This window comes from Pogoniulus pusillus, chromosome 23 (assembly GCF_015220805.1).
Source record: "Pogoniulus pusillus isolate bPogPus1 chromosome 23, bPogPus1.pri, whole genome shotgun sequence".
NCBI classification, from domain to species: domain Eukaryota; kingdom Metazoa; phylum Chordata; class Aves; order Piciformes; family Lybiidae; genus Pogoniulus; species Pogoniulus pusillus.
Window position 1 is genome coordinate 18,352,759 of NC_087286.1, and position 121,896 is coordinate 18,474,654.

At 43.9% G+C, this 121,896-nt stretch overlaps 1 protein-coding gene and 1 long non-coding RNA gene across 3 annotated transcripts; both read right to left on the bottom strand.

Annotated features, from left to right (window-relative positions):
* Positions 1-12,584: 12,584 nt before the first annotated feature.
* On the bottom strand, positions 12,585-23,732 carry LOC135185656 (uncharacterized). Its single transcript, XR_010306557.1, has 3 exons — positions 23,682-23,732; positions 19,578-19,656; positions 12,585-12,662 (listed from the first exon to the last, which is right to left on the bottom strand). It is a non-coding gene; the product is annotated as an uncharacterized LOC135185656 (long non-coding RNA).
* A 37,902-nt stretch (positions 23,733-61,634) lies between these two features.
* DNAJB6 (DnaJ heat shock protein family (Hsp40) member B6) lies at positions 61,635-120,928 on the bottom strand. 2 transcript variants are annotated; one of them, XM_064162809.1, is made up of 10 exons: positions 120,816-120,928; positions 113,432-113,540; positions 111,642-111,751; positions 109,195-109,254; positions 108,721-108,831; positions 99,397-99,528; positions 98,418-98,559; positions 96,030-96,100; positions 71,773-71,979; positions 61,635-63,236 (listed from the first exon to the last, which is right to left on the bottom strand). In XM_064162809.1, exons 2-10 carry the CDS (start codon positions 113,494-113,496, stop codon positions 63,154-63,156), a joined length of 981 nt encoding a protein of 326 aa, XP_064018879.1. In that variant the 5' UTR covers positions 113,497-113,540; positions 120,816-120,928; the 3' UTR covers positions 61,635-63,153. The 2 variants fall into 2 exon arrangements, with proteins under 2 accessions (XP_064018879.1, XP_064018877.1); XM_064162807.1 differs by lacking the exon at positions 61,635-63,236 and having other exon boundaries at positions 71,621-71,979.
* Between the last annotated feature and the right edge of the window lie 968 nt (positions 120,929-121,896).

Sequence of the window (121,896 nt, forward strand, 5' to 3'; positions counted from 1 at the left end):
ATATCAAAGCACTGTTATCCTACTGTCTGCAGAGATGGATTGCTCCGAGGCTGCGCGGGCGATTGTTTGAGCAACGCCCGATGGTGGAGGTGGTGGCAGCAATACAAAAGAATATGTAGCAATTATCTGCCCGGTGAGGGGGCTGCACAGGAGCAATCCAGCTCTTGACGTAAGCAAAATGCAGTAAAGCAGATAAATACATCTCTGTGTGTGGAAGGGGTGTGTGTGTGTGTGTGTGTGTGTGTGCAGTGTGTGTTCTATAAACCTGCAGGGATTTTTGCTCCAAATTATTTTAATTATGTGTGGTATTTCCATGGGGAATTCTTATCTCCTCCTTCCATTGTCAGTGGGTTCATTCACCTTGCAGAAATATGAGGAAAATGAAAGAGGTGAGATGGCATTCATTACCTGGATGTTGAGGCTTTACATGACAAGGGGGGAAAGGAATAGCAAGAGGGACGTTAGAGTGGGCAGACCAGAGGAGGAGCAAAGGCAGAGAAAGGGAATGGTAAGCATCAGGCAGGGAAAGGGAATGATCAGGCAGAGACCCCACAAAACATGTTAAAGTCAAAGGGAAAAGGATTGTTTCCTTTCTGCCTTTAGACAAAAGCAGGCCTGGCTCTCTTTGTCCTGCACACCTTGCTTCCAAAAAGCAGCAACAACATTTTAATGACAGAAAACCTTGAGACAGAGAAAATGCAATAAATAGCAGACAAAACCAAGTCACAAATAACCCTTCATGCTGGAGGAGGGGATAATCTTTCCACAGCATGACAGGCCCAAGGTGTTGAGATTGCTTCAGCCTGTTCCTGTGGCTATAGGAGAGTAAAAACACAAGGAAGGTCTCTTGGGTTTCTCCTGCTCTGCGTCTGACTTCTCTCATTCATACAGAAGACAGCTCCTACCAAGCTGCTAGAGGAGCGTATCATCTCACCACTCATCTTTTTCTTGATCATTTCTGCTGCTTTGCATAGGTGGTGCTGTCTCATATCCTGAAAACTGTCAGGATATGAGACAGAAAGACAGAGCAAGGCGGGGAAAACAAACCCAAATTATTAGTAACTTCTTCCAGCATTCAGTGACTGACTCTAGAAACTGGCTCAGACCTGTGCTTCTGTCCAGCTTTTGCAAACCCTGTGTACTGTTGCCTTCCCTTAATTTTGCTTTATTTTCCTGGAGGAGTTTGTACAGAGTTAATCCTCCTGGGGGGAGTGTCTTGGGTTCAAATGCAAGTTCCCAGAGACTCTTATAAATTTGGTAGACCCAATGACAATTTATAGAATTTATAGAGTTTATAGAGTGCCCTCCCCTCCTCCCCCTCCTTTCCCCAAAAGACAGGGAGAGAGATAAAAGGTAGGGACACCCCAATAAATCAATCTCACTCGATTTGGAAGTTAAAAAGGAAAAGTTTAACAATAACTTAGAAAAAAAAGGATTGGAGGTAGGGGAGTTTACAAAGGATGAGGAAGGGAAAACAGCAAAATACAAAACAGGGATGGATACAACCCGAGTAGTGTGATGGTGTCTCTGCCTCGTGGCTGGTATACAGTATCAGTGTGTGTGTGCGGTCATGAACGCAGGTAGTGAGCAAGAGGGCGAAAAGAGGAAGAGACAGGAGAACTCCTGTCTTTTATACCACAGGAAGTGGGGGGAGTGGGCTAACCATCACCTGGAGTGTGGCCCACCCCTGAGGAGGGGCCGAGACCCCTAGGGTCAGGTTCAGGGTCACTCCCCCAGGAGTGTTAACCCTATACATTCCACCCCTTGGTTAGACCACTTCCACCTTCCTAAGAACAGTCTTCTTCTCCAAAGATGGGAAAAGTGTCCATGGGTTAAGAGTTCGTGAAGTCCTTCTTGGTCCCCGGCTGTATCCCAAGGCGATGCGTTCCTCTGGTCCGGTGCAGGTTGCTGAGATGTGAGCAGGGCAGGAACGGAAGAAAAGTCAGTGAATCAGGAACAGTTCTTGTTGGTACTCAGGAAAAGAGTCTTTTCCCTCTGCGAAGAAAACATCAGGAACAGTCTCTTCATGTCTGGCATCAGGGGAACAGGTGTAGATGAGATGGCTGTAGACATCCTCTGGAGGGAAATCAGGAACAGTCTCTCACTGCAGGGCATCAGTGACGAATCAGATGCAGGGTTCTGGTTGGACGCCGTGGTGTGATGCGATGTTGTAGGACTCTGGATAGCTGCTGCTGTGATGTAGGTTCTGTTGGACGCCGTGTAGTGGTGAGGGTATAACTACAAAAACAACTTGTAACCCCTTATGAACTATAATACAAGTATTGCACAACTATGATACAAGTATTGCACAACTATGATACAACTATAATACAAGATAACCTGAAAGTATCTGGAACACATGGAATCAACTCTGAGATTTCAAAACCTTTTCAGCTAAAGAGAGGTTTCTCTGAGGGACACACTCGATAACACCAGTTTCCATCATCACCCAGTATGTGTGACCAGGACCCTCTGCAGATACCACCCCTTTGATAGGTTTTCCCCCACCAGAGGCAGGAGCAACCCACACAGTCTTTCCCAGTAGATTCCTTTCACAGACTACAGGAACTCCATCTCCCTCAACTGTGGGCAGTAGGGCAGACTGAGCAGGACCAGCTCTGTTAACTGATCCCCTGCTGTTCACCAGCCAAGTGGCTTCTGCAAGGTGCTTCTCCCAGTTTCTGAGAGTTCCACCTCCCATAGCCTTCAGGGTGGTTTTCAGCAGGCCATTGTGTCGCTCAATCTTTCCTGCAGCTTGTGGGTAGTATGGGATGTGATAAACCCATTCTATCCCATGCTCTTTTGCCCAGTTGCTTACAAGGTGGTTCTTGAAATGGGTCCCATTGTCTGACTCAATTCTCTCTGGGGTACCGTGTCTCCACAGGATGTGGCTCTGCAGGCCCAGAATGGTGTTACGGGCAGTAGCATGAGGTACTGGGTAGGTTTCCAGCCACCCCGTGCTTCCCTCCACCATGGTTAACACATACTGCTTGCCACTACGAGACCGAGGCAGAGTGATGTAATCAATCTGCCAGGCCTCCCCATACCTGTACTTTGACCACCTTCCCCCATACCACAAAGGCTTCATGCGCTTGGCTTGCTTTATGGTGGCACAGATGTCACATTCATGGATAACCTGAGTTATGGCCTCCATGGATATGTCCACGGACCTGTCTCGGGCCCATTGGTATGTGGCATCTCTTCCTTGGTGACCAGAAGAGTCATGTGCCCACCGAGCTAAGAACAGTTCACCTTTGTGCTTCCAGTCCAGGTCAATCTGGCAGATGTGGGCAGCCTGGTCAGCTTGGTGGTTATGCTGCTGCTCTTCAGTGGCTCTGCTCTTTGGGATGTGAGCACTGATGTGGCGGATTTTAACTGGCAGTTTGTCCAGGCGTGCAGAAATGTCTTGCCAGAGATCAGCAGCCCAAATAGGCTTCCCTTTTCTCTGCCAATCATTTCTCTTCCACTCCTTCAGCCACCCCCATAAGGCATTTGCTACCATCCATGAGTCGGTGTAGATGTATAGCATTGGCCACTGCTCTCGTTCTGCAATGTCCAGGGCCAGCTGGATGGCTTTCACCTCAGCATACTGGCTGGATTCGCCTTCTCCATCTCTTGCCTCTGCAACCCTGCGTGTAGGGTTCCAGACGGCAGCCTTCCATCTTCGCTTGCTGCCTACCAGACGGCAGGATCCATCTGTGAAGAGAGCATATGCCTTTTCCTCCTCAGGGAGGTCACTGTATGGGGGGGCTTCCTCGGCACGGGTCACTGCCTTCTCTTCTGCTGGCTTTCCAAAGTCAGTGCCCTCTGGCCAGTTGGTGATGACCTCTACAATGCCTGGACGTTCGAGAGTCCCCATCCTAGCCCTCTGAGTTATCAGAGCCATCCACTTACTCCAAGTGGCATCTGTGGCATGGTGCGGAGTCGAACCCTTCCCTTTAAACATCCAAGTCAGGACTGGAAGCCTTGGAGCTAAAAGGAGTGGTGACTCCGTCCCAATCACCTCAGAGGCAGCTCTGACTCCCTCATAGGCAGCTAGGATTTCTTTCTCTGTGGGGGTATACTTGGTCTCTGAGCCTTTGTACGCCTTGCTCCAGAACCCGAGTGGGCGGCCTCTTGTCTCATCAGGAGCTTTCTGCCATAGGCTCCAGCTAGGACCATTCTCACCGGCTGCTGTGTAGAGAATGTTCTTAATCTCTGGGCCGGTTCGAACTGGTCCCAAGGCCATGGCATGGACCACCTCTCGTTTGATCTGGTCAAATGCCACCTGCTGCTCAGGTCCCCACTCAAAGTTATTCCTCTTTCTTGTAACGTCAAAGAGGGGTTTCACAATTTGACTGTACCCGGGAATGTGCATCTTCCAAAAGCCCACAAACCCCAGGAAGGATTGTGTCTCCTTCTGGTTAGTGGGTTCCACCATAGTGGCCACTTTATTCACCACATCCATAGGGATGTGGCGTCGGCCATCCTGCCAGCGAACTCCCAGGAACTGGATCTCTCTGGCAGGCCCTTTCACTTTGCTTCTCTTAATGGCAAAACCTGCATCCAACAGGATATTAATGATCTTCTCACCCTTCTGGAAGACCTCCTCTGCTGTCTCACCCCATACAATGATGTCATCGATGTACTGCAGATGTTCCGGAGCTCCACCCTTCTCCAGTGCAGTCTGGATGATGCTGTGGCAGATTGTAGGGCTGTGCTTCCACCCTTGAGGCAGTCTGTTCCAGTGGTACTGGACTCCTCTCCAGGTGAAGGCAAACTGCGGCCTACATTCTTCTGCAATGGGGATGGAGAAGAAAGCATTAGCAATGTCAATTGTGGCATACCATTTGGCCTCCTTTGTTTCCAGTTCATACTGCAGCTCCAACATGTCAGGCACGGCTGCGCTGATTGGAGGAGTCACTTCATTCAGGCCTCGGAAATCCACCGTGAGTCTCCACTCCCCTGTCTCCTTTCGCACTGGCCATATCGGGCTGTTGAAGGGCGAGTGGCTCTTGCTGATGACAAGCTGCTGCTCCAGGCGGCGAATCAGCTGCTGTATGGGTAGCAGGGAGTCTCTGTTGGTGCGGTATTGCCTGCGATGAACTACACGAGAAGCAATAGGTAACTTGACATCTTCCACCTTGTGGGTACCAACCACGGAAGGGTCATCTGACAAGCCAGGCATGATAGACAGCTGCTCTTTGTCTGCAGTCTCTACAGCTGCTATGCCAAAAGCCCACTTGTTCCCCTTTGGATCTTTAAAGTACCCTTCCCGGAGAAAGTCGATCCCCAGGATGCAAGGTGCATCAGGGCCAGTTACTATGGAGTGCTTCTCCCACACATTCCCGGTGAGGCTTATCTCAGCCTGCAGCACAGTCAACTCCCGAGACCCCCCTGTGACTCCTGCAATTGTAACAGTATCTGTCCCCCTGTGGCTGGAGGGGATCAGAGTGCATTGGGCACCGGTGTCTACCAACGCTCTGTACTTCTCGGCTTCAGAAGTGCCAGGCCATTTCACAAACACGTCCCAATATACTCTGTTATCCCTGGCCTCCGCCTGGCTGGAGACAGGGCACCTCTAATTCTGAGCAGTGTGACTGCATGAGGCACATGGACCTGAGTTACTGGCTTCACCACCCCTTGAGCGAGAGCGCTGCCTGCGGGACACTGGGGCAACCCCTCTTCTGGAGGAGTTATTCCCTGTGTTTGTCCCCTGCAGTTCCCTTACCCTGGCCCATAGAGCTGAGGTGGGCTGGCCATGCCATCTATCCATGTTTTCCCCATGGTCACACAGTGTTCTCCAGAGTGACCCCCTGTGTGTACCCTGTCTGCTCTGGGCTGGTCTCCTGCGGGGAGGAGGAGGAGCACGGCGGCGTGTGTTCCTTATAGCTGAGACTTGCACCCATTCTGAAGGTGAAGAGCAGTCATCCTCTGCCTTCTGCATTTCAGAGAAAGAGGCTTTCAGCTCGTTCATTTCTTGGGTGAGGGTCTCTACAGTGGCAATTAAGGTTTTCCTCGACAAACTGTCTTCAAACTGTCTCAGGTCATTCACAAACTCCCTGATTGTGGGAAGGTTGTTGGGGTCTCTGCCCAGCAGCAGTGCTCCCAATGTGGGGGCATATGTGGAAGGGGCACACTGAGTCAGTTTCTTTAAGAGGGCTGGCTTCATGCGGACATCATCAGGGTCCGAGGGCCTCTGGTCGGCTCCATAAATTATCTCTTGAACCGCCATTTGCCTCAGGTATGAGATACCCTGTTCCATATCTGTCCATCTAAGGGGATGGAAAATCATGTCATCCTTAGTCGGGTACCTGTACCTCACAGCTATCAGAAGCCTGGCCCAAAGTGAGTGGGTACCATCGAGCCTTCCCAGCTCCTTATCCACACCTCCATCCCTCGACAAGGATCCCAGCTGCTTCGCCTCCCTGTGATCTAGGTCCACTGTTTCTGCTCCTGCATCCCAGCATTTCAAAAGCCAGGCTAAAAGGGACTGTCCGTTTGCCCTTGCATACTCCTGCCTTATGTGCCTGATTTCCTTTCTGGGCGTGGAGCTGATAAGGATCACTCCATTATCAGGTCCATTTCCAGCTGGTTGCTGTTGCTGGGGGGTGCTGGTTCCCGAAGAGGTCCCTTGCCCTGGATCGGCATCTGCGGGAGGGTTTTGATTTGATCTTGCTGGCCGCGTGGTTATTGGCGCTAGGTGAAGGGGGCTGGGCTGAGGGGGCAGGGTCCGGGGGGCTGCCCTGGGCGGGACCGGAGGCGGAGTTCGGGGCGGAGCCGCGCTAGGGGCGGTCTGCCCTGTCGCCCATCCCCCGCAGTTGCAGCTGGGGCAGTGAGGACCACCCCTCCCCCTAAGCACCCTAATGGCGGCGCCCACTCGATATTTCCACGTGTCCCAGTTCACCGCTATCTTATTAATTCCCAAACCCACATTTACACACAGTGAAATAACAGCTATCCAGTACCATTTCTCGCCCAAAATATCTGGAGCTTCTGTGCTCCAATGCATATACTCAGATTGATTCCATGTTCCAGAAACATTTCTAAACACAGTGATATTACTAACAGAATTCAGGAAATAGGCATAGACTCGGGCAGGCAAATGCTTAGAATATTCCCAGAGCATATCAATGACAATCCAGAAGACATGGTAACTTATAAACTTTAACAGCCAGCCCCACAACAGCCATGCAAAAGCGTTAATGATTAAGACTTTCAGAATATCCATTTTTTAACTTCCAAATCTTCTCTGAAAGAATTCTTTCTACCTAGCCCCACGTTGAGACGCCAAATAAATTGTCTTGGGTTCAAATGCAAGTTCCCAGAGACTCTTATAAATTTGGTAGACCCAATGACAATTTATAGAATTTATAGAGTTTATAGAGTGCCCTCCCCTCCTCCCCCTCCTTTCCCCAAAAGACAGGGAGAGAGATAAAAGGTAGGGACACCCCAATAAATCAATCTCACTCGATTTGGAAGTTAAAAAGGAAAAGTTTAACAATAACTTAGAAAAAAAAGGATTGGAGGTAGGGGAGTTTACAAAGGATGAGGAAGGGAAAACAGCAAAATACAAAACAGGGATGGATACAACCCGAGTAGTGTGATGGTGTCTCTGCCTCGTGGCTGGTATACAGTATCAGTGTGTGTGTGCGGTCATGAACGCAGGTAGTGAGCAAGAGGGCGAAAAGAGGAAGAGACAGGAGAACTCCTGTCTTTTATACCACAGGAAGTGGGGGGAGTGGGCTAACCATCACCTGGAGTGTGGCCCACCCCTGAGGAGGGGCCGAGACCCCTAGGGTCAGGTTCAGGGTCACTCCCCCAGGAGTGTTAACCCTATACAGGGGAGTGATCTTGACTCTGACCCTAGGTGGCCTTGAATGCTACCAGGTGATGGTGGTTAGCTCACTCCCCCTCCCTGCCTAAGATCCATAAAAGCAGGGGGACTTTCTCTTTGGCTCTCTCTCCCTGCCTTCCTGCTCACCAAAAATCACCATTCCTGTTTCCTGATGCTTATTGTTTCACCACATGGTCATCACCTCCCATGAGGCAGACAAACCCATTGTCATAGAATCATAGAGACAACCAGGTTGGAAGAGACCTCCAAGATCATCCAGGCCAATCTAGCACCCAACCGTATCCAATCGACCAGACCATGGCACTAAGTGCCTCATCCAGTCTTCTCTTGAGCACCTCCAGGGACGGTGACTCCACCACCTCCCTGGGCAGCCCATTCCAATGCCAATCACTCTCTCTGCCAACTTCCTCCTAACATCCAGCCTATACTTCCCCCAGCACAACTTGAGACTGTGTCCCCTTATACTATTGTTATCGTTGTTCTATTTGCTGTCATCAAATCTGGCTGTATATTTACATGTTTTGTATCTTCTTTTCCCTTCCCTATACCTTTGTAACTTCCCTACCTCATACACCTTTTATTTATTGTTGAGCTTTTCTTCTTTTAACTTCCAAATCGCAGTGAGATTATTTATTGGGGTCTGCATACCTTTCCTCTCTCTCCATCTAATTCCTTTTATTTTGGGAAAGAAGGGGGAAGAGGGAAGAGCATCCTATAAATTGTTATTGGTTCTATCAACTATATTTGAGTCTCTGGGAAATTTAAATTAGAACTGAGACAGTGTTTTAAAAACTGTTCTTCTCTTCACTGCTGTGCTGTAAGCAAGGAAATGATATAGACACACACAGGGGAGTCCTCCCGTTTCATTGGACTGTGCAAGTGGAGGTGGGTATGTTGCTGCTGAAGATCACTCTGCTTGCAGCACCTTGAATACTGGAAGCTGAGAGTGACTCCAAGCAGCCTGAGTCACATCTTCAGGTTGTATGAGGAGAAGAACAGCTGAGGAGAAGTGACACTGTTTCAGGGAAGTCAGTCCTGAAAATGATGGACTTTCACTCTACATATTTGGAAAAGATACATTAATTCATAGGTGCTGTTGGAGTGAAAATAACAAAGGTGACCAACTGCATGTTTAGTAACTGCTTCAGCCAAGGAACATCAAGCATCAATATGCAATGGCCTTTGAAACAAATCTTTTTACGTTGCCATCACAAAACAGAATTGGCCCTTGACTCTTTCAAAGGTTATTTCCCTCTGCTCTCAGTAGTATAAATACAGTATGATTTCATTACTTTAGACATATGGTACTGTCCAGAGTAGGCTGTTCTGCATCGCCAAGACACCAAAATTTGGCTAGCAGAGCGGCAGCAGGTAACAATGCAGCAGAGGCAGGCTGATGAAGCTATTTCGTTCTTTTCTGCACTGTGACCCATGCTACAACAGGAAAATATATCAGATTGTTGATCTCTCCTCATGAGCCAAAAAGAAAGGAGAGTTGTCATGCCTCCCCAAGACACAGTCATGACCTCAGGTCAAGAAATACTGACACAATGGTCTAATAAAACTCTTCTCTGTGACTACAGTAATCAGATCATGCTGGGAAACTTCCACTTCTCTTGTCATAACAGATTCAGCAGACAGAATTCAATCCTATTCTTACTCAAGGGCAAAGATGCCACTGGCATCAGTAGGAGCAGCACTGGTATGAAAGAGTTCAAATGTCAAGTGTGTATTTGCAGAAACTGATTCCACTGAAGACTATGCAGATATAATTATGCTGCTCTCTTCCCCATTGCTCTCCTTTTATATTATCCGAGGCAAAGTGCCCACAGAGGACACAGATGCAGTCTATTAGATGTAGAGAGAGGATTGTTAAAAATATCCTCTCCAATACCAACTACATATTTACTCCTTTGTAACCTCATCAGCTGTGACACTATGCAATTACAGATTGTTCAAGAGTCTTGTCTGCCGACTGAGTGCCAGAATGAACAACTAAAGAAAACATAAAAAGCAAAACAGACAACTGAGTGTGAGCCCTCCACCATGTTCCCAAGAGGCTGGGTAGCTGAATATACACTTCACATCTCATGGAAGATAATCACAGAATCAACCAGGTTGGAAGAGACCTCCAACATCATCCAGGCCAACCTAGCACTCAACCCTATCCAGTCAGCTAGACCATGGCACTAAGTGCCTCCTCCAGGCTTTTCTTGAATTCCTGTTATGAAGGGGACTAGTTGAAATCTGAGTTTGGGGTAAAATGCAATGAGGCCAATTTAAAAGTTATTAAACAATTTATTCATATACACAAAATAATTCCCCCAAACTTATTTCCAACTCCCCACACAAGTTCCTTGATGTGGTTAGCAGAACTATTTTACAGAATGTCTCTATGCAATGGGATTTTAAAGGTTTCAGAAACGTCTTTAACAGAGACTCTGGCGGCTTCGTTCACCGCTTGTGAGGGTGACTAAAACCCTTTAGCAACTTGAACAAAGAGTTAAGAATACTCACTGCTCCCAATGGCTGTGGCCCAGGAAAATATTCAGCAGAAGTCCTGTGGCGAATTCCACCTGGGCTGCAAAGTGGAATCAAAGTGGAATCAGCTGCTGGCTGAGGCGGCTTGAGGCGGCTTGAGGCGGCTGAGGCGACGGACAGGCGAGCGGCAGGTGAGCGAGGAACGAACAAGCACACAAGCTCCTTATTCACCTGTTCACCCCCATTTATAGGGTAATGGCCGAGGCTAATGGTCTCATTGGCCACACAATCACCCACTCACCTCTGGCAATCACCCAAGTAGCCCCAAGAATGTCAGAACCCACAGGCTGTTGCCTTCCAAAGATGGGGGGCGCATAGGCCTTGCACACGGCAGGGGCGTGGGCCCCATGAAACCCCTCTCAGGTGACTGGATTAAACCAGTCTGGGCTGCCTGAGGTTCTTTGTCCTGTTTTCCCGCCTCTGGCTGCCAGGCAGACGAGCAGGTAAATAAGACAGGACATGCTCAAGCCCATTTTATGCCCTTTAGGACTATTCACCACAACACCTCCAGGGATGGTGACTCCAGCACCTCCCTGGGCAGCCCATTCCAATGCCAATCACTCTCTCTGCCAACAACTTCCTCCTAACATCCAGCCTAGACCTCCCCCAGCCTGCTCCTCAGTGAGACACTTTTACTACACTGAAGTTGCTAACAGAAGAAAACAGCAATGTGTGGGAAAGTAAAGGTTAGACAGAATCAACACAGATGAGTCACTTTTAATCTCTTATTTCTGTTGCACAAGCTTTAAAAAGTTTTCTGGTTTCTTTTTTTCTGAGTACTGATCTCTTATCTCGTGTTGTGTTGGTGCACCTAGTACTATGCCAGGGCTCCACCTAAATGTCCTATGAAGTACTGTCCTCCACAGTATCACAGTATCACCAAGGTTGGAAGAGACCTCACAGATCATCAAGTCCAACCCTTTACCACAGAGCTCAAGGCCAGACCATGGCACCAAGTGCCACGTCCAGTCCTGCCTTGAACAGCTCCAGGAACGGCGACTCCACCACCTCCCCGGGCAGCCCATTCCAGTGTCCAATGACTCTCTCAGTGAAGAACTTGTCCTTGTTGCACAAACCTCAGCCTTTGTCCTGTAATCAGCCCCACAGAAAATCAGTACTTGTGAAGCTCTACTGAATTTTGGGAGCTCTTCGTGGATGAGGCAATCTTCCCACACAGATTAAGGATCAAGAGTGGGCCTTAAAAGAGAAAATAACAAATGAAAGGATAAAACTCACTGTGAAATATTAGGTAATTTTTTAAAATGTAATTTAGCAGATGTTTAGCTACTACCCTGAAAATAAAGCACAGATATTTTCATGACTCATATTTGTGTTTTAGCTAAATTCTCTCATCCATGCTATAGCTGTAATTTAAAACATTTACTTCACCCTGAGAGGAAAAAAAATGTTCAGAAGAAATCACTACTGCAGAATTTACCACTGTAGGGTACACACAGAAACCACACCACTGGTAAAAGTTGGATGCTGATCACATTTCCTCCTTGGGGAAGAGCTGTACTCACCTTCTTCTTTCTTGTTCCTTCTACACTAAATTCTTTGATCTGGTCAGATAGAAACAGCTTATGTTAGAGTCCCACAAGCTGTCTGGGATGGAGTTCACATTAAATTTGTCCCTTTAGTGATGTCCTGGATTGACAGCTCTATCTTGATGTTTCAATAAAGCAGAAGTTAAGTGTTATTTAAATATGTGACTAACTGGATGGGTTGGGTGAGACTTCTCCACAGAAGATTAATAGTGACACTTTTACTACTCCTTTATGTTCATTATGGACTTGCTAAGGTAAGTGGTTAATGCTATCTATGATTTCACTTTGGCTCCACTCCTCACCCAAGGTGTGGAGTGCTCTGTATTTTTACTGAAGGTAGGAGAATCAAGGACTAGACAGAATGCTGCAAGTTGTCACTGCATCAGCTAATGTTCATTAACCTCCATATGTCTCTTTGTAAAGCAGTCTACATCCTCAAAAGATACAATCCCAGATCCACTGGCAGGAACTGAAGTGACTGGAGATTGTCTGATTTAAGTCATGTGTGGTCCAGGACAAGTTTAGCATCAGTGTTGTAGAAAGGAGCCTTTTGCAGGGTAGGCTGGGAGGGTTCAGCAGAGATTTGCTTTTCAAGAGAAAATGCTTCTTCCAAATACACAAATAGTGAGCAATCATCAAACAACTGCTTTTGAATTTCTCCTCTTGCTTTCTTAGATCATTTCTTCCTCTTTCCTCAACACTTGTAAGAAGACTGTGTTGGTTTCTGACCATGCAGCCTATAAAAGAAAGGAATCTCTGTCAGGGAGATCTGGGGAAAACAAGAGTTGAGAAGTGTGCTCTTAGAGACAGAACTTCCAACTCCAGGTAAGTTATAGACTGATTCCATGACTGGATGGCAACACTTTTCTAATTTTGCAGCACCTTCTTGGGGACATTTTGTTGAAGCAGCATCAGCACATATGTTAGTTTTCCCAGACCAAATCCTCTTCTTCATAGTCACATGAAATAGTGCCCCATCCTCCATAAAAAGGGCAACCTATAAAAAGGTTCATCAAGCTCTTAACCTGCCCACACTCTGGTTCTATTTCTTCATAAGTGTCATCTTCCTATTTAGTGTTGTAGCAAGAGGTATAGCTCCCTTGACTGGTGATAAACAAGGTACATTCACCACCCACCATCTGAATGCTCCAGAAGGTCACACCAAAGTGCTCAAAGGCAAAGATGTGCAAGATGGGAATGGGCTTGACATGAGTACTATTAAAAGTCGTGGTAGAAATACAAGGGGTGAAGGGAGATCCTTGCTGTCATGGAAAGTTAAAGAAGCAGCAGCAGTGTGGCATTTTCTGCACTTTCAAAGCACGGCACTGAGCCCAAGTGTCTCCTAGGAGCAGGATTTTCACTGAAATCCCAGCCTCTAGCAAATCTGATGGGGAACATTAGAGAGACCAGGAAGGGTGTATTTTTTTTTTAACTCCCAGCAATCCCACAGAGGTGAACCCAAATGGGATGGATTCACACCTGGGAAGCTAGGAGGAGGCCCAGGGACAGATTAAAAAGGCCTCACCATATCCTCCTTTATACTAATAACAGGAGCTGCCTGCCCTGTGATTTGCTAAGAGTGTTCCCAGTGCCCTTGACCTGAAACTCACTTTACTTCTGACATTTTGTGAGCAGTTGGCATTAAACAGTGGGTTTCTTTATCTGGGCTGTGATACTCTTACTTTATCCTTTGTTGATTCTCATCAGCTTCATCATACTATATAATGTTTGTGGATTACTGTAAACTCTATGAAAGACTACTGATAGAATAAAGCAGTTGAAATTACTGCAGCAGAAAATGTTTTAAATTACAGAAGGAGCTTTGTGAAGAATATGTTTGTGCTAAAGCTCTATTTTAAAGCTATTATTGTTTAAAATGCAAAGCTTTCTTGTTTATACAGTTTTTAATTAAAAAAAAAAAAAAAGCAAGAAGGAGCCTGAGAAAGTTTTCATTCTTTGTAAGTAACCTTTGTTTCTAAAAGCAACTTCTGCTGAAACAATAACATTAAGATAGTTGGGTGGGGGGGGAAGTGCAACTTGGATATTTTCTGTGGAAATAGATTTGGGGGTTTGTCAATCAGATCATACATAGAATCATAGAATCACACAGAGACCTCCAAGATCATCCAGTCCAACCCAGTCCTATCCAGTCAACCAGATCATGGCACTAAGTGCCTCATCCAGGCTTTTCTCGAGCACCTCCAGGGACAGTGACTCCACCACCTCCCTGGACAACCCATTCCAATGCCAATCACTCTCACTGCCAACAACTTCCTCCTAACTTCCAGCCTAGATCTGCCCTGGCACAACTTGACACTGTGTCCCCTTGTTCTGTTGCTGGTTGCCTGGGAGAAGAGCCCAACCCCACCTGGCTACAGCCTCCCTTCAGGTAGTTGTAGACAGCAATTAGGTCTGCCCTGAGCCTCCTCTTCTCGAGGCTGCACACCCCCAGCTCCTTCAGCCTCTCCTCATAGTGTTTGTGTTCCAGGCCTCTTACCAGCTTCATCACCCTAAATATATATATATATACATATATGTATATTTCCCTTATATATACATATATAAAGGAAAGGGGAAAAAAATCACTTCCCCCCATTCTCACTGTCCTGGTAGGGCATAAATCCTGCCGGGCTGTTTTAAGACTTGCTCTCCTCCTGTTGTGGGTCCGGGAAGTTGATTCGGATGAACAAACAATAAGAGTTTGGCCCCAGCCAAGCCTTGAGGGCTAGGGGCTTAGCACCATGTGTCTTGTGCTGCCCCTCAATGTGCCTGCATGGTCAAATGAGGCACAAAGCTTTGAATTCACTGACCAGACCAATGATGCCAGTGCCTATTGGCCAGTTTCATTTTCAAAATGAAGTGTTTAATGGGAAGTGATTTAGAAACCACCTCTCTGCACTGAGCCTTTCTGCCTTTCCTCATTCACAGCTTGTTAACTGGGAATCAAGGCAGCCATGGGCATGCAGCTAGCCCTAGTAGCTCAGCAGCAGCATCTCAGTTCTTCTTCCTCCTGCCTGGAATATTTTGTATAGTACCTCGGGATCATTATCACAAGTTTTGGAAGTGTCTTTGTACAGAAGTCTTACTCAGGGACCAAAGCATCATGAGTACATCTGCTGGAGTTAATGCTAAGGCTCCATAAGTATAGTTAGAATTTTCTGGGTTTTTCATTCCTGTCTTCAAAGTTCTGGTTGTTTAAGCTGTTAATTCTGTGTTTATAAATACCCTTGGTGCAACTATGTCAACTGAAAATCCAAAGAAACTCTGAGAGTTTTCCCCCTTTTTTTACTATAATAAAAATTGATATTCATCATTCATAACAGTTTATTAATTTCCAATACACTCACAGTCATTCCTACTTTATGTAGATTGCCTCCAGTTCTACCCTGGCCACACACCTATCTCCTACTCATCACACCCCAAAACAGTTCCCTTTCCTCATTCATTTCTTTGCTTCTTTTGTGAAAGCTTCCCACATCCTTTTTCTCCCTGCTGATGACTACAGACCTTCTTGCACTTCACTGCTGTCCAGTTTGTATTGTATCTGTTTGAGTCAGTTTGTAGGATCCATACCATGAAGACCTCCAGCCTTGCCTTCACCCCTCATCACACAAGCACAGCAAAGGGAATTAGAAAATTTTAATGAGGGAAACTCAGCAAGGTTCCTCCTGAGAAGCTGCCTACAAAATATCCTGGGGAAGATGTGAGGCTCACTGGAGTTGAGGTCTCTCTACGCTGCAGGTTCAAGCACACTTTTAGTGAAGCTAGAACCAAAGTGTGAAGGCAAAAGCTATGCCACAGACATCATTACGATGCCCAACTCTGCTGCACTGCAGACATCATCACACTGCCCAGTATGGCTGAAGAAAGAGCTTGGCTGCTGATGGTTGAATTTCTTGTACCTCCTCAATAGGAAGCATGGAAGGATATTAATGCCATTTATAGCACTGGAAATATCTATTTGTTTAAATTGCATATGTGTTTAAGAAGTCATTTGCTGCTTCTTTGCTATTTAAGCTGTTCCAAATCTCATGGTAGGTGCTGCATTTATATAGGTGTAGAAATAATCACCTTCCAGCGTGATAAGCACAGAGCATTAGACATAAAAATAAAGGTCACTAAATGAAATGTTTTAAACACAATTATTTGGTTCACAGAAACATGACCTGCAAACTGTTAACCTATTTTTCATTTTAATGTGTGTTGCAAAGAGCCAGCCACAAACCCTCCCCGATTTAACACATCCATATACACAAATGTTAATACTGTGTTTTTGGCAAAGTGCATCTCAGACATTTCTGAGCTTTAAGCATCATTTGGTCTCTAATGACACATCTATAGCCTGGATTTTATTTTTTAGTTTAAATGGAGTTAGATGAATGCTCTGTCAGAAATGGGTGGGATAGGCAATATAGTTTTGCCTTAACCATTTTCTTCAATAGAAAATATTTTCATACTAGGAAATAATAAAAGGTAAGGGTCACTGCAGCTGAATCTCTTAGGCACTGCCTGGTGGCTAGAGCTGAGCATTTTTTCTATGGCTGTATGCAGTTTTTCATCACCTTCCTTTTCCTTTTTAAAGTTTTTTTTCATTGCTTACTGTATTTTACACAACAGAACATATTGTTTACTGACCACAGAAATGAGGTGGCACACACAGAATCACAGGAGGCTCAGATGATATATTTCTTCTTCATGTCAGACCTCTTGCTTAAGTCAGTTACTTGTCTTTGAGGAAGAACCAGTTCTGGATTTGGCATGAGGAGGAAGTTGTTCAGCATGAGAGTGGTGAGAGCCTGGAATGGGTTGCCCAGGGAGGTGGTTGAGGCACCACCCTTGGAGGTGTTTAAGGCCAGGCTAAGATAATTGTGCATTGTATTATCTCATTCTCTCGGTAATAGTTTTTAATCTCAGCTCTTTATCTCAGCCTAGACGGCTTTGGGTTTCCTTTTTCAGCTTCTTCTCTGTGTTACTTTCTTTCACTTCTGTGCTAGAGGGAAGTTCTTGACAGAGAGAGTGATTGACATTGGAATGGGCTGCCCAGGGAAGTGGTGGAGTCACCATCCCTGGAGGTGTTCAAGAAAAGCCTGGATGAGGCACTTAGTGCCATGGTCTGGTTGATTGGCTAGGGCTGGGTGCTAGGTTGGCCTGGATGATCTTGGAGATCTCTTCCAACCTGGCTGATGAGGCTGTGGCCAGCCTGATCTAGGGTAGGGTGTCCCTGCCCATGGCAGGGCGGTTGGAACTAGATGATCCTTGTGGTCCCTTCCAACACTGGCTGATTCTATGATTCTATGAAGTGGGTTAACCTCTTACAGGTTTCTGTAGCATAACATCCACTGTACTTCTTAATAGATGATGATTAGGAAGCTAAAAGAATTGTAACGACCTTTTTATTGAGGTATGAAGCATCAGAGGATTTTGTGTAGGGGGTTCCACCTAGGGAGTTAGCAGTAGGTTCACAACATCCAGTTTTGCACTTGTGTGAAGCAGTCGTTTTATAGATGTGGCAGTCACAGGGAACCTCTCTTCAGCCAAAGCCTGCTGAAATCAGTAACAAAGGCCTGAGCCACACAAACTATGCCAACTGAAGGTCTTAGATCATATCTGGGCAAAGACATCTTTTACAAAGTGAGAAACGTCAGCACGATGGCTGTCCCGGCCACTGGATTCCTCCTGCTCCATCATGCTCAAAGGGGGCAATTTCCTCTCCAACTGGTAGAAAAATACCACTTCTGGTGTTTGTATCCTATTTTGTCTCAGAACGAAAGAAGGAGGGGGAGGGTGGGGGGGGGGAGGGGAAATAACGCCCCAACGGGTCACAGAGTTCAGAGAAAATCCTACAAGCTTTTCCTGAACAAATAACAGATAGTGACCTCTGGCCCTGTCTTTGCATAAGAATTAACATCAGTATTCAGGAGTCACTCCTGTGACTGGGGATGGAGCAAATGCCAGGCTCTGATTTGAAACTCAGATTTGCAATTTTCTTTCTTTCTTTCTTTATTCTTCTTTTTTTTTAATTTTTTTTTTAATATATTTTTTTAAGCACCCAGTAGAAAAGGGAGGTGTAGGGCTGGGGGGGGGGGGTGTGCTTCTAGCTCATCTGCATTACAGATCAGGGCCTCTTTGAGAAAATCAACCATCCATAATTCATTACATGTTTCCTGCGGGGCCTGGAGACGGCTGAGGCCCTAGCAACAGAGTCATAGCAACAGCAGCGGGGCCCAGCCAATCGGCAGCCACCTTTCTGAAGCCGTTTAGCCAATCCAGTTGGGAGGCTACGCAAGGCTGGGCCGATAAGAGGCAGGGCTGATGGAAGGAGAGTGAGAGGCGCCGTGGGCTGGGCTCCGCCCGGGAGCGTGGGGCTGGCCAGCCAGACCCGGACAGGTGTGGCGATGCTAAAGCATGAGGTGGTGTTTGCTCAGCCAGACACGGAGTAATGAGCGTTGCCTTTTGAATTAAGTGCATGTGTTTTGGACCAGTTGTGTATTTGAGGAGGATTTGGAATCATAGAATGGTTTTGGTTGGAAGGGATCTCAAAGCTCAGCCAGTTCCAACTCCCCACCACAGGCAGGGACATCTCCCACTAGAACAGGTCATTCAAGACCTCATCCAACCTGGCCTTCAACACCTACAGGGAGGGAGCAGCCACAGCCTCCCTGGGCAACCTGTGCCAGTGTCTCACCACCCTCACTGCAAACAACCCTTTCCTAACATCCACTTTGAATCTCCCCTCTGCCAGTTTAAACCCATTGCTCCTCATCCTGTCATCATAAGACCTTGTCAATAGTCCCTCCCCAGCCTTCCTATAGGCCTCTTCAGATACTGAAAGGCCACTGCAAGGTCTCCTCAAAGCCTTCTCTTCTCCAGGCTGCACAGCCCCAACTCTTGTTGTAGCCTGTCCTCATAGCAGAGCTGCTGCAGACATCTGAGCATCTTGGTGGGCTCCTCTGGACTGGCTCAAACAGTTCCATGTAGTTCTTGTGTTGGGGGCTCCAGAACTGCACAGACTACTCTGAGTGGGGTCTGATGACAACAAAGTAAAGGGGCAGAATCCCCTCCCTTGCCCTGCTGACCACACTGCTCTTGCTGCAGCCCAGCACAGAGTTGCTGTCTGGGCTGCACTCACACTGCAGGCTCATGTTGAGCTTTTCATCAGCCCAGACCCCCAGGATCTTTTTCTCAAGGCTGCTCTCAGCCATTCCCCACCCAGCCTGGAGCTGTGCTTGAAAAAGCTGTGTCAAGAAAAAGTGCCTTGTAGCTGCCCAACACAAAACCTATGTTGGCCTCTTACCCTAATAAATCACAGAATGTTAGGGGTCAGAAGGCACCTCAAAAGATCATCCAGTCCAAGTGCCCTGCCAGAGCAGGATCCCCGGTACCAGATCACACAGGACCACATCTGGGTGGGTCTTGAATATCTCTAGGCTGTTAACTGCCATGAGCTGTAGAACTGACAAACATTGTATTTTGTGTTGTCTGCCTATATGAAGCAGAAAGGCTCAACTACTGATTACTGCCATACACGACAATGGACATTGCTGTGGAGAGAATCATTTTCCAAATCAGGTTTCTTTTTTTCCTCAGTTGCACTGTACAACAACAATTACTGCTCTGTGACTTTACCCTTCCATGCCAATAGCTTGTCTTACCTCACATGATGCAGTCGTCGTTCTCAAATCACACAGGAGAGAACAAAGGCAAAATGCAGGAAGTGTGGAAACAGCTCAGCTGAGAAAACAGCAACAACAAGAAGAAGATTGGCTGTAGTAGAAAATATGCTTGGGAGCAAAAAAAAAATGCAGAAAGCATTGAACCTTCTTGCATTTGTGAAGTTTTGTTAACTCTCTAAACTCACAGTACTGCTACACTTAAAAAATGCATCATTTCCTTCCTATAATGGGGAAAAAAGGTATTGAGCTTTGCTTAGATTAAGTAAGACTGGTGAAAGCTCAGTTGATCACCAAAGGCACACAATGGTGGCTTACTCCATCATCATGTTCTGTTAAGTAGCATCATTTCCCTTAGAATGGCATACAGGACAGACTTGCTTTTGCAGTATTTGCATTATAGTATCCTTTTTTTTCCCCCTCAGAACAGCATAAGGAAATATTTGCTATTGCAATGTTTGTGTTTAAGGTATCTTTTCAAAGAATTTTTTCTTGTCCATGTATATGTGGATACAGAGGTCTAAAAATCCTAGTATAAAACTATATCTTTTATCATTTATCTTTGGGGAAAATGAAAAGCAATCATTTATCCAAACCTGAACATTACACTTGAAGCCGAGGTGCTGTAGGTTATCTAAGAAAGCCTTTCACCCTTCAACCTAAAAGCTGAGCCCAAATTCCAGTCTAATGCATATGTTGCTCAGATAGTGAAAGCAGAGATTAGAAGATTTGCTATGGATGCTTCAAAGTGCAGTATGGGACCCAATGCCCTGTTCTGAACTTTAACAGATGATGCATAAATTGACTAAAGCCGTGAAGGCTGCCAGGGGAAGATTGAGAAATGCATTCCAATCTCCCCTCATATGTTATAAAGTGTTGAAAGTGACCCCCTTTGTCAAGGCCATACCTTCTGAGATTCCACAGATTGAAAAATACCCTATCACTAACTTTCTTGAGCTGACAAATGGCTGAGAACTCTGCTTTATCATTGATTTCTTTCAGCAAATTAGTAGCACTAATTACTGTGTTTTCTGTTTAGAAGGGGCATCTTTTCCCTTGTTTGAAGACAGCACTACTCTGCAGCAGTTAAACCAAGACTAAAAATGTTTATTTCACATTAAAAAAGAAAAGAGCAAAAACCCAAAACAACCACAATTTGTCCAAATGAACCTGAAAATATGATTGCTGACCATAAATTAAAATCTAGCAAGGAAGATCAGTTTTGCTACTTCACATTTTGCTTGCAATTAGACACAAACGAAGATTTGAGTGTCAGGCCTGTGACTGTTCATTAAAATAATTTCATGAACCCTGTGGCCTGCATAGTTAAAAACCAGAAATTACCTTCCAGAGTGGTTAAGTTGTCCCATACCTTTATCCTTAACTTTAACAGATTCCACACAGGGCTGAAGACATGCTCACTCTGAAAGGCACAGTGCTCTAATGAGCTGCTACAATCACAGAACTTAAGCTAATGAATTTCTTATCCTCTTATACGGATAAAAGTTTCTTTTAGAAGTCAAAAGATCTCAGTTTTTTAAGTGGATTTGTACTTGGCATTTGGGGAGTGAGAGGAGGAAAGGATATTGCAATGACTGGAACTCTTTGTGTTCCTCTTAACAAGCAGCACTGTGGGGCAATAAGGAAATCACAGTTAATATAGAATCCTCACATGCTCTGTTTGAAGAGTGGAATACATCAAGGCAGAGCCACAGATCCATAGGCACAGGTGGAAATAGCAGCTCCACATTTGAATGAATCAAGCAAGTCTGTGTAAGAAAATGGACCCTGTTCCCCCATCATATCCTTTTATGTCTTGGGACAAGGGCAGAAAGGCTCCATGCTGTGCTGAGGACCAGTGTTCCACCTAGATGCAACTCAGCATGTAAAATAACTTGTCACTTCTATTTGCAAAGGCTAAATCCTTCATTTGTAAGGCAGGGGGTCATCTGAAGTGCTGGTGAATGGCATTGGTCCTGAGCTCCACAATGGTGAGGTGCTGTACAGCAACAATAGAGCATGCTTACATTGAGACACATTTCTACTAGGGCATGAAAGCTGTGCTATTCCATACTGAAGTGCTCCTGCTTCTCCAGAAACAGTGCGTTCTTGCAAGAGCTGGAGGAGTCCCAGATTGTTCCAGTGCCCTGAAATGTGTAGACTGCAATCACAGTACCAGGAGTCAACATCTGCCTTAACAGAAGTCATTCCGACTTTGCAGAAGATGAGGAAGGAAGGAAGGAAGGAAGGAAGGAAGGAAGGAAGGAAGGAAGGAAGGAAGGAAGGAAGGAAGGAAGGAAGGAAGGAAGGAAGGAAGGAAGGAAGGAAGGAAGGAAGGAAGGAAGGAAGGAAGGAAGGAAGGAGAAAGAGAGAAAGAGTGAGAAAGAAAGAGAGGAAGAAAGAGAGAGAGAGAGAGAAAGGGAGAAGGAGAGAAAAAAAAAGAAAAGAAAGAGAAGAGAAGAGAAGAGAAGAGAAGAGAAGAGAAGAGAAGAGAAGAGAAGAGAAGAGAAGAGAAGAGAAGAGAAGAGAAGAGAAGAGAAGAAAAAAAGAAAAGAAAAGAAAAGAAAAGAAAAGAAAAGAAAAGAAAAGAAAAGAAAAGAAAAGAAAAGAAAAGAAAAGAAAAGAAAAGAAAAGAAAAGAAAAGAAAAGAAAAGAAAAGAAAAGAAAAGAAAAGAAAAGAAAAGAAAAGAAAAGAAAAGAAAAGAAAAGAAAAGAAAAAGGAGAGTCATGACTGTAATTTCTATTCCTGGAAGTGGTCTTAGAGTGTGCCAAAAGGAGCTTTGGATCTTGCTGAGGAGTTCACGTGGCTCTGGATACATTTATGCTGTCAAATTAGTTTCTTTGCTCAGCTAGGGGCATGAGGGTGTAGAAAGTCTGTGCACATGTTGTTCCTGCCACTTAAAATAGTGAAGGCTGAAATTGTAGGATGCCTTAACAACCTAAAGTGTGTTTCCTGATTTTAGGGCCAAATGCTTGTGCCAAGGCAGGCAGTATGCAGTGCTTATTTCCCTTTGCTTTGCATTAGAAGTGTCAGAGACTACCTTGCTGACTTCAGTGGAACTAGAGATTCTGGTCTCTGAATAAAATTTGGCCCCAAGAACTGAAAAAAAAAAAACAGAAGGTCATCTGTGAAAAGGTAACACTTGAAAAGAATTCTTAATTCCCCATTATGTCCTTAAAGATCTTCCCAGAGGCTAATGTAAACACTGAACCCTGGTCATGGCCTGACCCAAAGCACATGAAATTCAACCATTCCACTTGCGTTATTTCAAAGCATTCCGGTAGGGCCCTAAAGGAGTCACTTGCAACTGTTCACACTCAAAAAGCCAAGCAGGATAGATGTGTCCTGTCTAATAACATAGACCTGATCCTTGCTTCTCACAGTGCTTCATAGGAGCGTAGTGTTTTCCCCACATTTAGGGCTGTTGTGTGCTCAGGTCAGTAGAAATTGTGCTGTGTATTTGTATCTGCACTGAGCATTATCACCAAATACTCCCAAGTGCCTCAAAACCTCTATTTCGGCATTTCACTTATATTTGGATTTTAAAGCCTTGTTCAGTGAATTCAACTATGGCCAAGCAGCCTGGAAAATCCTCAGGGGGGGAAAAACAACGACTCCTAGGAACTACCCTTTTGTTATTATCTCTCCAAAAGGGGCCCAGGTAAGTAACTTGTGAGTTCCCTCTGTACAAAGCATGGAGGAGAAAAAGGATGAATCTCGCCTGCCTTCCATGAGCCAGAGAAAACAAATGCACTGGAGAGTGTGTGTGTCCACAGTGAGAGCCAGGCTGGGGCAGGGGATGACCTCTGGCTGCCTATCCACCACAAAGAGATCGTGGCATTGACACAGCCTAACTGCTCTCCTTTGGAGGGGACAGATTGAGAGGAAGTGACCCTTGGTGCCCTCATTCTGTGGGGGACCTTGTGAAATAACTGTTGCTCTTCTCTTCCTTCCTTCTCTGGGCAGGTCAAGGAAATTAACAATGAGTAATCTCTCTCCATTGCTTCAGCATTCAGAGAGCAAGGGGAGAAAAAAAAAAAAGAGTCTTTTTTTCTTGAAAGGGATGAGAGTGTAGAGGTGCTAACCTGGACTATTTACTTCTCTCTTGGGAAATGCAGAGCAGTTTCAAAACTGGTCCACTATGTTCATGGATGACAGGGCAGCTGCAGCAGGAGCTCCCGGTGAGGTTGTCTGATCATCACAAAATGATCCCTGCAGCTCCATTCCTAAGAACCAGGACCACTGAGAGGTTCAAAGCTGTTCAACAGCACTCCTGAATGGCATCTGGAAATTCCTTGTAAAACCTAGATCTGGGAGGAGAAGAAGTATCTTGGGGACTGTAGGAAGGAGAAGGGTAATTTCAAGATTAGGAAAGGCTTACTTCAGAGTGGTGTGAGCAATACCTGCCCATCCCTGTTGAAGTTCACAAAGTGTCAAATTGTGAACCCAAGGCCAGGCCTGAGTAGGTGTGAGCATCAAGGAAAATATTTCATGCACAGCCCTGGTTCACATCTCTTGGCTGTTGAAGGGCAGTAAGTACATGTGCTCAGTTCCTCCTCTCCCTCTTCAAAGGAGTTTTGAATGTCTCTCAGATGCACTTGGTGTGAGTTGGGGAGGGAGGGAATGACCTTTGGATTCACCCTCCAGAGGGAACCTGAGAAAATGACCTTTTGGCCCACAGCACCACAGGGGCTCGGGAGAGGTCGGGAAGAGTGACTCTTGGTCCAATCTTGCTCTCCATGGGGGCTAGAAGGGGGAAGAAAGAGAAAGAGCTCCAGGAACATGTGATCGCAGGGATTTTTGTCTTCTGCTGAAAAAGGGGCATGTTTACTTCATAGTCCCTGTAAGAAAAATAACCTGCCACTGGGAAACAGGCAAGTCCATTTAAAGCAAGAAAGAGCCTCAACTCAGTGACCTAGAAATCAAGGCAGAAAGTAAAGGCTAATAAATAAATAAATAAGTAAATACAATAATCAGGGATGTCGTGCGAAATCAAGGGGTGCCCTCTGAAGAGATGTAATCAAGGCTCTGAGCCATCACTTATAATGGTTTTGATTAAAGAAAGCTGTGCAGAAGTAATCTATTTTATTTTTAAATGGCCTGATTTTCTCTTGCTTCTCTCTTGGAGGCTGAGCCTAGAACAACTTGAAGGAGAACATGCAATGTTCAGTGAAAAAAAAGACAAGCGAAAAGACATGGATTTAATGACGTAGAAAACTCACCTCTATTTAGCTTCCTTTGGGGTTTTGATGGCACATGTTAAAATTGGCTGAAAACAGCACTGCTTTAGTAAAATAAAAACCATGAAAGACCTTCCAAATCCTGGTTGATCAAGCAACACAGTTCTGCACTTCTTCCCCAAAGCCTGCAATATATTTACAGTTGTCACACTGAGCTGGGGATGGGGCTCATTATGTGCTGTATACCTAGAAGTACAAGGGGGTTTATTTGGTCTGTGTATTCTTCACAGTGTAAAAAAAAACCCTTAAAATAAAAACTTCCTCCTTAAAGGCTTCATATTTTAACTTCTTCACTTGTCTCTATTCCAACCAAAAGCTGCTCTTAGTCTAAAAGTCTTCTCATCCTGTATAGGCTGAAACGTATTGTCTTTGCTTGATAAATAAAGACAGACAGTAGAAAAGAACCACAAAAGAATCACCACTGGGGGAGGGGGGGGAGGGAGGTTTACATTTTCTTCCTCAATAAGGTCAGATGTTTATTCAAGCCTATCCAAACTTTTTGAACAGAGTATGGGCTGTGCTGGAAATCTCATGAGAGCTGTTTCCTGAAGAAGTGAAGGGAGAGCAGCCTTCAGAACAGCCAGCCACAGAGTGCTCTATGGTTTTAGAACCTGCCAGTGCTGAAGGTGCACTGAAATATAAGGTGCAGAAGTGTAGTATATTGCCAAATTGTTATTTGAACGAAGCAAGTTGAGTTCTTGCAACAACCTGCCCTGCAGCTGCAAGAATGAGGTGTGCATGTGCCTTATTTTCTGCCAGTTACGTGCTCTGCCCAGCACTGAAAGCTCCATATTGGAAATGGGAGAGGCTTTGACCTTACCTGAGGTTTTGCAGGTTAACTTTTTCAGTCATAGTAATTTTTAGGAGAACTTGGAAACATTACCATCTATGTTCAGTGTCAGGGTTTGGGCAGAACTGAATAGTCTGAGAAAATAAGAAGAGTAAGCAGGATTGAGTAATGGAACTGATAAGGAGGCACAGCTGCAGAAAAGTGGCCTTGGGAGGCTGGCAGAGAGGCTGCTATCTTAGCTGAGAGGGTAGGCTGCTCAGCCCTGGGAACAAGCAATGTTGTGGCTAAGTTGTTGCAAAGGGGGATTAAGGGGGGTAGTTGGTCAGGTCTGCCTTTCTATGTGTGGACAGCTCATCTCTGCTTTGTAAACCCACCAAAAGTACACACCCCTCCACCAAACACCACTATATAGGTATCACACTTAGCTTCAATAAGCAGGTTGACCATTATGCACCACATTGGTGTAAGCCTGGCGTCTCTCCTTCTCCTGCATGGCCTAGAAGAGAGGCCAACTCAACAGTTGAGCTGTTCCTAACTTTTCAAAACTACTTAAAATGTTCTGCATCAAATATTGGAGCTTAGAAAAGCACAGGAAAACCAAAACTTGCACTACATGTGCAGCTTTGGCAGATCCTCTGCATGTTTCAGAGGATCTAATTGCTGCTGAAAAACAAACCTCATCTTCCCTTACCTCTGGTCAGATTTTTGGGAGGATAAAGCAGCTGCAGCTGATTTTATTTTGACACATCTCTTGATGCTTGAGGCTCATGACTTATTTTCACATCCAGGCTTGACATACAGCCTAATATACACAGAAAGAAGTTACATTTCCATGAGGAAAAAAACCCAAACATTGTGCAACTCGGCCTATAAAAGCATCAGCAGCACCTTTACAACATGGCAGAGCCACTTAAAGCAGAACATTTTAACACTGATTCATGAAGGATGGCTGTGAACATGAGCACAGGCAGGGTGCTGATGTCGCATTCACAAAGGTAGGCAACAGCATCAGACAATGCCTGCAGCCACAGCTTCCTCTGCAAGGCCTGGGAGCTGAAAATACTACTCTCCTGATAAAATACAAGGATCCAAACAGACCTGCAAAGCAGGATTTTTGCAGAGGCTTGGAAATTATCTTTGGCCAGAATGAATGGGCAAAAAGCTTATTGTGTCTTCCAATCCCCACTCATAATTAACATTTGATTTCTAACAACGTGGCAATCTCGTGTGTTCTTTTCAGTAACAGCATGTGTTCTCTATTCATAGAAAATCAAAGTTGTGTGATGTTTACTTTTCAGCAGTGTGCTGCAGAGAATGGATTTAGCCATTCAAAGCAGAGCTGCTTTTAAATAGTATTAAGATAATAAGAAAGGCATAGAACAGAGGACCAAATGAAGCGACATCCCTCATCTGCTAAAATTAATTTCTTAATATGTCATCTGGTGCTTTAGCTTCTGAGGTCTGGAGGTAAAAAAACAAAGGTCTAAAATAAAGCTGCTTAACCCATTTATGAGGAGCAATGTAATGGCACTCATGCCCTTGTCTGTATCTGGAGCATCCTTTTCCCAAAGTGAAGCTCACTCTCCCCAGCTATCTAGGAGCATCCTACCTAGCAGCCATTCATAACATCATAGAATGGTCTGGATTGGAAGGGACCTCCAAAGGTCTTCTACTCCAATGCCCCTACAGTAACAAGAGACATCCTCAACTAGAGCAGGTTGTTTAGAGTCCTGTCAAGCCTCACTTTGAATATCTCCAGGGATGGGGCCCAACCACCTCCCTGGGCAACAAGTTCAAGTGTTCCACCACCCTCACAACAAAAAATCTTCCTAACGTCCCATCTAAATCTGCTCTTCTCTAGTTTGAAGCCATTGCCCCTTGTCCTATTACCAAATGCCTTTGCCAAATTCTCTCTCTGCCCTTTTTGTAGGCTCCCTTTAGGTACAGGATGGCTGCTATTAGGTCTCCCTGGAGCCTTCTCTTTTCCAGGCTGTATGAGCCCAGCTCCCTCAGCCTGTCCTTGTAGCAGAGGTGCTCCAACTCCCTGATCATTTGCCACATCCTCTGCTGGGAGAAATCCTTTCAAAACCTTTTTACAAGATACTTATGCATTACCATGCTGCCAGTTCCACGAAACTGGAAAGAACCCCAGGGATCATTCATAAATCCAGTGGTACTCTAAAGTACCTTGGTTACCTCCACATAATCCTGAACCATGCTGTGTAGCTTTTGTGTTGCTTTTCAGAAGGAAGCAGTCCTTTAACCACAAGAAGCTGGATTTATCCAGAAATAATGTTCCCTTTTGGCCTCTTCAAGTAGCAACTGTTTAGATAGTAGCAAGGGACCTCTTTGCAGAGTATACAAGGAAGGGGAAAAAAAATACTCTGCTTTAAGATAACACAGTGACTAACCAAAGTGGAATTCACCACTCAATTTCTCACATCAGCATGGTGTACAAATGCACTGGACAAGTCCCTGTGTTTAATAAGGACAGAGAGGTTGATGGTGTGGCATCTGCAAAGCTAAGGCCTGGCTTCTTCTTGGCTTGTGTCCCCAGCCTTGGTAAGTTCAATGAACTCATCCAAGTTACACAGTGCTCCCTGGAGCTTGCAGTTCATGTAGATGAAGTGTAAATTCACTGGGGTTTGCCGTTGGGGGTTAGTGTGTTATTACTGAGCCAACCCATGCCTCAGAAGTTCTTTCTGTTAACCTGGTGAGCTGTGGTTGTGAGTGTGTGTGCAGTTGTGTGAACAAGATGGGAAATAATCCCCAGGTTGACTGGAATCACAGTGCTGTAGGGATACAAATACAACCACATCCATTGTATACAAGGATTAGTTGCCATGCCCTTGGCATATGTTTCCTGTCAAAATACCAGGGAGCAAAGCATGTTTGCTGGGTGTATATCATAGCACATACTAACACAAAAAAGGGAGGGGGCATTCAGTGACATATTCTGATTAATTGGTTAACAGGAGCTTCCTCATACTCATTACAGCTATTCAGCCATATCACTTTCTAAATCTGAAGACACAATTTTATCTGTGAGTCCATATGGCTTATCAGGAAACTGTGCATATAGAAAACTACCACAATCCTGAACTAAGATAATATTTATCTAATAGACCATAACAGCTTGGGAAGAGTCAATATGGCCTCTCATTTGAGCATGCATTTTGATATGCATTCTACCTATGCAAACATAAGCCATTTACACTGCAAGCTATCTGCCTGCTAAATCCATCTTTAGGTAATTCTTACAGTGGATGTTTCGTTGTTGTTGTTGTTTTTTCACAAGAGAGATTATAAAGAGCACTTGAATGTATCGTAGTCTTTGGACTAATTTGGAAATTAGAGTATTTGCTTGATAGATTGTAATGGACTCTGATGGAGCTGTTGCCTTTTATCAGCAAACCCCATGTTTTGGTAAGCAAGCACATGTGAAAAAAGGAAAATATTTGCAGAATAATCAAGCAGGCTGCTTTGTCTGACTGGCAGCATCCTGCTTGCTTTGAATCACCAAACTGATGATAGGAGCGGACTATGGGCTACCAGGGCCCAGATCTGGCAGAAATGAGCTGTTACTGGAAGTTCTCTGTTAGCCTTTCAACTCAGAGGAGCCCAGGAGTACGGCATAGAGATTGCTGGGGGTTAATGGCTGAGCAGAAACCCAAGAGGCAACCCTGCTCACATAATCCCATACAACTCCACAGAGTATATCCTAGTCTACAACTACCTGAAGGGAGGCTGTAGTCGGGTGGGGTTGGTCTCTTCTCCCAGACAACCAGCAATAGAACAAGGCGACACAGTCTCACGTTGTGCCAGGGGATGAAAAGGCTGGATGTTAGGAGGAAGTTCCTGGCAGAGAGAGTGATTGGCATTGGAATGGACTGCCCAGGGAGGTGGTGCATTTGCCATCCCTGGCAGCATTGAAAAGCCTGGATGAGGCACTTAGTGCCATGGTCTGGTTGATTGAGCAGGGCTGGGTACTAGGTAGGACTGGATGATCTTCGAAGTCTCTTCCAATCTGGTTGATTCTATGATCCTATGGAGAAGCTCTGCTTGCCTTGGGAGCCCTGAGTGGGTCCCTGGCTGTGTGTTCACAGAGCTTTTAACAGCGTAGTTAAACAGACTTAATCGTTTTCTCTCTTTGCATTTTCTCTTCTCTCCTTCTCTTGGAGAAACAACAGAAAATGAAGAGGAAAATGGAGATAAAGCAGGGAGAACTGGAATATGGAAACTTAGAAACAAGCTATTGCTTAGGTTTTGTTTCAGTGTTTGGACAGTGTTAAAAGTGAAGGCTCAGAAAATTCTAAAGCAACACAGGTTTTTTTGTGTGAAAAAGAGACTAAAAAAGAATCTTTTTGTTAGTATGTCTTTCTTAAGGCAACAATTCTGGCAAACCACAGCTGAGGAAGAGTGAGCCTTCCTGAGGAGAGACTGTCCAAAATCACAGTGACCCCTCAGCATAAGCTCTGAGAGCCCACAGTGAGAGGGATGAAGGTGTCTCTCCTCTGAATATAGAGGGACCCCACGTGGCTGATGCAGACTATGTGCCTGCTTCCTAAATGACTCAAGCTAGGGGAGGCAAAACCTACTAAAAATCCCATTTTCACCACATCTTCTCATTGAAGAAAGAGAGGAAAGCAGCCAGTGAATCCTCCCACGTATCAAAGTTCACAATCCTTTTAAGTAAACTGATTTCAGTAATGTGTTTCTACTATCACCAAGTCATTTGGTGGCATTTTGAGAAGAGTCAGGAGGTACTGACACTGAGAGGAACAGAGGAAGAACCACAAGTGACCTTGTGTTTTGGAGTTCTGGTAGACCTTAATGCAACTGTGCTTAGAGTTGCAGTTATTATCATTATGAGACACTTACAAAGTCAACCACAGAATATTAAAATTAAAGTTCTGATAAATAATGTAAACTGAAATGTGAATTTTTATCAGTTCTCACTTTTCTGGAGGAGGATCAATAAAATGGCAGTTGACATGGTGTCAGTTAGATGGTCTAATGAAAGGTGGTATTTAATTTCCTTGAAAATGCATTTAGATTTGATTATTGAGGGTTTGTCATCAGCTGTTAAGCTGCTAGAACAGGCATCAAGACCTAATGAACGATTACATTACCCAAACCCTTCTCACTAGCTAAATAAATAAATATAATCCTTATTCCATTGAAGCTACTGAAGAAGCAAATTGCTGTGTGGAAGCAAATTGCTGTGTGGCAGAAATGAAGGTGGCATGAAGAAATTAAAATTCTGCCCATAGAGCTTGCACTAATCACTGCAGCTTTGCCTTAGTTTTTAAGAAGAGGATTGGAAAGCAATATGCTTTAAAGAAATAGTTGCTGCCTACAACTACCTGAAGGGAGGCTGTAGCCAGGTGGGGGGTTGGGCTCTTCTCCCAGGCAACAAGCAACAGAACAAGGGGACACAGTCTCAAGTTGTGCCAGGGGAGGTCTAGGCTGGATGTTAGGAGGAAGTTGTTGGCAGAGAGAGTGATTGGCATTGGAATGGGCTGCCCAGGGAGGTGGTGGAGTCACTGTCCCTGGAGGTGGTCAAGAAAAGCCTGGATGAGGCACTTAGTGCCATGGTCTGGTTGGCAGGCTAGGGCTGGGTGCTAGGTTGGACTGGATGATCTTGGAGGTCTCTTCCAACCTGGTTGATTCTATGATTGTATGAAATGGGCCAAATTCTGCACCACCATGTCTTGCCCTGCTCATGTTGATGTAGTACAAGGGTATCTAGGAAACCCCAAGCTTGTAACAGCATATTCTGTATGGCATGCAGATTCAACAGTGCATCTCTGAGGCTTCCCATATACCTTTGTCTCTTGTCCATCACCTATCTGCCTCAGTCCTTGCTCTTCCTTTCTTCCTACCACTATCAAATCAGTGGTAGTTGTGGCTAATATTCTCAATGATACTATTCTTCTACCCCAGATCCATCTCTGACCATCTTCTGTTGTGATCTTCAGCCATATGCACAACTTTTGCCTCAACAAAGTAACCTTACTCATGTTTCAAACAGCAGAATGATTCTAAGTGTAGCCATCACGTTACCCCTGGTTGAAGGAGAAGGGATTAGAGACAAACAGTTCCTAGGTTCAGGAAAACAGTGTTTGCCATCAGTGAGAACAGTCCATGTTTGATGCATGCATCTAAGTGCTTTGCAGAATCAGAGCCCCAAACACCTATGTGCCTCAGTTTCCCCATTATCACTGGAGGAGGTGCCATTTACTCAGATTACTGTTGTGCAGCAAGCTCCCACTGATCGTACTCTTATGATGCATTTGGAAAAATGCCATTAGCTTTTCCAAAGGTCTGAATTGCCTCACTTTAATTTTAACTGATTTCATTCCTAACCTCCAAAGCTCTTTCCCTGTAGATTGCATCTGTGTGTGCTTTCTGTGTTGGTAAAATTAAAGTGCACGTACCAAAATGCACTACTCCAGCCTCCTGGAGTTTAATTACATTTGTATGCCCACTCCTGCTTCAGCAATTCTTCCAGAGGTACCCACTCACAGCTACAGCTAAGTGGGCACATCTTAAGTTGAGAGATTGAGACTATATGTTCAAGCATACATGTAAGTGTATCTAGAGATTTCCATTCCTCCTTTGTTTCTTCCTCCTGCTCACTGATCTTAAAATGGCACACTCACTATTTAAACTCCAGCATGTATTGGTTGGTTTGTTTAAATAGAAGTACTGCTCAGCTTCATCCTTCACCTTTCACAGAATTTCACACACTATTTCCTTGCTTGCTCACCCTCATGCTTGGTTTGACAAGGAACTCTCATAAAGCTACTGATCCCCTTCTTTGACCATCTCCTTGTCATCTCAGCAGAAGTATTTCCCGCACCACAGCATTCCCATCTAGGTCTAAGCTGACAGTTGACTAGGAAAGCTTCAGATTCAAATCAGACTCTGTGACACAACTGATATGTTCCTCCTAAGACTTTGTGGAGTCTCATAGCTTGTATCACACTGTATTTATCTGCAAAATTCAGAATCCAGTCAATACTGTACAGCTCTCAAAGTTTAAGGCGTTCACATTGACGAGGCAAGTGGAAATAGCTCCAAGTGCAGGGTGCAGGGTGCTGCACTTTGGAATAGCTCCAAGTGCAGGGTGCTGCACTTTGGCCACAACAACCCCATGCAGAGATACAGGCTGGGGTCGGAGTGGCTGGAGAGCAGCCAGACAGAGAGGGATCTGGGGGTACTGATTGATACCCACCTGAACATGAGCCAGCAGTGTGCCCAGGTGGCCAAGAGAGCCAGTGGCATCCTGGCCTGCATCAGGAGTGGTGTGGTCAGCAGGAGCAGGGAGGTCATTCTGCCCCTGTACTCTGCACTGGTCAGACCACACCTTGAGTACTGTGTTCAGTTCTGGGCCCCCCAGTTTAGGAGGGACATTGAGATGCTTGAGCGTGTCCAGAGAAGGGCAACAAGGCTGGGGAGAGGCCTTGAGCACAGCCCTACGAGGAGAGGCTGAGGGAGCTGGGATTGGTTAGCCTGGAGAAGAGGAGGCTCAGGGGTGACCTTATTGCTGTCTACAACTACCTGAGGGGAGGTTGTGGCCAGGAGGAGGTTGCTCTCTTCTCTCAGGTGGCCAGCGCCAGAACAAGAGGACACAGCCTCAGGCTGTGCCAGGGGAGATTTAGGCTGGAGGTGAGGAGAAAGTTCTTCCCTGAGAGAGTCATTGGACACTGGAATGGGCTGCCCAAGGAGGTGGTGGAGTCGCCGTCCCTGAGGCTGTTCAAGGCAGGATTGGACGTGGCACTTGGTGCCATGGTCTAGCCTTGAGCTCTGTGGTAAAGGGTTGGACTTGATGATCTGTGAGGTCTCTTCCAACCTTGGTGATACTGTGACACTGTGATACTGTGAAACCTTAATTCTGAGCTTACACTTCTAAACCTGCTTGTGCTGCTTTTGTGTTCACTTTCTTGGAACATTCAAGTGACTGAATTCTGTGTCCATTAACAATTCACAGAAAGTGAACCTCAGGGCTGCACATGCATTTGCAGATGCAGTGGTTTACATTTGCACATTTAGGTATTCCAAACTAAAAGTACTTACTTGGGCACAAAACCACTGCCATTCAGCCAGCCAGTCCCATGCAAAACTGTTTCTTACCCACAAAGGACTGATTTTTGATCCTGCTTTGGAAATGGTTTTGCTCATATAGAATCATAGACTCAGAGAGGGTTGAAAGGGACCACAAGGATCATCTAGTTCCAACCCCCCCATATAGACAGATAGATATGATTCAAGGAAATCACTGCTTTCCGTAGATTTGTGCCAGCAAAAGGAAAGCTTAGACAGCTTCTGTCTTAGAAAGTATTTGTTCAGAACTTGGATCCTCCTGCCACAAAAGCCTGACCCCTTGTCTACACCAGTGGTATAGAAAGTATGACACACAGCTGAGCTGATGCAGGCTTTTCAGCAGAGATGTTACACATCCACCTGACACAGTTAATTAAAATGTCACTTCCATAGGAGTAAAGGGAGACAAATGTGAGCCAAACAGCTGAGCAGAGAATTTTGTTTTGCCTTTGAGCAATTTACTGTAATTTTGTTTAAACACAGGGTGGATTTTTTTCCCCCCATTGTATTGATCAGTATAAAGCTACAAAATTTACCCTAAAAATAACACAAGCATATTCAAACCTTTTTCTTCACAATCTAACTTATTGATCATAAATCTTCCAGCCTGTTTGGTGTGGTGGCCTGGCACACTAATGACAGTGCTAAGACTCCTTTCCATTTCAGTGGGAGTTATCAGATTCTAGCCAGGAGGGTGTTTAGCATCAAATGCTGTACTAAGTGATGATATGAGATTAAGTCATCTTCCATCCATGTAAAGCAGCGTATGGTTTGTTGAAAATGTAGCCTAAATGCACATGCTAAAGTGGCACAACTGTCAGGATCACGTTGATGGTGTGTAGTGATGGCACAAAGATGGGAGGTGCTCTCAGAAAAGAGCTTGTATGCTGTACAGAAGGAATTGCATGGCACTTTGGACTGCAATAATGGAAGCAGGGTGAAACCCACTCAAGGTGAAAAATGTTAACTGATACTTTTGGCACTGATACTCAAAACACCTCCTGAAAATGAAAGCTCACCATCGAGCAATGAATGAAAGGTCATGAGCTGGTCATAGGACAACTGCAAGCCATCAGCCTGGGGCACTTGTGAGAAGGTAGTTCAGTTATTCCAGGAGTACTACTTCCAGTAGAGCTGAGGATGTATTAGGCTAAGTATCATGACTTGGTGGGATGATCTAATGGTTCACTACTGCCTAAAAATGGAGACATGAATCTTGTGCCCTTTACCCTACACTCAGCTGCATGCTCCCACTATCTCCTGCACACCATCTTTAGTTTCCTTACACCATCTTTAGATTCCTTAGACCCTTTCATGATCTTTTGTTGCCTTTTAGTCCAGTCTCATGTGACTTTTGGTAACTAAGGAAAAAGTGAGCTGCATTCATTTGCAGAGGGATCCAGAGAGACACAGATTTGACGCGTGACAAATGGTAACGGTGAGTAGGAGTGAGCAGAGATGGAAGGCAGGCATAGATCCTTCTACTGGGAAGTGGCTATTAGACCAGCACATCCAATTTTGGGAAAACTGCCACCATAGTGTCTTTGAGGAAGCCTTTGTCTGAGGAGGAGCTCATCTGAAGCATTGCCTACACTGGTATGGTCACCCGGGGATGGATCTTTTGGTGGTATCTATTGCAAAGCAGCCAGAGAATGGGTGCTCAGACCACCTTTCTGCTCTCCAGAAATGTTCCTAAGGAAATCAGAGGCTGGAATTTGCTTGCCAGTTGAAAAATATAAGCTGCCAGGTGGCAGCCTCTGTGAGAGAGTTATTCCTAGATCTCTAGTCTGTGGTAGCAACTTGTCAACAAAAAGCAGACAGTGCCCTACCCCCAGAGAACCTCAGAGTCCCCAGAGTCTGGCATGCCAGGACGCAAGGTCCACAAACACCATTACATCAGGCTGTTTTAAAAACCCTGTTGAGGGGATTTTTTTGCCCTTTACTGAAAACCTGGCCCACAACCTGATTTGTCTACTCAGTATAAATCTACTGCGTATTTAAGACCAGCATGCACAGGGGATCAAGTAAACTCAATGGCTAAACAGGAGAGAAGGCAATTAGCAAGATATATGGCCAGGCTCTTAAGTACCACACTGAAAGTAAATGATCATAAGGAAACAAACACAAAAGGCAAGTCTGCTCAGGAATGGCAACCAGCCTGCAGCACCTAGACTCCCTGAGAGGCTTTCCAACTGCCAGGCCTGAGAATCAGGAGCTCTTGGAGACACCCTGCCTTCCAAATGACACCACCCCACCTCCCAGTTGCCATTTCTCCTTGTATTCCTGGTGCTGCACCACCTTCAGGAGCTAGTAACCTGGTTTTCATTCAATAATCCCTTCCTAGGCATCTCTTCAGCATCAAGATCTTTCACGTTACAGGCACTTACCTGTTGTTGTCAGAAAGGCTTTGACAGATGCTACAGGAAGGCAAGAAATCTTGACAGCTCTTTCAGGACCAAAATCTGGAGCACTGAGAGTGTACTTTCAGCCTTTCCCATTCACACTTCACATTGATGTAGCCATGCCATGTAGCATTTTCTTCCCCTGCAGATGCTTCCTTATTGCTGTGCCCAAGTCTGCAGTCTCAGCATCCTCTGAGTGAGGCCTGGAAGAACCCAGCACAGTGACGAGGAGTTCCAGGGACCAGGCATGACCAGCACAGCATCAGGTGTGAGGGAGCATGAGGAGGCTGGACAAAGCATGAAGGATGACCTCTTTTCTGCCTTTCAGAAAGTAGACCTGGGAAATAGATTGGGAGATGTAAGAGAAGTCTGAGAACCAGATGATTTATGTGTATGTACACACGAGAGAATGAGAAACAAAGCTTTGAAATGGCAATTGGTTTGGGTTTTTTTATTGATCATAAACTGAAACTCCAAGCTATAATTAATAACCTGAGCCTGGACCTTACCCGTTATATACACAGTTGCTAACAGAACTCTATAAACCATCTTGCAAGGCAGCAACTAGACATAAATTCTGTGAAGTTTATGATTGCCAGCATGTTATTAACTTTCTCTAAAGATGGTCCATTGTTATAAAACATGGCAGCAAGCATGGATGTGAAATGCTGCTTGGAAACCTCCATTCCAGAAACTGTTGCCACTTTTTGTGTAACCTTGTTAGGGTTTCTGTAGCCCTATTTTCCCACCTTTCCTTTTGTTCTTGAGAGGAAAAATAAGTCCTGTCACCCTATGTAAAATGATGTTAAAAGACCATTAATGCTGGTTGAATTTCTGGGTTTATGTCATCATTCAGATTCTGGCTTTGGAGATCATGACATGGCTGAAAACTCAGATTTGGGCTTGGGGCTGCGTTGACATATTCCAATGTTTTGATTTTGGGGCTGGGGGCTTTTTAATACCAAATTCTTCTGTCCTGATGGCCCTAAAAAGGAGGCAAAAGCACCCAAATGCTTTTATCTATTCTCTTATACATGAACTCAACTGTAATATAACAATTTTCATTTTGAAGTACACTTAATGCCATTTTAATCACTTATGGAGCAACTAACAGAATACAAAGGAAAGAATGAAATGGTGTATTTGTGGCTGCAGAGACAGATATCATTATTCAAGGGTAGAAGCATGTGAAAGGGTAAAGGGGGTTTAAAGAGATACTCTTTTGTTGTACTTAACACTGATAAATGACATACAAGTCAGGATAACAGGGCAGAGCTCCTGTCACAGAGACAATGATAAATGTGGAGGCTGGGACAGAAAGGTCCACCAAACAGAAATCTGTATATGACACGTTGTACATCTGATAGACTCGTCTGCGTGGTCCGACTAAGCCACAAAGCATTCTTCTTGGCTCAAATGATGGCCCTGGAGCACATCTTCAACAGTCACTGAGCTGATGTTTGTTTTCCCATTTTTGTATGGCAGCAAAGATCAATTCCCCTTAATCAGTCTAACACACAGGGCTAAAAACAGGGAGGAAAAATGTTCTTATACAAATATAATTGATATCTCTTTCAGGCTAACCGTTGTATACTATGAAACAAAAAGCAGGCAGAGCTCTTTTTTATTGCTGCTGTCTCAAAACAAAACAACCACCCAACCAAACAAAAAAACCCTTTAAAAACATCTGAGCATCAAAAGATTAAGAGAAAACATCCCCAGCTAATTCTTCTATACAAACAAACCAGGATGTCTGTGATTCATGCATTAAGCTTTCTACATCTCCCGCTCCCAAGCAACATGACCTGTACTTCTCAAATGTCCTCGGTGTCAAAGACGAAGACGGAGGAGTGGAGACAGCCAGAAAAGGCATTCATGTCCTCAAAAAGCAACTCCAAGAGTTCACAAAAGGAAAAAGAAAACCCTCCAAGAATACACTCATGTAACATTCACTGTACCCTCTTAACAGATGACTGCAGGAGCAGCGTGCATGAAGGGATAAGTGTGATATCAGGTAAGAACACAAAGGAAGACTGAATGAAAGTAATTCAGCGAGATTGGTGGAAGATTAGAGGCTGTGATGGTCAGTCCCTTTCCTTCCTTCCTTTAAGCACACAGACATTTTTACCGGCATATACTGCCACTCTCACTGAGCACAGTTGAGTGGGATGCTGTGGTGGAGAATTGCCAAGTTCTAGGTGGAAACACTTTCTCTGTTACAGCAAGCTATGAACATAGTGAGCATTACCTCCTACCTTAGGTGAAGCTACTGTATATATGCCTGTGAATACCAGTATGTGATGACACGGTCTAACAAAGATGAGTCACAAAGGCAGCACTGAAACCTGAGTTTCAGAGACACCCAGGTTCACATCTACAAGTGCTGGCACCTGAGCATCAGAAAAGAGCCACTGGCTGCTTTTGTCCCTTCCCAACTCCACTGTAGTCCCAGGGAGCGACACATACCAAGTGCACATCTGCACACCAAGCCACAGTCACCTGGTGAAGGTAGAACTGGGAGAGCAGATGGGACAGAGCCTAGTCCCTCTCCACACTGCTGTGCAGAGGAGACAGAGACAGCAGTGCAGGAATCTGTGCACTTTTCTGCTGAAAACCCCTTTCTTCAAACATCTACTGGGACTGTGGGAGGGACCAGTGATAGCACTGTCAGAAATGCTTTACAGGGAAAACATCTTGGAGGCCTTCCACATAGGTGACTTCATTATACAAGCACTCAGTAAGCCTGGGAGTAGCTTCTCTAACCCGTGCTGCAGAGGAGAGGGAACAGAGATCATCTCCACATCCATGCAACCAAGGAAAATTCCCAGGAAAGGATTTTTCCCTGCAAGGGTTACCAAGCCCAAGCCACTCTTAACAGTTACTGATGCGGGAAATGTAAGATCCACAGGTTTTACCACAGCAGGGCCAGGCAGCTGGGTGTCCACAGAGAAGATGCAAATTTGAGGAGAAGCTTAAGCAGAAAGAAGCTCCTTAAATACATTCTGATGTGTTTGGGACCACTGCTCTGTAGACACTATATTTAACATTAATATAACACAACCTCAGCACCATGCTGTGGTGCCTCACCTGAAGTTCACTCATGTCCTTTTGCCTCTGGATCTGATTTGTGCTCTGTACACTAGAAAAAAATGGGAAAGAAGAGAGCATTTGTTTCTAATGCAACTTTCCTTCTCAGTGCAGCTAAGTCAGAGTAGCTCCCTCAGCAAGAAGAGCTAGTTTACCTGCTTGTGTTTGCACGTGTGTGCTAGCAGGTTCTGCACTGTCAGTAAGCAACAAGGGCCCATATGTGTCCAAAATGGTCTGCAAAATATCTGGGCAAATGGACAAAGACACTTTAAAGCTTCCTTTTCCATAAGGGATTGCCTTGGCACTACAGCTAAAACTGTTTCAGCTTAAATAGATTGATTTGGGGAGGAAACAGGGAGAAGGAAGGAAAATAATACACTATCCCCCACATGCTGCTTGCTTTCTTGTTTACCCCTTGTAATGTGGGTAAGAGTTAGGAGTTAGTAACGTGCTACAGAAATCTCCTGTGAGCTCCTGGAATCCAGCAGTGCATTAAAATAACAGACCTCATACTCATGATGTTAAAACTGGGCGCTACAAGGCTTTCTCCACCTAAACTGCATTTCCACTGCTGAGTTCGTATATCGATTTCAGGACAGAAAAGTTGGAACTTTAGGATGGAAAGAGAGAAATAAGCTACATTTTCCTTTTCCTGTTTTATTGTTTGTTTGGTTGGTTTGGGTTTTTTTTTTTTGTTTGGTTTGTTTTTTGTTTTGTTTTGTTTTTTGTTTTTTTGCTATTACAATACCTATTTTGCTATTATATGGAGGTATAGATTGAATGTTAGGAGGAAGTTCTTCACAGAGAGAGTGATTTGCCATTGGAATGGGCTGCCCAGGGAGGTGGTGGAGTCACTGTCCCTGGAAGTGTTCAAAAAGAGACTGGATAAGACACTTAGTGCCATGGTCTAGTTGATTGGACAGGGCTGGGTGATAGGTTGGATTGGATGATCTTGGAGGTTTCTTCCAACCTGGTTGATTCTATATGACTCCATATGACTCCAAAAGTTCTGTTTAGAGGGTACACAGATTTTGAAAGGGTAGAAGCATTTGCCATGTGGGGCTAAAAACACATTTCTCTCGTCCAGTGTCCTTTCCTTTTGTTTATGCTGAAATGTCCTGTGACTGTTCCTGTCTCATCACATTCCCCACTCCCCTCATCCTGAAGCAAACATCTCTGAATTGACTGGAATATGTCCAGAGGATGTTAAGCACTGCCTTGGTCACTGGGTTTTGCTACAGGAGTGAAAGCAGATGGATGGCCTGTGCCAATCCATACTGTGGTAAAAGCATCTTCTTTTGACAGCCCCCCTTCCAACCTGCTTGATTCTATGATTCTGTATTATATTATAGATAGATATATAAAATGCTAGCTTTGTGATGTGTATAACTTGGGTTCTTTTTTCTTCTGTTTTAGTCCTGTAACATTTTGAGAAGAACTAAAACTCTAGAGGGACGTTTTTGAAGAAGTCTCTTCAATGCAATGTAAAATGCAAATGAAAGATTTGTTCATTCCTCAGAGACTCAAAAGAAATGCTCCACCACAACCTCTGTGCTGACCTTCACGTCAAATCAGAAAGTTTTTGTGTTTATGTGGAACCACATCCATTGTCCCCACAAGCCATTGTAAAGAAGAGATGAACATTTTACAGCACTTGCAATTTGAAGGATCGTTTTGCTAGATATCTGCTGGCTGAAGACTACAATTTACCTTTTCTTTACAGTTTCATTTAATGATCTGACATTTGAGGCACTTCCTAATTAATTCTGTCGCTGCCTAAGCCAGCTGTGATAAATATAACCTGTGCATACAGGATTACATTGTGGCTTTTGGAAAACACAGGCAGTAAGAAAAGGTGAATCTTCCAATGATAGACAACGAAACTCTAATGGTTAATGCGGGGTAGCTGCTACAGGAGCTGTTGTAAAGAGCTGCACCAAGTCGGGGGGGGAGGGAGCATAAGCTGCTTAATGTTTCGTAGGACATATGTCACCATAAAAAAATTGGGTTTAGCATGTGAAAACAGATTTCAGAGTTTGGCACTTGCAAGATGCCTGCTTATAAAAAGTTTGCTAATCAAAACAGCTCCTGTATGGAGCACAGCTGCATAGATTGCGAAGCAATCCAGCAGGAACGTGGGGTGTGCTGTGGCCTCTATAACCCAGGCAAAGACAGAGCTTGACCTCATTGCTGAGTAGACCAGAGGATACTATGGTTAAAGGCACGCTACAAAAACAGTCTCCTGCAAATCAGCGATGGGTTTGTTTTTAAAATGGCTTTGTAAGGAGCAGCTGTGACAACTGTTGATACAATTTAGTGAGGCCACTGGAGCACCAGGCAAAGCAGACTCTTGATTAACTGTGTACAGCTTGCCGTGGAGCTTGTTTATTCATCAGCAAATGAAAAAGCATTTTTGAAGCTGAGGAACTCTCCTGGATACTGCCTTGAAACTATGCACTGCCAGTTCATACCTTCTTGCATCCTCACTGCCAGGCAAACTTTTCAAGATTTATTTTATTTAACTCTTTTTTTTGCTAAGCAAATTAAAACAAGTCTGTGAAAGGGCAGTTTTGCCTGCCAGAAAACTTTGGGAGGTTCCAACAGAGAGCACAAAACTCTAGAATAAGATTCTAACAGATCTTGAGCTGTTTGTTATTTGCTGTATAGCAGATCATGCTGTGGGCAGAATAATCATTATAACAACTGGAATAGGTCTAAATTACTCTAAATTTCTGTTTCTATGGTGACTTTAATAAATCATTCTTTTCAAGATAAATTTAGACTCTCAGGAACATAAATGTTTCCTGCCTTCTGTTTCAAACAAAAATGGAGACATATTTCAGAGAGATAGGTTTCAGACACATTTGGCACATCTTCCACAGGCTGCTGCTTCCTTCAGTGCCCATTATTTTTACAGAGAAGTAGTGGATAGCCATAAATGTTTGTTTATTTAGCCTGGGGGGGGGGAAGTGTGGCTTGGCAAGAGTCAGTAACAGGAGTAGACTTGATGTGGGAAAGGGAAATCCTGCAACACCCAAGGAGCTTTGATATGGCCATCACTGCTGAAAACCTGCAGTGATGGCAAGAGCAGCCTGACCATCAGTGATGGAAAGAGCAGCCTGGCCGTCAGCGGTGGAAAGAGCAGCCTGACCATCAGCGATGGAAAGAGCAACCTGGCCATCAGCGATGGAAAGAGCAACCTGGCCATCAGCGATGGAAAGAGCAGCCTGACCATCAGCGATGGAAAGAGCAACCTGACCATCAGCGATGCCTACATGTGGCTGATGGCTCAGATTTGTGCTGTGGCTGTGGCTGGCCTGATCTGGCAGGCTGTGCTTATGTGAGTGGCCTCACTTCAGCAAAGGGAGCTCTGCAGGTTGAGCTTTGCAGGATTAGGTCTTCTTGGTTTGATCCAGAGTGACATCACCATTTTCTCCTCTGTTTTTCTCTTGTGTCTATAGAATTCAGCTTTAGGTCGTATTAGGCCTTTGATTTTTAAACCAGGAGTAACTTGCAACCAGAGAAATGACACCAAGGCTTGGAGCCCTCCAGCCAGGAGGAAGCAGGAGGGGCCGCGAGTGGAAGCGCTGCGGCTGGCTGCGGCTGGTGTTAGTTTCGTAGCGGAGGTGTCCCTCTAGTGGCTTCTCCCAGAAATGCAGCACTGAAGAAAGGCGCTTTGTAGCGCTGGCTGAAATGAGGTGCGCTCACGTCCCCTAAAGCTAGCAACATGCCTTATTACCTTAGAAAAAATGATAGGGTATTAGGCAAAATGCCATCCACACTCACTGCTCCTAAAGGAGTTCACAGCAGCCGAGCGAAAATGAGTTTATCCTCGCCGTGTCTTTATGTCTTCTCTAGGGTAACAATGTGATTCTTACCCTAAAGAGCTCATAACAAAAGTACAGGAAAAATATACAGGAAATATGGGAAATGATGAAGAAAGTTGTTATTTAGTATAATATACTCTTGTAGTCTGTGCAGTGTCAAAGGTGGAGGTTTTATCCTCAAGCTTTACGGCAAAGGAGGTTTTAAATAAGAGCTGTGAAGGCAGGTAGCGATGGATCTTTGAGACTGGTTGCAAGATGTCTCTCCCAAGCCTGAGGGCCTGATGGAAGAAAGTGTACAGGTTCTTTTTGGAAATACCAACAATGGGATGATGGTATCCTGGCAGGGGATAACTCCTCACAGGTAATGAAAGCTGAGGCAGAGGGTAGGGAGCTGGACAAGCTGTGCCCAGAGAGCCAAGGCAAGGAGGTTATGTTCAATGTTATTTGAGAAGAAGGTGTCAGTATAGAAAAAGAAAGGTGAGATGTGAGGCAGACTAGAGAATGACCTTCAATAACCCATGGGTAAGAGCAGGGCAGGGTTTGATTTCTCACGGGAGATCTAGGTTTGAATCACCTGGTGTCAGGAGATTTACTGGTGTGCATAGCTGGGAAGGATTGGCTGTTAGAGAAGTCAGAACTCAAGAACCATTGAGATTTCAGTAATGACAGCTCGGCTAAGTCCTGGCTAACATGATGGCCAGATTGGAAGCCTGAGCGACAGGCAGAAAAACATTATCACCTGCCACGATTAGGAAAGGATGTAGAAAGGAGGAAATATCAGGAGGCAAGATTTAAAACTGAACAATAATAACTGGCTGCTCACAAAGATGTGCTGGGATTTCAGTCAGGACAAGAAAGGCAGGATTCTGCTCCTGCTGAGGACATGGAAGTCAAGGTGCCTGCCAGAATGGCTGGTGTGTAAGTCAGTGTCACTCTGACCACTGGAGCCCAGAGGTTAAGACAGCTGGACAAAGGTAGGCCAGGATGAGCTCAAGTATTCCTCAGACTCAGTGGCTCACACTGACTAGAGCTCCACTGTCTGTAGTAGATGCTTTGACAGCAGGCTTCATGGAGGCAGCTCCCTACAGGTGCTTGCCACCTGAAAAATCCAGTAAGCAGAGTGGTGCCAGCAGTGAGGGAATATTGAATCTGGGGATTAAGACAAGTAATGCCTCAGAGAGAGGTGGAAAGCAAGCAGGGAAAAAGGAGCAAATGGACATGTAAGAGGAGAATCAGTAGAGGGCAATGTCTTGCATGGAGCAAGATGTATTTAATATTTACATTTTTGGTTCTAGGCCAGCAGAGCTTTGGCTATCAGAGGTACTGAGTATTTGTTTACTGTTATAGTTTTATACAGCCTGAGTAAGGAGAATTTTTTAATCCTAGGTGAGCTTCTTTGAATGGTAGCTTTTTTCTTTGTCTATCTAATGTACTAGATTTGAAACAGACACTTGAAGCTAGAGACTCTAAGTTCTCATCACAGCGTGATGCATCACTGGCCAGGTGGGAGAAATTCTGTCCACAGTTTGGCAAAGTACCTTCCTTGTATGTAATATAAAGATTGGTCCCTCCTAAAGCTGGGAAACAATTGACACACTTTAATGTATCTAAACACTGAATTCATTCCTAATCAGAATCACAGAAAATTGCTGCTTTAAATACCACAAAGAACATAAGCCTCTTCCCCAGTCACTCTGACTTTTAGAGCTCTTGATTTTGTTAGCATTTACTATGAAAATCTAAGTGTTATGCTCTCTATTTTTCAATGCAGTTTGACTTTTGCCATAGGGCTGCTTAATTCTCTGCCATATCTGGAATGACCTTTGCCGTGGATGTCAGCCAATAAGTTTGTGAAAGTTTTTTCTTGTTCCCTAGAAACCTTCCCTAACATCCCACCCTGCCCAAAGTTTAGACAATGACACATCTCAGCGTCACATACTTCCCATGCCTCAGTTCTGAAAGGGTTTTTCCTCTCTGCATATGAAGAAGAGCTGACATAGCCTAGATGGGCTTTTGAGACATTCCTGGGATAGTGGAGATGCTCTGTGTTTAAGAGAAATATTTACTTTACCATTCACAGCCAAGGGCAGCTGGCCTGGCTCAGCACCCGCTGACTCCGTCAGCAATCGGCTCGGGCTGGCAGGAGTTGCTCTCAGCCCATCTGCACGTACGTGGCCAAACCAAAGTGTAAACCTCAGAAGTGGAGGAATTGTGCTACCAGAATAGAAAAAAAATAAGAACTTACTTAGATAACACAGAGTGAAGGATGCTCAGCCTGCAATTTTAAGAGGATTTCTGTTCACCCAGGCCTTAAATGGTTTAAAGAACCACTGAAATGCAGATCTGCTCCCTGTGAACAGAAGAGACACATATCAATATCACCAAGCACCAGACTCCAACCTAAGAGACCCAAGCAGTGGATAAGCAGCCCCCGTGGCAACACTTCCAAAGGGAGAGCAGTGAAACCAAAGGAACTGAAATCAGAATGATGACTGGCTTACTGTAAAAAAAAAACCCTCAATCCACAGTGCAATAAACTACTCTACAAAAATATTCTTACAGTGCAATAAACTACTCTACAAAAATATTCTTACAGTACAATAAACTACTCTACAAAAGTATTCTTACAGTGTAATAAACTACTCTACAAAAATATTCTTCAGGCTCTATCTCCACACAGACAAGTCCTCCAGCACTTCCTCAGGCTGTCAGAGAGATTTCCAGCAGATTCCCCAATTTCCAGGCTTTTTGCACTGCCTCCTGTTTGCAGAGCATCTGTTCCTTCAAAACCAAGCAGGACTTGCTCCTGCTGGTGCTACCCCTTTCACACATAAAATATCACAGGTAGAACAACTACAAACAGATGTAATATACGACATATCATAAACTATAATAGCAGTGTCTCTCTCCAGCCCAGGAGGGTTATTTAATTCATCAGGTTTAATGAGTGTTCAAGCAGTTTATGGCATGTACTGATTCCTACCATCTAAATGCAGCTGTCATTAATATCAGATCAATCTTTATAAGCAGTAAGCTGTGCTTTCATACAAAACAAGGGTATCTGTGCTACACCAAGGGCCCATGCTTCACAAATAAACTCAACTGGGATTTAGGATAGTGGCTTTAAGTAAAATTATTCTACACTCACAGTGAGTTTTGCGCTTTCTGATGTTAGATCTGCTCCTGTGCTGGGTCAGGAGGAAGGTGTTGAGATCGTGCAAAGAGTAACTAGCTCCCATGAGAAACCAAGCAGACAGATTAGTATTTGGGGTTGTCATGCTAACAATGATTGCATTCCCAGTCTGTGAAATCTGTAACCCATACTTAGCAATAAAGCCTACACAGAATAGGTATTGCAAGTAAAGAGGAAAGACAACATCAGACTTCAATTAATAATATAGTGGTTTTCAGCCACGGAGTCAAGGTCAAAGAGTAAGGTGATAGCAAAATCAGCAGCCATTATTTTTGTGTGCCCATGTCTCGTCTGCAGCCATACCTTGTGTTGAAACAGCCATGTACATATACATCATGAGCAGACCTCTAAGAGCTTTTGCCTCTGCTCCAGGCTATAAAGAGCAGAAGACAGTTGGGAATCAGCAAATATTGCTTGGAGAAGGAGAATTCATATGTTAGAATCAAGCAGGTTGGAAGAGACCTCCAAGACCATCCAGTCCAACCTAGCACCCAGCCCTGGCCAATCAACCAGACCATGGCACTAAGTGCCTCAGCCAAGCTTTGCTTGAATCCAGGGACAGCAACTCCACCACCTCCCTGGGCAGCCCATTCCAATGCCAATCACTCTCTCTGGCAGGAACTTCCTCCTAACATCCAGCCTAGACCTCCCCTGGCACAACTTGAGACTGTGTCCCCTTGTTCTGTTCCTGGTTGCCTGTAAGGAGAGACCAACCTGACCTGGCTACAGTCCCCCCTGAGCCTTCTCTTCTCCAAGCTGCACACCCCCAGCTCCCTCAGCCTCTCCTCACAGGGTTTGTGTTCCAGACCCCTCACCAGCCTTGCTGCCCTTCTCTGGACACCTTCCAGCACCTCAACATCTCTCTTGAATTGAGTAGCCCAGAACTGGACACAGCACTCAAGGTGTGGCCTGGCCAGTGCTGAGCACAGGGACAGAATAACCTCCCTTGTCCTGCTGGCCACACTGTTCCTGATCCAGCCCAGGATGCCATTGGCTGTGCTGCCCACCTGGGCACACTGCTGGCTCTTTTTGTATCTGTTTTTCTAAGTTTTTTAAATATGATTTTTTTTTTCAGAGAGGTTAGGGAGGTACCAGCAAAATATTCCCCTGGCATCACAATTATTCATCCAAATTAATTCCAGGAAGGCCTGTACTTACCTGTGAAGAATTTTTAAAGCAGGGAAACCAGGCAGAGTAGGGATTATGCTCCTCCAGAATACAACATGTACGTTCATTTTGAAAGCTTAGCAGCAGCACCAGTCACGGGAAAGTGTCTGAAGCTAAACATATAAACCTGTAAAAATATGGAACCCATTTTCACCACATATTGAGCAAGAAATTCTTTACTACAGCTAGCCTTGATAAACTCATAAGTAGCTCAACAGTATCTTTGAATATTAGTTAATAATATTCTTATGCTGGATAATATTCATATACTGAATATACTTAATAATAATATTCATATACTGCATAATAATATTCATATACTGAAGCCATTAATTTGCCACAAGCTGTGATGTAAATTCAGACTGGTTTGGTATCACAGGCTCAGAATACACTCTCTGTTTTAACCTGGTACCTGAAAGAACGTTGTTAAGAAGATAACCAGGGCATTGAGGCGACTTTGCTAGAGCTGAAGATTATACAGCAATAATATATTCAGGTTGTGACAGGACTAGGGGGTATGGAGCAAAGTTGGACGTGGGTAGGTTCAGACTAGATGTGAGGAGGAAGCTGTTGAGCATGAGAGTGGTGAGAGGCTGGAATGGGTTGCCCAGGGAGGTGGTTGAGACCCCATCCCTGGAGGTGTTTCAGGCCAGGCTGGCTGAGGCTGTGGGCAGCCTGCTCTAGGGTAGGGTGTCCCTGCCCATGGCAGAGGGGTTGGAACTGATCCTTGTGGTCCCTTCCAACCCTGACTGATTCTATATTCGATCCCTTCCCTTCAATGCTTAGAGACAGCTACACACTCGAGCAAAGGTGGAGACTGAAAAGTTGATGTCACAGTGGGAAAAATCTGGTTTTAATAAAGGATGATTTATACAAACTCCAGTAATAAGTAGCCCAGTCTCTGTTATTTGTAAATACAGTCACATTGCTCTGCAGAGTGGTAGGCAAGCATCTAGCATGGAGCAAACAAGCTTGTTCCATGTTCTCATAGCAGAGGCTGTGCTAATGTGAGTATGCTCAGGGCATGCCTGGTATTTTTGGAAGCCTGAGCAGTTTCAAAATAGCTGAGTGCTGATGTGTCTGGGATCAAGAACACAGGTCAGAGGGAACTAGGAGGCAAGATTTTTTTGTCGTGTAGCTACTTCCAGATCTCCTGCATCAGCCTGCATAGAGGACCCTTCATCACCAGCTATGTCCCTTCCCTCTCAGGGCCAGGCCATCTCAGTGTCATGTTCAGCAGCTTGGGACATGAGTCTTTGCAGATCTAACCAAAGGCAGAAATGTTTGTGGTCACTGCACAAAGCAAAGCAGTTTTGTAGTTGTTAAAGTTGATAGACCTAGGACAACATAAGCCTCAGTCCTGCTGGGAAGACATTGCCTTAGGAAAGTATTGTGAGTATTTTTCTTCCACTCTTTGCCACAGCTGGAAATGGGGAAAAACACAACTTCGAAGTCCACCACTTTCTGTTTAAGCTGCTGTAAAAATCCAGTCCAGAGTGTTTGATAGGAGATAGCCTAATCCTCTTCCTGCTTGAGTGGTTTCTCCAATTTCTGCTGCAAAGCTGAAAAGTCTCTTTGGGTTTATGGTGAGGGATGTCTTTTTAGACTTTTCTCTTTTTTTCCTTTTGCTCTAGGGATTTTACCTCAGGGGAAATCACTCAGATGTTTTTCCACAACCAATAACTTCTTGCTTATTTAGCTAAGCTATCTAATTCCATTAGAGGTTGCTGTCTGGTGGGGGGAGGAGGCTTTTGAAATGTTCCTCCTTTTGCTCTGAATTCTTGCTATCTTGCAACATCTTTTACCACATTAGTTGGCTTGAATAGTTAAAGTTACATTAGGTTTGTCAAACAAGAAGGAAAATCTATTTAAACCCTCCAGAGAGGACAGTTAGAGAGTCTGTTCCTCTCCAGTCTGACTTGTGTCCAGTGTGATGGGGATGGGGCTGAAGGAGAGCTGGAAGAGAAGTGGTTACGTTGGGTTTGCATTAACCCACACCTCGGAAATGTGAGTATCATAGAGTCACAGCATCAACCAGGTTGGAAGAGACCTCCAAGATCATCCAGTCCAACCCATCCCCCAGCCCTATCCAGTCAACTAGACCATGGCACTAAGTGCCTCATCCAGGCTTTGCTTGAACACCTCCAGGGACAGTGACTCCACCACCTCCCTGGGCAGCCCATTCCAATGCCAATCACACTGCAAAAGTGCAGCTTACAAATACAGACAGCAACTAACTGCAGGAATTCAGTAATTCTGCCTGTGACAGAGGTGCAGAAATTTTCCTCTAAACCAAGGAAGTGTCTTCCTATCATCCTGTCCCAGAGTGGTGGGCAGCACAGCAACAGCTGGATAAAGAGTTGTAGGCTGAGTTATGCCAAAGGACAGGAATGTGCTGTTCCTCCAAATGCCATTCAAGCTGTTCTTGACAAACATGGGGTAAACTAATGACATTATTCTGCAGATAGCTGTGGATGGGAGTGAAATAAAACCTCTTATCTCTGGGAAAGCCCTCGGATATGGCTGTGATTATACAAATACTTGCACTGCAAACATAATTAAGCAGAATGCAACAAAGGCCACAGGCAGAAGGGTTGGAGAAGGGCATTTAGCAGACATCACCGTCACCCATTTCCAGTTCTGGTGTGTCTAGATTTAGGGGAGAGAGAAATGTGTTGTCTCAGTATTGGTGGTAAAGGAGTGCACTCCCTAGGGCTGAATTTCATTTTTATAAGTTACAAGGCTGTTTAATCTGTATTGCTCCACGATTCTCTGCGTGCTTGCCGAGTGAAACAGCATGATTGAGTTCCTAGTCTGGAGAATTAATGAGCTAAATGGATTGAATGAAGTGCAAGAGCAATGGATTAAATTACCTTATTTTACAAGTGGGGAACAGCAAGATAGGCTGACATAACCACTTTAAGATTGACTCAGGAAGGCAGGAGCAGAGTCGAGTCAAGAGCTGCATGCAGATCCTCTAAGTCATGGACTCTAAGTCAGCTACTCTATTAACCATGAAAGCCACCTTCTCAAGCACAGACTTATGGTTGTAATGTGACCATGCATCATATATCAAACCCCCTTATGCCTCCAGCTTACTCTCACTCCAGCAGATTTCCAGCTTTGAATTTCACATCTGTAAGGGCTGGTTCCTCTAGCTAAAAACGTGCTTCAGCAGCCCCAAATGCTCACAGACAACCAGGAGGGGTCCAAAGGAAGAAATCATAACAGATTTTCTCCCAAAGCTGATAAGTTAGGTTAATTTCCTAGGAAATTCGGCTGTTTCAAAAATAAGGATGAGGTAGTTTCTGAAGTAGAAAGCTCTTGGCTGATGCCAGAAAGCTGTTTTAGTGAACATTTCAACTTGACACGAGTCAGGAGCACAACAATCTCTTCCTGGGGGGGAAAGCAGAGCACTGCTTTATTTATGAAGTCAGGAACTTGACAAGAGTACATTAAGCTTTGTGGAGTAAAGCTCCTTCTAGGCTCATAGAAGACAGCAGGATTTGGGGCTTTACTGTGTAAGTATTAGAGCTAACTCATGACAGTGAGGAGCTCCACATTTGGAGCAATACAAATTAGCTGCTGAGGGCTGCTTTAAGGTGATGTGGGTCGATGGGATTTCTTCAGTGCAGCACAATTTAATTCACTGACTATCAGTACATATTAGTGCAAATAGCACAGCAACTGCCAGGGCTAAATTAAAGAATGGTTAGCACCATTCAGAAAAGCCTGGTGTGCTTCACAAGGTTTAAACTATATAGGAAGACCTTGGAGCTTCTGTGGTGAAAGAGCTAAAAGGAGGACCCAGGGAACTCCAGGCCTGATAGAGGAAGACCTTGGAGCTTCTGCAGTGGAAGAGCTAAAAGGAGGACCCAGGGAAGACCTTGGAGCTTCTGTGGTGAAAGAGCTAAAAGGAAGACTCAGGGAACTCCAGGCCTGATAGAGGAAGACCTTGGAGCTTCTGTGGTGAAAGAGCTAAAAGGAAGACTCAGGGAACTCCAGGCCTGATAGAGGAAGACCTTGGAGCTTCTGTGGTGGAAGAGCTAAAAGGAGGACCCAGGGAACTCCAGGCCTGATAGAGGAAGACCTTGGAGCTTCTGCAGTGGAAGAGCTAAAAGGAGGACCCAGGGAAGACCTTGGAGCTTCTGCAGTGGAAGAGCTAAAAGGAGAACCCAGGGAAGACCTTGGAGCTTCTGTGGTGGAAGAGCTAAAAGGAGGACCCAGGGAAGACCTTGGAGCTTCTGTGGTGGAAGAGCTAAAAAGAGGAGCCAGGGAAGACCTTGGAGCTTCTGCGGTGGAAGAGCTAAAAGGAGGACCCAGGGAAGACCTCAGAGCTTCTGTGGTGGAAGAGCTAAAAGGAGGACCCAGGGAAGACCTTGGAGCTTCTGCAGTGGAAGAGCTAAAAGGAGGACCCAGGGAAGACCTTGGAGCTTCTGTGGTGGAAGAGCTAAAAGGAGGACCCAGGGAACTCCAGGCCTGATAGAGGAAGACCTTGGAGCTTCTATGGTGGACGAGCTAAAAGGAGGACCCAGAGAACTCCAGGCCCATGAGCCTCACCTCAGTACCTATGGAGCAGTTCACTGTAGGTGGCAAGTGCAGGGTAACAGTGAGCTAAGGCCCAGCCAGCATGGATTCATGCAAGACAGGATTTGCAATGGCTTGTTACATGCATGAAGCCACAAATAAGTCCAGAATTCTACTTCAGTCTATCTGTATGGGTATAATTAATGCCTATCACCTCTTCCAGCTCTTGTGTAATTATCCCAGGAAAGACACTTACCACTAAAATGCAACACCAAAACACAAGGTGCTGGATCCTGCACCAACAGCCAGGGCAACACAGGCAAATACACCCTCTGCAGAGCAGGACAGCAGGAAAAGCTGCACTTGCACTAAGTACATCCACATGACAAAAATCCCAGCTAGAAGGAGAGAGCCAGACATAAAACCCAAGGTGTTTATTTGAAATTAATCCTCCAAGTACAAGAATACAGTTGTCCCCTGAGGCTTTCATTTCAGATAAGGAAGCAAAACTGTGGGCTCTGTTTGATAGCTCTCTATCGCTATCGAACTCTTGCAAGTCAAAGAAATAAACTCCACCCAAGTCCCTCTAACAACAGTGTAATTACATTTATCAATTGCCAGATAATTACAGATGCCCTGGCAACTGCAGTTATGCTGTTTTGCTCACTGAAACCCATTCCTTGAGAAGCAGCTGTTTTGAGGAACTGAGTAAAGGAAGTATCTTCATTGAGAGTTGGTGTCTAAATGAGGTAATTGTGCTGGCTGTGTCTAGGTGTTTCTCTGTGAGAGACCTTCTGGGTTTGCCATGAGATCATAATTCAATACAGGCACCATTAGATGAGGCCATATAGAATCATGGAATCAACCAGGTTGGAAGAGACCTCCAAGAGCATCCAGTCCAACCTAGCACCCAGCCCTGGCCAATCAACCAGACCATGGCACTAAGTGCCTCAGCCAGGCTTTGCTTCAACACCTCCAGGGATGGTGACTCCACCACCTCCCTGGGCAGCCCATTCCAGCGCCAATCACTCTCTGTCAGGAACTTCCTCCTAACATCCAGCCTATTCGTCCCCAAGAACGACTTGAGACTGTGTCCCCTTGTTCTGGTGCTGGTTGCCACCCCCCACCTGGCTGCAGCCTCCCTTCAGGTAGCTGTGGACAGCAATGAGCTCTGCCCTGAGCCTCCTCTTCTGCAGGCTGCACACCCCCAGCTCCCTCAGCCTCTCCTCACAGGGCTGTGCTCCAGGCCCCTCACCAGCCTTGCTGCCCTTCTCTGGACACCTTCCAGCATCTCAGCATCTCTCTTGAATTGAGGAGCCCAGAAGTGGACACGTCAAGGTGTGGCCTGAGCAGTGCTGAGCACAGGGACAGAATAACCTCCCTTGTCCTGCTGCCCACACTGCTCCTGTTTTTGATGGTGAGTTCCACATAGAATCCACATCCACATAGAATCAACCAGGTTGGAAGAGACCTCCAAGATCATTCAGTCCAACCTATCACCCAGCCCTAACCAAACAACTAGACCATGGCACTAAGTGCCTCACCCAGTCTTTTCTTGAAGACCCCCAGGGACAGTGCCTTGGCTCTGCTGCCCACCTGGGCACACTGCTGCCTCATGTTCAGCTACTATCTACTAGCACCCCCAAGTGCCTCTCTGCTTGAGTTCTCTCAGCCACTCTGTCCCCAGCCTGTAGTGCTGTTTGGGATTGTTGTGGCCAAAGTGCAGAACCCTGCTTGTTAAATCTCATCCATATACACCATCACTTAAGACAGCAGATCCATTTTTCATAACGTCCCCCTCTTGACTATTAAACAAAGGAGTTCCACTGAGGAGACCTGAATCAGGCTTAGACCCCCTCAGTGTTGGGCACTACCTGAAGACAGAGGCCTGAAAAGTAAAGGCTCTGCATAAAGACATCCAGAAAACTGCTAATTCCACTCTTTTAAGACTGATAAAGGCAATTCCACTTTGCTTCAGATTCCTAGCTGCTAGTACAGAATTCATCCTCTTGGCCTAAGAAGAGTAGTAGGAAATCCCCAGAAGGGTGCTTAAGGCACCTGTACATATGCATGCATATGGATGGGTGCATATTTATTTCTGTGGAAGAAGAAACAACTTTCAGGCATTCACAGTATCACAGTATTACCAGGGTTGGAAGAGACCTCACAGATCATCAAGTCCAACCCTTTACCACAGAGCTCAAGGCCAGACCATGGCACCAAGTGCCACGTCCAACCTTGCCTTGAACAGCCCCAGGGACGGCGACTCCACCACCTCCCCGGGCAGCCCATTCACTGCAACCTGACCAGCAATCAGCTCCAAAGCAGAGCAAGAAGGCAAGCAGGAAGAGATAGCAAAACATCTCCAAAACAAAACTTCACCTGGCAGAAAACTGACTTCTAAAAATTATTGATTAGCCTCTTCCCATCTGTGAGCAGAGCTGGCCCAGAATAGCTAAGGCAAACTAGTAGGCAGCAGAGAGGATGCTGCAAAAGAGCATGTGCTAGTTTGAAGCAAGCTAGAATGTTTTGGTGAGAAGAACTAGATGACAGGCTGTGGAAGGAAAACAGTGCCAATGTCTACTTCACTCATAGGCTTGCTGAGAGGTATAAAAATAAGAATCAAAACAGATAAGGGAGTCTCTTCTCGCTTCTGCTGGGGAACTGCCTGAGCTGCATCTCTAACCTCACCCTCCATTTGCTTTTCTAATCCACTTTGCTTCCTAACCCCCTGGCCAAACTTCCATACCTCCTTGGGACTGGGGTAAGGTTGAGAGGGGTAGGGGGAAGGTGAAGGGGTGGTTGGGAGCCCCTCCTGGGGACTCAGGTTTCTGGGAGAGGAGTTGTGTCTCTGTATTGCCTTTTACCTTGTATATTTCTGTCTATATAACTGTATATACTGTAACTATCTGCTTGTATATTGTGCCAGCTGTAAATATAAACTTCAGTCATATTTCCAGAGCTGGCTGAGTCTAGTCTGGGTGATTTCTAAAGTGGGGGGGGGGGGGGGGGGGGGGGGGGGGGAAGGCAGGGAACACCCAAACAATTCCAGAGCAAGAGCAAAGAGAAAACTGAAAAACAGCCTCACAAGCCTCCCCAGACCTCACTAGGTCTTGCACAGCCATCAGGTGAGACAGTTCTGCTTCCCTGCAGTTAAATTGGTCCATTTTTTTTCCTATCAGCATTGCGGGAGTTTAATAATAAATCCTCAGTGCTGACCATCAGCTCTTTACTGAGTGAAGGGAAGAGACAGCTTGATGGTCAGCTTTCCCTTCCTCTTCCTCTCTCCATCATCCACAACACCTCCTTCCCTGCTAGCCTGCTTAACTTCACACCTACACAACTGCTTTCCACATAGCCATCAAGCCCTCACAAAAAAAAACCAAACAGGCAACAGATGTTTTCTTTATCATCATCTGTAAAAAAAAAAAACACCAACTTAATAAAAAGTGAGATTAGAAGCTAGATATTATAAATGGCTCTGCAGCACTAGGCAAGCAGCCTCCACACTCCGAAGGTAAAAGCCTTATTTCAAGACAGCAAGCACTCTGACAGCAGGATGCAGACCACTATCGATTGCTGCTCCCATAAATCACATTTATTTTCCAAATAATAGGAAGATTAATTGTTTTCTGCCAAGCAGTGTCACCTGGTAATAGGAGCCAGTCAAAGCAACAGTAATTTTCACACCATAAAAACAGTATCAAGCCTGTTCACTGAGTAGGATGAATGCTATTGATCAGGGGGAAAACAAACTGTAAAACCAGGAGACAAAAGCAAAGAAATTAAGTAATGATGTATTGGGTGTGTAATGAAAGGTCTGTTAACGTTTCCATTATTCACCTTCCCTCCCCAGATGCCTCCTCTGAAGCATTTACAACCTTGTTAGGAAACCTCCTCCTCAGACCAGGGCTGCAGGGGGTTAATGGTGCAAGCTCAACACTTAGAGGAGTTGAAACCCTCGTATAAAAATTAAGGGAAAGGTCCTACCCTGGCCTCTATTGATTGACTCAACAAAACCCCAAAGTGTTTCACTGAATTGACTTTATCTGCTGCAGAGAAACATTTGGTTCAAGGGACATGGACTGCCAAAGAGCTGCAGTCAGGAGAAGCCACAGAGCTGCGGCAGAGGAGAGACTGCCCCAAACCTACCTCACATCTGAGGGGCTAGAAAATACAGTGTCAAAGTCAGAACAATGTTTTCTAGCTTCAAGTTTTTGCTCAATCTCTGCTCCATGCTGGTGGGCAGCAGCCTGCAGACCTGTAAATCCTGCCTCTAAGGTAACACAGAGCTCTCTTTTCCTGTCAGCTAGGCTGCCTTTGCAGAGACTCACTGTTACCCCCAATTTCAGAACATCTTATGAGCCTTTGCATCCATTTCTTGAAACAAGACAGTGAAAAGATGCTTCTTTTGAGGAGAGGAGAGTCAGATACCCAGAGAATGTGCAGTGTTCCTTAGGGGAGCAGTCAAGTGCTCGCTTCCCCAAGCACATCTGAAGCAAGTGACTCATACCTACTTCAGGAATGCTCCCTGATGTGTGCCACCAAACTGGTGCCTATCAAGTGGTGGGATTAGCATGTGGCCCTGTTGGCTGTTGTTTTATTCTGTCTATGCAGAATTGTGTTTATTCTCATGTGTTTTGCCCCTTTGCTTCATGTGCCAGTTTCACAGGACTCTTTATTCCTGGGATGTTCAGGTTAGCCCTTCCTGCATTTCAAATCTCAGTTATCTTTCTTCATCTGCAGTCCTGCTCCTTTAAGTCCCTCATACTTCAAATACCACAACAAGAACAGCTGAACACATAAATCCTTATGCTCAGGATTTGCTTAAACTTAAAAAAACCCAAAAGTTTATCCACCATCCCCATAGCAGATCATATACACCAGATACTTACAGGCCACCTGGCTGGGTAGCTGTTTGCTAGTGCAGCTTTGGACTCTCTCACTCTCTGGATTAAATTGAGATGGACAAGGTCAGTCTCTAACTGCTTGACTTGCCCAAATCATGCCTTCATATTCTCACTTCTACAGCATCAATGGCAATAGCAGCAGCAGCATCATCCTCTTCCAGCCAATTCAAGCAGAACATAGCCCTAAAACAAAGGCAATCTCACAAGCTGGAGGTAAAGCCTTGCTAACAAGAAACTGATTACTGTTCTGGGTGGAAAGGAGATTCTGAGGCAGTCCATTGTTAGCAACTTAAACAAAACACTGCTAAGCCACAGACCTAAACTTATCTGCTAACTGGCCTAGGAAAAACTTTGTAATCTCTGCATGAACCTGCAGATGTTTCATAATTGGGCTGGTAGAAACACCTATAGCTCTCTAGCTTTCTCAGCTGACACAACACAATAAAACATGATACAAAGTGACTCATTAGCATCATGTTCTATCACATCCCGTCTCCTAATGCAACCCTGGGACTTGTTTTACACAGGAGCTGAATAACATTTTCCTAAGTATTCATGATTAAAAAAAAAAAATCTGTGGTTCCAAGGGAAGCAATTTAGTTGATTAAAAAACCATCACCACCAAGCCCAAAGCCTGCTGAGAGAGAAGCAACCACGAGCTCAGGTGCACTGAGAAAACCCCATCCTGCAAGCCTCAGCAGAGCTCTCTGCTGGAGGGAGAGGCACAGCGAGCAGAGGTTATCACTCGAGCTTGTGTCTGCACAGATCTGAAGGAGAACTGCAGAGCTTGGACAGATCCTGACACAGCTTTTTGGGGAGTCAGAGGAATATACCAGCTTTAACTTTGCTCTTTAAGAATCAGCGTTTGAAGTTCTGCACTCTCCCACCTCTCTGGATCCTCCCTACCATCACTGATGTTTCATAGAATCCTCCTAACAAACTCCCCAAACTTTACCAAGTTCCATCAGTGTCCCCACACAAAAGATGCCGAGGGGAATAAAGTCACAGCCCAGCTTGCTCCAGCTGGGAGATAACATCTGCACATGGGCCGAGAGGGCGGCAGTGGAAAAGCTGCTGCTGCAGAAATCCGGGGCACATGAAGTCACCCTGCCTGCAGGGATGTGTCACGCCAGGAGCACGGTCTCTTCCCAAGGTTAATAGAGCTGTCTCCTTGGGTGGCAGGGATCTCGCAGCCCGTGCTGGCTTTCTGTGGGAGCAGGTAAAGCGGCAGCAGCATCTCCAGGCAGCTCTTACGCTACAGCACTCCCTCCGCAGCTCAGGGTGCTACCAGCCACATGGAGTTACAGACAGTTAGCACTCACAGCCCGAGGAAGAGGAGCTGTGCCTGAGTCAGGAGGTGCGTGGCCCATGAGCCATCAAGGAATGCCCCATGACACTGCTTCAGCTGAGGGGATAGGGAGGAGGGTGAAGGTGTGTGGGACCATGCTCTGGAGATACCATCACTGCATTCTCATTCCAGAGCCTGGTGAGACTGAGGGCATCAAAGGCCAGTCTCAAGCATTGTTCTGCTCTTCCTGATCTCAGGCTTTGCAGGGCCTTTTTCTCTTTGCCAGGCTGATAACGGGGTATGAGCAAGTTGCTCAAATACTACCCATGTTTGTCCAGGCAGACACCACAGCCTCTGGAGCTGAGTGGCAGCTGCTGTGCAAGAAGCTTTCCTAACTCAGAGTGTGACCAAAGGTAGGAGACAACCTTTCTGTGAGGGAGGGTTCAGTATGCTAGACCTCTTGAGCCATAAAAGACTTATCCAAGGTCTGGCATAAGCAAAATATGTCAAATCATGGGCAGCTTGGAAAAGGTGGATGAGGATGTGGTGTTCAGTACCTCTTCCTGTGTCAGGTTGGAAGAGGGGAGGAAATCAAATGAAGCTACAGGAGAGAGGTTTCTAACACAGTAGTTACCTCTTTACCCAACAGAGTCAGATGGAGAATCCCATAGGACACTGGACACTGAGCAGTGTTCTATGTTAAGAGGCAATTGCACAAGTCAATGGAAAAACTTTGGAGCAGAAAGACCATTTCTAGATCCAGGAGCCTCAGACCCAGAGTGCCACAGCTGAGAAAACATTTTGATGAGGTATAATTACCTGCTTAGCCTGCTCATGTGCTCTCCCCTAGGCATCCACCATTAGTCACTGTCAAAGACAGGACAGTGGGCCAGGGAGCTGACAAACCATTTTTATGGCTATAAAGTGTGACTCACAGCCCGGGGAAGGCTCTGGTGCCAGTTACCTCCTTGCCTTCAATCCCAAAGCTGTAAAGCCCATGTTGTCACAACACTGCCAGTATGGCAGGTTGCAGCTTGCATCTGCTGCACCTCTGGTGAGTGCTCCTTCCAGGTGCCGTGGGAAGCATTTGCTTAGAGCTCCCTAATGTCTCCTTAGAGCCCCTTCCCTTCCTCAGCTCTGTGCATGCAGTCCGTTAAAGGACCTACAACTTACCTCTGGATCTCACGTAGCAACACACAACCAGCACTGCTCAGCGTAACATATTAGACCTTCCAAAGACTTCAACGTCCACACACTTCATGTTTTACCCTAGTACATTTAAGAGGTGTATTTGCATACTGTGCATAATGTGAGCTAAGTGTGGACTTAAAGGAGCAGGACTGCAGATGAAGAAAGATAACTGAGATTTGAAGTGCAGGAAGGGCTAACCTGAACATCCCAGGAATAAAGAGTCCTGTGCAACGGGCACATGAAGCAAAGGGGCAAAACACATGAGAATAAACACAATTCTGCATAGACAGAATAAAACAACAGCCAACAGGGCCACATGCTAATCCCACCACTTGATAGGCACCAGTTTGGTGGCACACATCGGGGAGCATTCCTGAAGTAGGTATGAGTCACTTGCTTCAGATGTGCTTGGGGGAGCGAGCACTTGACTGCTCCCCTAAGGAACACTGCACATTCTCTGGGTATCTGACTCTCCTCTCCTCAAAAGAAGCATCTTTTCACTGTCTTGCTTCAAGAAATGGATGCAAAGGCTCATAAGATGTTCTGAAATTGGGGGTAACAGTGAGTCTCTGCAAAGGCAGCCTAGCTGACAGGAAAAGAGAGCTCTGTGTTACCTTAGAGGCAGGATTTACAGGTCTGCAGGCTGCTGCCCATCAGCATGGAGCAGAGATTGAGCAAAAACTTGAAGCTAGAAAACATTGTTCTGACTTTGACACTTGCAGACGCTGAGATCATTAATTGAAGATGAGTCTCAACAAACCTTAGCTCAAAGAGCAGACTGCACATCTCCAAAAGGTGTGAAAAGAACACTGAATTTAAACCATTTTCATAGTGGCAGCTTCCAGGTGTCGAGCAGGAACCTTTGTCTGTGGGTATTTTGTTTGTTATTGTGTTCCCTTAAGATAAAATGTTCAGTGTATCATTTTAATCACACTGTTACTTAACTCTGTGTGTTCTCTACCCTAATAATTTACTCTTCTCATGGGATTCCAAGGGGATTGGAAGCATTTTGGGTCTCTGAGCCCAGGAGTCTGCTCTGTGAAAAAAAATCATCTTGCAGCACATATTCTACATCGTGTCAGGTCTGGATTTAAACTGGTTCTGTTTTTGTCCTCAGTTCTTCCACAGAAATGGTGTAGGATGGTCAGGAATCTTTCTCCAACTTTCACAATAGATCTATTCACAGCCACTTAGGCCAGCATCATCTGTTATCAGCTGCGGTGTCTCACACCCACCTACATTTTTCCTGCCCCAACACATACAGCAAGCAACCCTATCATCATGCAGCCTTCCCCATCAGGCAGATGGATAGACTGGGATACAAAGAGACCTCAGATAGGTGCATGCTCATACATACGTGGCAGACGTGGCACCACATGCAGGCTGTCCTGCAAGCAGCATCACCACACACACACACAGTGCTACACCCAGGCTGACAGCCCTGCTCAGTCAAGCACTTACCCTTCAGTTAAAACCCCAAAATAATCAGGCTGAGAAGGAAGGAATTAGGCATAATGACCATGGGCTCACAGTTCTGGGCAAGCTTGGGCAGATTCTAGGTAATTATAGGAAAGACTATACCCATGGGTCCCTCATCTGGGCACTCTTGTTTCCCAGGAGTGTCTCCCTACAGCAGGCACAGGGGATAGGAGCCCAGCTGCAAGCACACCAGCACCTTTTCATAGGGTAAGGATACCCCTGGTGAGAAAAGCTTCCCAGGTAATTTAGAGCCTACCTTCTTTTCTCCTAATTAATGCTCTGTCCTCCTCGTTCAAGCCTAACAGCATGAAGAAGACACTTACTTACCACATCTGTCTGCTGTAACTCTCCGAGACATGTTGCCAATCCAGAGCCACTCCTATGACGTGAAGCTGCTCACAGTGGAGGGACAGTCTTGGGCAGACCAACCCTACACTGTTATCACTTCTCCTTTTTGAAAGCATGTATAATTTCCCCAACTAATAGCTTAAAACTGACAGATGTACCGGGAGAGACTTCTCCCAGAGTCCTAACTGGGATGCAATTCAAAACCAGGAAGAACGTTCCTTGCACAGCAACCGTGCAAGCTCTTTGAGGCATATGCTCCTTACAGTGAAGTCTGCAGCCAAGAAGAACTCTTGTTTTCCATTATCAGCCATTTGACACAGGGACTGCATTGACTTGCTCGTGGATTTAGCAGGAGGAATAACTTGGTGTGCTTGTGAACAAGGACTCTTTCCCTTGCGCTCAGCCTCACCTTTAACTGAACGTAAAGAGGAACAATTGATCCCGGCTGCAGTCTGCAGTACAGTGCAAGAGGACAAAGTGTAAAGGAGAATTTTCTTTATTTTCAGATATTAGTAACACTGCACAAAACAAAAGGTGGTACTTCAGTGACAGAAAACTGCTACTCAGTCTTTTTTCAGATTAACCACAATTCAAGTACCCTAACAGAGCTCATGTATGGCTATATGTTTGCATAGGGTTACATGGGGCAAGGTAAGCACTTGAAGCTAAACCATTCAGATACCAGAGACACCAGAATTTGTTACATCAGCTCATACTAGAATGCAGACTTGATTTTTTTTTCTGGTTAGCTCCTTCTTTACACCATTATGTGCATTCCTACATCTTTTAAATGTCAGGGTGAGTGAGACTCTCTGGAACTGTGAACTTTCAATATTGCCAGGTTTAAGTTTGTTACATCAACAGCACATTGACATGGGGAAGACAAAAGAACCATAACAAACACATAAGCTGCTAACTCCTACCTGGAGGTTAAATAGGGGAGGCAACATACTGACAAGAAGCATGCAGGTAAATGCTTAAGGCAACGGAAGGGCTCTGTAGAAACTAAAAGGTTAAGAGAAGCAATGTGTCATGCACATGAGACAAGTATGGGAAGCAAGGAAGTCATCTTGCCAGAAATTAGATATTCCTTTTAAATTGAAGACGTTTTTTCAAGCTAAAAAACATTACTCCTGCAATGAAACCAATGCAAAATGCTGTCGTAGGTAAAGGTCTAAGTTCTTTGCAGAAACAGTTTGATAAAATCTTCTATGGATGCTGAAAAAAAATGTTTCTTATCTAGAACTTACTCAGCAGAAACAAAGACCAGTTTTAAAGTAGCACTTAGATCATTTGTCTGCAGGTTCTGAAAATAAGGAATGATTTCACTACGTGATTCATTGGGAATCCACTATGCTTAAGGAAATCAGTAGGAGTGCTTACAGGAGACTGTCATTACACTAAGGTTCTTAAAATCAGAGGACATAACTTCATGATACAATTTAAAATGAAGGAACATTTTAATAGCAGGGACAAACCTTTGCTGCCCAGCTTGGGGAAGAACAACAGCCATAAAAGTCACTTATTAAGCTTGCATAAATTACCCTACAAGAGCTCATGGCTCAAGCCCGTTCCCAATGACATGAGTGAATAGGACTCTTCTTTCAACAGCCCTGATTGTTGATGCCAGGGGAGCCCAACAAAGCAGGCATTTGCACAACCCTTTATATCCTACAAAACAAACAAACAGACACTAGACTAGAATCATTTTAGTCCCAGGGAAGGAAGAGGTAAGAAATTCTGCTTTCCAATCTTCAAACACAACAAACTCCTAACCGAGATCAGCCTTGTTTGAACTCCCTAAGCCGACTGGCAAGAAAGCCACTCCGTGAAACTAAACCGGGGTAACATAGTGCAATTTTTAGTACAGTTTTAAACAGGAGTCACTTCCTTGCTAGCAGTGTGAACAGTCAAAAAATATACACAAAAGAGGTGTGCTCAAATGTACCATTAAGTTGTCATTATATATAAAGGTATTGGCACAGCAGAGAAGTCCATTTTAGTAACTCCCTTTGGTTGACTTCTTCTTCTTCTGTTCCTCTCTCTGCTTCTGCTTCCTCCTCTTGCTGCCTTCTTTGTGTCCTGAGGAAACATGGCTTTTAAAACACTGTTCACAGCATTCATGGACTTTTCTCTCTAGCAAAAGCACACATTCTCTGAATGGTTTAAGGAATCTCAAAGAAAAGATCTGGCTTTCTAATACTTTTTTTAAGTGATCATATCCACTACACCCCCAGCTCCACTGCATATCCCTTACATAGGACAGAAAGAAAACACTGTCAATCTTTGAAGTTTGAAAAGCTCTGGAGAACTTTCAATAGACTTCAAAGCCATTCAGGAAAAGCTTCAAAATTAGAGCACATGCAAAACCAGAGTAATTTCTCAACACGGAAGCAATAAATAAGACTTACACAGCAGGAGCCATTTAAGTACTGGCATTTCCTGCTCACAGTAGTCAGTCACCAGGGTATTTGCATTTCCATTTTAAAACTAGGGAATGCCAAGAATCCTGAGTAAATAAGAAGGTGCTCAGTGTTTACCAATAGGCATTTTATATGCAGGTCATCAGCCTGTTCATGCTTAACTATGCACCATAGGTTATACTCTACTGCAGCTCCAATGGTGCATGGAAGCATTAAGTTCAAGCAACAATTATTTCTTACAGGTTCAGTAGGCACAGGCTTTCAGGCATGTGATCATCATCCCAATGGTTTCCTACACACATCCCCTCCCCACCTCCAAAAAAAAAGTGCATGAAAAACAGTTCTTGGCCTTTTCCTCCACATCTGCAGTAAAATTCAACGTGGACAGTGGCACTGAGTGCAGCCTCAGCAAGTTTGCTGACCACACCAAGCCGTGTGGTGCAGCAGACAGGCTGGAGGGAAGGGATGCCAGCCAGAGGGACCTGGACAGGCTGGAGAGGTGGGCACAAGCCAACCTCATGAGGTTCAGCAAGACCAAGTGCAGGGTCCTGCATCTGGGCCGGGGCAATCTCAAGCACAAATCCAGGCTAGGCAGTGATCTATTCTATGATTCTAAAATGCAACTCACTAACAGACTTGCACAGTGGACTCTGCAGAACGAGCACCACATCTACCCGAGTGCACTTGCAAAGCTTACACTCAAAGCTACCAAACACTTCCCCCAAGTAATCACTCTGTGATGCTCTGAGAGATCTCTTAGTTCAGCAGTGCTCTGCCGCTGGGAATCAGCATAGTTCAGTGAAGGGGGCCAACATGGAGCAGAGGAGCCCCTGCAAACCAGCTGGGAGGTGGAGGAACAGCTCAGAAAGGGAGCAGCTCTGCCTGTTTGGAAATCTCTTTTTTGTCCTCTTTCTTTCTGCAAGCGGGCAGAGATAACCCTGACAAAACTATGCTGCCATCACGCCTGGTTCTCCATCAATTTAGCACCAATAGCAAAATTAACATGGGAAAAGGAAGTGGTGAGAGGTCAGAGCAGTACCAAGCCTTGCTGTGAGTGGTTTGCTCCTAATCAGAGCTCCTCCCAGGGCCAATTAAGGTTATGCCGACAGCAGAAGTGCAGTTCTTCAGCTGAAATTTAAGACTTGGGTGGAAGCACAACATTGTCTTTGGGCTAAAATCACTTGAGACTTTATCTCAAAGGCTTGTGCACTAGAGGAAACACACTCCCTTGTAACAAAGGGGAACTGTTCCTAGGATATCATTCTAGCTCCTACGCTGTATCAACAGCATGACTTCATCTTTTGCAATCATCTGAGTCAAGCAGCAGGATATTTATTTAGAAATTCTGCCATGAGTGATTAGCTTGCACTAACTTAGAGTGGAAACCAGTTTCATTGTTTAAGGGAGAGAAGAACTGGCAGTGCTTTGCAGAACTGCAGATGACACTGGTTTCCTCACACAGTGTCACCCTCCTGAGCTACAACCCAGTCCTAAGGGACACTGCATGAACATCTCCTAACTAAGAACTTAATTGTCAGCCCTTCGGTCACCTGTGCATCATCAACAATAGGATCCCTTGGCTTTTAGTTTACTGCTGTAAGGCAGACATCTCAGAAAGGCTCAAGCATCCCCTTGCTTTCCCACAGAGGCCAGTGGAGACAGAAAAGACATGCTGACTCTTGAGAATCAGTCATCTGAGGGGTGTTATTCAAAGGATTCTTCCCTTTACTGGAGGGAAAAACAGCATCATATCAGCTGATCAGTTAATTCATGCAATAACTATGAAACATTAACACAGATATTTGGGAAAGGACCATTAAACCCTAACAGGTTATTAGCTTCATCACTTTCTCATTTTTCATTCCCAAAACAGCGTCAGTATTTCTATTAGGCACATCCAGGCATGATTGCATTTGAGTCTGTTACTTTATATCATAATACTTTGTTGTTGTTGGGGTGGGATTTTTTTTGCAACACTCTACTTTCTTCAAGCATTTGAGATTTTGAAAGCAGTTCTAGCAACTCTTCCTTGAAAATGCTGTATAAGACAATGTAAATTATGACTTGGCCACAGAATTTTTTCATTGTCTTAGAAACGAAACTGTTTAAATGTTAAAACAAACAAAAAAATGTGGTATGAAGATATTTAGGCATTTGACATCACAGTCTCCTACCAGCCTCTGGAAAGATAAGGGTGAAAAGTGGAAATCTTTCAAGTGTTATCACTGACACACACTGAAACAGATTGGCCAGAGCAGGAGATAAGGCTCGAACACTGCGTATCTCTCAAGAGAAAACTGCCAGGTCTTTTCTGTTCTGAGCCTGCTGTGATAAATCATTTCACTCTCAACCATATCCTTTCCTACCCCCACTGAAGAAGAAAGGATGGGTCAAACTTTGCCAGTCTGCTAGCTTCAGTGATGCTATTGCTGGGTGATAACAGCCAGAAACCTGACCCAAACAAGTGAAGCATCTCCTAGTGAAAATAAAAACAGCTGGCTAAAGATTGAACCCTTCGGTGCTTATTTTGCTCCATTACTTCAACCAGCACTAACTGAAAGCAGGTTTAGCTGCCTGGGTTATATCCCAGCCCCAAAGTCATGACAGAACAAAATCTGAATTAGCAAGCAGCAGTCCCATTGCTGTTTGATTAATCTGCAGTGACCTGGTGTCCCGGTGGGCTGCCAAGCATCACAAAGTCTCCCCTCATCCCTATGAGGAGAGGTTGAGGAAGCTGGGGGTGTGCAGCCTGGAGAACAAGAGGCGGCTCAGGGGTGATCTCATTGCTGTCCACAACTACCTGAAGGGAGGCTGTAGCCAGGTGAGGGTCAGTCTCATCTCCCAGGCAACCAGCAACAGAACAAGGGGACACAGTCTCAAGTTGCTGGATGTTAGGAGGAAGTTGTTGGCAGAGAGAGTGATTGGCATTGGAATGGGCTGCCCAGGGAGGTGGTGCATTTGCCATCCCTGGAGGTGTTCAAACAAAGCCTGGCTGGGGCTCTTCGTGCCATGGTCTAGTTGACTGGATAGGGCTGGGTGATAGGTTGGACTGGATGACCTTGGAAGTCTTGTATGATTCTGTGAAAGCAGTCGTGGAGACCTCCCATACTCAGGGCCTGTCTGCACTGGCTTCAGCCCAGCAGTTCTGGTCTCTGAGAAGGGCTTTTCAAATTTCCACCATTAGAAGTAATTGTTAGCCATCTAAAATCTCGGAATGCATCACATTAAGATAGAGAGGGAAGGGTGGATGGAAACAGGTTTCTGACAGAAAAGAAAGTGACTCAAATGCAGACAGGTACCAGCCTAACTGTACATTCTTGCTTTCACCAGCTGCCAGGTGCAGAGATAGATGAAGCAAGAATCCCCACCATTTGGAATTACACATATTTTACAACCTGGGTAATGCTGGTCTAAACCAAACAGCATCCACTGACCTACTTTTCCCATTTCATCCATTCTTCTACTTCCAGAACAACCATAAAGTGCACAGAGGCTATTCCAGCTTTCGGAAAGCTCAAGGTTGAAACCAACTTCCAACAATGCTTAGTAGCAATCCTCTCAAGGATCAAAAGAAACCAAGAAGCCTCTCTGCTTCATCCCAGGTTGTCTTTTCTTCTGGCTTTCTACCTCTTTGCCATCTGCACCACCCTAAGCCACAAGTTTGTACAGTCACTGGCTATGAACAGTCTAGGGTGACAAGTGTAAGAGAGGTGTGCATGTCAAGGGGCTGATCCAAAGGGACGAGTGTCCCGTGGAAAACACTTCTACCCAACCCATTTGTGGTAGCCTACTTCTTCCTGCCCTGTTCTACCAAGGTGCAGAAAGCAGTCACAGGTCTGCTCCACCTTCCTTCTGCCTGCACAAAGGAGCGTAGGAGTCAGCAGAAGGAAGCAAGCTCTTCAGTCACGACCGATGATTAACACACAGCGTCGCTGCTTTGCTGCTTCTTGACACACATCAGTCAGTAGTAAAAGCCACAGCCTCATTTAACAGATCTCCAGCAAGTGATGGCTCTGGTGGAGCCTCCTTCCACTTTCAGGCTCTGGAGCCCTGGGGTTGGGAGTGGGAGGGATCCCTGCATTCTGCTCAAGTCCCAGACAAAAAGGTTTTCAAGATTACTAACTTTTTGGTGCCATTACTACCTCTTTGTAGCCATTCTTTTGCCCTCCTTCGAACCATGAAAGCAGCCATGGCTCCAGCATACACAGACAGCTTTAACAGGGCAGTGGAGCACTGTGAACTGAGTTTTGTAGTGGACTTCTTCATTTTCTGCTCTTAGAAATCTGTAGTCAAAACAATAAAGTTGTATTTCAAAAGGAGCTCACTTCTGAGTTTCAGCCACTATCTGTTATTTCAGACTGACCACATTTGCACACACCAATTATGAGGATTTGCCCCAGATCACAGCTTCATTACATGTGTGACTCAAGTCACAATTTACAGCTTTACACTACACTTTCACATTGCCTTCTTCCAGCCTCAGCCACTGCCCAACACACACTACAATCTGACCTATTAATTCTCTCACTGCATCCTCAGCTCTCATCCACAGCTCCTGCCCATGCCACGGAGCAGTGAGGAGACAGAACTCGCCTTTACATGAAGACCTGAGGTGACAAACATCCCACCCTGTCTAGGTATGCTGCTCCACTGTCTAATTACCCACACTGTTAAGGGGTGAGTTCTCCAGTTTCACTGGCCAACCCACTGATGTAATCCCAACTTTGATGTTTGAGGGGACTGGGAAGCTTTAACGACTCAGTCCTTCCTTCATGCTTGCTCACCATACTAATGGCAGTACCAACTCTGCTAGAACTGCTACAAGAGCATACCAAGCCAGATACAACCTGCTTGCCTGCCATTAATTAAGGCAATACTTCTACTGAACAGACTCCAAGGTTTTACTGCTGCATAGCAAGCAAAAGCTTGCAAGGCTGTGCAGCCCTAGTAGCCCTTCCATGTGCCACTTTCTATGGGAAGCAAATGGCTGATGGGATGTTCTTGTACTAGCAGCCAAAGATCCATGCATGAAGACAGCTCTGGCTAAGACAGGGAACAATGAGCCAGTTCCAAATCTACCAGCTACTCTTCTCACCCTCGGCCTGCAGAAGAGTGTGGTTCTTTCCCTGTCCCACTTGCACACAGCTATGTCCAGGGGATGTGGAGCTAAGGGAGTGTGAACTCCCTCCCATCTCCACACCTCCAGCATTCCTCATGTACTAGATACCCACAGAAAACAGTGGCTTTGCTTTCTGTTCTCTTTCCATCACATGCCCAGATACAAGTATGAGAGGGAACTATCAAGCAATCAGTTTATGCTGTATCAGTTATAAAGTTATCAGTTCATGGATAACCAAGCATTCTGATGTTAGTGGTTAGTAAAGTGTAATTCAGGAAGCTGTGTGTTGGGAAAAAGGAGACTGCACTAAAAGGCAAATAAACTAAAAACAGTTCAGCTGTCCACAGAGCAATCTGTGGCAGAGAAGGATCAAGATTAGTTAAGCTACTCCTTTTTAAAGTGGTTTCCTCTTCAGGGGTGCCAGTGGATGAAGAAGGAGCAAGAATGAATTATTAATGTTTTCAGTTGTGAGTTAATAGAAGGTATTTCATTCCAAAGGAAGAGCAAACCTTGCAATATTACCTTTCAAATAAGGCTCTTTTGTATCATGTATCTTCAGTAGTTTAACCATTAAACATTTCAACCATTCTTCCTACAGAAATGTCAACATTCTCAAACTCAGTAGTTTTTCCAGGGATAGTTACCACTATTTCTGCTGCTAATGGCTGCAAGCCCCTGGCCTCTGCTGGCATTAATGCCACTTTGGATATCCCCAGTCAGTCATACACCAGATGATTGTGGAGCACAGAACTGACAGTATCTGAATCCTATTTTAAAAGCATGTGCTTGGAGCTAGAGAACTCTTTGAGATGTGCAGTGACTTCAGAGCATAAGAGGTGGAGTTCATTCTAAAAGGCTATTATGAAACCAGGAACGGGATAAAATCCAGAGCAATTTCTACTAAAATAGTGTCAGTGCTGAATGGAGAATCACATTAAATTCTAATTTCTTAAATACCCACTGTAATGCCTGAAAATCCTGACTAAGGAGAGGACTCATCTCGCTTCTGGGTATTGGTTGCCCACCTAAACAAGTTGGCCAGCCTTCCTCCTGGGCTCTAGAGAATACAAGATTCTAGAGAATGGAAAAGACAGAACCTATCCCTATTTCCTTCAACTTGCTACAAATCAACACTGAACCATTCCCATTCTGAAAGCTGGGAAAGCCATTCCACTGCAGATGAATCATTAACAGCTGAGGATTTGCCTGAGGTGCTCTCACTGGGACAATATCTGGAACTGCCATGCAGTCTCACTGCTGAGGCCACACACCAGCGATGGCAAAACCACCTGATTCAAGGTGGAAGGGTGCCCAGTTTGAGGCCATTGGACTTAACTGCTTTCCACTGAATCACAGGCTTTAGACCAAGGCAGAAGAGATGCTGCTCTTCCCCAGCGCTGGCTCGTGTCAGCGTGTTGCAGTGATCAATGAGAAGCCAAGCAGGAGCAAGTCAGTGGTCTATGTATTTACAGAGCTGCGCTGGGTGAAGTCTGCGGCAGAGGTGAACACCCACGAAGGAGAGCAGCATTACTGGCCAGGGCTCGTGCACAAACTTCCCAGGGAGGGATTGAGACACTCACGTTAAGTTTTTATGACTGACTCGACCAGTCCTTCAGCAGCCCTGTCCATCAGAGGAACAGCAGGCAAAACATTTAAAGCAACAGTAAAATCTCAAGTCTTAACTGCAATCAGGCTCTCACCCCGAATACTTTTATGGCAACTCACAGTCTATTGGTAGCAGAGACAATTTTCTGCTTGCACAGATACTTCTGGAAATTCATTCTAATTGCAAGCTTGTGCATCTTGGAGCACAAACAGATTCACAGCAAAAAGTCCTAAACAATCTTTGGAAGTTGCTCCTATAATGACAAGCTGCAGGTCAAACCCAGATGCTCTTTGGAAATCACTACAAAGTAGTGTTATGATTGCAGAGAACCTCAAGCCTCCCAGTGCAGAGCCAAGGTTTTGTCCAGCCAGCAGCAGACACAGGAGACAAAAACCTGTAAGCCTTGCATGGGAGATTCCAGGACATCAGCCCGGAGGTTACATTCAGGCTTCTGCAGAGAAGTGTTAACTTTTTTTCTTCCTTTCCCCCTATCCCCTGCTTTTCAAGTGAAAGATTCAACTTAGCCATCCCTAAAGAAATAAAGCCCCTAGCAACTGACCAGGAAGACATTTATCTGAGTGTTTCTGTTTCTTCAAGCTGTCAGCCCATGTCACAGCCTTAGGTCTTCCACACAGAAGACAGTGTTAGACTTAAAGGCTCCTAAATGCAGCTGGCCTTGGTACAGCACAGGGACTATGTGAGCACACTTTGGAGTACACTGGGTATTTTTCATGGGCTGTGTTTACCCTGAGGAGCCTCACATGCTGCTGCTGCTTCCCAGCACTTCACCTAATTCAGCACTACCTAGAAGGGCCCTTGGTTTGGACATCCAACTAGAAAGGCATCTTCATGTTCAGAAAAACCTGTCCTGGCAGTCCTGGATGAGCTTTGACCGCAGGCTCAAATTAAAACAAGTAGTTAGGAGGCCTTTGTTGTCCAGGATAGCCTCTGGACTACACTGCTGAAACATTACAGACAGGAAATATATCAAAGGACTAATTAATTCCAAAAATAACTGGGATGATCACCACACTTCCATGTTCACCTGAACCACACTCAGCCTTCCATTAGGATTGAAGTGCCTCAAATTGCAGTTTCTAGAAATAATATCAAGTTGCTGAACTTCTCCTTCAACAAGGAAGCCAAGCACAATGTGAGAAGACCAAGTGCACAGTACTGTGATTAGTTCACCTCTAAAAGGCCTTCACTTTTAAGAGCCTTGCCGCTTCAGCAGCACAACAGCATCTGCCCTGGATCCTTGACTATCCCAGGACATTTGTGAATCTAGACTAGGTTGAAGCACAGAGCTAATGCAGGGTGAATGCACACAAGCTGCTATTTATTATCTACTGGGATGCTAACACTAAGTCAACACACAGCAGCAACCTCTTGCTTGGCTTTTCAGTTTGGGCTTTTGCCTAGCTGGTGGATCCTTCTCTGCACATTTCTCATCAACATGCTTGTGCACACCTGATAAATAAAAAGGGGTCTCCAAGCTGCTTGTAACCCGGCTTCTATCTTGTTCTTCCACCTCATCGCTATTATAATGATAGGCATATTTGGGGGAACTGGCAGGCTTGTGGGACTTCAGCAGGCGTGGGTTGGTCGGCTGGAAAGGCAGGGCATGTTGTCCTCTCCGTCTGCACTCCTCAGCAAAGGCTTCTTCATCTGCCTCACCTGAAAAAGCAAAGAATGCAAGAAGAGTGAGCTGCACCCAAAATGCTTAAGTGTAGCCTGAAGAAAACTTAAAACTGGGCTGGAAATTGAATGTCACAAAACACTCGGCTTGCCTTGGCTCACAGATGGTCTCGTCTACCTGCTGAATGGGTAGTGTCTGGAGCAGAAAGCTCCATCAATGCCCTCTCACCACACTCAAGCCACTCAAAGAGCCAGCTAGATATGACAACTCTGGGGCCACTGCTTCCTTTTTCCCCAAAAGGAAAAGGTGAGCAAGCCAAGCACATGGCTCTGGACAATATCTCTGTCCTGTGCAGACTATGTTGTCTCATTTCACCCCACCTGCACGGTCTGCTTAGGAAGGGTTGGCCCTGCTCAAGGAAAGGCTGTAGCAAAAGTAGGCAGAAATACCCAAGCTGGCTACAGGGATGGTAGGAGAAAAACAAAGCCAGTGTGGGTTCAGAGAGGCTGGATGTTGAACATCCATAGCTGGAAGGGTGGTAGAGGAGCATGAAGGATCACATGAAGATGGGAAACTGGGTTGAAGATGTAAGAAGTGAACACAGTCCAGGTGAGCAAGGCAGGCACACACAGCAAGGGCGAATGAACACAATGGAAATAACCCCCCAAGGTTTGCAGAAGTATGGAAGATGAGGCTCTCCAGCCACACTCATGCTGTTTGGCAGAGGACACTTCTGCTCTGCTGCAGAAACCAACAGTCCCACCAACGATGCAAAGCAGAGAAACTGCCTACCGTAACCGAAGGCATGAAAGAAAGGCAGCAAAACCACACATCCAAAAGCAAACAGTAAGGTAACAAACACAAAAGCCAACCAAAGACATTCAACAGGGAAAAGAAAACTTAACAAAAGGGGCGAGAAGAAAGGTGTGTGCCACATTTCTCTCTCAGAGGCTTTTTAAAGTCTCATTACTTCAATTACTGAAGCACTTCTAATAGAGCTGACGAAATACGGCGTCATTTTATTTGCATCAAAAGTGGTGTGTCACACTCTGGAAGGTTCTCCTGGGATGTGGCTGGCATCAGCTGCTTCGGGAGGGGTGTGTGCTCTCAGCTAATGCGTGTGCTCTTAGTTCATGGCTGGAAAATGCTTTGAAGATGGAGAAAGCACCACGCATGCAGCCAGGCCCAAGAGCGGCAATGCCCGCTCGGCGGCGCGCACCGAACCACCGCCGCTTTCCAAACGGAACAGGTCGCGTTGGCTTTACCTTGTAATCCTACATGGGGAGACGCTTCTGAGGGCATGAGGAAAAGGAGGCAAGGTGTGTTTAAAAAGTCATTTCATAGGGTAATGAGGCACCCAGGGCCTCACCGGGGAAGAGGATGCCAAGATGCGCCTTGCATCGTCCCGCCGTGTATTTGAGCACTTGATGTGCACGGATGTTATGCAGAGGACCCTTTGTCCCAGGTGATGAAATGCCCGTGCCCCTCCCCCACCCAACACTCCTGCTTCATCACCCTGGAGTCTCCTGCGCGTCTGAAGGCACAAGCAAGCAAGACAAAAGCACAAGTGATGGTAACACCAAGGCCTTCTGCACTGCCTGTGTCACACCATCGAACTCATGTGCGCGATTCTCCTTGAAGCAGCAGAGGGCTGGCAGGATGACTTCTTCCCCTCACAGGGAGCACAGTACTTCAGCTACGAGAGGTGAGGGGGAAGGTAAAGCTCAGGTGCAGAGTTGCCAGCATTCCCCACAAGATGCCATGAGATTTTACATGGCACAGGAAGTGCACTGCAGCGTGCATCAGTCTGACAATGCCAGATCTCTGAAGATGAAGTCTATTAAATGCCAGGAGATCAAAAAACCCAGAGCACAGCAGACTTACGCACACCAGACATATGCACACCAGCTGCACATACAGAACCCAGGCAAGAGAGTTCACCTCCTAACAAATTACAGGGCACCAGCAGTAGGAGTTCCCTCTCCTCCCAGAGGAACACAGGCTGCTGAACAACCCAAACAAATAACTCCTAACTATGCTAGGGATTGATCTCAACATCTTTGGTCCAATTCAGCTGGTGTGGAAGGCATGGTTAAACACTGGGAGAATCCTGCTCCTCCCTGGTGACATGCCCACAGCATCACTGTGTGCTAGCCCTCTTGCACCTCCAGAAAAAATCTGTGCTTGTCTCTTAGTTGTCCAAGCCTACTCCTACCTGTCCCTTGCCCCACAGCCCTCAGGGAGGGCTGCTCCCCATCACTATACAACACATTTTGCAGTGAAATCATAGAATCATAGAACATCTGGGGCTAGAAGGAACCTTTACAGGTCATCTAGTCCAACTCCCTCAGCAATCAGTAGGGACATCTTTAATTAGATCAAGTTGCTCAGAGCTCTGTCCAACATGGCCTTGGGTATTTCCATAGATGGAACATCTACAACCTTTCTTGGCAGCCTGTGCCAGTGTTTCAGCCTCCTCATGGTAAGCAATTTCTTCCTCATATATAGTCTGAATCTCCCTCTTTTAGTTTAAAACTGTTATCTCTTGTTCTGTTACAAAAGGCCTTGCTGAAAGTCCCACTTTTCTTACAAGCCCCCTTCAAGTACCGACAGGATTAAATCCATTTCACTCACCCAGAGTCTGTCAGTTTCCCTTCCCATCTTCCCCTGAAGTAAGGACAAGTTTTAGGTCAACAAATAGAGTCCCAAAACTAGTCCAATCTTTTTCCCCTTGCCAAGCTACAGGAGAGCAGGGGGACACCAGAGATTAGCTAAGTGCCACATGTAACACCACATAGCTGTGGTTCAAATACTGAATTCTCTACGGTCCCATGCTCAGCAGAAGCCTCCAAATTTCTGATTATCTCTTACACACCCTGCAAAACAAAATTCAAATGTCATTTGCATCAGCTACTCTCTCTTGTTCTTCGTATTTCATAGAATCAACCAAGCAGGAAAAGACCTCCAAGATCATCCAGTCCAACCCAGCACCCAGCCATAGCCAGTCAACCAGACCATGGCACTAAATGTCCCAGCCAGGCTTTTCTTGAGCACCTCCAGGGACAGTGACTCCACCACCTCCCTGGGCAGCCCATTCCAATGCCAATCACTCTCTCTGACAACAACTTCCTCCTAATATCCAGCCTAGACCTCCCCTGGCACAACTTGAGAACTGTGTCCCCTTGTTCTGATGCTGGCTGCCTGGCAGAAGAGCCCAACCCCACCTTGCTACAACCTCCCTTCAGGTAGTTGTAGACAGCAGTGAGATCACTCCTGAGCCTTCTCTTCTTCAAGCTGCACACTCTCAGCTCCCTCAGCCTCTCCTCATTTAAACCTATCTGAAACATTTGAGCCAGACTGTGGATAAAACCAGCTGTACCTATTGCAAATATAAGACTTAAAAAATAACTTCCTCTGGGAAAGGTCAGTCACAGAGGCCACCACCACCAACCACTGAAATACTGCTGCAGCTTTGTCAGCAGCAATGCTGCCCTGGAAAAGACTTTTTAGGAAGACCAGCTGTACAAAGGGAGAGTCCATTGCCAAGTTCAGAGATGGAATATCCACTGGAGAAGCAACTGCCAGGGTGCTCCAGCATTGAATTGCCCTTGGTGTTCCCCCACAGCTCCTTCTTGCTGTTTCCCGTGCTGCTAAGGCAGCACACCCTCGTGAGAGCCCAGGCAGGCGTGCCCTGAACCAGGGCAGGGGATGGACCAGGGTTAAAAATAACTCTTTTTGCAAGCTTATTTTTAACCCAGCTCAGAGCCTGGATCCAGCTCACCCTGCAGCCACTCCAGCTGGGGCAAGGAAGGGGGCAATTATGAGCAGCTGTTGGATTCAGCATCCAGATTACAGTGTTAAGCAAAAAGTCTTACTCCACTAATACAAACAATAACTTTAAATCTTGCAGTTATTCCACTTGCAAAACCAGCCTGGACAAGTTACATTTCTAAGGGTTAAGCCTGGAAATGAGGGGGTTCAGCACCACTGGCAACATTTAAGAACAGTCATTAAAGTTTACTTTTCTGGTGCAGGAGGTTCTCCTAAATGAAAAGCAGCTTCTAGGGGAAAAGAAAACAAACACGAGCTTGTAGCATGCATAAAAGCTGCATTAGGACCAAAACCTGCCTCCTGCTCCAAGTGAGCCTTGGGCTGAGCAGTAATTTCTGGCAGCAAACTGCTGCCGTATGACAGGGGGAAATATGGATCCTTGCACCTGTAATTAGCCAGCAGAGGGCAACATTGGCTACCGTGAGGGGCAGCCTTATCAGAAAGGCACAGCCAAGGCTATGGTGTGGCTAACAGCAATTTGCTACGGCTAAGGCAAACTCTTGAGTGCAAATCCTGGGCAAGGTGCTTTAGGAGAGCCACCAGCTGCCCCCCGGCGTCCAGGTGTGCTCATGGAAAACAGAGACAGTGCACAGGAATGCAAACACCATGGCAGAGGATACTCCAGGCGAGGTGGGATGGGTAAGTCACAGCAGAGCAGCCCTGCACTGCTGTCAGCCTTACCGTGTGTTACACTTAACATCCACCTGTCCTGGAATCGAACTGAATCCTACCAGGTACTCAGTGCTAATTAATGGCAAGATAGTCATTAACAGAATCATACCTAAGGAACCGGGGTAAACATCCTGAGGATATCAAGCCACCTATTTGCATGTCACTTCCCACGCAGGAGGAAGCGGAGCCCTGGCGGCTCCCACACGGCTGCCCTACTGCTTGCGTGCTCCTCTCTTACACACCTCACCCAGAGAAACTGCATCACCAGGATTTCCCCCTGCATTAAGAAACAAAAAGCAGGCACGCTGGTTTGCATAGTGCAGAGGAAGACTTCCCTGAGGCTGCAAGCACCGCGAGGACCTTCCTGTAACCAGCACCAGATGTAACTGGCAAGGGACGCCTGCCTGTATCTAATGACATGAGATGGCTCCGAGCTAGGCTCCAGCAAGCTGGTTGCGTAAGGATGGCTTGCAGGAAGTGTACTCCGTTCAAGTCTGCCTTGAATGATGGCTAGCAAAGCATCTGATTAATTCGTGGAGACTCCAAAGTTGAGAGGTGGGGTATTTTCTGAAGCTCTACTGCTGCTCCTAGAGAAGACTCAAGTGGATGTCTGATGGTCCGTAAGAGCTGCTGCTGGTGCTGACTGATAAAACCAGAGCACAGAAGGAAAAACCTTTGCTTGACTTCTTCCCCCACTCCTGTGGGAATTTACCCTGTGCCTACTGGAGTTTCTGATGACTCAGCATCACCCGCAGCTGCTGGGGAGAGCTGAGCGGCAACCAAAGCAGCAACCCCAAAGAGAAAGTAAAAGCACTGAACTACACTGATCTGAAGCTGATAGGACTACGAGCTTTGCCATCGGTTGTTAAGGCTTTTGTCCTGATAAACTTTCCCACCGTTCCAGCTTACCTCAGCAGAAGATAGCAGGGTTCTTTGGTTCATTTGCTGGGACAGCTCCTGTGTTAGAGGAGGCTGCTGGAGCTGAGAACTTACTGCTTTGGGCTGAAAAATTCCTGGAGATTAACTGGTTCTTTGGTTTCTTCTCTTAAAATCTCTGTAGCTGATGTATTTTAGCACAGAGAAAGTGTCAGAGCAAGTAACTCTACTAACACCAAGAAGAACGCGGTCTCATTTGGGAGGACAAACTTCAAAGGTCAGCAAGTTGCCAAATCATCAGTTTCTTTTCATTCCTGTTGGGAATGAGGGATGCTCATTGTAGGATTCCAAGCCCAGGGTGTTTCCCAAACCCACATGTGCACACACAACTCTCACACCCCTCCTGAACTGTAAAGGCAACGCGCTCAGCCAAGGAGATACTCCCTCAACATTACTGGAGGCTATGTTGAGCAAGTTGTGATTAATTGTTCTTAAACTTGTTTCTAAATGTCAGGAAACACAAATACTGTGACGCTTAACAGGAGCAACTTTCAGCCTGGGCCCTCTTGGGTTTGTCAGATTCAAGAGAAACTGAAATGTGCATCACGCCCTCTTTGGAAAACATCTCTGAGTCTGGCAGAGACAGCCTTAAAAACCTCTCTCCTCTTAGTCGACGTGATGCTTAGGAGAAAAAGCAGCTATTTTAACATCTACTGATAAAAACAAGCACAAATGCTCTCAAAAGCCAAAAGAGCCTTGAAATCACTCAGAAACTATCCGGGGAATGTCGGAGCAGCTGCCCCACTGCTTCCAGGGGCAGAGCTGTGGTAAACTGCAGAGGGAGTTTATTTCACTGAAGTTCATCAGCACAGGATGAAGGACAGCATGTCTCACAGGTCAGTGGCTTTTGCCAATCACTGGCCAACTTTTTTCTTCCAGAGTTAACTGTCTGTTCCTCAGAGCTACTGGCAGAATCATAGATTGGTCTAGGTTGGAAGGGACCTCAAGGATCATCCAGTTCCAAGCCCCTGCCATAGGCAGGGACACCTCCCACTAGAACAGGTCACTCAAGGCCTCATCCAACCTGGCCTTGAACACCTCCAGGGAGGAAGCAGCCACAACGTCCCTGGGCAACCTGTGCCAGTGTCTCACCACCCTCACTGCAAAGAACTTCCTCCTAACATCTAGTCTAAACCTCCCCTCTCCCAGTTTAAACCCATTACCCCATGGCCTGGCATTACAAGGCCTTGTAAACAAGAATGAGGAGATGCAGGGCCTCCTCTGCTGCAGCAAACTCATGTCTGGCACATCCCTCCTGCAAAACTTTGGGAACACTCAGCTGAAGCAGCACCCAGAGTGCCCAGCTGGTTAGAAACTTGAGAAACAAAGCACTGTCAGCTCTCAATCTGCACTCTCTGTGGTAACCTGTGGCCACATCCCACCTCATCCTCTCCCCATCTTACACCCTGTGCTGGCTCTGCACATCTCGGCCCCCACCAACATCACCATGCTCAGGGTATGCATTCTGTTTCTCTGCTCCAAACACTTGTGTTAAGCTTAGAACCTGAGGGATTTGGGCCAGGCTTTCCCAAGGCAGGACCAGCAGCAGTGTCCCTGTCATGGGAGCTGGGCATTTTCTGCAAGGAGGGGAAACCATTTCACAAGTGGCAGGAGACAGCAGAGGGGCAGGCCATGGAGTCCTGGGAAGCGATGGAAAACAAGGCAGGGGGATTAGGGAAAAAGGAGAGAGTGATGGAGCAGTTCTTGCAGTGCTATTTCTGTCCCGGGAGAGCCAGGGCTGCAGCACATCCTGCATCCAGGAAAGGGCAGGGCCCAGTGCTCTTTCTCAGCACACATAGCAATCCTCTAACCTCCTGCCTTTAAAACTGGCAATGGGCTTACTCCTTTTATTTTTGCCCTTGTATCCAGCTGCTCCAGTGCCAGCTCGCACCGTTCCTACCCAGCAGCACAGGGCAGGGAAAGCCCCACTCTAGGTTGGCTCACCCTCCCCTCCCCACCCCATAGCAGCTCCCTTACGAAGCTCAGCCTTTGGATGTTCTTCTTTTAGCCATCTGGGTTTTGCCTACCACCCCCATACACACCCAAGAGCCCCATTATGCTCTGTATTCAAGCCTAGCGTGCACCAACACGAATCCTGCATTCCCAGCACACTAAGCTGCTCCAGAAAACTCTGCTGAGCCATGAGCACAGACCAACCTGCAACCAAAGGGGAAAATCAAGAGACCCCACACCACACACTAACTGCAGTGGCACTACGAGCAGGCATTTGGAAAAGAAATGTCATCATGCTGCTCTCCTGAGTGGCTAACAGCAACCATGGCTAAAGCCACTCCTGCTTGACCCCATCAGGTGGCATAGCTCTGCAGTCTGGCATCTCGACTGATAGGGCAGTTGCTGAGAGAGGCTGGACTTACCTCCTCGCCCCCAAAACTTTCTGATCAGGAGATGCTACACTAAATGAATTGCCCCACATTAAATGTGAGGGCAGAGAGAAGTGCAGGTTGAGCACACCCAGGCTTCTGCAGCTATTCTGCTCTGTCAAAGCAGGCCAGGGCATCCGTCCAGATTCCCCCAACTCTCTCATCTTAAAGATGTGGGGCGTGGGAAATGCAAACAGCAGGAGGTAACACAAATCCCTATGTGTCCAGCAAGCAAAGACATGACCCCATTTGCATGCTGCTGCTCAAAGTCTCTTTTAATGAAAGACTTTATCACAAAGGGTCGGGTTTTTTTATTCCTCTCTGCATGGATTTTGAAAGGAAGCAAAGAATGAAGAATTAGCTCCACAGCTTGATATATAAACACAAATTAGGAAGATTTCAAGCTCAGAATTGGAACAACTGGACCTGATTTTTAAACAGCAAGTGAGATTAAAGATGATGCTTCCTGTACTTTTCAGGGTCACATCAGATGTCTACCACAGCTAAGTCACAGTGCATGTCACAGTGTTTGCAGTGCTGCCTGCCAAGTCCCCAGCATACCTCCTAAGCAGCATGCAGGTGAGATGGGGCTCAGATCACTCTGTCTCCCTCTCTTACACAGCCTCTTTTCCTCCACAACTGGTATCACCAACAACAAAATACTTGATTGGGTTCAATACCCAAAGCTTTTTTCATCTCAGCTGTGTTTCATCCCTGGGCATAAAGCCCTGCAGGTTCCACCTTTACCATGAGGAAGCCTCACGACTCGAGCTTCACTTTGAAACTGGATTTGAAGTGCAAACCAAAATCATACTGAGAAAAAGAAAAGCCAAAAGAACTGGTCCTTATGATGCAACTTAATACCCACTACTAGAGTAGTAACTTAAAGAATTCCTCAGAGCAACCAACATGCAGCCCAGCCAGGCTCTTCACTGCTTACCCAGAAACGAGGTCTCCTCTCTCCTTGTGCCCAAGCACAGCCCTGTGGACCTTTGCACCTCTCACACTCCAGAACCAAACAGTGCCAGACGAAATGGCCACAGCAGACAAACCTTAGCTTCTTGCTTTCAACCTTCCTAGGAGCTGCCACCACTAGGGCAGATGAAACTGGATTCTAATTAGAAAACTTCTCAGGCAGCAGGCAGAGCAAAAGGGTTTTTCTTTCTCAATGAATGGCTCTTTAGAACTCCTAAAAACCACCACGTGAAAGGACCAAGATGTCATATTTCCATTAGTGGCCCTCACTAAGAGGAGCATCTCCAGGGCAATTTGGAGCAAGCTCTAATTTGCAAATGACACAGCCCTGTTACACATTTTCCCATTGATTATCAGCTTTAAACCAGTCTTTGAAACCTTCATGTACAGCAAACCCAGATCACCATAAAAGAAAACACATATAAAGCAAAAAAGCCATGCAGTTGCATCTAAAATGAAAAGAATGTCATGAGTTGCCTCAGAAAAATGTGATTAATGACTTCCCCAGCTGTTTTGTCAACACTTCCATAGTAATTTGGCAAAAGCACAAAATCACCAAGTTTATATTTTCATCAAATGGCTATTAGGGCTGTTGAAAGCTCACAGACACGAGACAGCAACAGCAAGCTCCACATTTCATACTGCATTGTCCATGCTCCATTTTTAAGGCCTCATCTTTCCAGGTTAAAAACTAAAGGAAAAATATTCTCCCTTCTGCCCCAAGCCTTAAATCTGACACCAAGGCTGGCATATGTTAATTACAATAAAAGGAAGAGGTATTTGCACTCTGTCCCCAACCTGTCATTCACTCCTCATCCATCTCTGCTTTACTAGCACTGCGCAAGCGAATCTCAGCTCCCAGGGTCTATACACATTCCTGCCCTACAGAACTCCAAAGGTCATCATCTTTTCATTGCCATACAAAGACCATCATCCTTTAACCCTGAAAATGCCACATTCTCACAGCAACAGGACATCCCTTCTGACAGCTCAGGAGGTTTGAAAGCAGCTTACAACCTTCTCCACAAAACCCCATGCTATTTGTGACATGTTCCCAACAACAAGAGCACTAAGCTGGTAGTGGCTTTCAGTTTGTTAACACTGACACACTAATGAGAAGTCTGAATTAAAACAAAATTAATGTTTCAAGTTGCCATTCAATACTAGTTTTGACTCAATACTGTATTCCATAAGGAAGCTGCACAGCAGCCTTACAGGGGAGGTGACTCCCAAGCTGCACCACTTTTTGCTGTTTGGCATCTCCAATCCGTCCAGGGAACTCTGAAAGTTTCCAAACCATCTTTCTTCTCCACCCACAGTCAAGCTCTTCAGCCTGTGCCTGAAAACCCACCACAGCTTAGGAATACAACAAGTAATTTTTCAACTCCAAGACCTATCAGTAACTCCAAGTTCAGACATGCAGATGTACACACAAATACACACACAATTACATATATCTACACGCAAAGAGACTGCTCCCTGTCCACTGGAGTTCTGACCAAAGCAACCAATAAATGGAGAACACAGAAATCACAATTTTCTCAGCTAAAGGAAGCAAACACCAAACCAGGACCATGACTACCATCCAACAATAATCATACTTACAAGCATCTCTTGTGCCTGGGTACAGTACCGTCAGTTTACAGGCTTCTTCCACAGAGATCCAGTGCAAACAGGGAACGTTTTAGCAAGACAGCTTTGTGAGTTTGGAGAATAGAAGAAGAGTTTGAACAGCAACATTAGTACCTGCTTAGTGTAGCAAAGATGGCCATGCATCTCCTGGGAAGCCCACTCCAGAGCTGCTGCCCTTGCCTGGACTGATGGCTGTTACCACCCTATGTTGCTGCAGTGGTTCCACTCCACCTCTGAGATCCATAGGATGATGCAATAAGGACAGCAACAGCCATTTCCAGACGTGGTCTCTGGGACCAAAGCAAAACAAGGGGACCAGTGTTTAAGAGCTGTCACAAAGGCAGAGAAGCTGGAGAGCACCACGTCCCACAAGAGAGCAAAGAACACCAAGAGCTGTGGGGCACTCAGATGGAGATGTGCCCATGGAAAAGATGCACCCAGCAAAAGTGTGTAACAGGACAGCTTGACACCTGAAGTCGCTGTCACAAGCTTCTGTGAATCGTGGAACCATTTTGGTTGGAAAAGATCCTTAAATATCAAGTCCAGCTGCTAATCTAGCACTGCCAAGTCACCATTAAACCACGTCCCTCAGAACCACATCTACACTGCTCATCTTTTATATACACCTTCAGGGATGGCGACTCCACCGCTTCCCTGAGCAGCCTGTTCCAATGCTTTAACAACCAGTTCATAGAATCAACCAGGTCTCTTTTGGAAGAGACCTCCAAGCTCATCCAGTCCAACCTAGCACCCAGCCCTGGCCAATCAACCAGACCATGGCACTAAGTGCCCCAGACAGGCTTGGCTTCAACACCTCCAGGGATGGCAACTCCACCTCCTCCCTGGGCAGCCCATTCCAATGCCAATCACTCTCTCTGGCAACAACTTCCTCCTCACATCCAGCCTAGACCTCCCCTGCCACAACTTGAGACTGTGTCCCCTTGCTCTGTTGCTGGTTGTCTGAGAGAAGAGACCAACCCCACCTGGCTACAGCCTCCCTTCAGGTAGTTGTAGACAGCAATGAGCTCTGCCCTGAGCCTCCTCTTCTGCAGGCTCCACACCCCCAGCTCCCTCAGCCTCTCCTCACTGGGCTGTGTTCCAGGCCTCTCACCAGCTTCATCTTTGTAATATCCAGATTAATCTGGTGCAACTTGAGCCTACTTCCTCATCCTGCTACTGGGAAGAAGAGACTTAACATCCACCTCGTTACAACCTCTTTTATAGTAGTGCCTCCTGTTCTCCAAGCCAGACAACCTCATTTCCTGCAGCTGCTCCTCACAGGACCCCTCAACTGCTTCACTGCCCTTCTAGGGACATGCTTCAAAGCTCTGTGCTCACCCAGGGTATGGACATACCCACATCTCCTGTAATTCTCTAATGACACTGGAAAGCTTTTCTAAATATTTGGCTCTTTGTTAGCAGACTCATTATCCCATGGCATAAATATTTGCAAAGCTAAAAACAAATCATCAAAACTGAAGAGTTCCGAACTGTTTAGCTACAATTTTCTGCTCCTAGTAGTCTGAAGTGCAAGATCCAGCAAGGATCACAGTATCACAGTATCATCAGGGTTGGAAGAGACCTCACAGATCATCAAGTCCAACCCTTTACCACAGAGCTCAAGGCTAGACCATGGCACCAAGTGCCACGTCCAGTCCTGCCTTGAACAGCTCCAGGGACGGCGACTCCACCACCTCCCCGGGCAGCCCATTCCAGTGTCCAATGACTCTCTCAGTGAAGAACTTTCTCCTCACCTCCAGCCTAAATTTCCCCTGGCACAGCTTGAGGCTGTGTCCTCTTGTTCTGGTGCTGGCTGCCTGAGAGAAGAGAGCAACCTCCTCCTGGCCACAACCTCCCCTCAGGTAGTTGTAGACAGCAATAAGGTCTCCCCTGAGCCTCCTCTTCTCCAGGCTAACCAATCCCAGCTCCCTCAGCCTCTCCTCGTAGGGCTGTGCTCAAGGCCTCTCCCCAGCCTCGTTGCCCTTCTCTGGACACGCTCAAGCATCTCAATGTCCCTCCTAAACTGGGGGGCCCAGAACTGAACACAGTACTCAAGGTGTGGTCTAACCAGTGCAGAGTACAGGGGCAGAATGATAATCCACACACCCCCCTCTTGAACACCAGCAAACTCAGAATCTTCTCAGCAACACTTGCAAGAGTTTTACTAAGTCTGAAGATGTCAAATTTCAGTTACACTACAGCATTTCTCCTTGGCCTTGTAAGATCATTACTGCTCCCTTCGCTGGGGCTGGAAGTGTCCTGTGGTCAGCACTGTGGTAGGCAGGAAACTAGAACAGATGCCCAGCAGTAAGGCTGACGCTCACCTACATTTGTTACCACGCAAGCAGGCAACTGACACAAAACCTCCCAGATCTCACCCTCATTAAAACTCTGACCTTGCCTGAACTCCTGGTACTGCATACAGCCTGGTACCTCTGCAGAAACAATCTCTTTTTACAGTCATTTTTTAAAACACTAGAGAAAATCATTAACAACTGGGTTTTTTCTGAAGAAAAAGCTGCTTGCTCAAGACTGAATAGTGAGCTGGAGCATTAAAGAGGCCAGGCACTGCTTATTGCAGAACTTCACCTTCCACAAGGTAAAATCTGTTAGCAAAATCTTTTGTAGCACTGAATTTCTATGGAGGAGATAAAGCCATCCTGGTGTAACAACAGACAAGACACTGATGACAGCTCAGCTAGCACCTCAGAGCAACCACCTCTATCACAACTCAGCTACAAATTTGGGGGCCTGTATTTTAAGAGAAGATTCATCACAATTGTCACAAAAATAGCAAACTGGCCAGGCCTTGACCCCTGCTTGCAAAGTATCTGTCCTACACTAAAGCTGCAAGCCTGGCTCCGGGCCACTTACAGATCAATACTCGACACCAGAGACACTGATCATGTGGGATATTTTGCCTCCATACCCAAAAGCAAACCACAAGAGTGAGCTGAATCTGGAGCCTGGTGTGAACTAAGGGCAGACTTTTGGCTTCAGGAGAGGCTGGGAGGCTTGGTGTGAACTAAGCACTGGCTTTTTGCTTCAGGAGAAGCTGGGAGGCTTGGTGTGAACTAAGCACTGGCTTTTGGCTTCAGGAGAAGCTGGGAGGCTTGGTGTGAACTAAGGGCAGACTTTTTGTTTCAGGAGAAGCTGGGAGACTTGGTGTGAACTAAGGGCTGGCTTTTGGTTTCAGGAGAAGCTGGGAGGCATAAGGCAAAATGCTGCAACAGCTCTCATTAAGAAGGCTTTCCAGTACTGGAAACTATTCTGTGCAGGGCAAGAGGCACCTCCCTGCAGCAGAGCACACAGCACGAGCATGCACTCGGCTCGGCTATTTACTCCACAAAAAGGGTTACCAGGGATGTAGTCGTCATCTTCTATAAACATTTTGGGAGCAAAGCGCATGCATGACCTCAGAGCGAGTGCTGGAGTGAGGAGAGGTAAGAGTGGAAACCACAAAGAGCAATCAGCTCATCTTTTGTTCTTCCTTTTGTTCATCGGTAACAGCAGGCAGGCTGAAACACCTGTGTCTTGTCAGAAGAAATGTGTTATTGCCCTGAGCTGAGCTTCCTGTTTTAAGGCCTGATTACCAGAAGCATCTCCTCAAATTATTCACTGCTTTGGAAAGCACTTTAAATTCACTTTCTGTTCCATGGCACTTTTCAGTACAGGAGTTGTATTAGAATAATAGAATCATCAAATCAAGCAGGTTGGAAGAGACCTCCAAGCTCATCCAGTCCAACCTAGCACCCAGCCCTATCCAGTCATCTAGACCATAGCACTAAGTGCCTCATCCAGGCTTTGCTTGAACACCTCCAGGAATGGTGACTCCACCACCTCCCTGGGCAGCCCATTCCAATGCTAATCACTCTCCCTGCCAACAACTTCCTCCTAACATCCAGCCTAGACCTCCCCTGGCACGACTTGAGACTCTGTCCCCTTGTTCTGTTGCTGATTGCCTGGCAGCAGAGCCCAACCCGACCTGGCTACAGCCTCCCTTCAGGCTACAAAACTGCCATTGGGTAGCATCCAGGACACATGACTTCATTTTGGGCTTTCAGGCAGGACTATCTTCCAGTTCTTTTAGGCCAATACTTTCAAGATAGATCAAGAGCAGTCAATAGCAGTGTTCCAGAAACGATTTAAACAGTCCCCATTTCAACACATACTGCAAGTTATGTACCATGTCGTGGTAGCAGCTGACACCAGTAGAACACCTCAAAAATATGAGTGTGCATGGCAAATACAAAGGATTTTCTTTGTACTTAGCAGTGGTAAAGACTGTAATCTACTCTGTCATTTTCTACCTGATTCTCTACGGAAACCATTGTCTTCTACCTAAGAACACCTGGTGGTGTCTCCTCCAGTGATGCAACAGGGGACTTGAGTTGTACAGGACTGGATTGCATTTCCCAGCTCTGAAATAGGTTCTATGCAAGATGAGACTCAAAAAACGTTCAAACTCCATGGAAAACCTGCTTAAAAGGGATGTAACTATTTTGCTTGGCAAAGCTGCAGCTCTGATACATTTAAAAATAACTGATTTTGAAGCTGTTTACTGCTAACGAGCACTCAACACATACGAGTTGTACACTGGCTACACACTTTGCCAGCTGTAGAAAGATTTGTGTCTGAGACTTCTTTTCAGCCAGAAAAGGGCAGAGCAGACAGAAAGGGAAGAGCAGAGCAGTAAGACATAGCCACTTGTTGGCTCTTCCGTTAACCACTGTCCTTGTCACTACAGCTGGCTGCGGCTGTAGTGGTAAACCTGTACTCCTTGACTCTCTGTAAGGCAAAAAGCTTTACAGTTGTCTGTACAGAAAGAAGACTACACAAAACCAATTTAAAGGGCTGAAGAAAATACAGCTATTTGACTAGAGAAAATGCAAAACTTAGTTCTGGATTTTCAGCCTTCCCCCCAAAAAATTCAAAAGGATCTTAAGAGTTACCAGGACTTGGCCATACCAAAGTTTACATTTTGGGGTTTCTTTCCAAACTATGTTTGATGGTTATATGACCCAAATGCTGCTGAGTTATGCCTCCAGGAATTTGCCTTTCCTCAAGCTTCTCTGAGAAATAAACTTGATTACAAATGCAGCCCTGGGTGTACACGAAACCCAAGCAAGCATCCACAAACTTTTTCCTTCCACACACATAAGCCCTGTGGGAGATGCTCCTCTGGTTGTTCCCTGTAGAAACATTTTCCCAAGTTTTTGCAGTCAGGCATTTAGCATACTACCAAAGATGATCCAATTCACAAGCAGCCAGCTTTCTTCACCACAGTCACACTAAATTCAAACCACTTGTCTTGCTATCTGTGTAAGATTTTACACACAGACACTAAAAATAAAATATTTACATCATTTAAACACTGCTCTCATTTAAGGAAATTAGTAATTGGTTCTGCCAAATAAATCTTTGCCATAACATTGCATTTATGAACAAGAGGCCTTCTAATCTTCATCTCTGGAGCTGAAATTAGGTTCTCTCAAGCGCTGAAGTCAGCTGTTGGTGAGAAGACAGGAGATGTACAAGGGCTCACTGTAATGCAAATCCCAAATCAGATTCCCTTCTGCTTTCTCCTCATCACTAAACACCTGATTTGTCCACCACAATAAAGCAGCTACTTACCTTAATAGATCCAGAAGTCTTGTCCCACATGAAGTCCACTCTCAGCACCTACATATCCCAAACTGGATGCTTTAGGGCTAGTCATGAGGCAACATTAGCCGTGCCCCAGATGCAGGTGTTGTCTGCTGTCTTGCCAGCTACTCCCAACAGGCAAGGTGGCCCCCACACACCACCCCAAACATCCCTCAAATTCCTTTATCACCAAAGCACCCCAGTCTCAAAACCATGATAAGCAAATGTCACGTGCATTAATGTTAACACATCAGGAGCAAGAGCACAGAGTATAAAGAAAAACCTGAAGGAACACTGTGTCCTATGTCACATCTTGATCTGTGTCCCAGGACCCTGAATTTCCAGTACTTCTCCATAGAACCCAAAAGCTCACTCCCACTAAATTGTATTTCTCAGGAAACCAGTCTTTTAGAACACTGGAAGGCAGAGTGACTACTTCTCTTGGCAAGTTCTTCCAACAGTTAAATCACCCATGTGTTAAAAAAGTATGTTTATCTTCTCGTTTGAATTTGTCTAGCCTGATAAAAATGTTTATACTCTTCTTCCAAACAAGGTGACCTTTAATATGCACAGTTTTATCTTACTGGTGTACACATTTTAGCAGACTCAAACTGGAATTTGGCACAGTATCCTCTGGCTGTAGAAACACCTCTCTTGCCTTCACTAGCAAGGAAGCCTCTGCAGCAGCACACAGCTTGGGCCAGCAGGGAATGAGCAAATGCCCACTCCTTCTGCATGCACTGAGATAAGTCATCAGGTTTTCATGAGGAGAAAGGTAAAGCCCAAAAGTCCCTGAAATTTCTGTCAACAGCACAAAGCAGGCTGTGTTGTTCTCCTGCTTCTCTCTCACTCCTTTTATGCCCTGCAAGTCAGAACATTGTGTCTAACAAGGATGTTAAGGTTCACCGATTCCAATACATGAAGGGAGTCTACAGGAAAGCTGGAGGTGTCTAGTGACAGGACAAGGGGAAATGAGGGAGAGCAGGTTTAGACTGGATCGTAGGAAGAAGTTCTTAAGTATGTGGAGGACAGACTCTGTAATAGGTTGCCCAGGGAAGTTGTGGATGCCTCCTCCCTGGAGGTGTTCAAGGCCAGGCCAAATAAGGCCTCGAGCAACCAAGTCTAATTGAGAAATGTCCCTGCCCATGGAGGGAGGTTGAGAGTAGATGATGATCTCTGAGGTCCCTTCAACCTAAGGCATTCTGTGACTCCACGGTATTTCTTCGTGGGGCTAAAACATCCAATCATACAAGAGACAGGAATAGCACTATTTAATGAAAGAGATGTTTAGTGGTTGCTCTAACTCAGAGCATCAATCTCCAAGAGAGTATTTTCCATCTCTTTACGCTCGTTCAGGAGCTTGCAGGAAATACAAGATGCACCCAAAACAGCTTTAAGTGAATTTCTTTACTGCTCTCTTAACATCCAGCTTGCAGTTTGTATGGAAGACCTAAATAATACCCTTTTATTACTAGAAAGCAGCACACCTGGTGATAAGGACCTGCCTGCATTTCCCCGAAGGCACCTAGCAGCAAGAAATGCACACATCTGAGATTAGCAAATTCTGGGAGGTATCTGAGTGACTACAGGGCATGTCCAAATAAATCCAAGTGCAAACCTCCTTCTGATAAGAGTCAGTATTATTATAGAAAGCCTGGCCAAAGTCCTCTGAAGATAACTCATCCTCCAACTCTGGGTAAGAGATTGGAGGAAAGGCTGAACCTTGGCCATGTGAGTTTCCTCCGTTTTCCTCCAGAAATAAGGGCAAAGCAACTATGAAACATCCATAGTCTAGCTCCTTTATGAAAAAGAATGATGGGAAGCTAATACTCCAGAACATGCTCTTTCACAAAAGCAAAACAGTACTCTGCTACCAAGCAAGACAGGTATAGCAACAAGATGACAAATTCAGACTTGGTTTCTGTAAGAATTAAACGGCAGCCTCCAAACACATGCTCAGAAAAAACAATTTTGCCAGAGGTTGCTAAACTGACAGCAACACAGATTGTGACACCCAAGTTAATCTTACTTTACCAGTTACCAAGTCACGTTACAGTTAAAGATGAACACACACAGGGCATGTGTTTCCGTAGAGAAACTGATGGATCTGCACAGCTTCTCTACCAGATGTGTCAAAGTCTCTGCAGGCTTGCTTTCTTTTTCCAGGTAAGCTTCCCTCTGAGACTGCAATTCAATCAAGTTTATGACTGCAACCAAGACAGAAGAATCCTATTCCAGAGTTGATGCTTTGCATCTTTAGCTGTTACAGTAACAGCTTCAAGCACTTCCTTTACAAACACAGCCAAAAAGCAGTTCTCCCTCCTGACCATCAGGCTTGCGTGTTCCACAATGTGATTTCTGTGACCTGTCACTCAGCCTGGATTCTTCTTCCAAACCAGCAACACATTCAAGTAAATTTACAAAATCTTATGCATTGTTTCCTATTTGTATCTGATTTTTAGCAGCCAATAAAATGAGGAATTGAAGCCTTCCCAATGTACCGACTTTTGCTGTATCAGGTAAAAGACAAGCATCCTTAATGTAATCTTTACAAACTAGGTGTTAACACCTAATCTCCCTCGGAATTAACATTGAGGTGTATGAAAGAATTCAGATGATAGCAGGCTTTTTTTTTTCCTGTTTGAAGTTGGCTGCATTGAAAGGAACATCTGAAAGCTCTCATTCGTGACTCAGTATAAAGGATGAGATACAGGACAAAGTAAAGTTTTAAGAGCTATTGTGGTAGAGCCTCAAAGAAGCTATTTGCTTGACTGTTAATTTTAAGTCATGCTCAAAGATTTTCTATTTTTAGGGATTTTCAAATGAACCCACTATGCTGAAAGACAGCACTATTTAAAAATACCAGAGAACTAAAGAAAATTCTACTAATGGCATCCCTTTAATAAAACTTTCTACTTATCTTTTCAATTAAATGTACTTTAGTCCCCACTGTCACATTTCAAAGCTGCCATCATCTCAGGCAGAAGTCTTCAGCTTCCTATATGCAGAATATAATTAGCACTCAGACTACCAGTGCAATCTACCTCACACCAGGACTTCAGAGTTTTCAGATTCGGGTACTCTCACATCCAAAGCAGTGCATGGATTCTGGACGTGGTGAGCATGACAAAGATACAGCACTCAAAGCTTTTCAATTAACTTGCCAACATCTGCCAGAAGTAAGATAACACCAACCCAGCGCTCCGTCTGCCAGAGGAGTTTTCAGAGAAGTTTCAGGGAGTTCAAATCAGCCTGCACAGGTTCAGGTTATAGCTCAGATGGTCACAGTATTTTAACTTTTTTCTCATTTTTTTTTTCCTTTTAAATCTGACAGCAAAAGTGAACACGTCTTATGAACACATGAGCTGTGCAGCAGAGCAAAAGGCAAACATCTTCTGCTCTAGCTTTTCAGTAATACGTTTCATTTCATTCAACAACCAGTTCTAGCCAGGACACTTTTTTTCCAAAACCAAAGCAGTCATCCCACTAAAAGAATATATTCAAAAGGTACAGTTTGTAAGTCTAACCAAGTAAACACACTTCATTACAACACCACTGCAACACAAGGACCATTTCGGTATTTCAGAGCTTTTTACTTAAGACAGCCACTTGAAGACAAGCAACAAGCAAGAAAACCCAAACTGTCTCTGCAGAGCACTACATAAGTCAAGTCTGCGGGCACAATTCACTCCCAAAGTAAACAAGACCAGAGGAAGCAGACAATACACACAAGTTTCATTATCTTGTGTTAGAAAAAGTAGTTTCAAAGTTTTGGTTACTGCTGACTGCACTACAGACATCAGCAATCTGTCAACTACCTTGCATGAACAACATGACTGAAAAATAAGGCTAAATATCACTCAAAAACCAGGAGCTAAGAGACAGCTTTTCCAAAAGTACTAAGAAACTAAGAACTGCTTCCACAAGAAGGTTAACAAGTAGCCTGTTACTAAATTAAAGCTCTGCACCAACATTGAGCACTTGTGAAAAGCACTCTGAAAACAAGCATCACAATACAATCATCTTTGCCAGTAAGCACTGCAGCACTACTAAGGCTAAATAGCAGACAAACTCATTTCTCAAGCAGAATAGAGGCAGATTCAGGAACAGAATCTGTATTCCCAAAAATAAAATCTTTATCACTGGACCACCCCAGAGATGGTCTGAAACACAGCAGAACTAAGTGCAAAAGACAAACCTCCACTTACACCTGACACCAGTACACTGAAGGGGGGGCAAGCAAACAAGACAGTCAAACACAAACATCAACAGAACGATATAAACCCCTTGGGCTTTCAGGTGATGGGGCTTTTTCAGTCTTTGACAATCTTATTTTCAGCATTCTAAGACTCAGTCCATCAATTAACCACAGGCTGACACAGTATGCATCATAAAAACGTTCTGTACACTCACTCTGTAGAGCAGCTTCATCACACCACAAAACAGTGCCTGTTATTCTCAAGGGAAGGTGTTTTAAGAACCAAGAACTACCAACAGCTGCAGCAATTTTCAAATGTGAAGCATTCTAAGACAAAAATCCAAGCTTCCTCAGTAAAGCCAAGAGAAAGGGGTAGATGCCATGCAATTTAGAGAACTTGTGTTACAGTGTATTGCGCTGAAGTTATTGCCATGCAAGAGACCAAAGAGCCTGCACCAAGAAAAAGCATTACAAAGTTACTGTATTCTACCAGTCAACTTTGAAGCAGAGCTTGAAAGAGTGACTTAGCAGGTTCAAAAACTCCATCTTAGTTTTCCAAACCGCTGGAGGAAGTTTCATTTTATCTGGATGGTGTCCCTAAACCTTCAGAATTAATCCCTCCTGTATGAAGCAGTGATACTTCTAATCAAACAGCACTTGTTTTGAAAGCCTTCTCATCCCACTGCACATTTGAAGCCTAGCATTTGCTAGAATTATGAACCTTTACCACTATGAAACATTTTGGGATGTATTGGCCAAAATGGAAGTTTAAGAAAATGAGCTGCCCTTGACGATCCCTTCTAGTGAGTAGGTCTTGTACATCCATGCAAGTTATGTATTAGTAAAGAATTACATACCATTTTTCAGAGCAACTTAGTAAGTGGCTTTTCATGAGGGAAGAACCTAATTTCAGCAGCACAAACAAGAAATTCTGAATATGTAACATAACAGGAAGAATTTAGATTGCATCCACGGCAAACATATGAGGATTCATTTTGTGTAGTAAAAATGATGTTAGATGCAAGAAACTGCATTTTTAAAAGGTTGGACGCGGTGTTGTCCCAATGAACAACCCTGTGTTCTACATATTGAAAGAGACAGAGGCTGTTGGCTGAGGTCAAGCACAAGAAGACAGTACTTTACATTTGCAACTAGAACTGCCAGTCCAATTCTATAGTTGGACCAAGTCCATGTATCTACCTCGTTCAACCACCAGCATGTTCAAATGCTGGTGTATGGGCATTTGCTTACTACTGCTCAAATTAATGTACTGGTAAGTTATGCCTTCTACTGAGTCATTTAATCTTTTTTTCCTGTGTTTGACAGCTTTTACTTTCTACCAGGAAAGTGCAGCATTGCCATTTAATGCAGCTCTGACCATATCCACCTCCAGGGATGTGAAGACAGAAGAGATTATCCAAAACACCTGATCTTTAGCAAATTAAGTGTTAAAAGATTTCACCACAGAACCCTGGATTGAACTGTTTGTATGCAATGCTGTGAGATGGACACTTTTCTAGGTAGGAAGATCTAAGGTGATCCTCTGGGCAGAGATTTGCCACTAGCAGCTATGCCATAATTGTGTTCTTCACTTGACCTAGGCAATTTAAATGTTAAAGATTATCTAAGATTAAAATAGGGGGTGAAGTTTGGCAGCTCCCTATAAAACTTACGGGTATAATATGAAGGAATTCAAACTCAACTGCAGATTGTCCTAATTTTATTTGACTTGATTAACCAATTTTGAAGCACTTTTTACAGTTTACAGAACTTAAAGGAGTACACTGTGTCCTATAAATTAACATTTTTAGTAACTCAAGACATCACAACAAAGTCAGATTTTGAAATTAATGGTCTGTTTAGTTATCTGGATCAAGAAGGAACATACACGGGGAGGGAAAAAAAAACAGCATTAACAAGAAAACAGTTTAGTTCTAAACTGAGTTTGTGCTTCTACATCAAAAACACAACATGGAAGAAGTTACAAGAACTCTGCAAAGAACTTGAAGAGGTACATAACTTCTGTAGTCCCCAAAACCAAAGATACATGTTTATTTCTTCTTCTACCTGTTATTTCATTTGGTTCTATGAAATGAGCATTAATGGCAGAGGGACAAAAGTGAGACATACTAACTTTGCTGCAAACATGAATTCTGCTGTAAATAGTTTGCAATCTTGTTGGTTTGGGTTAAGCCAAGTTTGTTTTCCTGCATGATAAACAGGAGCAAATCTTTTCAATGTATTTAATAACCAACACGTTTGTTAGTACAAAGCAGATGGTGTTCAGCAAGAAGGCATTAAGTGATCATTTGAAAACACCATGCCTCTTTTTTTTGTTTAAATAGTAAGCCACTCTGAAGAATTTCATGAAGGCCAGATGTTCAAAGCTGGCACACATACAGAAACTGCACATCCATGATTTATACATGAAATTACTGAAAGCCTGACAGGTGTTAACATATGCCAATAGTTACTTGCATGCCTTCTCTATGTCATACAGAAATCAAGTCTTTCACTAAGCTTTGAAAATCTGGTCTTAGCTCAAATTGATGTTTTGCTTTAGTCCATTAATTTAACTAAAGGCAGTCAATTTTCTATTTTTGGTTTACAACTAAAAATGAGATATTTTAATGTTAGCAACTTTGTCCAAATCTTCCTCAAAATAATAATATTTTTTCTTAAAGAAAAAAATCTTATCGTTCAGATGTTACTAAATGTTCTTCTGTACATTTATATTCAGCACAGTTTAATTCTTGAAGCAATCTCAGAACTTAAAACATCAGAAAATTTTGGGGTTTTTAAACAGAGAATTATTTTAGGACCAAATCAAAAAGAGTAATTTTGTACTAGGGCAAAAGATGGAGTTAGAGTCAGCCTCTGAATGCTTCTTAAAAATAGGTGCTTCACATACAGGTTTAGAAAAGAAACTAAACATCATGAAGAAAACATCTGCAAAGAACAAAGGCCCTCATCCTCAAGACCGAAAAAAAAATAAAGGTAGTAAGAAAAAAGAAAAAAAAGAACCCAAAAAGCACTGTTTTCCCAAGTTGCCCAAATCACACACAGACACAAGGAGGTTACAAATGCCATTCATGAAAGAATGCACCACAAACATCAGCATTTATACATTTTGAAATTATTTTTTATGGCAAATAACAAAAGACTCAGCTTACTGCCTTCACTGTTGTTTGCCTTTTGCTTACATTACACATTTAAACATCTGTTAAAACTTACTAAGTTGTCTGCATTCATGCACAACTAGAAAACATCCTTAATTTATTTAAACCAGAAATGCATTACCAGAAATGTATTAACATTGTTCACTATTAAACATTGGGAAAAAAAAAAGTTGAAATTATATATATATATTAAAAAAAAAAACATAAATGTTATCCTGGAAATGTTTTAACTTCACAGCAGACTTAAAACTACTAATTGGCTCACATTTCAAATTGGAAAAAGCAAGATTCATGCTAGTGTTAGTGTACATCTTGCCCTAGCACTACTGAAGGACCATGGTTGACCTTGATCATATATAATAAAAAGAAAAGTGCATACAGAAATTTCTAACAGCTTTAAGGACAAAAAATGGTCCAATTGATGTGGTCCCAACAATCAACTCAAAAGTCTATGACAAATACGAGCTTCTGTGAACTATTTAGACTACTTAAGTACGGATATACAGAAAGTTGAGTTCGTTTGAAATCTTCAAAAAATGTTCCTGTCAATCCTCAAATGGTGGCTGTTATAGCTTAACATTTCTGTTAAATGCGTGCGTTGAATTACTTGTTATCCAAGCGTAGCAGCTGCTCCTTACCATTTATTGTTAGCGACCTTAACTGGCCATCTTCTTCGACTTCTACTCTCTCTTGCCCATTCTCAACAATCCTGTAGGACAAAAACACAGATATTATGAGGCACTGTTAAGCAGCTCTGAAATACATTCTAGACCAAAGGGTTTAGATAATGAACGGCAATGGAGCACTGTCTATTTAATGCAACTATAGTTAGCAAGCTTTTGTATTTAACAGCACAGAGACTGTAACTAATAACCATCTGCACTCCCCAACTGACACTGTATTTAAAGCAGGAAAAATGGCTGAATCCTCCAGTTTGTAGAGTTCAGTTACAGCTGTCACCTCGTTCATTGTCACAGCTGCACTGACACTACACTATTACCTTTTGACAGATCAACTGTAAAATTTTGACAGTGCACTTAGTCCCTACCCATTTGTTAAATGCATACTATTCTGGACCCAGTCACAATTCTGCAGATGTAAGGCACACAAGGCACTCTGCAATCCACTTCTTATTTACTTAGAGCAATTAACTTGGAGACCTACTGCATATCAAGTATGTACGCTGCAAAATACAAGTATCTCTGACTAGAAGGAGAGACTATTAAAGAGCACTTCACATTTAGGCTTTTTTGTTGGTTTAAAAATAGAAAGAAAAGGAACACAAGTTATTTTTAGAATATTTAATCTCTACCTGAATTTTAACTAACTGGGTATTCTACCCTCACAATTCAAATGAGGAAACCACATGGCTGAATACAAATTTTTCTGAAGGTCAGACTTATTGAAGTGAATACACCCATACTGAAAACCAAGGGAACAGTTTCTTGCCTAAAGCAAAACATTACTCAGACAATTCTCACTGGGTGTGCTGGGATATGAATCTTAAGAGGTAGTTACCTTGTGGGCAGATATTCATAGAATCAACCAGGTTGGAAAAGACCTCCAAGATCATCCAGTCAAACCTAGCACCCAGCCATAGCCAGTCAACCACACCATGGCACTAAGTGCCTCATCCAGGCTTCTCTTGAACACCTCCAGGGATGGTGACTCCACCACCTCCCTGGGCAGCCCATTCCAATGCCAATCACTCTCTCTGCCAACAACTTCCTCCTAACATCCAGCCTGGACCTCCCCCAGCACAACTTGAGACCGTGTCCCCTTGTTCTGTGGCTGGTTGCCTGGAAGAAGATACCAACCCCACCTGGCTACAACCTCCCTTCAGGTAGCTGTAGATGACAATGAGGTCACCACTGAGCCTCCTCTTCTGCAGGCTAAACTACCGCAGCTCCCTCAGCCTCTCCACATAGGGTTTGTGTTCCAGGCCTTTCACCAGCTTTGTTGCCCTTCTCTGGACACATTCCAGCACCTCAACATCTCTCTTGAACTGAGGGCCCAGTACTGGACACAGTACTCAAGGTGTGGCCTGACCAGTGTTTGAGTACAGGGGAAGAATAACCTCCGTACAAATAGGACTTCCCAAAGACAGTAAATGTATCTTCCTAGATGTGGCTAACCATGTCTTGACACACCTTACCAAATAAAACAGCTGGTCCTCCTTTGCATTTCAGTATATTTTAAGTACAGGAACTGCATTCAACTACTTGCTCAGTACTCCTGTAACTTAATGATCACAGTGTTCCTAGTAGGACACTGTAAGAAACTGAGTTTCTCAAAGGCATGCAGTGATTTCCCCACTGCGAGCATGAAATAAGGTACACTGTGTATATAGTACATGCTAATTCACTTTCCAAACAGGCAGTTTTCTCCAAAGCAGGTTTCAATTGTTTATTTCACTTAACAGATAAAAGAAAATTACTTTGTTATACAAAAACATCACTCAACACTGCCTAGGTAAGCAAACTAGAGCAGATGTTAGGGTACATGGTTTCATGTTCTATCATGTCTGCAACATCGGAAGTCCTCCCAATCCCTGCTTAAAAGCTTCAGAATCAACAAAAGCTGAACATACTTTTCCCATCCAGCTCAAGCTGACTTGGCAGACACCCATCAGAGACCATAATAAAAGACAGATCTGGAGGCCTGTAGAAGCTCCACTGCCAGGTCCCTTTCAAACTGTCATTTTTCATCAGGGCATTTCTGAAAGCGTGTCTAAGGATCTGAATCCTCCTCAACTACTGAGAGTTTAGAGAAAAGCAGAATCTTTTCCATTTTCACAGGCTATAGTTTTAATTAACTCAGCAGTGCCAAGGAGAGTCAGAGAAAGAAATAAAACTTCTCAAAGCTCTGTTTTTTAAATCATTCAGAGAAATCCAAGCAATGCTATGACCACAAGAAGAAAAAACACACATCACTATATTCTTGTTGAAATATATAGTATAGTTACATGCATCTATTCGTAGCTATGTTTGTGTTCACATGAAGTTCCACACAAATATATCACTTACCTCTTTGTAGTAATTTTTCTGCCATTAACTATTTTAGTTGAGGTTGATACTGATTTGAAGTTACCCATTCCACTACCACCGAATGACGTAGAGGAGAACGAAGTAAGGCCTCCATGTCCCAGAGAACCAAACGAAGTAAAACCTTTTGGGGGGAAAAAAGTATTTGACTGAAAATGTCAATGGGACACTGTCAATGACAGTGGGACTCAAAATTACCATCCATTCAGACTGCACCCTAAATTCAGGGTGCCATTAATCGGTTGAATCAACACACCACCAGTGACTAGATGGCATTAAGCACCAGCCTGAGAATAAAAACCATGGCTGCAAACTCATCAATTTCTCTCATATGGACCCCATAATTCAAATTCCAAATACCATTCATCACTCTCTCCCTGAAGAAAAGGCATTCAAGTCTGCCTGCTGAACTCAACCATTACATGTCCTTTCCACTCAAGATGCTTTAATGAAGCTGTTGGGATGCCCTAAGCTAACAGACAGAACAAGTTTTGTATCAATGACATGCCCAGAATCTTAGAATTTGAACAGAGGATGACTCAGCAACCTCTGGCCTGTATTCAAACTGACTACCCTAGAACTAAGTAGTAGTACCAAAGTGTTTAGGCACACATTTTTTCAGTGTTACTTCAGGACTTTAATTTAAAGCCATATTGTTCAACACTTAAAAACAAACAAAACAAACCCAATTCAAAAACTGTAAGGAAATCATAGGACCAAAATTAAGAACCCCAGAATTTCTACTATGTAGAGGTCTGTTTAGTTTTCATGAACTTTCAGGGAGGCCAAATACTGTAACTACAATTCCATTTCCATTCATACTTTACAGAAAACAGCTTAAAAAAAAGCAGTCTTAGAATCTTCCAAATGCAGACAGCTTTTTAGAAAGCATTTATCAGCTTACTGTACTGGTGCTCTGTGAAGCAAAACTGCATTCTTTGCTAAATGCTGGGATATTTACCTGTGTCAAATGAAGAAAAAGCACTTCCAAAAGCAGGGAATCCACCGAAGGCAGAGAAAAACGATCCACCACCTCTGTTTCTGCTGCCCCTTGGACCTCGCCTCCCTCCAAATAAGTCCTCAAAAGGGTCTTCTACAAAACAGAAGACAACATTTAAGTGTCAGTATTACCACGTGATTCTTTACTGACTAAATGATCATTTTGGGGAGTTTCATTTAAAAAAAAAAGCGAGATTTCTCCTCTCACAGGTTAAGATTCTTCCTTTTAATTATCGGATGCTACTGAACAATCCACCAAAAGGATAATTCCTATGCTTCTCCTGGACTGCATTCTGTCTCAATTTTAGACATAAAAGAACTCTAAAAAGTAATTGCTCTCCTCATTTCAGCTGTTCAGTATTAAACCCAAGTAGATCTAATGCAAAAGCCTTACATTTTTCAGTACAATAGAATTACCAAGATCTACAGAAGTAGTATTGTTTATACCAAACGTTCATACAGCATAACACACTGAGGTTATGATAAAAATAACCACCTCAGTATTTACTTGGAGCCAACCATGCCCAGTCATGGTATTGGGGAGATTTAATACTCTTCAAATGCACAACCATTATCTCAACACATCAAATCACCCCAAGACAAATTCTTGATCTGTTCTACAGAACTCCCTGTAGTCAGACTAAGGTTTTTCAAAGATGCAGAATGAAGACACAGCCAAATTAAACTCTTAGAATTGGAATATAACAAACCTTAAAATATTGCATATGGGTACCTGAACTTTTGTGCTTATTTCTATTCAAGATTTAATGTGGATCACCACGATGAGATCTCTGAAAAGTGACTTCCAAATACATTATTGAAATACACAGACACAAGCCAGGGATTGATGACTCATAATCCTAAAGTGTTCAAAGTGGTTATTTTAGCACTTGCCACATTAGGTACTTCAAACATGTATTTTGTTGCATGTTTAGACACCATTTACAGTTCCTACCGAGTGGGAGGAAGAGAGGAGAAAGAAAGAAGGTCACAGATAAAATGCTGTTTCAAATTCAAGTACAACTGTTATGTCATTCAGAACAGCTGCAGTTCCATCCCCATCGGGAAGATAATAGTTTCTCTAAAAAAAAAAAAAAAAAAGAAAAAGGAAGAAAAATAACACCAAAAAAATCACAAAAGGGGAGAGGGGCAAAGACCAGACACAAGTAATCCTATTTACTATACCTATACAAGCAACCCTTATTTGATCACATTTTCCTAAAAAAAGTTATTACTAGAATTATGTGAATAGTATTTTTTGCTAATGCTCTTTAAAAAGCTATGGAATTGCAGCCATCTAAGAGATACTCAACAAATATAAAAGTGGCATTAAAACCAGAAATGTTTAGGACTTCAACTGCTCTCTCTATCAACTGCAAGTCTTGCAGGATGAGTGTTGTCCAATGACAACAGTTTTAGCAAGTTTTACAAGTGGGGACTCAGTATTGAAAGGTAGCAGTCAGAAACACTGCTCAGAAAAAGCTCTTGCTAAAAAATGCAGAAATTGCTACTAGCAGCAACAGAAGAATGAAAGCAGGGAGATAATGTGAAGGTCAGAAACACAGTATTTTTTTCACCTCTGATAGCCCCCACAAGATCTGAGTCGTTTTATGATAAATCACCCAGTTAATGCAACAGTGACAATACTAAAGCAATGAATATGATAATTAAAAGGTTTTAATTACCATGTGGTCTGTGTGCAATTACTTACAAGTGAAACATCACAATGTATTTATGCTGAACAACAGCAGCTGCCAATGTTCAAATGCAACTCCCATCAGCAAAGACATAAAATACCAAGAACAACAACCAAAAAAAAAAACTTATTCTTCCTCTAGCTCCTGCATTTGTTGAATAACCCATGGCAAGACCAAACTTCCATCTTACATCCACTTGAGAATCAAGTGATAACACTTTCTTCTACCTCTTTTTCACATAGAACAAGCTTTCTTCAATGTAAAGATGAGCCGTTATTAACTTTGAATCAATAGAAATTAAGCCTACACTTGAGCAGGCAAGTGGGAAATATGAGAACTTACCACTGAAATTACTATTTCCAAAACAAACACTAAGCCCACTTATTTAAAAGGCCATTTTTTTTCAGACTAGTGTATCAGCTAGCAAGTAAATCCACTGCGATTAATTGTTTTGTAGTCCAATTTGTTCTCGCTAGAGTGACTCACAAGTTAGTTATGAAGGTCATTCACTCACGTGTACAAATGATCTATATTATATTACTCCCACTCTTATGCTTTCTATTTATAGTCCAATTTTTCTTGTTACCTGGAGTTTGAAGAAAAACAAAACAATCTACAATGTAAGCTCTACATTTTTAAACCTCCACAGTATATCAGCCTGTTCTGTGAGTTTCTCTTCAGCACAACAGTAGCAGAAACAAAGGTTAAGAACAATCACACGATTTTTCAGAGATCTCTGCTATCAACACAGCTTGCCTACTCCTAGACAAACAAACCCTAACCAAGACTTTGAAATGCCTTATTAACCTTTGGCAACCTTACACACCACAGAAAGAGGTTAGCACTCTGTATTAACAAATGTTCCAACCTCAGGTGGCTTCTGTTAGCAGCACTGCTAACAATCCTCCAGTGCTCCTCCAGAAATTCTCTCCAGTAAATACTCCTCAAATCATTTTTACACAGTGGACTGTGGAATTAGCAACATGAATTATGCAGAAAAATGGGTTGGACTTTCCTAAGGGAATATTATTTACTATCCTGACAGCCATCCAGGTACAGCATGCAGAAAAAAAACCAAAACGAAAAATCCAAAACCACTGAGGACAGAAGGCAACAGGAGCCTTTGCATTACAGGTTATTGTACCTACCACCAAACACACAGTAACATAGCAATTTCACAACTATTCAGACCCCTGTTTATGCTTTTAGTCCCTAAATCAGGATAATGAATAGTACTGCTCAGCAAAATAGTAACATTTCAGACTGACAGGTCTGTTTTGCGATTTAGCAAAGCCTTTCCATGCATGATAACCTTTTCACAGAGGTGGCTTTCTCTAAGCCGTTCAAATGCACTATCTCTGTATCAGGGTGTTGAGTTTTTTAATGACTTCTCTTACAATAGTAATTTTGCTGCTTACAGTCCATGTAATTTTCTTAATCAAGGTTAGAACAATATCAGGTTAATGAAACTGAGCAGTTAAAAAAAACATCACCCCCCCATAACCTGGAAATGAGGCCTTTCTAAACAGGAAAAGTACTATTATACAAGTACTATACAACTTAAAAGCTTCAGAGAACTGAAACGCTACACTACTGTAACCTCAGAGCATTACTAAATACTACCTGGAGATAAATTCACAGTTTAATCTGGGTATTACCAGAAGCTTATGGGAGGAGAGAGTATCAGATTCAATTCAACAAAAATGCTGGAGCACGCTTCTGACACAGGACTTGTGGTGTTGTCAAAATAGTAAAGATGAAGAGAGAGTAGAAGGTAAGAGATTTCAGGGAAGTCAGTGAGACATACTTCTAATCTGCAAATGGTAGTAGATGATGTGAAGCTTTCAAGGGAAAAAGGCAAACTTTTAAGCAAAGAATTCATGGTAAACTGTTACCCAAAAAGAGAGACAAAACAAAGGAATTAAGACTCATTCTATTACTAGGTGGCAAGACTTGTTACGGAAGCCAAGAAGTTAATTCAAAAGGTGGAACATAAAACCCCTAGCACCTGGAAGGATTGTGCACCAACAAACCCATCTAAGAAACACTGACACTAGAGCCAGTGTTTCCAAAAGAGTTTACACTACTTAAAAAACCTTTGCTAATTCAAATGCAGCGACTGTCTTGTTCTGGGTAAAATGTTACACCTGCTCACTGTGAATCATGGAATCCTCTTTCGTACTAACAACAAAGGAACTTCACCTCTGAACAAGTCAAACAACAACGAAAACAAGTATTTCAGATCACTTCCCATTCTTATGAGGCCTCAGCTGTAACACGGGAACAAGATTCTCTCCCTTCCAGCAGTACAAACCTACTGCCAAATACTACCTAACTGCTCTCCTTTCCTGCCTTGTGATCATGGAACCCAACGACTGATCTAAAAGCTAACACTTTCATGCTTGTATTGCAAGTTTTCTGTTGTACCCCTGAGCCAAGTGGACTCAGTTCTGGCAAGATTCATCTATCTGACAGAATGCAGACAAGAAAGCACCATAAAATAGTGGAAGGAGAAAAGGACCTGTTTCTTGCAACACTCACTTTTACTGTGACACTAGCATCAGGGTAGCTGCTTGGGCAACCAGATGAGGAATGGATCAGCTGAAAAAAGCACCTTCAGATGAAAGGAAAATTCAGTCACAGCAATTCTTTCATAGAGTTCACAGTGTGACCATAGAAACAGCTGTGCTGGTTACAAGGAAGACAGCAGGAAAAGTGTCCAAGGGTCAAAAGCAGTGCAGGAAGATGCCTTCAGCCACAGAACAATGCTATCCCTGATGAAAGTGTTGACCACATTCCAGTGTAATGCAATCATTCACCTCCAAAAAAGCCAAGTATTGAGATAAACTGTGCACTGTCAGGAATTGTTCTCACATGCACGCATCACTGCAGCCAGAGATGCTGATAATCTTACAGGGACAGTATGCAAAGGAACACAAGCCTGTGAAAACAGGGCCACTGCTCAATCATCACTCACTGGACTACTTCCTCAGCCAGTAGGGAACCTTCTTTCCTTTACTGTCTCTGACAAGAAATGACACACAAGATAAATGCCCTTATTGCAGAGGCAGGAGGATGACACTGTAGCTGCAACATACTGAGAAGAATCAAGTTTACAGGCTGTACAGACCCTGCATAAAGAGGCAGCCAAACTCCACAGCTTTGAGTATTACAGTCTGCAGAGTTTCACTAAGTAAAGGCAGAACAGGTGCCTGCCTGACATCCTTTGTTTATATCAAAACCACACTGTAAGCAACATTATGGATCACATCAGAAGAGACTCTGAAACATAGGTCTGAATAATCAGTTCATGCAAAGAGCTACAGATGCATTATAAAATTGTTTTGCTTGGCAAAGAACTCTACATCATCAAATCCAACCATTAATCCTGCACTATGACACACAATAAAATGGAATTTTTGGGAGCAGGTATTTCTGCCTAATCTCCTATTTGGAAAAAAAAGTATCAAAGTTCTAAATTTGTAGCAATTAGAGACAGAATTTGATTTTACATCTCTGGAGTGTGCCCAGACCATACTTGCTATTATCAGAACTTAACAGGCCACAAAAACTTGCAAGCATTTTGCATGGAAATAATTTCTTTTTTAACTACAAAGGATAGCATTGATGCCACTTACTCAAGAGAGACATTAAGAAGCTGTTGCAAGCACTGCTGAATCACCTGCCTGGAGTGTTCCAGCATGGTGTTATTGTAATTGCTTGCTTTTACAAATCAGATGTCAAACAGACATTTGCCTCATTTATTTAATAAAGCTTATCAGAAGTATTTGAAAGTCCTTCTAATGATATACAGCAGAGATTGTGAAATTAGTAACTTTTTAGAAAAATGAGACTCAACACATTACCTTTGAATGCCATCTATACCATGATCAAGAAGATGTTCAAGCAGAACACGTTCAACTCTAACCAACATTTCCCACTTACCAAGTCAATGTCCAAATGATCAGGCCCATCTTAAAAGTGGAGGAACATTCCACTATCACTGAATGACCTGCTTTTCTTGTGCTACATTCAGCATTTGTTCTCTGACCAATTTAACCAGGTAGCCATGCAAGAAAACCAAACCACTTTGGTGGAGGACTAACAACCCAAATGGTTTTGGGATGCACAAGACAAACTTCACCATAGTATTAACTCTGTTGCATTTGGAAGCTGTCTTCAACAGTGTCATAAATTTCCATCTGAAATGTCTGAAGGGACTGATCAGCCAGAATTGCAGGTCTTCATACACTCCCCTCTATTCTGCAAATAAAGACGCCTCTGCTTTTAAAGAACTTTCTTTAACTGCAAGACAGAGCAGTGCAATACAGCTCAGTGGAGTTTAACAGACTCAAATCATAGCCAGATTTGATAAACTCTTCATACCCATAACATTACAGGGATTACGCACTTGAATGCTGCTCTTTATATTCTTACTACTATTGAGTAGAGTCCCACCTGCAGTGTGTGGGCTTCATTACATGCCACTTCAAACTGTAGCGAAGGTGCAAACATTTCAAAGCATTTATTCAATTTCATCTTTGATTCCACCAGTGTACATTTTTAGAAAGTATGACCTCAGTCCTTACTCAATTGCTTATAAAATCAATTATAACTCGAGTAACTCCTTAAAAAGTCACTAGTTCCAGAGAAAACTCACCAAGTTGAAAAGCCATTTTCAGGACCAGTATTTTAACACAACAGAATCTAAGTTCACCAATACAAATATTCACTGTTTTGTTTTTTTTGGCATTATTAAATGCACTGCATTCAGCTGCATTTTCAGGCTGTACTACCTTAAGCATTCACATAAATGCAGAGATTGATGCAAATATCTTTTACAGAAAGCTGTGGGAAAACTGTTTTGTAGTTACACATTGCTGTGTTAAAAAATACCTTAAGCATCTTCAAGCCAAAACACATTCCAAAAATAAAAAATAAGAGGTGCTCAACACAGGTTTTAGGACTCTGATTACTGACACCACAACTCTCCACATAAAGTGGAGGTAGCTTCGAGACCATTAGTTTTCATCAACTGGAGTACATGTAATGCTGCTGACAGTGCCAGAATCCTCCTCTGCAGAAGTGCAGCCTATAGCACAGTACTTGTGCCTGTAGCACAGTCCTTGTACTTAAAAGCTGTCAATGACAGAGATCAATACATGAAGTAGATTACTTGCTTTTCAATAAATAAATTCAGGTATTAAACAGGCAGAAGTTCACCGTTAGTTCAGGGTAAGAAGTATCACTGCTGCCCTACAGAAGTTAAAGTAGCTCCAGAATCCCTGGGAAAACCTTGGCAGCAGTGGTACCTCCATTTGATAAGCTAGACAGCTCTGTACACTATGTTGTACAGTCTTCCTTCTAAGAAATCCAAAACTTAAGTCCTCAGGTTCTTTTCAAGCCCATGACTTAACTTTAAGGCTAGTGATGAACACTGTCAGACAGCAAGTTAAATCCTTTTAGTTGTATTTGCTTCATCAGCACAAGCAACAGAGGCTAAGTCAGTCTCCCAGTAGCTAGAACATGCTACACCTATACAATTTGTACAAAGACATTTGTTTGAGAACTATTTTAAAGTATCTGAGACTGAAAGATAAACAAAAAAGAGCTGAACACTCTTTCCCAGATCCTCCTGACTACCTTCATGCTTAAGGGTTTGCTCAGACTTTTCTAGATTTTTCTACCACTCAACCACAAAATGTTGAGGCTGGCAGGAACCTCTGAAGGCCGCCTACTGCAAACTCCTGCTCAAGCACAGCCACTTACAGCAGGTTGCCCAGGACCACATCCAGACAACCTGTATCTCCAAACGTGGAGATTCCACAGCCTCTCAGGTAACCTGCTCCAGTGGTCAGTCACCATAATATCAGAGAAGTGTTACCTTAAGTTCAGGCAGAACTTCCTGTGCTTCCATTTGTGCTGACTCTTGTCCTGCTACTGGTCACCACTGACAATAGCCTAGATTCACTTTCTTTACACTCTCTCTTGGCATATGCATTGATGAGACTCTCACCCTGAGCTTTCTCTGCAATAAACAAGTGCAGCAACTCTCCCAGTCTTTTCCTCATGCAAGAGAAACATCAGTCCTTTAATTTCTCAGCAGTTTTTCACTGTGACTCTATGCAGCATGTTTTTCTTGTATTGAGGAGCCCAGAACTGGTCACAGCAAAGAAATTTATCTCATCTACACCAAAATCTTCATCTACCAGTCCTTAAAATTCTTCTTCTGTGGACAGTGAAGAAGTAGCCTCTTCCCAGTTCAGCACCCATTTCACTCATCAATATTTTGCTAGATGCTTCCTTCAATCTGCCTTTTACTACCTCTGCTGATTTCCCACTGGATCAGACTGCTTTAAGTTCTGCTCTTTATCCTCTTCCAGATTCCTCCTCAAGCTACTCATCTAATTAATCAATGAACATTCTACTGAACTCAATCTCTAGCCCTTCAAAACTCTTTTCTAATCCTTCATTAGAGTCATCTAACAACTGATGATCCCTCAACAGCCAACTAGAGAATGATATAATTAAAATCTGAGTTGAATTAGCCCCTCAATGCTGCCTGTAGATTAAAAATTGCCTTTAAAATCATTAAACTGCTACATACATTATTACACAGATTAGTCAGCATCAAGGCACTTCAGTAAGAAGACAGCTTTGTTTTTCAAGTATGCTTCTTGCAGTTTTCAATATATAACTTCTCTAAGTAAATACTGAACCCCAGGATCTGTTTTGCTTTATAGGGCAGCAGTTTATGCAGTAGAACGTACAAAAAAAGAGATGTAGTAAGAATTCCAACAGCTCTGAAAAGACCTTTAATACACTAGTGCAAGGAATATCACCAGCCAAAAGACCATCAGTACTATGGTAAAAAGATGACTTTGAAACTTTATCACATAATTACTCCTTTTAACTAACTGAGGCATCCAGGCTTCAAGAACCATTTACATTATGTGAGCTTTCAGAGGCTCTATCTCCCAAGTAAACATGTGACATGAATTTTGGACAGTGTCTAAATTATGTGTGCAGCTGTCCTTATTTTGATACAAGAAAATCATGCCTGCTCTGATCCAAGTTCAGACTGAGAGCTATGTTGTAACAGTCACAGTTAACTCAATCCAGAAGCTCTCAAAGCCATCTTTTGATATTTACAGATCAAAAGAGACCAAATTCAACAGACTGTTTGCCCAGTCAAATTCTCAAGAGGGAATTCAAAAGTGTTTTTTTCTTTCCTGTAGAATGTTAGTTACTTCTAATCTACAGACACAAGAGCCATGATTTTATGAGGTGTTTTTTTTTAAACCAGGTCTTCCAACAAAACAGCTTGAGACTTCTCACAGTATCACAGTATCATTAGGATTGGAAGAGACCTCACAGATCATCAAGTCCAACCCTTTACCATAGAGCTCAATCTGTATCTGTTATGTCAAATCAACCAAGAAAAAACAAGAAAGAAACAAATATTTTAAATATAATACAAAATACCAATTGTTTACCTCCAGTTTTCAAGCTATTTCTATTAGCTATGTTTGTTTTGTAGAAGTCTTAGGCATACTTGAGACACACATTAAAATCAGTGGATTACTTACCAAAGAATTCAAATGAAAACGGGTCCCTGCCACCAAAAAACTCCCTAAAGACATCTTCTGGGTTACGGAATGTAAATTCATATCCAAATGGATTATCGTGATGCATTCCACCTGTAAAACAAACAAAAACCAAACCACATCAAATCTCAATTACCCACATGCATTCTAACAAGACATTGCAGGCCTACATGGTATTTGAATCACTAAAAAATACCTCCTTTCCGTTCAGATCTCACTCAAGTTCACACAATATCTTATATAATTAACTTTCTTATCTCTGTTTCCAGATATTAACAATACCTTTACAACAACAGAAAAAAGAACTCTAACAAGAATTGCAATTTCCATTCTTCTAAGATTAAATTTTTCTAAGATTAGGTACCACCATAGGCATTTCCAGATTCCTGTTTTAAAAAGAGAAAATGGCTTTACATCTGAATAAAGAAAGCAAAGAACTGCAAGTTGTCAACATACCTCCGCCTCCATTTATTAAGCCTTCTTTTCCATACTTGTCATAGAGCTCACGTTTACCAACTACAAGGAGAAATTGCACATCATGTCAGTAAACAGGCACATTGAAACTGCAGGAAAAAACCACAGACTTAACTGCTATTCTCAGCTAAACGTCTTCTCAAGCCCAGTTTACTGAAGGAAATTCTGGCATGTAACTAGTGAATAATTTTTTTAAGATTGCTGAAGCAATTTATGTTCAGAAAAAACAGGCATTGAACTTTGTACCTACTACCATTTAGTTAATAAAAACTCAGGTCCTGTTGTATCAGAAAAATAATCTGGTGTAAGAACAAACTTCATAAGGAAGCTTGCCTTTAAAAAGTATACTGCAGTCTTCATCTTTACACAGTTGTTTTTATGAGTGACTGCAAAACCCCTCAAATAATATATAATTAGTTCCAGTTTCATAAAGGAATATGAAGTGATGTTAAAAGAATGCCATGGAAGGATTTGAATCAAGTTGCTTGCTCTCATTTTAGAAGGCAAGTAATGACTCTTTCTTAATTTCACTGCAGATCAGTCTTCCAGTATCCATGGTCAAGGGGAGAAAAATTAACTCTACATTAATACATAAGATCAAATTGCACTGTTGGTACTGGAAAGGAATCTGAAGAGTTTAAAGAGTCAAATGGTTTATTTTGTTTGCACTGTTGTGAAAGCATCAGTCAAAAAAGCAGACAGGGCATTTGATTTTAGACTTGTGTGTTAATATGAGATTCCCACTGGAATCTCTTCAGTCAAAGATGGTTTCGATATTTAAATAGCATCACTGAAAGAACATGCAGCTACCTTAAACAGCTGCTGAACAGTAAAATACTTCTGACTCACAAGAATTAGAATTTTACATACTCATCATCACCTTCAAACAATGGAAACTTGCAGTAGGTTCACACACATGCAAACACTCCCAGCAAAGCTCGGTACCTTACCCGTATGGCCCTTCTAAAAAGCCCATTTTAAAGAAAGGAGGTTAGCCTACACACCAACATAAAAAGACCAAAACATTAAGGCAGACAAACCATCAGAAAGAGCAGGAAACAATGAAGACAACCAGAAGGTTCACCAAGCCCAGAGTACACCTTGAAAAATAAAATGTTCTTGAAACCACAAGGGAAGTGTGCTCTGTGATCACCTAATTTCAGTATTCTTTGATTATGTAACTCCTTAAAAATCATTCTTCTGCCTAATATCTGCCTTCATTCAAGCCTGTAATGGTGCCAGAAAAACCCATTAAGTTTGCAGGAAAGGTGATTGCCTCTCAATCACAGGGCTCAGAATTCATATGCCCCTGCTGTAGAAATGATTGTTAAAACACCAGTAACTTAGGATTTATATAGATTCAAATGAAGGCAGTATTTACAGAAGGTGTTCTGCAATTCTAGCAGTGCACTGTTTCTGAAGAACTTAAAAGATCTGTGTAACAAGCAAACCAATAGCCTACTTGTATGTTGCTCAAAAATTTTGCTTAAGGTTGAATTACTCTAGAAGTATATAATGAACTGCCCATAAATTAAGTTGCTTCTCCCACGTCAGTTAAGTATCAAAGGCAAAGAAACAGGCTGTACAAGACTGCAGCTTGATAAACCAAGCCAAATTCTGAAAGGTAATCTAGATGCTGCTAGTGCTTTAAATATAGTTTTCCCATGCTCACTGGTCTCAGGTGAAACCAAGGACACTTCAGAAATAGCATACAGACAGCTGCAGTCAATTACAGAAGAAAAATAATCAAAGCAGCTTAAATCACTTTGTTATGATTCAGACAGTTTTTTGCCAGAACACAAGCAAAAGATAATGACACTTCTCAAAACAGAAAGATAGAGGTGAACTACAGGCTGTATTCCTGCACCACACAGGTCAAGCTAAGTAACTGTTTCAGAAGTCTCCTCAGTTATCACTATTGACTGAATTTACAGAATTCAGACAAACATAATCCAGATTTTCAGCACTGTTTACAGTACGCTTGGGCTTTGTCATGACTAGATTAGCATTACATTAGGTCCAGCAGCACATAAATCACAGTTTGCCTGGTCTGGTTTTTATTGTATAAACACAGTAACTCCCTTATACTGATGGCAACATCAGCTTTACCCCCTAGATAGTATCAGTCTTGGTACTCACAGGCATCTCTTCAGAAATTAGTGAGAAGAGCCCAGCAAACAGGACTTACATTTCTAGGAATCTGGTTTAGTTACTCATCTAGAGAGCTCCTGAATTTCTTTTGCTTCAATTTTTCTGCTTATGCTGTCTTACCTGGAAGCTTCTTTATCTCTCCTTTGTTTTGAAAAGCAAGTTGTTGAGTTGGATGGTAAACTAAAGTTACAACAGCTTTAAAGCCCCACAGATCAACCACTTTCAGTCTGACACCCAGATTAAAACCCTACAGTTCAAAGCTCTTTTGAAATACCTACCATCTGACAAAACCTCGTAGGCCTCAGCTACTTGTTTAAACTGTCGTTCTGCCTCCTCTTTATTGTCTGGGTTTTTATCAGGGTGCCATTTTAATGCCAATTTACGGTACCTAAATGGAAGGAAAACAAAGGATGTTTTACTCTGAAATTAAGTATTATGCTATAAACAAAGAACGTTTCAAACAAGTTATAGGATTTTAAAGTTCCCAAACTTAAATTAATTAAAAAGTGGGATTGGGTTTCATAGTTAAAGTCTGTGCATTTCTGGTGATCAACATGTGGCTGGTCTATGCAAACTATTCTGTAACATTTCTCCTATGGGCTTCTCTAGAGCTCAAAGATATTCCAAGACTATCCTGATATCAAACTGTGAGAGCATCCTAATATCAGTAGCTTCCTTGACTGCTACACCTGCACACAATTCCTGTCCTCATATGAAATATTTTAGGCAAAGTGCTCACAACTACTTAGAGGTATATCCTGGTTTTGGCTGGTACAGTGCTGTGTTTGGGATTTCGTGTGAAAATAACTTTGATAACATACTGATGTTTCAGTTGCTGCTAAGAAGCACTTATCCTTAATAATTTTTCAGTTTTCCATGATCTGCCAGCGAGCAGGTGGACAGCAATCCAGGACAGCTGACCTGAACTATCCAAACGGATATTCCATATCACAGAATATATGGTCAGGATGAGTGGATTGGTGCTCAGGCATCAGTCAATGGGTGATGAGCAACTGTATGGTGCATCATTTGTCTTTTCTTGTGGTTTATTTCTCTATTATATTCCTTCTCATTACTATTATATTTCAACTGTTCTTATCTCAACATACTTTTTCTTGATTATTCTCCCTATCCCACTGGGGGCAGGGGAGGAATAAGCAAGTGGCTGTGTGGCTGCTGGCTAGGGTTAAACCAAGAAAAGGGGCAAAGCTAAGCTTGCATTTGGGCTGGATTGGAGCAATTCACACTGAGTCATACAAGATCACAGTTCAAAAACTTGAGTTGACAAAGCAACATGTGCAGAAATTTGCAAAAGAACAACAGAAGGAAAAAAACAATCTTTCAGGTACCAGTACAATATGATTAATTAAACCCAAGTATCTAGGAGAAGGAAAAAGAGAAACCAAATTTCCAGGTCACTCAAAATTTACTGTGAAATAGTTTGGGTATACTAGAAATGCATACTACAAAAAAGTTTCCTCTCAACTGTTTGTTGAAAAGTAAACAGTGTGTCTTGAAAATGTTACAAACACTCATCTTTTAAAACAGTACCTAAACAGTGAATCTGAAGGAATAACAGCATTTAAGTCCTCTGAACACTCCTAATTTAAAGAGGATAGGGTTTTTAACAGTAATGGATGTTCAGTCAATCAAAATCTAAGCAAAGAAACCAGACATCATGTTAAGAAAGACCTAGTATCCAAAAAAAAAAGCAGCATGTCAAATACTTCACTTTGATAAGCACCTCTGCAAACAAGTTCAAGTACAGTTACCACAATTCAACCACAAAAGGAGCTGTCACTGCCTGTACCATGCCAAGTTTGGATGTACACTTGTATATAAACTTATTTAACAGTGTTCAAAAACCAGTGACCGATGGCATTTTCATTTCAGCAGTACCCATGACTCTTTTCCCAATTTCATTTAAAAAAATCCGCAAATGCTTTTTCTTCAGAATGATGAAGGTGACTACTACTCATTTTAGTACTGACAACAAAATGAGAATCCAGAAGTCAAGTGATCTTATTTGTTCCTTAAAATAAATAACTCATACACCAGTGATACTCACGCTTTTTTAATATCTTCTGCTGAGGCATGCTTTTGCACTCCCAGAACTTCATAGTAATCCACCATGTTTCAGTAGTTGTCTTGTTAGCAACAGCTGAGCCTTTCAAGTCCTGTAACAACAAGAACTTGTAAACAAAGCTTGTCCAGTAACACTACTTTAGCTCGGGTATGAGCTGACAGATTTGATACTGTTTTCAATCCCATGAAACACAGAGACACAGGTAAACAGCAGGTGCCTGAAACAAATTAGACTGAAAATCTAGATTTAATCAGTATATTAAGAACAGTATGTCACCATTTTGATACATACATTAATAACTTTGAATGCTAAAGAAACCATACATCATGCTCACTTTATGTCATCTCTGACACCGACTTCATGTATTAAGAACAAAGAATAAATGAAGAGACATATCTTTCACATCTACCATCTTCCACTGAGATGCTCTCTTCAAAACACCTATGTGCAGGTCTTAGAAAACTAAAATTCCAATATGCCTTTCTGCATTCAAACCTTAACAGAAAAGTCACATACTGTCAAAGTTACTGAACTCTATTAATCTTCTTTATATTTAGTAACATAAATCACACAGCCAGGCAAGATCACTGAAAAAAAAAACTAAACTAAAATAAAAAACAGTAAAGATAAACAAAATCGAGAGACATGACATTCTAAATGTTTATTTTAATGCAACACTGACATCGCAATGGCAGGATTCAATATGTAAACTCTGAGATTACTACAAGCATCCCAGAACATCTGCTATCAACTGGCCTTGCTAGTTCTGTCGTTGTAATTGTTACAATCATCAAATGATGATTAGAAGAACAGGTCTATATATTTACACATGAGGAGCATACTTAACCCAAGCTATCAAATCCTTCAGTCCTTATGAGTAATAGCACATATGGAACACACAGCATACATAAAGAAATCAAAACAAGGGGAACCTGTTATAAGGCAAGTTTAGGGTCAGAGCCCCTCCTAGCAAGAGATACCAGCCTAAAACCATGGAGCCAACAGCAGGAAGCCACAAACATGTAAGCATGGTACCACACTGCTAAGGGTTTTTTCCATATTCTTTTATTTCATTAAATACAAGTCTTGCATTAGCACTCCTCTCAGGCAGATACTTTGAAGTGAGAATTCAAAACTCAAGCTTTTAGCTAGGAGAAGTAGGTAGGAAAAACAACTTCTATGTAAAAAAGTCACACCTTTTCCTAAAGAAATTTGTGCACACTGGTAGTCACACTGATTTCGACATGTATTTCCTCACACACTTGATCTGTTCATTAAAAAATAGTGCTGCAGCTTGTAAGTTCAGACTCAATACATGCACCAATATACCCTAAACCAACAGAAGACTGAAGCTGGGACCAAAAGTGAGTGCTGAATTGCCATTTGAGAATTCAGCTTTGTTATGGTTTACCAAGCAGAAGCTCCTACTGCCTATGCTAGCCCAAGGCAACTAATGGGATTCCACGGTCAGGCTTCAGACCTCCTTCCTACAGCATATCCCAAAGCTAGATCAGCTCACAATTATTTTGAAACCCAGCTCATAAATCTTCTTTACAGCAAAGACCTTGGCTACATAAAAGCCAAGAAAAAAAATACAGATGATGTATACATAGAGAGCACTACAGTTTTATAAGATCAGATAACACAAAGAAAAGAAGTGTAATCAGATGCACAACCTGAAGGGATGACAAAGCAGTACCCTAACTAAATATGGAAGGGAGGAAGGTATCCAAACAAATTCTTAAATCAGTCAGGAAGAAACTTAGACACCAAGGGGCATGCGACCTTTGCAGTCAGCCTAGACAGAAAAAGTTATCTATTTCTGGCCATGAAGCAATGGGGCAGCATGGAGAGTCCTGAAAGATGCCAGAAGAGGTCAAGCTCAGTGACTGGTAGAGTCACCTGGGTAGAGGGAGACAGAGTTCCAAATTCCTGACTCATGAAGCTTTCAGAAGCTGCCAGTCAAGCTGCACAGCCATTCAATTCCCAGTAACTGCCTGCTTTCTATTAACTGATCTAAAGGAGTGCATCCTGCCAGCAGCACAGGAAGAATAAGTACCCTGTTCTCAATCTCAGTCCACCTTGAGCCTGCGTCTGACCTACTCAACAACAGCTGAAGAAAACAGAGATGTCTCTGCTATGTTAATAGATGATGCACACACTGAAGGATATTTGGGAATTGCAACCTATGATTAAAAATACATGATTTTTCATATTCCAAGAGTTGTATAAGAAACCAGTATGTCTGCTGGACCTGATGAAATTTCACACTATTCCAGGCTGCAGTAGCACTAATACTCTTGTGGCTCATACATAAAATACCAAGCAATACACACACACTGAAGAAGTTTTCCAGTATACCTTAATTTGATTTTCACATAGCTAAGACACCTTTGCTAAGCTTTTCATTATTTACAGTGCAGTAAATTCAGAGACATAAAAATATTTTAGTCTTCAAATGAAGTTCATTTGCTCATAAGCTACAGACTTCAAATGCAATCCACAAATTGTAATTACTTGCCTGTATCTCTCCACACTACCCCTTTAAAAGAATAAGTAAAGATCAACCACAAAGCAATAACTACCTGCCATGCTTTCTGAGACATATTTGTACCAGTGGCTCAGCAAGCTCACCGGCTTGAAGAGGTCACTATCTTCAATGTCCATGTACCAGTTACAGAAACTGCCTTCCAGTGTCACCCTATGCCTTAACCAAAAAACCAGACCACAGCTCTTCAGAGCAGATCATCACACCGCTCGGGCAACAATCAGATGCATTTCACCTAGTACGTATGAGTAACATAAGCAGCTACACAAGTCCCAAAACCTCAGGCAAATTCCAAATAAGAGGTCTTAGTTCTAGCAACAACATGTGGGATGTGCCACAATTAACTGAGCTGAAACCATGAGCAGTCTCTTGGCCATACTAGCAAAGGTCCACTGTACGAGTGTTAACACTTGTGCTGTGGACCAGAAAAACTTTTAAGAGGAAGTTTGAGAATACTAAGAAACTTACTTCGATTCTGTGCAGTGCAATACATAATGAGAAAACATCTATGACTAATCTGACAAATACATTTAAATAGTGCATCAACATTAAATCTTTCTTCCCACCAATACACATAGTGTGGTACAGACTGAGGCATATTAAAAGCCTTAGTACTTTTAGCATCTACCTACTGAGGCTTAGAAAAGTTGTCACAGTTTAACTTTGTGGATTCTTGAAATTAGTTTTGTAGAAAAATGTAATTTTACCACGTAATTAAAGTTAATAAAACATACTTAAATAGCAATGTTTATACTCATTACATTAATACAACCACAGCATCCTCATGAGATGAATCTAATAACATGAACATTCCAAAAAGCTTAATCTCATGTTTACACCAAACATCCTGTTTCACATAGAAAAACAGGGTAGATTTGGATATTGTGATTACAGGAGAGACTGCAGTTCACACGGGAGAAAAGGCAGCTAGACTGCTTTAAAAAGACTGCTTTAACTGGCATTTCACATTCTATTAAAAAAAAAAACCACACCAAACCCAAGACCAAGCCACCTGCATCAGGTTCTCTCACCCTTCAAAGCAAGAAACCAAAAAGAACCCTGCTCATTTCCTCTCCTCCCTGTGGAGAGCAAGATGCAACTGTGGCCAACTGCAGGACCTTCCTGTCTGTGTTACCGCCTGGCACAGAGAAAGCCTGTAGAGGGCATTAAGAAACCATTGGAAAATAATTAACCTACTAAAAATGGAGGTAGAAGAAATTTTTTTTTTAAAGGCAAACCTTCATCTGTGAAAGATATGTAAAGCAGCTACGAAAAACTGGAAGAGGAAGTAGATCAGTGAACAGGCTACCCTCACACCCTTGGCTGATACTCAACTACTTATCTATCTGATCTATGAGTGTGCCTTAAATCAAGGGGTAGTTATTCACCAGCTATCCTTAAAGCAAAGGGGCACTTTTCCAAACACAACTCAGGTGTCCAAATTTGGAATTGCATCATGCAAATATCTGGAACACTGGCACTCTCTTAAAACTAACCATAAAAGGCTATTTTATACAAAATAAAAGTATTCCTAACTCCTTTTAAAAAAATGTATGATCCTTGTTTGATTCAGGAGTTACTAACAGTGAAAGCCTCAAACAGCAAAGATCAAGTCCGCAAGGTTTCAGGCAAGTATCACATGCAGCTAGATGATCCTTCAGGGAAAAGAAAATTGTTTCAAGTTTCAACACACTTTCCCCTGAAGTAGTTTTTGGAGTCATGGTAATTTTACTTAAGCCAAACAGACCAAAAAAAAAACAAAACCAAAAAAATCACATTCAAGCAAATGCCCTTTTCTTTTTCAGAATGGTAACAGGTTGTCAAGAGATTCAGACTACATTTCAAGATCGAGAATTTCTTCTACTGAAAAGAATTAACAAGGCTTCAACAAAAATTGGTGTAACGTGGCCACAAATGGCTTCAAAATTATTATGAGCTTTAAGTTCCTTGTAGTTCTGAGTCCTAAACAGTACCAGTAGAATTTCAGCACTGATTCAGAACAAACTGAAAACATAAATTAAACCTACAACTAGTAGGAGTGAAGTTCGTATCTGCTAATCACTTCTTCCCTAGTAGTTAAATAAACAAAAGCAAAATGCTTTAAGTTTAAACTTCAGAAATATCTGACATTCATTCAAACGTAGTATTTTGTCCAAAAGCAAACATAACTTAAGCCCACAAGTATCACTGACTACAGTTTTATTTTAGATCTATCTTGAAATTAACAACCATTATATACAAAATCCAACATGTTTTGACAAGGCTAAATAACTTCTCACTAATCCTTCCATATCTTGCATAAACCCAGACAAAGGAAAAAATGCTGACAGAAAATGTTTTCAGAACACAGATGACATGGTTCATCATAAATGCTATTAGAGAAATGGAGCACCTCCTACTTTAGGAGCAAAATACTACAATATTAAACCTCACACAGCTAAGATAAAAATTAAGTCAATACACCCACTTCAAAACACTGCTGTATGGTAAGAGACAAATGGTCCACACAAGTCTGGAAGTCCAGCGTACTGACTGTCTGAGATGCACCATCCCCTACAGCAAGCAGCACAAGAGAAGAATAGTCACCAGAACACAGCTGCACTCAGTCTGCTCAAGCTGATGTGACAATCCAGTTCTAGGCCAGAACTTCAATGCCTCTGGTCTCACAGCAAAACACAACCATCATCTTCAACCTGCCCCACCTCAGCTCAAAGACCTAACTATGCCAATGTGTTAAGCATAGCTGTACAGATGCAGGAGTACTGAAAACAACCAACCAATCAACAGAGATATTTCTTTTGTCAGTACAGTCCAAATACTACACAGAATGAATATAGCCTTGTTATTGAGATGATAATTTAACTAAGTTGTTTCCTCTCTCCACGTGCTTCTAGTCAACGAAAGACATATATTTTTTCCACTTACTATTATTAAAAAACACATATATAGTAAAATAAAAGTCCTGTGCTACAGAAAACTGAAATTCTGCATGCTTTCTCCCAAAGTCCAGTCAAAACAAATTAGCAAACTGCATCAAGAGAGAAGAAAACACCAATGAGAAAAGCTGGATATGTAAGCACATGCTACAGTCAGAAAGCACAAGTGCTAAAAAGACAAATCTGACAGACAAGAAAGATATTTTTTTTGTCTATGGGCACAGAAATTATTAACGTTGCAGTTTAAATAGTACTGCCAGTAAAACTAGAGATTTCAATTTCTCCTCCGAATTCTGATTATTTAAGAAAACATAATCCTAAATTAACTTCCATTTTGAAATCTCTCTGAAAAGGCAGCAAGAGAGTCAAAATTAGAATGGTGTTGGGCACTAGTTAGCATTTCAGCTGTTTAAAAGGAAAAAAGTAAGCAGAAACAAGATCTGTAAATACATCTATTCACTGGTCCAAACAAGTCTTATCAACAACATAATCTAGCAAACTAAATGGTCCTTTAACCACCAGCTGAACGTAAAATCTGGAGTACAAGGCTCCCCAAAGAGTAAACAAAAATTAAAGTCTGCACACAACAGCAACACCGACCTCAGAATACCTGAGAGGCAGAGGCTAGTTTCGTTTCACCTCTTCCCCATGTTAACACTTTGTTCTTCTTTTTGAGGCTTTATATTCTAAAAACTCAGGGCTTGATCACTGATCGGCAAGGCAATATCACAAGCTTGACCATTTCCACATTAGCTCTGTTATAAATATAGCTTCTGTGATGTTACTGTGGCCAAACGAGAACCAAACAAGCAGTTTATCGTTATCAAAATTCAAAACAGATTTGCTCAGTATTTTGAATAATCTTTTCCAATGTCTTCAATAGAATAGCTCAAGCTTACAGAACAGCTTTTGAGCAGTCAAGGACAGCTCTGACAATAAAGCTGTAACACGGTATAAAATGTTGTTACAAACAGGAACACAGGCAATAAGTAAGTTCGCTTCCAACTTGCTGTCCTCTTAGACGCCCCGTAAATACTTACGACAAACTACGTTCCTCACTTTCAACTTAGCTTAGAACTTGGCAACTGCAATTGCCAAACGTTCAGCCAGTACCACCTTCACCCACAACAAACCTCACTGCTGACCTACTCTGAATAAATACAACACAACTTAACTAAACTACTTCTGACAGGTAAAAAAAACAATAACAAACGAAACAAAACAAAACCCCACCGTGTTTAGTTTACAACTATGATAAAGAAGTACACCCCGAGGAACAAGACTTTAAGGTATGTCCAACGCATTCAAAAGTAGAGGGCGAAATGAGGCTCTCCCTCACCTTTTCGTAACTGAAACCACAACAAGCAAAAATGGAAACGCAGATTTATTTTTTCCCTAGGTCCTCTCTGCTTGCGGCAAACCGAAAATCAATCCCATCTGGGGCCGTGCAGCCGAAAGATCCCGAACTGCATCAACTCCGTTCCGAGTCACAGAACGCAGTCCCTGCGCCCGAAGGCGGCTCCCTCACTGCCCGCCCCCAAGCACCCCACCGCCCCGTCCGCTCCCCAGTGCGCCCCACGCGAACGCCGTTCCGGCCGCCCCGGAACCGCCGCCACGCACCGCCCCAACACCTCGGCAGAAAATCTCGAGGCCGGTGGCACCGTCTCCCCGCAGGGCACACACCGCCGCCGGCGCGCAGCATGGCGGCGCAGGAGGCCCCGTTACCAGCAACACTGTTGCTAAGAACCGAGGCCTGGCCCAGAAACGCAGGTCAGGCCTGGCCCAGGAACCAGCGCGCCATTCCGCTCATCCCCCTCCCAGTTTCCACACAGCCGAACGAAGTGAGGCCGGTGTCGGGACAGCCTCACTCCCTCGCACTCACCTGCCCCGGTACGTCCGCAGCGCGGCCACCACCCTCCCGCCAGCAGCCCGGGACAACGGCAACGGCAGCGGCTCCCCTCAGCCGCAAACAGGAAGCGCCGTCACTGCCGACGTCACATCCGCCCGGCTGTTTCCGGAAGTTTCTCGAAGCGCGTGCTGCTGCCCGGCGCGCGCCAGCCGTGCGGGTGAAGTCTGCCCCCTGCCGGCGGCACCGCGGCTCTGCAGCGCCACCGCGCCCCGGCACTGCGCACCGCGCCCCGGCACCGCGCACCGCGCCCCGGCACCGCGCCCCGCGCCCCGGCACCGCGGGGAGGGCGGCGCTGCGGGCCAGGCGGGACGGTCGCTGGCCCCGGGGCGGAGCCCCCGTTCCCAGGCGGCATTAGGACGGGAGAGCAGACTTGAGCGGCCCCGGCTGGCGCCTGTCCGGAAAGAGCGGAGCCCGGCGCCGGCTCTGCTGCACAGCAGCAGCACGACTGTTCCTGGGGCCGGGAGCCCGTCTGCCGGAGGCCGGCGGTGCGCTGGCAAAGCTGTGTCTTTGCGGGGGGAGGACACGCAGGTGGAAAGGGAAAAAGAGTAATGTCAAAAAGCATTTATTTGAAGAAGTGAGTGTGATTGCCCGAAGTGAGAAAACAAGATCCTTGCCGCCTTCTGTTGCTTTGTCTCAAAAGCTGCAGCCCTCCTGCCTGCTTCGTGTGAGGTCAGATCCCTCATTGTCTACCTGGCATCTCTACAGCTTTCCTGTGTTGTTTGAATATACTTAAACATCCTTTGGGTTCTATTATAGTATGTGGGTTTTTGAGTGCCATGGCTGAAAGCAAAACATAGCAGCCACATCATTATTCTACTTTTAAAATTTGGGGTTGATTCACAGCTTAAATTGCTGTAAAATTCCATTTCTTGCCCTCTAGAGAAGAAGTGAAATTAGAGAGTTTCCACCCCTAAATTATATGTTCCCCAAATAAAGCCAATTAAAAGGCTGCTTATTATTTCAGAGGTGTTTATGTGGGAGTGGGGTCAGTTAAAAGAGGAAAACAAAGCAAACTTGGGTTAAGACAGGAAAAGATAACGCAAATCAGCAAAGC

Bases quoted from the DNA above. Each gene is read 5' to 3' on its own strand.
- DNAJB6 (XM_064162807.1), bottom strand. From the start codon at position 113,496: ATGGTGGATTACTATGAAGTTCTGGGAGTGCAAAAGCATGCCTCAGCA. The intron at 111,752-113,431 runs GTGAGTATCACT...CCTTCCATTTAG, and splicing joins GCAGAAGATATTAAAAAAGC to GTACCGTAAATTGGCATTAA. The intron at 96,101-98,417 runs GTAAGTGATATA...TTTGTCCTACAG, and splicing joins AGAAAAATTACTACAAAGAG to GATTGTTGAGAATGGGCAAG.